Source organism: Mytilus californianus, unplaced genomic scaffold (genome assembly GCF_021869535.1).
Source record: "Mytilus californianus isolate M0D057914Y unplaced genomic scaffold, xbMytCali1.0.p SCAF_17, whole genome shotgun sequence".
In the NCBI taxonomy this organism is placed as follows: domain Eukaryota; kingdom Metazoa; phylum Mollusca; class Bivalvia; order Mytilida; family Mytilidae; genus Mytilus; species Mytilus californianus.
Window position 1 is genome coordinate 5,861,059 of NW_026262659.1, and position 132,337 is coordinate 5,993,395.

The 132,337-nt window shown below is 32.9% G+C and overlaps 1 protein-coding gene across 1 annotated transcript; it reads right to left on the reverse strand.

Annotated features, from left to right (window-relative positions):
• Positions 1 to 52,874: 52,874 nt before the first annotated feature.
• Positions 52,875 to 120,252, reverse strand: LOC127726293 (cholecystokinin receptor type A-like). Its single transcript, XM_052233613.1, has 3 exons — positions 119,737 to 120,252; positions 54,585 to 54,959; positions 52,875 to 53,485 (listed from the first exon to the last, which is right to left on the reverse strand). Exons 1-3 carry the CDS (start codon positions 120,050 to 120,052, stop codon positions 53,001 to 53,003), a joined length of 1,176 nt encoding a protein of 391 aa, XP_052089573.1. The 5' UTR covers positions 120,053 to 120,252; the 3' UTR covers positions 52,875 to 53,000.
• Positions 120,253 to 132,337: the final 12,085 nt, after the last annotated feature.

Sequence of the window (132,337 nt, forward strand, 5' to 3'; positions counted from 1 at the left end):
AATCCATAATACACATGTATAAATCATTAAACATTCGACTTATCAGTGGGAAATCTAGTGAAAAAGAACCAAAAACAAAATACCTCTTCTTATGATGGAGTCAAGAAAATCAATAATAAAACAATGCCGGTGACGACACTGATCAAAAGTTCTTTCTAAATAACAATTGTACATTTTAAAGAAATTATTTGTTAAACTAAGTTATTAGAAATATACATGCAAAAACACGATGTTTTATGTTCAGTATTTATCGAGATAATGGCATTAGGAGCTTGTTGAATCTAAAATTTAAAAAATGCCAATCTTTGCTGCATATTGATAAAAAAAATCATGTACATACAAAATCTAAAGATCTTTCGGGTCACCGATATTTGGAGTGTTCCACAAAGTCCTTAGCATGTTACAATTTCCAAAAATATACTTATTTTTCACATTCTTAGTTTTCGAGTACACCAGTCTGCTCTTGTGACATGAAAATTTAATATAGAAATATTGTCTTTTCATGAATATAACAATATAAAAGTCTGTCTGTGTAGGTTAAAAAATTAAAGATAAATATTTTTATAAAGTAGGCTCCTTTTTACTATTTTTTAATATAATTTTAAGAAAAGGTCGTCTCGATTTTTGTACGTGGATTTGCAATCTTCTCTATCTATTCACATTCAATGCTTACATCAGGATAAGGTCCGTTTGAATTTGCTTAGTAACTTAATGTCAAAAGTGCCAATCTTTGCTGCATATGAATGGATTCCTTTGGATTTTTCCCTGACTCTCTCTGATCTAGCTGCATATATATATATATACGTATAATTAGCATGTTCCAGAGAGGTATACAGCCAGTAAAAAAATAAATTGAAGTTGGTACTCCAGGAATTTATTGGCATAGCAACATTTTAAACCAATCTTACACCAAGCTTCTTTAGTCTGCTGAACTTGTCGTTTTCTATTTAAGGAGGGAAATGATAACGTTAAATGGAAGTTTTGTTTTTATTTCAACTTATTTCTATTTTTACTATTTACCAGAAATTTTTCCCGTAAATTTTAATTGATAGCGTCCTTGCTAAAATGGGACAAACATTGAAAAGATCTAGTTTTCAGTGTTTACAGGGGAGGCAATATTTTGTCACTAGATTTCTTACTGTCATAACCTACGTAAGGTGGTAAGAAACACACGTTTTACTCCGTTCGCCTTCTTATTCACGTGCAACCAGGCGTCGCTATTTTACTGGTGTAGATATTCATAGGTATTCTTGGGTCGTTGGGTTGCTATGTAATTGATGTCTATTCCACATCCCCTAGCTTTATTCAAATTTAAGTGACAGATGCACGTATTTGTTAATTTTTGTTTTAACTGACCGAATTGTATACTTTAACATTCAATAGTTATAAGTGTCAAACAGATTATAACTCTTTTCCGGGTTATGATTATTTCCTGGTTTTCCTAATTTATGAATACAATTTAAAACAGAAAACGGAAGAAAAGAAATGTGGTCAATACGTAATACTTTACTTTTTATCCTTGTAAAATGTGTTTTGTCATGGTTTTAGATTTATAAAGTACTAATGGAATTATGATGATGAAACGACTTGAAATTGATATGAAAAATACTTTTGGCGATTTAGATTTTTCAACGATATAGAAAATCCATAATTCTGCTTTAATGATTAATAGATTCATTTAACATTTCGTGTATTGCAAAAGAGATTAAGATAAAAGTTAGGTTATGTAAGACAAATTTCATTTTTTATTAATTGAAGCATGGCTTTTAATGTTTGATCAAAGTATTATCATTGACCGATATTATTTTATAAACAGATTAATGATATGATTTTTTCTGTAATACTTTAATTTGCTTAAAAATATTCTTAAGGCAAAGAGTACCGAATGGTGGTATTTCAGATTTTTATAAATTTTGTATGCATTTAGACCTCGTAGAACTGCATCCGAAACCGAAAAATCGATATATAAGATATGAAATAGATATAAAAATGTATACAATGTACGTAAGAAGCGGAGAAAAAGTAAGTTTTGTCACTTTAAATTGTGATTAAATTAAAATGCCACCGGATATCAATTTCATTAGAAATTAATAAATAAAGTCAGAACGAGATCCCACCGCAAAATTGAAAAAAACAAAATCATACATTATCAAACCTTAATGATTAAGAGAGTATAAACGAATCTATATTGTTAAACAGAAATGTTCACAGCAATTCATACATTTTTTATATCAAATTTGGAGATCGAATCTGAAAAGGCAATCTGAAATAAAAAAAGAAAGCAATTTTTCGCCACTTTTTAGTCAAATGCTATACATTTGTGTGTTTTTTTATAGTTCATTCATATATTTCGGAATTTAGTGTGGAGTCCATGTCACTTAACAAGTATACACTATTGTTTAGGGGCCAGCTGAAGCCCACCTCCGGGTGCGGGATTATCTTGCTGCGTTGAAGACCCATTGGTGGCCTTGGGCTGTGTGTTGCTCTTTGGTCGGGTTGTTGTCTCTTCGACACATTCCCGGTTTCCATTATCAATTCTATCTATAAATCTAATCATTTGTCAATTTATTCCTTATGGAAGTTATTGCCCTTTAATGCCGAATTTTACAAATATTAAAAAAAACCAGCAAAATTGATCAGAAAGATCATAAAATCTCAAAATAAGTCAACACTGATGATAAGTATCATCAGTCAACCCTGAAGCAAAATTCAATGATGACTTTTAACCACTTTTATGCTTTGGAAGGAAACTATAATTCAGTAGATAAGGAGAAACTATTGAAACAACTCAAGACAAATGAACAGAAAAATAAGATATCTACAATACCTAAGGAACGAATTTGTCGAAATCGCCTGGCTAAAATGGTTTAGATTGTGCAGGTTAGTCTAACATCAGCATATCTACTCGTTTAGATTGTACAGGTTAATCTAACATTAGCATATCTTCTCGTTTAGATTGTGCAGGTTAGTCGAGCATTAGCATATCTACTCGTTTAGATTGTGCAGGTTAGTCTAACATTAGCATATCTACTCGTTTAGATTGTACAGTTAGTCTAACATTATCATATCTACTCGTTTAGATTGTACGGGTTAGTCTAACATTAGCAATTCTATTCGTTTAGATTGTGCAGGTTAGTCTAACATTAGCATATCTACTCGTTTAGATTGTACAGGTTAGTCTTACATTAGCATATCTACTCGTTTAGATTGTGCAGGTTAATCAAACATTAGCATATCTACTCATTTAGATTGTACATGTTAGTCTAACATTAGCATATCTACTCGTTTAGATGTACATGTTAGTCTAACATTAGCATATCTACTCGTTTAGATTGTACAGGTTAGTCTAACATTAACATATCTACTCGTTTAGATTGTACAGATTAGTCTAACATCAGCATATCTACTCGTTTAGATTGTGCAGGTTAGTCTAACATTAGCATATCTACTCGTTTAGATTGTACAGGTTAGTCTAACATTAACATATCTACTCGTTTAGATTGTACAGGTAAGTCTAACATTAACATATCTACTCGTTTAGATTGTGCAGGTTAGTCTAACATTAGCATATATACTCGTTTAGATTGTACAGATTAGTCTAACATTAACATATCTACTCTTACGTATTCTTATTTGGACCCCCCATTCCCCCAACCACCTCCCCCCCCCCCCTTATGTTATAAAAACTCATCAAAAGATGCAAGGCTTATAATTTGGTACACCAGACGCGGTTTCGTCTACACAAGACTCATCAGTGACGCTCGAATCAAAACAGTTGCAAAGCCAAATAGAATATTACGAAGTTGAAGAGAGTTATCAATAACCGATTATTTGTGTGTTTTTACAGATATTATAGGCTGTCTTAAAAACTCAATTTCCATGGTAAAATCTTTCAATAGTCTTTGAAAAACACCAACAGTGGTTGTTTGAATCAAGAGAATATCAGATATAGTGGGAAATTCATTTAAACTTAAATTAAGAAAATATAATGAATTACTTGACCGTATTTACACGTATATATCTAAAGTGCCATTGATACCTGCGCTGGAGTGGTTACTTTCTATTAGAAATTATAAACCATTACCAAAAATGTCATTTGACTCCTTCTTTGAGTTACTTCACTTCAATGAGTTACTTCACTTCTATGAGTTACTTCACTTCAATAATTTCTAACAACAAAATTATCTTATATCTCTACCTGTGTGACGTTCACATTCTGACGTCAAACACGCGATTCTACGCCAGAGTTAATGTTAAAATTACGGTTCGGTTCAAGTGCTTAAAATCCCTCGATCCTATATGGGTTGATTTGGCATACATAAATAAAATACAAAAATAAGTAAGCAATGAACGAGGTTGTTAAATGTGATATAAATGCTTTTTTTTTTTGCTTCTTTGTTAAATATTTGTTTGTTTTTGTTGTGATTAAGATTGTGACACGGTGTTGACTGCTGTATCCCTATTTTGACATTTTTACCTATTATGTCTGTTTGTTTTATTCACGCATCGTTGTCCAATATAATGGAATTTGATGTGACTGTCATACAAGTGAGAGGTTTAGCGCTATAAAACCAGGTTCAATCCACCATTTTCTACATAAGAAAATGCCTGTACCAAGTCAGGAATATGACAGTTGTTGTCCATTCGTTTGATGTGTTTGTGCTTTTGATTTTGCCATTTGATTAGGGACTTTCCGTTTTGAATTTTCCTCGGAGTTCAGTATTTTTGTGATTTAACTTTTTTCTACATCATTTGGTGTGTTTGGCTTTAATTTTGGAAACTATAACAGATTAAAACAGCCAAACTGTTCAGCTAGGCAAAATCTTCCACCAAGTTAACATAACCAAAAACACCATTAAACCCGTTGAGGGAGTTTCTGTCGTTCAGTGTTGATTTTGACCCATTTTTATGTTTGGTATAAAAAATTAGGTAAATAGAGAGAAATTTTCAACTGAAAACACTGAATAGCAAGACAATCAAACCCGATGCCTTCAGGCGACTTATACAAATTATTGCCCTTAAATGATAATTTTGACCACATTTTAAAAGTGTTTTACCTAATATAAAAAAAAAAACAACATAATAGATAAACTAAAACTTTGAACAGCAAAATGGATAATTTTGGCACAATTTCATTCAACAGAAATATTTTTGTTGCATTGTATTAAATTTATGCAAACATGCAAGATGTTTGGAAAAAAGGGAAGTTCTATCATATCACTTATATATCACCCACTTTCGTTACGTAAATCAGTTCTATTCGTGTCGTTTCACTTTCCCGACCCTTGGGTGATTGATGGAAAGATCAGGGTCGTTGGGAAAAAGTATTAACAAAAATACCGAACTCCAAGGTAAATTATAAAAAAAAGAAACGTCCATCAAACTTGACAAAATCACACTTTCGACTATTTAAACCAACAGAACGAATGGAAAACAATTTAAAGGACAATCCAACACGTCCTCACACGTGTCTAGAAGAACTAGTCTTCAAATCGGATAACTTCACTCAAATAAAAGAGTGAAAAAATAGCAAAGAATCCGAAATGGAATACGCGACAAATGGTCACGACAGAATCGATAAACAATCTGCTAATCATGTTCCACGATAACTTATAAATTAGTCTTGTTTTTACACATTGAAGATCTTATGATTTACGATGCATTTTTTACAACATTTCAAGGTTTTCTTCAGTGAAAACTATAATAAAACAAGCGTACAAATTTTCTCATTTGAAATGATTATACAATATCGAACATACCTTAATCCTAATACAAAACTAGCTTACGTTTATGCTGTTGTTACTTTATAGAATTTTATAAGTCTTATTATATATTTCTTCTGAAGTTGAACCGGTTTTTTCCACTTTTTGTTTTCTGTTTAGTACAAACATGAACGTTTTGTAACTCATCCCAACATCAAGTTTTATGAAGAAAAGGAGATGTTGGATACTTCAACGAGACAACAACTTTTTTTTGTTTTTAAAGGCAGATTAGGCATATAAGAACCTGCTACATGTAACTTTAAAAAAAAATCAAAGTATTATTCTTACGTCGAAACATAATAAAAGGAGTTTGCATTGTCTAATTTGTTTTTGTCTGTTATTCTATTGTCTTCATGCTTATATAATTGGTGTTCGCCTTCGTAGGTTCTATGTTTTTTAAATTTATGACAATCTGTCTATTTAATTCATCTACTACTTGTTAAATGAATTGAACTCCTATGCAAAATAAGACAGATTCACAATTATCCAATAAGATAGTGACATCGACTACTTTCCACCTATATATAAAAACCCATTAAGTATGAGGATTAATGCTGCTTCAGATTACAGAACGAAATCCTTCAATAGGTAAGTTTCTGTTTTAATGTCATTTAATAGAAAACAAAACGGAAAAGCTACTTTTGAACACTTAAACTACAAATTAGTTGTTTATTTAAAATTTATTATTCAAGCTACGGCGTTTGACTTTATATTTCTACAAACGTTGTTTGTTGATACGCAAACAAATACTTTTGTAAACTAATAGTGTAAACATTCTTTGTCTTTGGCCGCTTGTTGGTTTTTGGGATGGGATGACTTGTTTATAGGGTAGGGAAGAGGTTGGAGGGCATTTCCTTTGACTATTTGTCATTTTAAGTTCCTTTAAAAGAGAGGGTAATTGTAGAAATATTTCTTGATTAGCACTGTTACAGTAACATTGGAACCGTTAATGTTATTCCTAACACTGGGTCGAAACCTCTGCTGATGGACTGTTTGTTAACCAGTGCTTCGGTACTGATTTGCAGACACGGATATTGTTTTATTTAAATTTGCTGTAATGAAATTTCGAAATCGTTTTAAATAGCGGTACGTATTTCCTCCATCATTGTTCTGATTTCTTGTCCGGGCTTTGCTATACTTTTTATCCTTTGTGGTTTTGTCAGTCCATTTCAACGTTTGTATTAGGTTTGGATCCACATGTTTTGGCCTTGAAGATAACTGGAGACATTAATTGTCGAAATGTACATCTGGTGTAGTAAAATCGGTACCACTAATGATATCAATCCAATGTTCAGGATTGAATGATTGATTAATTGTTCGAAGCAGCTTTGTCATTCTTGGCTATATTCTGACGCCCAGTTTCATTGGTTGAGGAATACCACTAATCTTCGACAGGTAAACCTTCGACAGGTAAACTGGCAATCTTAATCGATCAGAGTCGAGCTTCAGACAGATTAGTAATCACTGTAGATGAGCTTCTTAGACCACTCGGCCACCGAAGTCCCCCATCAAATAATCTGTATTCCTAAGTAATATTATCCTTTATACATGTAAGTAAAAATTAGAAAGGTATTTTCAACTTGTTATCTTGACTTATTATCGTACTTTTATATCAATGCGTATATGTTTCACGTAAGTCAGTCATGTTTATTAATTGTCCGTCAATTCATAACAGAAAACGGAAATTCCAACATTCTATCATGCTCTGTTGTTTAAAGACATCCAGGTAAGTAACTACACGTTTATATACAAGTACGTTGCAATATTAATTGTCTCTAGCTACTATATGGAACTCTACTACTATGGTATCCGATGTTCTACTTTATTTTACTTTACTACTGTTTGGCCTCATCATATGGTATCCAATGTTTAATTTTACTTTAATTCTGTCAGGCTTTCATATGGTATCAAATGTTATAGCTTTTCTACTACTGTTGAGCCTCCCTATGGTATCCAATGTTTCATCTTGCTCTACTTCTGTCGGGCTTTCATATGGTTTTAAATTGTTTTAGCTTACTCTACTACTGTTGAGCCTCCCTATGATAACCAGTGTTTTATCTTGCTTTACTACTATTGAGCCTCTCTATGGTATCCAATGTTTTATCTTGCTCTACTTCTGTCAGGCTTTCATATGGTTTCAAATTGCTTTAGCTTACTCTAGTACTACTGTTGAGCTTCCCTATGATGACCAGTGTTTTATCTTGCTTTACTACTATTGAGCCTCCCTATGGTATCCAATGTTTTATCTCAATAAACTACTATTGCGCTCCCCTTTGTTATCCAATGTTTTTTTTGCTCTTTCTCTGTCTAGCTTCTCTATGGTACCCAATGTTCCATCCTACTTTAGTACTGTTGAGCTTCCCTATGATATCCATTGTTTAACCTTTGAACCTCCTTATGATATTCAATGCTGTATCTTAATCTACTACTGTTAAGCTTCTTTATGATATCAATGTTTATCTTACCTTACTACTGTCGAACAACTATCCTATCCAATGCTTGACCTTACTCTTCTACTGATGAGAGCTTTACTATGTTGTCCAAAGTATTATCCTACTGTACTACTGTTGAGTCTCCCTATAGTGTCAAATGTTTTGTTATACTATACTACTGTTGCGCCTCCCTATAGTAGTCAATGTTTTATCAAACTGTATTACTTTTGAGATTTCCTATGGTATCCAATGTTTCATTTTACACTATTACTTTTGAGCTTCCATGTCGTATCCAATGTTTCAAAAGATTATTGGGAATCATGTGTTGGTAATGGCATGGTATTGGTTACAAAAATTTGATATTTTTCATTTAAATGCAATATTTTTTTATTTAATTGGTATATTTCTTCATTTAAATGCATTTTTTTTTTCATTTAAATGGTATATTTTTTCATTTAAATGCAATATTTTTTTATTCAAATGGTATAATTTGTCATTCAAATGCAATATTTTTTATTCAATTGGTATAACTTGTCATTTTAATGCAATATTATTTATTCAATTGGTATATATGTCGTTTTATCTTTAATTTGCAATGTTTAGTAGTTATTTATTTATATGCAATAATTGCATTATGGGAAATTGTTTGACATCACAAGGTCAAATTTGCATCAACGTTTGTGATTGGTCGATTCTGGATTTTATATTATAAGTAACTCGTGTACGTTTTTTTTAAGTTCATCGTGTTACTACAACATATAAAATTCATGACTCAATATTTGGAGAATGAAAATACAAAGTTTGTTATTCTAATCAAAACAAACTTATAATAGAAAAAAAAAAGACAAACAAAAAATGACATGGCAAACAAAAGAGACGAAAAGAAAAACAACGGACCACAAAAAAACATCAAGCTAGACCACTACATAACTGAGCAACACGAACCTAAACTGCTAAAACTGGCGATACAGGTGCTCTGGAAGTATAAGCAGTTCAAAACGGACGTTGTACGAACGGTTTTGGGGTTTCCCCAAGTCAATTAGTGACACCAGTGGTGTAACTTCAGTTTAAATCCGTTGTAGAGTCATAACCCGTTATAATGAAGCATAAACTTGCAGATGGGTAAATCTTCCTCGCTATATCTATACATAAGACATAACCAAAACAAAACATCGGAACATGTTAAGTCTCCTACTCTATATGTTAACAATTTGAAATAAAACCATTTTCTTATGTCAAAGACATTGAATACCACAAAAGATAATACAGAAAACTAAAGCAAAACTAAAACGTCTCCCCTCAAATAAAATCTAGACGTGAACTAAGGTTCTCTGGAAGGTTGGGAATATCCTGTTCCACTAGTGGAACCCGCGATGTTGCTCATGTTATGCAAAATTCAGTAACAAACAGGGAGAAATATTCATGGGAAGATGAGCCCTTTTCAGCCATCAGAAGCAATCGCCAATAATGAAAGATTTTCTTAAAAGTGACCAGTGATATATTTGGACATTCGTGTTACTCAGTCTTTAGTTTTTATTGGACTGTTGCCTGCCTTTCCATCATTTTGTTTTGTTATGGTAGTGTCTGGGTTTTTTTTTTCTTTTCTTCTTATGATTTTTCATTGATATTTGAATATTTTTAACCCAAGCAATAGTCCTAAGAATTTTTGGCTTGTAATGCTCTTGAGTTTTGTTTTTGGTTTAACCTCCTAATTTCTTATATTCGAATGCCGCTGATGAGTCTGACGGAGACAAAATGTCCGTACCAAATTATAAGCCTGGTATCTCTGATGCGTGTTTACCGCTACTAGGTCGATGATACTGCTGGTGCTACTGCTGGTGGACGTTTTGTTCCAGATGGTAACACCAGCAAAGTTGTTAGCATTTTTTGTTAACATGTTACTTCAATCATATAGTTATTTTTGTAAATTGTTCTTTTCTGACGAAAAGTGCTTTCGTAGCAAATTATAGTCATTTTATTTTGGGTCTCTAAAACAACGCAAACGAACCTCCTTTGTGCAAAAAGAACAATCTACCACAAAGGACTACAATGTAGTATCATAATGGCACAAGGGACCAAACTGTAGTATTGTAATGGCACAAAGGACCTAACATAGCCTTCTTTGTACAGTACTATTAATATTTCCGAAGAAACAAACATTTTCTTTCCATAAAAATTCCGATTTTTTTATTTTACAATCTACTGTCATCATTTCCTTTTCGGTCCCGACTTTATATCCGGATTGTGTGATAACCAGTATGTGAAATTTTGAATGCATTTAAGGAATGCCTGGAATATTTTTTCTGTCTGTGTGGTGCACACAATTTTGAGGTTATTTCGAATAGACAGAAAACATACTACAGTAATTCCTTATAATTCAATTCTAAATTCCATTTTTAAGGAGTAAATCAAGAAAAACGTTGATGACGTCACGGTCACATTACAAAATTATGTCTATGAGCTGATAGACAAAAACTTTCAACCAATCAGAAGATGCTGTACATCCAAAATTAAATTATATACAAATAATAATAATAATGTAAGACCTGGAGACGCTAAACTATCCAGCAAAACCCATAAAAATCGTTTATGAATAAAACAAATATTCATATTTTTTGTTATGGGGATCAAGAATTTCGCATAATTGAAATTGTCATCAGAAAAAAAAATGTTTGTCTTGCGAAGATGGTTTTGGATATAGTGTCGATTCCGTATTAGAAAAATGTCTAATACAGTTTGTTTTTATCAAATATCTTACTCTGAAAAAAAAATGTCTAAAAATTCCTTTTATTTTACACTGTCCTTTAAAAAGATTTCTGTTTATTTTTTTTTTTATTATCTGAAAAGACAATGGCTTTGATCACCACTTGTCACGGTGATTTCTATTTAGAAAACTTAAGGAATTTTATTTTCGTTATTTTTTTTCTCTTTGATATTGATTAAGCAATATGAATACAACAATTTTCTTACAAAAATAAGGAGATGTGGTATGATTGCCAATGAGACAACTCACCACCACAGATCAAATGACTTAGAAGTGCACAACTATAGGTCACCATACGGCCTTCAACAATTAGCAAAACCCATACCGCAAAGTAAGCTATAAAAGGCCCTGAAATGACAAATGTAAAACAATTCAAACGAGAAAACTAACGGCCTGATTTATGTACAAATCAATTAACGAAAAACAAATATGTTGTAAAGCAACATATGACAACCACTGAATTGCAGGTTCACGACTTGGGACAGGCACATGCAGAATGTGGCGGGGTTGAACATGATTGCTTCCGCCAAACCCTCCTCACAACCTGCGACCTTGATGTAACAAAACAACATATGAACTAACTATAGAAATCATGTGAAAATAACGTTTAACTTATCAGATCGATACAAAGCACAAACAAATAACATAATAAAAAGGCAAAAGACACAAAGTACAGATCTGAAAGTATTGACAGTTACTGACAGCTAAAGCCAATAACAACAAATAAACAATTATGTATCTAAGACTACAGTATCAATCAGTATACATATTCAACATCCAATAGATTTAGTGTAAAGACGTCATTAACAGTACGAGAAAAACATGACATTGTGCATTTTTTGTTAATAATTGCATTTCCGTTGATAGCTGACTGTAAAAAGTTTTTATTTTCTTCAAACCTACAATCAAATCTTGATGAGTCAGTATACGTGACAATCTTAACAATTTTGTTTGAATAACTTATTCAGTGATGTATTCACACGTTCGGTTTATTTTGTTTAGGGGGTTGGGGTATTTTGCTTTTTCTTTTCTTTTTTTTATAGATATTTAAAAAATCTTCGATTATCAATTGTCTTGAAAATACCGTAAAGGCATGCATATCCGTACTGATTTCGGAACACGGCTTCGTAAATCTTAAATCTTCTGTTAACGAGCCGAAAGAATCAAATATAAGTTAATATTTTTTTCGTATGAAAGGACATTCAATTTTCACTAAATATACCAAACTATGTCATTTGTGATGTTATTATACTCCTTCGAGGTAAATTGTGCTCCTTTGTACATCACTGAAATCCTTCCTGGTTAATCATGCTCCTTTGTACATCACTGAAATCCTTTGTGGTGTTATTATACTCCTTCGTGGTAAATCGTGCTCCTTTGTACATCACTGAAATCCTTTGTGGTGTTTTTATACTCCTTCGTGGTAAATCGTGCTCCTTTGTACATCACTGAAATCCTTTGTGGTGTTTTATACTCCTTCATGGTAAATCATGCTCCTTTGTACATCACTGAAATCCTTTGTGGTGTTTTTATACTCCTTCGTGGTAAATCGTGCTCCTTTGTACATCACCGAAATCCTTTGTGGTGTTTTTATACTCCTTCGTGGCAAATCGTGCTCCTTTGTACATCACCGAAATCCTTTGTGGTGTTATTATACTCCTTCGTGGTAAATCGTGCTCCTTTGAACATCACTGAAATCCTTTGCGGTGTTATTATACTCCTTCGTGGTAAATTGTGCTCCTTTGTTCATCACTGAAATCCTTTGTGGTGTTTTTATATTCCTTCGTGGTACATCGAGCTCCTTTGTACATCACTGAAATCCTTTGTGGTGTTTTTAGAGACAGGTTTTATTTTGATAAGTTGTTTTATTTTAAACTTTACCAAAGTATTTGGAAGTGATTGTTTGGGATAACCTTGTCTTCTGACAATTCTGAAAATTCTTGTACCTGAGTTATTGAACTTTTTGTCGAAATGTTTTTGTTTTTTTTTTACTTTTTGTGGGATGCCAATAAGACATTCGTCCATAAAAAGCAAACTACGTTCATTTCCAAGATTTTTTTAATATCTAAAGTGAAATATAATAAACCATATTGCTTTTTATGCATTAACGAAAATGACACAATTTCTATAGAAAAGGAGGCCAAGTTAATTGGTGAATTATTGGACGAAAAGTTGTACTCAATGTCAGAATGAGATCTCCATATGGATTCAAATTTATGTCAGTAGTCACGATACACAGCTCAACAATTATTTGTATGTATATATTATTATTAACAGAGATGATGAATCAGTACAAGAACGACGACACAATGCGGAACACCGTCAGCCAACTGAAATCAAATGTTTTTGTCACTAATTTTTGTCCTCGCTGTCAGCATTAGTCTGCTAATGATTAAAAAAGACAGTGTACCTGAAGTATGACTTTCTAATGAATTAACAGACTTACGATATTGTTTTAATGTCTTATTCTATTTTATGATTGATTGATTTATGCGCACCAAATGCCGCATTGGCATAATACTGCATGTACCAGTAAAACAAAAACACCCACAAAACGATGTTCTGAGCTCAATGGAAAAGTAATGGATTATATATTTCTATATGATAAACGTGTATCGAAAAATGTCTGCTTTTTTAAAAGTATATATAAACCCAATGACATTCTGAAATTTAAAAAAATGATTGTTTTAATATTTAAGCTAAAAATATATTTTTTAAAGAGGTGTTGTATTTTTAATCATTTCGTTCTACTAAGCTTAATTAGTTCAGGTGTGTTTAATACTTACCAATACTTATTCCAGGTGGGTTTAATTCAAAGGTTTCTGAGTGTACCAAGTCAGCAATATAACAGTTGTTATCCATTCGTTTGATGTGTTTGAGCATTTTGATTTTATCATTTGATAAGGGACTTTTCGTATAGAGTAATCCTTGGACTTCGGTAATTATGTTATTTTACTTTTTAAAACTTGTAATTCAGTGGTTGTCATAATTTTTGTATACCATATTTATTTTTCTCTAATTGTTTTGTCATCAAGCAGGCTTACTCGTTTGAATTGTTTCATATGTTGTCATGTCAGGGTCTTTTACAGCGGTCTATACGGTGTGTTGGGCTCTGGGGATAGTTGTCTCATTGGCAATCATACATGTATCACATCTTCGTATATTTTTTTTTATATTAGGTCGGGTTTAAAAGGTTTTTATGTATTTGATCTGATTATAATTGGAACATCATTTCCAGAACTGTACAGCATACTTCCCTTCTATATTTTTTTAAATGCAACGGTATCTGTGCGTTTTCTTTTTTTTTTTTAACTTCATAATTGATTATACAGTGTATATATAGATAAGAAGATGTGGTATGAGTGCCAATGAGACAACTATCCATCCAGTGTATATCTACATTAAATATGTTTTCAATCAATATTTCGTTTTCAAATAAAAATGTCTCGGGCGAAAAAGCGAGGAAACATCTGTCATATATCTGTAGACTGATTTCGTTATCACAGTATTAAATCATGATAGTTTAATTAGTTTGTAAAAGAGTTTGTGATTTGAAGTCGTTAGAAATTTTATGATAATTGTAAAATCAATGTTTTACCTGCGGGCTGACGTTTCTGTTCATAAAAAAATAATTTAACTCAAAAATTATGTTGTAATTGACTTTTATCTTAATTAGCTAAATATGATATCTATCTTGGAATTTACAATCGCAGTTATTCAAGTCGCTTAAGAATTGAAATCGATGATTTACGTCACCATTTATAAAAAATTAAAAACAACAAAAAAAACGATTCATCTTCTCTTTAATCATAACAATGTACTAAGATAAGTTAGATATCATGGCGTGTCATTTCACTTATAATCATTCAGCCCTGAGACTACCCCATTCCAACGTGGAAATTGAACAAATCATCACGTTTTTTTATGAACAAACTGTGTTCCTTGCGCGACGTACCGCGCGGGTTATATAACGTTTCAACCTTTTAAACACAAAAATGAATTGTCAATTAAGAACTAATTCTTTAATGTTATGACTTGGTACAGAAACTTCTTAGGAAGAAGGAAAAGAAGTTAGCAGTATCCTTTAACTTCACTTTCCGCTATATAGATGATGTTCTCTCACTAAATAATTCAAAATTTGGTGAATATGTTGAACGCATCTATCCCATCGAACTTGAGATAAAGGATACGACAGATACAGTTAAGTCTGCCTTATATATTGACTTACATCTAGAAATTGACAACGATGGTCGGTTGAAAACAAAACTTTACGACATAAGAGATGATTTCAGCATTTCAATTGTGAACTTTCCATTTCTATGTAACAACATTCCAGCAGCGCCTGTATACGGAGTATATATATCTCCCTGTTGATACAATATTCCAGTGCTTGTATTCCCATCATGATTTTCATTATAGAGGGTTGCTGCTTACAAGGAAGATATTTAACCAAGAGTTCCAAGTGGTGAAGTTGAAATCGTCCCTTCGTAAATTTAACGGACGCCATCACGAGTTGGTTGACCGTTATGGAGTATCCGTTTCACAGATGACAACGGATATGTTCCAATTGTCGTAACTTCAATCCCGTCCCCTTTTCCCTGAATGCGACCTACCAGATTAGACTTATCACAGGGTTTGTACTTACATAAGCAACACGACGGGTGCCACATGTGGAGCAGGATCTGCTTACCCTTCCGGAGCTCCTGAGATCACCCCCAGTTTTTGGTGGGGTTCGTGTTGCTTAGTCTTTGGTTTTCTATGTTGTGTTTTATGTACTGTTGTTCGTCTATTTGTCTTTTTCTTTCTAGCAATGGCATTGTCAGGTTATTTTCGATTTATGAGTTTGAATGTCCCTTTGGTATCATTCGCCTCTCTCTTATTTTATATAAGCTTATTCTGATATAGGTATGCATTATATTTAAGAACATTAATTGTGTGTATCAAAAGTAAGATAAAATATAAACAAAAATAGTGCGTGCTCGTGTTATATCAAGCAAAAAGTATAACATGGATTTGATGTAGCAAAAAAGTTTAACAGATAAAAAACACCTTTTTACATTTACTGAAAGAGAGGCTATAACCAAAGGTATAATCAAACTCATTAGTCGAAAACGAACTGACAATGCCATGATAAAAAATGAAGAACGAACTGACAATGCCATTGCAAAAAACGAACTGACAATGCCATGGCTAAAAACGAACTGACAATGCCATGGCAAAAAAGGAAAAACAACCAAACGACACACAACAGTATACAAAATACAACATAGAAAACACCGAGGAACACGTACATAATTTGAAGTGGGTGATCTCAGGTGCTCCTACAGGGTAAACTGATCCTGCTCCACATGTGGCACACGTCGTGTTGCTCATATAAGTACAAAAAAAAGTCTAATTCAGTATGTCACATTCAAGGAAAAGTGGACGGGATTGTGATTACGACAATTGGAACAAATCCGTCGTCATCTGTGAAACAGATATTCCGTAACTGTTTACCAACTCTTGTTGGAAGGGATGATTTACTAATACAAAGGCAATTATATATTTTTTAAAGATAAAAATATCTTACTCCATGCTTGGCAACTCCAGCAAAATGTTTATTTGAATCTCCATCGTCGTTCAAAAATATATCTAACGTCGGAAATTCAATTGTGACTTCGAAAATTACTTTATTTTCATTAACGATATCTTGTTGAACATAATGACTTCTTTCTATTTTTTAAATTAACATTTGACGAAATGATTGATATTTGAGAAACATATATTAAATATTAATTTATAACAGATAAAAGCATTGGGAAAGTATAATTAGGATAGAATCAAATTGCAAATTGCATAGCGCGAATTTCAAAGCAGGAAAATATATCAACAATGAATTTTCACATGCTTTTGTTCTAGCAGGTAATTATATTTGAAAAGCGTTATGACTTATGAAGGCACGTTGTGTAATGTTCTTATTGACCGGGCTAGACCCTCTAGGGTACATTATGGTCAAGGTCGTTAAAAACTCTCATTTTGTAATATTCTTATCGATCGCACCGTCACGAGATCCTCTAGGGTACATTTTAGGATTCTGTGCCCATTGAAAAAGACTCGAAACATTTCTTTAAAGTTCACTATCGTGATTTTTCTCAGACAAATCCTGGCCTTAATCAAATTAACCTATATTTTTTATTTGTTAACAAAGGGAGCAAGTCATATATCATAAAGTAATCTATAGTGATGCACGTTTTCCGTGATATTTTTATTAAGAGAACCAGTCTGAGAGATTGCCCGTGATATATTCATTAAGAGAACCAGTCTGAGAGATTGACCGTGATATATTCATTAAGAGAACTAGTCTGAGAGATTGCCCGTGATATATTTATTAAGAGAACCAGTCTGAGAGATTGCCCGTGAGTGATATATTTATTAAGAGAACCAGACTGAGAGATTGCCCGTGAGTGGTATATTCATTAAGAGAACCAGTCATTGTCCGTGAGTGATATATTTATTAAGAGAACCAGTCTGAGAGATTGATCGTGATATATTTATTAAGAGAAACAGTCCGAGAGATTGCTCGTGATATATTTATTAAGAGAACCAGTCTGAGAGATTGCCCGTGATATATTTATTAAGAGAACCAGTCTGAGAGATTGCCCGTGAGTTTTATATTCATTAAGAGAACCAGTCTGAGAGATTGCCCCCGATATTTTTATTAAGAGAACCAGTCTGAGAGATTGCCCGTGAGTGATATATTTATTGAGAGAACTAGTCTGAGATATTGCCCGTGATATATTTATTAAGAGAACCAGTCTGAGAGATTGCCCGTGAGTGATATATTTATTAAGAGAACTAGTCTGAGAGATTGCCCGTGATATATTTATTAAGAGAACCAGTCTGAGAGATTGCCCGTGAGTGATATATTTATTAAGAGAACCAGACTGAGAGATTGCCCGTGAGTGGTATATTCATTAAGAGAACCAGTCATTGTCCGTGAGTGATATATTTATTAAGAGAACCAGTCTGAGAGATTGATCGTGATATATTTATTAAGAGAAACAGTCCGAGAGATTGCTCGTGATATATTTATTAAGAGAACCAGTCTGAGAGATTGCCCGTGATATATTTATTAAGAGAACCAGTCTGAGAGATTGCCCGTGAGTTTTATATTCATTAAGAGAACCAGTCTTAGAGATTGCCCGTGAGTGATATATTCATTAAGAGAACTAGTCTGAGAGATTGCCCGTTTTATTTATTAAGTGAAACAGTCTGAGAGATTGCCCGTGATATATTTATTAAGAGAAGCAGTCTGAGAGATTGCCCGTGATATATTTATTAAGAGAACTAGTCTGAAAGATTGCCCGTGATATATTTATTAAGAGAAACAGTCTGAGAGATTGCCCGTGATTATTATTGTTTGCGGTGCGTCTGTTTATTTTTCGTCGGATGGTGTTTGATCCCCCCCCCCCCCCCCCATTTTTTTTTAGTTAATCATCATTTAATGACTTTTTAATGATAGTGTATTAAGTTAAATATTGATTAATGTTATATTTTTGATATCGCTGCTTTTATTTTATGTTATTTATAAATATTAGAAAACAAATATCCTATCCAAAAAAATTCTATATTATATCAAAAAAGGTATTCATTTAGAATTATCAAACCATTTATCATTTCCATGGTATTATTGATGCAGTTTTTAGAAAATGACGAAACTTCTTTAGAATAACACAGATAACAATAAAAGCAAAGTTTTATGGATGTTTTGTTACAATGTCATAAAGAAAGATCATTGTGTCTCTAGTTAAACCTATAAATGGACGTTTTGTTACAATGTTATAAAGATAGATCATTGTGTCTCTAATTAAAACTAAGTAAAGTGAACGTTAAACTTATGAATTGTTCTATATTTCAGTGTTAGTTACTTGCGATCTAAATGATAACGGCCTTATCTTAAATACATAAAAAACCAACGCAGGTAGATAATTGTTTCTATAGTATGTCAGCCTCGGAAAATCGTTAATTCATGTTGTGTCATAACGACCCCATACTTTAAAGTTATATTTTAAGGATATATGTATATTATACCTAATGTCCCTCATTCAATTTATTTTTACGTCTCAATTTTATCTTTATTAAACTTGCTATCCAATTGGTTACAGTGAATGAATTTTGAATGTCAATAAAGTTCTTGAAGGCACTGTTAAAAGATCTAATAAAAGGGGAGACACGACATATGGACTGATGACATATGATAAAAGCCTTATTATGGCCTACAAAGTTGTAAAAAATGTGAAATTCCTAAACCCTCAAATTCATGCTTTTTGATTCAACCTCTATAGCATTCATCGCAGAATTGACCAAGCTCCTTATTTATCACATGCATAATTCTATCGTTCTTAAATTGTGTGGTATACATCTTCAATACGTGTGCAATGATTGAGCGAAGAATTAATAATTTTGAAAATAACATTTGAGGTAAGGCATGAAGCAAACTAAGGACCATCTAGCATTCAATGTCAAAAATAAGTGAGTTCCACACATAAGGGAATAAGAGGGAGAAATCAGATCTTCTTTTTTACTGAACTTATGAGAAACAAATCACCTAAGAATCTTTTTTTCATATACATAGTATTTTGAAATTCATGGTCTTTCATGAATATATTTTGTAACAACTACTTTCAGTCTACAGAGTATATAAATCTGTCTGCATTGATTTGTTTATGCAATTTCTAGGACCAAACGAAACAATAATTGAAAATAAATTAAACGCGGAACCATACGGTTCCGCAGCTAACAATGAATATGCTATCTGTATTAAATAAAGATTATTTATGAGGCTTTGCATCCGATATCCAAACCTCATTTTTTGTGATTGTTTGGATTTCCGTTAAAATTCGTATTAAAGATGCATTATGTGTCTGTGAATAAATATATATTTTTATATAAGAATGACAAAAAAGAAGATGCATGTATATTGTTGCATTAAAAATCGTTTACATTATTGCTACCGGTTTCACCCCACACGGAAGATATTCATGGTAAACATCCATTGTACAACATAATACATAGCCATATATAATATATATGTTCCGGACCAAATGAGTATTTGGACCATACGCGTATGGTCGATTAAAAAGCGTCATAAATTAATAGTTTATAAAAATGAATTTTTTACTTATTTATTCATATGGTAATAATTGTTAAATTATTATTGAAATAAAGTTTTACTAACAAGTTAGAATTATGTTAAAATCATTTTTACATGAGTATTATGGATTTCCCTTACGAAACAAAATATACAGACTTGGAATATAACTACAAGAAATATCTAAATAAACTGTCAATTGTTTAACTTACCGTGAGAAACTTATGTCATTGAAAACTCTTCTTTTTCTTTTAATACTACTAAATATTTCAATATTTTTTAGTTATTAAATGTTTTCTTGCTACGATTCATACGATCTTACAATGACAGTAAGAAATCAAACGAAGATTGCAGAAATCAAACTAGTATATACTCATATGGTCATTACCATACGTGTATGGTCCAAATACTCATATGGTCCGGAACATAGGTGTCATATACAAATCAAACCTGAAAGCTGCACTAGATATTATTTTGCCAGAGTAACAAATAAAGTATTTGTTTCTGTTTCAAATGTTAACTAGAACGGAATATAGAAAAATAATTCGAAGTAAGCAGCCAGTTTGGTCCAATGTTGTCAAAAATATACAAACTTCACTGACATTGATTTGAAGTCAATATATGACCTCATTTAGATACATATGTATGCGTCCTATCATTTGACCTCAGTAGAAGATGAATGTGCATGTGCTGATCATGTCCAGTTATTGAAAATCATGTAATCTGAAATGAATAGGGAAACTAAGGATGTAACAGCCTACCCGATTTTTGTTGACTGATGGTCCCGCCAAAAAGTACGCGCTTTTTTTTATTAATCTGTTTGTATTTTTTATCTAATATATTTATATCGAATGATGCAAAATCCAATCTACAATCTTCGGAGATAATGATGATTAATTTTGATAGCGTCCAGTCCAAAAATGTAAATACCTTAACGTCACAGTACCCAAATTGCACCTATTCAGCAAAATAGCAGCGGGAATCTTACAAGTTTTCTTAAAGACCAAACAAGTTGTATTTTTATGATTTGACATTATACACGTCTAATATATCATTAGGTAAATATATTTAAATATACACAAAACGTTCACAATATATATCAACAGATGAAGTATTCACCGGAAAAAGTAAAATCTACGGAAACGTCGCCATGCGACGTCCACAAAAAGTCATCTTTTAAAAATGAGCAAATAAAATATGTTACAAGCATTCATTTCTTAAAAAATGAATAGTAAGCATGGACTAATGTCAAAATGTTCTAAATATTTGAAGAAATAAAACAAAACATCTGCTATTGGTTTGTAAGGATGTGAATTTAAGCATGGATGCAATTTGGGTACTCCTCATTACAGAATCATGGATCGTTTGGAGGTCGGTTCAAACTCACTTTTCTATGATTCAATATGGATTCAAAATTAAATTGGTGTAACTCTGTAGTAAATAAGGATACATCTACAAAATAAACACAGAATGGAAACTTTTATCTGGATCATAAATAAACATAGGTGAAAAAACTGTCAAAATAGGTGCAATTTGGGTACCCTCACGTGACGCTTTTGTGCATTGTCCATTGCTTCCGATATGGAACTTTTGTAATTATGATATACGTTTTAGTATGTTATAAATAAAGTTTGAGAGTTTGGGACAATTCAAAGGAATTCGATTGGGAAGCTTATGCCCCATTAAATCATTAGCTGCAAAATATTTTCATGACCATAAAAACATATATACATAAACCAAAGACACCATTGTATACACAAACCAAAGACACCATTGTATACACAAACCAAAGACACCATTGTATACACAAACCAAAGACACCATTGTATACACAAACCAAAGACACCATTGTATACACAAACCAAAGACACCATTGTTGGTGAGCTCTGTTTCCTGTAATGTATTTCTACTATTTCAATTTCTGTCTGAAGTCTTACGCTAGAAGATTTAGCTTTAAAATCAATAAGTAATCAATGCATTGATAATATACATATATGAGGGTCTGGATGGAGTTTAAAGAATAGAAAACAAGGGGACAGTATTACAAAAAATAAAGAATAGAGAAAAATAGACCAAACAAAAGAGAATAGAGAATAACGGGCAGAATTTAAAAAGAATTTGTTACAGAAAAATAGCTTAAAAAACCAAAGAATACAGAATTGAACGATCCCAATGATAAACCTTCATATATAACAATAACCTTTATATATAACATAAACCATCATATATAACATAAACCTTCATATATAACATAAACCTTCATATATAACACCCTCATCTGTTGTAAAACAGTTTCAACCTTGACATCCATAAAAAAAAAATAATTATCACCGGTGCCAATACATAATTCTTACCGGTCTAATGAGTAAAAACTCTCCACAACAATATTATGATAGTGATTTCCCGTTAACTACTATCTTGTGTAAATCCGTACCATCGTTACGATATTGGTTTGTTTCGTTTTAAGAATGACTTGTTGATGTTGGTAAAAGCAAAAAATGATATTTATGATTAGCTTGCATGCAATTTCATAATTAAGAATAACAACAAAGATCTTTAAAAGTATTCTTCACCACTTTGACATGGTCATTAACATACTACTTTTTTTCTGACGTATTCTGATAAAGAACTGTGGTCTTTAATAATTGTTTCTAAACATCTTTTAAAAACAAAGAAAGAAAGAAATATTTGACCTTTATATGTCCTTTGTATTATTGTTTCTACTTAACGTATACACAACATGTCCCAATCTTGAATAAAACAACGAGAATTTTTCTATTTATACGAAATACAAAATAACTACCACAACTTATTTATCTTTCTCTAGATTTTTGACTGTATATTAGAATTTAGATTTTTGACTGTATATTAGAATTTCGCGACGTAAATCTGAACATCGGCAAACTACCGTATGCTTCACATTTTAGTATTACATATGAATGAGGAACTGAATGTTCACTTTTACGGCACAAGCATTATAGTTTAGAATGGTACAGTACTGGTGTGTAGGATAAATATCATCATTGTTTTCCCCTTTTAGTCTTTGTTAAATTGGCACTTTTCAAAAAAATTGTGCAGAATTTATCTTTGTTTCAAATAAAGAAATACTTAATATGAGTAAAGTTCATTCCTGTCCAGTACTACAGACAAAATTTGACATAACATTGCATTGCATATAAGATAATAACCATAACTGGAAATTAACCAATTAAATTCACCACTATTCCCCTGTTTATAAGCTATACGTAACCATGTAACCTCAAATTTCCAAAATATTTTATAGAAACACCAAATAAAAGAATATTGTTGCTTTAAAGCACACAAGATATATGTTTATGACTCAAAAATGTTTTTCTGCAAAGAAATGCAAGGTTAATCTCCTACAACTGTCAAATCCAAGGGAATATATTTTTCGACCCTTTTTCGTATGAAACCGGATATGACGTACCATGTTTTGGTGGTATTACACCTGTAAGCATGTTAAACTGAGATAAACATCTTCGTCGAGCTACATGGTTCACGTGTTGTTCGTTGTTGTTGTTCTTTGATAGTGCCTCTTGTTATTCGGAGGAGTCGGGTGATGGTGATTGGTTTGGTCTGTTGAACTGTCTAATAGATTTTTTTTTGTAATTCCTTGTATTTAATTTATGCACTATCTTAAATTTTCATAAATTTTTCAGCTTTTCAGATCTCAAATTTTAATTTTCCGTATTAACTTTAAAACAGCGCCGGAGTATTGAGTACATATCTCCCAGTTTATCTGACATTCCAGCTGAGATTACTATCATAATTATGATGGATGATTGATTTTAACATAGTTGTATTAAACCAAGTGTTCCTACTGATAAAGTTAAAGTCATCCCTTGAAAAGTTATCGGACGCCATCATAATTAGGATGATAGTTATTTAAGTTTAAGTTTCATTCTGAGTGATCGATTTTGTGTTAAGGTTAGTTGTCTGGGCATAGAAAATTGTTTTTCTATATCAATTTTTATGGCACTGAAAACGTTCATGTTTTAGGGTTTTGTTAGGCTATGAGTTCTTGACAATATTTGTGTCTTGCAATATAAATATTCTAACGCAGTTAATGTTATGATGGAAATATAAACACATCCATGCTCGTGTTTTATAACACAAACTCCTACAATGTATATATATATATATACACTACAGCCGGTAAGGGACACTGTATTACATATACAATATCTTCTGAAACCTTATATTTGTATAATATAGAAACATATAATTGCTGGTTTTATTGTACGTTATTCTACAACCCTTTTTAAACAATGTTGGTGATTACCAAAGACAGGGTTGGTTGATCTTAATGTGCATGTCTCATTTCGAGAGGAGTCGTTGGTTTTCTCCCGCAGTGATTCTTGATATGATTTTCCTTTAGATCATTTTTTGTTCTCATGACCAATTGCCGATAGTAACTGTTAAAAGTATTCATACGTATAGAATCGGGAATAAATATAGTCCAATGGCTTATAGTTTTTGGTGGGGTTCGTGTTGCTCAGTCTTTGGTTTTCTATGTTGTTTTGTGTATTGTTGTTTGTGTGTTTGTCTTTTTCGTTTTTAGCCATGGCGTTGTCAGTTTATTTTCGACTTTTGAATGTCCCTTTGGTATCCTTCGCCTATCTTTTTATAAGCACTCGCTGTTATTAGAGATTTTAATGCTGACGCACTCACTGTTTTTAGAGGTTAAATGCTGACGCGTTCACTGTTGTTAGAAGTTAAATGCTGACCTGTATATGTGTGTAAATATTAAAAAGAGAAGATGTAATATAATTGCCAATGAGGCAATAATAACGATATTCTTATAATACTGGACCATATGCAACACTATTCCATACATGTGTTAAATTCAGTTACAATGAACTATTTGCAACTGAACTGTTTTTGAAATGAAAAACAAATCAATGTTAACTTTATGAACGTACGTTTTTATTGATACGGTCATTATACAATTGATCAAAGTCCTTTTTTATTTTCAGACATTTAAAAATTTTAGAGAGAAAAAAAACCAATGTAACATGTTACCAAGAAACTAAGGTGCCAACTCCAAAATTTGTCATGTAGCTCTTCATGTGTTTTGTTTGAGTTCTAGCATTCCTCATGATTGTTAATCCAGAAAAGCGCTTCGGACGCACACAGTGTTTTTTTTCATTTAGTATCTTCATTTATTTTTATTTCACTACAGATGAATGCAATGCTTAAAACAACGAATGCAGGGGAAAGCACAATGTGGTCAAATGGAAACACCAGTGTGTTCTCAAGCGAACAGTCAACAACAACGGAAACAGCAAATATATCTTCATTTTATGGAAAACTAATTGATGCCACAACGAAGGCTTTTTCGGACATGACCTTACACAAAATTATCGAAGCACCATCACAGACAAATGGTACCATTTATGCCGGACGACCAGGAGGGCCTTCTTCGCGATATGACGAGTCGTATTACGTATTTTCAGAAGAAACCGTTGACTTGATAAGGAAAGTGTGTTACCTTGGAATTTGTCCTGTCATGGTTATCGTCGGATTGATACTTAATATCATGTGCTTTGTATTATTCTGGAGAACGAATGTCAAATCATCAACCGTCTGCATGCTCATGACACTTGCTGTAGCAGACATCATATATGTCCTCAATGCTGGAGTTAATTCTCTCTTTGTTGCCTCCAGCTACTATGATATTCCATTTACAGCTGATCAGCGGACACAGGCAGTACCTTACTTCTACTCCTATATCCGGGTACTTCCGGGAAGATTTGGATCTATTCTCACCCTACTGATTTCTCTTGAACGAATGTTTTCCGTCCTTAAACCGATCGAAATACGCCAATACGCTACGCGAAAGAATGCAATCACAGCAATTACAGTTATTACCGTTCTAACTATTTTGTTAAATGCCCCATTGGCTTTGGTTAATCGAACTGAGAAAGTATATATAAATGCAACAAAAACATACATAAGAATCGTGGTGCGTACAGAGTTAGGACAGAATACATTTTTGGTTGACTCGCTTTATGTGGTAATCGAGTCTTTGTTTGGTTTTCTACCCGTGCTTTTAATTTCCTTATCGTGCTCTGTGACGGCTGCTGTAGTATACAGTTCGGCTAAACGTCGGTCCACAATGACAACATCATCAACTAAAAAGAACAAAGAGATGCAGGTTACACGAACATTATTGGTTCTGATTTTTGTCTTTATTGTTTGCAAAGCTCCAGCCGTGCTGCTTGGACTCATAATTTTCGTGGAGATGAAACCTAACGAATATGATAACAACGCATATGTAGTGGCTATGTCAATTACATATATTCCTCTGCTACTCAATTCTGTTGTTAACCTGATAATCTATTACAATACCAGTACCGTCTACAGAAAACAGATTAAAATCATGCTAGGTTGTTCCAGTAGAAACATCAAGACCGTTCAGAATTCTACCAAGCAAGAAAACTACAGTTCTACTCCGAATAGAGTTCAGTCAGAACAACGCTTTTAGTTGGATGTCAACGAACGAAGAACAAGAAACCTACAAATAGTGTACTTCTATTACGTATTGTTTATTGTACAATTTGTTGTTGTTCCTTGAAATAATTCCAGTCTGTCACTGAGGGAATTTAATCCAAGAAATATATTGATATCAACTTGGAGTGGTATAATTTTCAAGAGCATGAAAGAATGTAAAAACTTATCAGTTAAGCTAAATATCTACAAACCGAGTATGAGGACTCAAAAATATGACTGGAAAAATGTTGTACTGTTTGTTTTTGTATTAAGGGCAATCATCAACCAGATAACTACTATGACATATACTAGAGACGTCAATATAACACATATAGAAGAGACGCCAATATAACACATACAGAAGAGACGTCAATATAATTCACACAGAAAAGACGCCAATATGACACATACAGAAGAGACCCCATAGAACACATATACAAGAAACAAAACAGAACACATGCAGAATAGATCTCATTAGAACACATATACAAGAGACGTTAACAGAACACATACAAGAGAGGAATCATCAGAACACATACAGAAGAGACGTCAACATAACATATACACAAGAGACGCAGACAGAACACATACAGAAGAGACGTCAACATAACATATACACAAGAGACGCAGACAGAACACATATAGAATAATTGTCTGCGAAAACATAATTCTTTTTAAATTGACAACAGTAAGTATTACTTCGGAAGCCAAAGTAGAAAAAAACACTCGATGACTCGTGTAGGATATTACCCTGGATACAGACAGACGTTAAATTGATACTGTAAATTGACAAGAAACGTATCTATTATCACAACGCTATAAAGCAATGTGCAATGTTTTTCCTACTTGATATACAGATATGTAGATAGCATTCACTTCATCCTGTTATGTATCAGAGAGAATTAGATATAAATAAATGAAATTGTTAATGAAAAGTAAATCGAAAAAGTGAGAATAAAACCAAACATACAATCAAATCACAAAAGACATCTAGAGGTCCTCCATGTCACTCCTCCTCTTCTTAACATCTTGACAATTGGAAAAAGGAAAAAAAGTAAAGATGAGAACGCACAATTTAATTAAAAAAATACAATCAACTTTTTTATCAATGTTTGTATTACGTGGGAAAAATACAAGTAAAAACAGCTGAATATCCAAAAATTGTCGCATTTACTTTATATGTGATTTGGACACCATTGCCCCATTCTCTCTTACGTCAGTTTGTGTACTTCCAAATATTTCTTACAGAAACACCATGACCCGTCTGAGAATAAACAATCTTCTTTAATGGAAACATGACTTTTATTTAAGTCTGGATTTAGTAAGAGAACATGAATTTTATTTAAGTCTAGGAAAGATGAGTTATAATTCAGTCTGGCAAACATTAGTTAAGTGTTATTGTAATTTGCTTTAAACTAGCTTTTGGTTACTTTGAGTACTCCTAAATTGGTACGTTGTGTTCTTTGTCTTTTTATTGTTAGTTGTTTTGTGCTTCGTGTCAATTTGATGCATTTAGTCATTGCCAATTGTTTTTTTTTCTAGTTTGTGATCCTGTTTCACCACTGTCCCACGTGAAGGTAGGGTTAAGTGCTCACACACATATTTAATCCCACCACATCCGTTATGTGCCTGTCCTTGGTCAAAGTCTGTAATTTAGTAGTTGTCGTTTGTTTCTGTCTTTTATATTCGTTAATAAGCCGTTGATTTTCTAGCTTGAATTGTTTCGTTTTTTGTCATGTTGAGGCCTTGTAAAGCTGTATGGGGGTTATTCGTTGTAGTTTTATATAATATACATTTTGTTTATTAAGTAAATTAAACAATGTGTATGTTTTCATTCAGGTTACAAATTTAAAGCCAACATATTTTTAAGAACAGGTGTCTTTTTAAATAAATCAACAACAGAATTTATCATTTATACTTGTACAAAACTAATGCCAACATGAGCACAATAACCTTCTCCTAACTGAATCAGTTAACTAACAACGTATACGAACTAAAACACATTCCAATTGAGGTTTGGTTTACAATTAAACATACAATACTATTGATTCATTTACACATGTGATCCTACATCCTGTTGATATTTATAATTTGGATGGTACAGGATCATGTTTTCTCCATACTGTGTTTGACTTATATTACACTAAATCCTTTGAGGATGTACTGATTGATGTTTAAGTCTAGGAAAACATAGTATATTGATTGGTAGTAATTGGACTTTCAACTACTGTTGGATCAATTCGGATTTATATATTCTAGGATAGAATTGACAAAATATATTCTTGGGTAGAACTTACATAATATATTCTAGGATATAACTGACATAATATATTCTAGAATAGAACTGACATTTTTCATATAAATTAGACCGTTGGTTTTCCTGATTGAATTGTTTTACACTAGTCATTTATGACCCTTTGTAGCTTGCTGTTCGGTGTGAGCCAAGGCTCCGTGTTGAAGGCCGTACTTTGACCTATGATTTACTTTTTACACATTGTGACTTGGATATAGAGTTGTCTCATTTGCACTCATACCACATCTTCTGATCTATATAATATATTCTAGGGTAGAACTGACATTATATATTCTAGGTAGAACTGACATATTATATTCTAGGGTAGAACTGTCATTATATTTTCTAGGGTAGAACTGACATAATATATTCTAGAGTAGAATTGACATAATATATTCTAGGGTAGAACTGACATAAAATATTCTAGGATAGAACTGACATAATATATTCTAGGTTAGAACTGACACTATATATTATAGGATAAAACTGACATAATATATTCTTGTATAGATCTGACATAATAAATTCTAGGGTAGAACTGACATTATATATTCTAGGATAGAACTGACATAATATATTCTAGGATAGAACTGACATAATATATTCTGGGATAGAACTGTCATAATATATTCTAGGAACTGACATAATATATTCCAGGGTAGAACTGACATAATATATTCTAAGATAGAACTGACATAATATATTCTAAGATAGAACTGATATAATATATTCTAGGAACTGACATAATATATTCTAGAATAGAACTGACATAATATATTCTAGGATAGAACTGACATAATATATTCTAGGGTAGAACTGACATCATATATTCTAGAATAGAACTGACATAACATATTCTAGGAACTGACATAATATATTCTAGGGTAGAACTGACATTATATATTCCAGGATAGAACTGACATAATATATTCTAGGGTAGAACTGTCATTATATTTTCTAGGGTAGAACTGACATAATATATTCTAGAGTAGAATTGACATAATATATTCTAGGGTAGAACTGACATAAAATATTCTAGGATAGAACTGACATAATATATTCTAGGTTAGAACTGACATTATATATTATAGGATAAAACTGACATAATATATTCTTGTATAGATCTGACATAATAAATTCTAGGATAGAGCTGACATAATATATTCTAGGGTAGAACTGACATTATATATTCTAGGATAAAACTGACATAATATATTCTAGGATAGAACTGACATAATATATTCTGGGATAGAACTGTCATAATATATTCTAGGGTAGAACTGACATAATATATTCCAGGGTAGAACTGACATAATATATTCTAAGATAGAACTGACATAATATATTATAAGATAGAACTGATATAATATATTCTAGGAACTGACATAATATATTCTAGAATAGAACTGACATAATATATTCTAGGATAGAACTGACATAATATATTCTAGGGTAGAACTGACATCATACATTCTAGGATAGAACTGACATAACATATTCTAGGAACTGACATAATAAATTCTAGGGTAGAAATGACATAATATATTCTAGAGAAGAATTGACACAATATATTCTAGGATAGAACTGACATAATATAGTCCAAGGTAGAACTGACATACATGTAATATATTCTATGATAGAAATGACATCATATATTCTAGAGTGGAACTAGCATAATATATTCTAGGATAGAAATGTCATAGTCTGTGTCTGAGACAGAGGTATTAACAACTAATAGTAGATATAAACTGGGAACGGGAACACATTCTACTGCATCAACACAGAAGCACGAGCGACAAACTATGTAATATAAAAATAAGAAGCTGTGGTATAGTTGCAAAGAAACAACAATATATATGCTCTTCTGTGCTACGTTGTGCTCCTTTGTACACGCATGAGGTCCACAGCAGTGTTTTAGAGACTGCATATTTCAGTTCAGTATGAAGTACCAGGACCATTATTTCTGTAGGAGGACAATTCTACAGTTTAATTTTGATTACAGGTAAAATTTGGACTACTCATCATTTGCTGGGTGATGTGTTTTCACCTTAGTTTTTTTCTGATGGACAATTCTGACATTATACAATCGTGTTTAATAGTACACATAACATTACTTACGTGTCTAATCATCATGTATCTGACATATTTATATAGCATTTGTCATTAGCGATCACTTTTCTAGTAAAAGGCGATAATCCAATTTGGATCATGTTCCATAGTCCTTTCAAATACATTGTATGGAAAGTTACATGAGCGCAATAATTCATAATGCATTTTTTATAGGGTTCCAGTTATGTTTCAGATTTTATTTCATGTAGAATACACAAACAATAGAAACATTGGTAGCAGTTCCTATTAATAGATGTGTCAATTTTGTTCGCTTAAGGTAGATGGGGTGTCTAAATTATAATCCATAGAATATTTTAATAATTTGCCAAAATGTAGTTTATGTCATGCTTTTTTTTAAAAAATAATAAAAAGAATGGGTCACAGGGCTTATTTTCACGCTACAGGTTTTACAAAATTGACAGATTTTGTATAGATTATACATGGAAAACCTAATTTTCTGCCATAAAACGAAAACTACACCATAGAATTTTAAGATAAAATATGAGAAGATAGCTCTAATATATGCTTTCAGATAAGAAAAAGAAAAAATGGGGTCACGGGACCCGTTTTCTTGCTACATAATAAAATAGGTAAATCCCTAACACATTCTATTGTAAAAGTAACTTTATCTGAATTATCTGCCCTTGCATTTGAGTTGCCTCCCCTTATGTGGCAAAGTTGGAAAAAATTGAATCAAACACAAGTATTCTATTTTTTGTAAAATACAACCATAAATATGATAAAACATGTCATTTTCTATATAAAAATGAGAATTCTTACACATGAATTACCTACTACTCTTAAAATTTGTACATTTTTTTAAAGATCTAGACCGATTGTTTTCTGGTATTTCAAAATCCAAGATGGAGGAAGACACCCTATCTACCTTAACGGGAAAGGCAATTTATTAATGACTTCTTCGTACATAAATTTAATACATGTTTTACACTTTATAGAACATGTAGAATATGAATTTAATTATCTGGAATTTTTAAACCTGAATGAATAAGCTTTCGATTAAAAATAATTCCAACCCTGTATCATCCAATCAGGGGCCCACAAGATTCTATTCGGAGTATCATCTAATAAAGTTTCCAGTAAAAAATGTAAAAAGATAATTGCGCTTTTGTAACAGAAAAATATGACGTCAAAAGTGTTGAAAGTCCGATTGTCGATAATATGCGGTTTAGTATTACTATTACGTTGTAATACTAGCAGTACTAAAATGTAAATAATAATTAACTTTGAAACAACAGTTGGTAAGAATACATGCTATTACGAAAATAAAAGCAAAGAAAAATCAATTACGACAAATCATAATTGCAAAAAGTGCATAAAACACAACTTTATCTCTAGAAACCTGTATTCCGTTTAAAATAATGAAGATAAAACTTAATTCTAATATGACGTGCTTCTTTGGCTTTGTAAACAATACCGTGATAAAATTCTCGATATATCTATACTTAGCGCAGACTCAGAGATATACATAATAATGGATGTTACAATATACCTCCCTCGTAAATCCACATGTATTGGAACCTATTTGCAAACGCTATGCCGATTTTATTGTTTTAAAAATTGCAATTGAAAAAAGACTACAGAACTTTTATTCTTATTCGGATGCATAACAAAAAGAATTAATGCACAAGAGCTCGGAGAAATCTACAAAATCAAAATAAAATAAAATTCCGCTAAAGTCCGTTAATGCTTTTGGCGCATTTAAGTCATTTCAAAACATGACGTCATACAAATGAAAACGCTATTAAAGCTGAAGGTTTTTCCGTTACGTGAACCATCGAAATTCGTATAATATTACAAGTTAAAATGGATTTTGAGGTAGGTGTGGTTTTATTTTCTATTTCATTGCATTATTTGCATATTTACTGATTTCAGCAAGTCAACATGGCGGCTCCTTATTCACGAAATGTCAACTTTGGATTTGACGGTAGATTACGAGAAAAACATGTAAATTAAAAATGGCAAATGTTGGGTTTGAGAATTAAAAGAATTAAGCACATTTTTTCTAGCGGTTGTTTACGAAATAATTCATGCAAGCTACAGATTTATTAGAATGTTTTAGCTTTATCTAACAGAGAGTAAAAAAGAACAGCCACACACACGGCATCCCCACCCTCGCTTCAGTTTTTTAATGACCGTATTTTTTCTATTAGAATCGAAATAATTCATGAAAGCCATAGATTTGTTGGAAATTTACACATGGCCTGGGCCGTGATATTCGTTAACGCTAACGCTCAGGATAAAATTCGAATACCACGGTCCAGGCTATGTGTAAATTTCCAACAAATCTATGGCTTTCATGAATTATTTCTTAAATAAAGTTAATTAATAAAGAAAAGAGTTCAAACAGTTCTCGGGGATACGTGTACAACTGTCAGAATTTGTTCTATCGTAAAACAGTCAAATATCATTCAAGGGTAGAAGTGTCCAAACTAGTTCTATGGTAGAACTGTCAAAAAGAACAACTGTTTTAAAGGTGACAGGAGAACTATTCTAGAAGAGAGGTGGAAGATACCAAAGGGATATTCAAACTCATAAAACGATTGCCAATCTGACAACACCATGAAAATAAAAACGAAAACGATCACAAGACAAACAAAACACAACAAAGAAAACTTATGACTGAGCAACACGAATCTAACCAAAACACGGGAGTTTCCCTGGTGCTCCGGAAGGGTAATCAGATCCTGCTCCACACGGGGCATCCGTCGTGTTGCTCATACAAGTATGAATTCGGTGACAAGTCTCATTCAGCATTGTCACATAAGAAGAAAAAAGGACCTAATACTGTTAAAGACAATTGGAATATATCCGTCGTCATTTGTGGAACAGATATTCCAAAAACGTTAACTCATAATGGCTTCCGTAATGATTTCGAAGGAACAATGACATATGTGTCGCTAAGAGACTTCAAAAATTTCACAGCCTCTTTGTCTCTGAATACGGATTTAGGTTGAATATTTACACAGTTATTCAACTTGTGGATTCCAACAACCTCATTGATTTAACCCATTCTAACATAGTGTCTATTTCAACCTTTTATCCATTAGCCCATGCTCTGTTGTAATCCTCAACGAAAAATATGATTTCGCAATCTTTGCTTCTTTTTAATTCCTTCTTTTATAGTTCGTATGATATCCAATGAATTTGTTAGTTTTACATCCATGCTCATAATATTATTATATACATACTCATATTGTATTATTGAGAAGACTACATAAGTATGATTTACTTCTGTCTCATCCATTTTGCTTAGATTAAGCAAATAAAATGTGCTTAAACTAATTTTCAACGAAATCCATAATTATTTTAAAGTCATGGTTCCAATTAATGCATGTGCTGTGGTTCACTACATTTGGGACCATGAGACACCACCTTCTGCACAAGATTTTATTATGAGCACCATCATTATTTGAGGTTTGATTGGATAGATGCGTTCAATTTAGTCACTATGTTTGAACTATCTAAGAGAGAGAACATCCTCTTTGTAGCGGACGTAAAGGGAGAACGGGAGCTTATTAACAAGTCTGCCTCATACAGGAACAAACCAGCCAAAAGAGGAGCACAGTTGGTTTCAATGCCACTTGTTTGTTGACAAACACGTCCTCCATACGTAACACATTTGTTAGCAATCAAGAAATGAAGCATCTTGACAATGTCAAGTTTCAGAGAAAATTTTTGTTTGTTTGAATCAGAGTGTTTTGTTTTACAAGGTATGATTTATTACCCCCTCCCCCTATGTAATACTGTTCAATTGCTGTCTGTGGTTTGATGGAGAGACAAACATTTTTCATTTTACGTTTGTAGTGTCTGTTCCATGCATTGGGCATAGAGTAAAGAGGTTGTCGGTGGTTACAGTCTGTCTGTTCCATGCATTGGGCCTAGAGTAAAGAGGTTGTCGGTGGTTACAGTCTGTCTGTTCCATGCATTGGGCCTAGAGTAAAGAGGTTGTCGGTGGTTACAGTCTCTCTGTTCCATGCATTGGGCCTAGAGTAAAGAGGTTGTCGGTGGTTACAGTCTGTCTGTTCCATGCATTGGGCCTAGAGTAAAGAGGTTGTCGGTGGTTACAGTCTGTCTGTTCCATGCATTAGGCCTATAGTAAAGAGGTTGTCAGTGGTTACAGTCTACCATTATTGTTTTTTCGCTTAATGGTAGTCTTCTTCTCCTAAATAGAGAACCAAATTCAACAGTAAATATATGAGGGCATGCAAAAGCTTTGCGCAGTGTAGGCCAACACAGTTAGTCCACTGCATGCTACTTACAATTAAACAATATCCAATATACAATATATCTATATGCTGGATGTGATGACAACCTTTTTGCAAAGTATGGCTTTTTGATTCGAGCGTAACTGATGAGTCTTTTGTAGACAAAACGAGCGTCTGGCGTACAATGTTTTAATCGTGGTATCTATGATGAGTTTATTCAGAGCGTATGGATCCTTCTATTGTATTAGCCGAAGTGACTTTAGGGAGCTGCCATTTGACTTTTATGGGGGGCTAGGATGAAAAATTTTGTCCTGCCTTTTTATTTTTCACTCTATTCGGTCCTGCCTTTTTTTTTTTTAGTTTATCCTGACTTTTTTTTACATAAATTTTCATCCTGCCTTTTTTTTTACTCAAAACTCCTATCCTGCCTATTTTTTTTTTAAATTTCATCCTAGCCACCATATATGTGACAAACCAACATTGTCTGGCTGTGAAGTCGTCGTCGAGTGTTGTAATGTTAATGTCGTAAGTCCCTTTTTTCTAAGTGTTGGGGTATTGAACATGCAGTTTTAAAATGCGGTATCATAAATATTTGACAGAGATGTAAAAGGTTATGTAGGAATTGAATTTACGGACATGAAGAGTAACACTTTGTTCAATTGTCTAGTGAATAGATAAGCACCTCAAATAAATAAAGCACATCCTTTTCTGGGGATAGAATACTTCACGACAAACAATGTTGTATTAATAAGAATAATCCCTATATTTCTATTAGAGATAGATTATGGATTTTTAAATTGTGTAATATCCCCAATGCGGGAATAGTTGTCATAGTAAGAATAACTCATAGGTTGAGTTCAAACCATGCACACAATTTAAGCGTAGTACTACTAAGATAGTTTTTAATACAAATATTCTACAGCCAATATACTTTTAAAAAAGTGGAGATACAACACTATAAAACTTTTTTTCTCTGAACTTCCGGCGTCCAACTAGATAAATAAGCTTTTATGATTCAATGGGAGTGCGGATATAAAACAGAATAGTTCTGACAAAAACTCGTAGAATGTAGAAACCTCGTATTATAGATAGGGAAATGAACCGTTGCACCTGGATATTAAATATATATTTATCTTAATTTTTATCAAATGTGGACACATAACACTATTAGACTCACACGACGAAATTTGTATGATGTTTCTGTTATTGTTTCTTTTTTCTGTGCTATTCTAATTATTATACGTTTTTGGTGTTAAAGCTCATTTGCCATTTACTTTCCCAATCTTCCAATGAAGATAGGTCTTTTTGCAAAAGGTCGATGTCTGTCTGATTGTTGATCGTTCTAAAGAGATGGCTATCGTCTGCAAACAATTTGGTCTCCGATGATTTCTAGCGTGTCATGAATGTAGGTCCGAAATACTAGAGGTCCTTGAACTGGGCCTTTGGGTGCACTTGAGAGTATTGGGACTTACGAAGAGACAACTCCTTTTAGAACAATACTCTGCATTCTGTTATTAAAGAGATACCTAATCCATTTGTTAGTTTTTTGCAAACTCCGAAACAGTGGTGACGTTGATTCGCTAAAAAGTCAACGTAGCGTAGTAAAGAGGACGTAACCGCTGTTTCGGAGTTCGAGTTTTTGGGTGAACTCCATGACATGATATTCTAGGTTGTGTAAGAGGAGAATGGCTTTGCAAAGTCAAGAAGGATGGTGTCAACATGTTTACGTTAGTTAGTTGGTTATATTTTTTCAAAATTGTTCATTATGCTTATGTGGACTATGTGTTCCTAGAACTTACATGTGATGGATGTTAGCGATACAGGCATGTAACTGAAAGCTTAATGTAATTGCTGTGGTACTTTGTCGAATGGCTTTGCAAAGTCTAGAAGGATTGTGTCGACTTAGAAGTCTTTTTCCATTTAGTTTTTTTGCAATGTCATGGATGCTTATATACTACAGATACGCATTTATTAGATAAAACGATGCTGCAATCTTGGTCCTTCTAACGTAGTATTTGCTCACTTTTACTGCTGTTTGTTGAGTTCTGTTTATTTCGTTGATATGATGATTCAACTCTTGTATTTATTTTTAGCCAGTAGGAAGTCCTCCATTTTGTATGTCTCTGGTTTCTCGTAGCCATTATGTTTGTTTAAATTTGATTTTGATGTATTGATTTTGATAGTATTGGACGATCAATCAGTTTAATTCTAGCATTCTTGTATTTATTTACAATATCGATAGCTCTCATACATTGTTCTTCTATATTTGATTTCCCTGCTATTTATTTGGTGTATCGTCCTCTTTTGTGGTGTGATTGCATTTGCCGGACCAGAGGTAAATGATTATGTGGTGGTATCTTTTAATTGCCTTCTCAATTCTAGTTTTAATCAAAGGTTGTTGCCCCAAATTTACACCAGGTTTCGGGAGGAAATTTTCTTTTTAAGATAGGAATTTCGCAGAGTTAAACTTTTGCTGTTTTATGTGGGAATCCAGTTACTGTAATTAATTTTTTTCCACAATTGCAGTATTGAGTTGAGTTATCTTTCTTGCAATATTACTAAGTTGATGAAATGTAGAATATTACCTTTATACTAACCAAAAATGAATTGGCGCTTCAAACAATGATTTTTGTAAACTAAATGACGTTGACGTTGTAAAGTTTTATAATATATGCCACACGGAATTGTTCTTCGGTGTCTTATTTCACTTGTACATGTTTATTATAATATAAATTGAGTTAATATAAAAAAAAAACCAACAAAACAGACTAAAATTCATCTTTTATTTCGAATTTGAATGTTCCAAAATCAATCAAAGTCTTATACATGTACATGTATTTGTGCACTTGCATAAGGTCGATTTCTATCTGACGCAGCTCATACAGTAATACATTTGTATAATGCTATTTATGAACAGTGATTCTACTGTTTTGCATAGAGCCCTATAAAGGACCTATGCAATAAAAATATATAATTCAATTTAATGTCCCTAATGAGATGAGCCTGTTCTGGTGTACGTAACCTGATAACAATTTGTACCTATTTTGTATTCCCGTTTATACCACAGATGTATGAGGCTACTATGATGTCACAATTAGTGTCAAATAGCACTATAATACACGATCTTTCGATTTATAGACAGCCTCATAGGAACAGAGTTTTTCCTGCCTATAAACTGTTCGACATAAAATAATAAAATTGAAAATTAAAAAGAAAGAAAAATTTTTTGTAATGATCTTTTTGTATATTTGCGTTTGACAGCTTGAAGGAAACGATAAAGGGTTTTAAACTTCCGAATAAATTTTATTTGAAAATTATAGTAGGGGTTGGTATGAAGATAAGTCACGTGGTACGTGGTACTTCCTGAATTGAACATCGTATTAGCAATTTTGAGGCTCTGCCTCCTTTGCATAAATATTCAAAATTTTGTTTTACATTAAATAAAATTGAGAATGGAAATGGGGAATGTGTCAAAGAGACAACAACCCGACCATAGAGCAGACAACTGCCGAAGCCCACCAATGGGTCTTCAATGCAGCGAGAAACTCCCGCACCCGGAGGCGTCCTTCAGCTGGCATTTAAACAAATATGTATACTAGTTCAGTGATAATGGACGTCATACTAAACTCCAAATTATACACGCATGGATTATGAAAAGGAATATAAGAGAGGCGGAAGATATCAAAGGGAAATTCAAACTCATAAGTCGAAAATAAACTGATAACGCCTTGGCAAAAAAAAACCAAAATAGGAAAAAGAATAAAAGACAATCAACAGCATACAAAACAAAACATATAAAACTAAAGACTTAGGAACTGGATCTCCACCAAAAACTGGGGATGATCTCAGGTGTTCTGAAATGGTAAGCAGACCCTGCTCCACATGTAGCACCCGTCGTGTTGCTCGTGTAAGTACAAACACGGTGATAAGTCTAATTTAATATGTCAAATTCTGGGAAAAAGGAGGACGGGATTGTTGTTACGACGATTGGAACATATCCGTCGTCATCTGGGAAACAGATATTTCATAACGGCCAAAAAACTCGTGATGGCGTCATTAAATTTTTTTTTCCAAAATCTCCACTCGTGTAATCCGTCGTCTTTCCCATGACAAGTCCGGTGAAAAGTCGCCAGTAATACACGAGGAAGTGTGTTAAATCACTTGCACATTATGAATGTAGAAGTAGTGTTGAGAAGAAAGAGGCCTTAAATCAATAAAATAAATAAAAAATTGAGTAAAATTATGGAAATGGTCGTGAAAAAAGAGAATAATGGGACTTGAATCTAAAAAAACAATCATAGATAGTTATCTAAAAATACTACCATCGCTAACATTTTTAACAATAAAAATCGTGGTTACCCTTCTATCGATAAGTGTCATGCCAAAAAATTACTTACATGTCCCCGGCTTTCCACCAACAATACGGTAAGGTCCACGTTTAATGGTCGCACATTTTCTTTAAATTTTGAAACTGATATAACTTGAAAAACAAACAGTATTATTTATTTACTCACATGAAACAAACCGGTATGCGGTATTCAGTACGTAGGTGAAACTGGACGATATTTATCTAAACGCACGCAAGAACACCTGTATCGTTTTAAAAGACCCAATAAATTCAAAAGTATCATTTATCAACATCTTAAAAAGCACAATCATCCTATTAAATATTTAACAGTTCAACCTTTAGAAGTAGTAAATAAGCAGCCTGGTGAATCTCATTCAAAGTTTGTACGATCACGGAAAATAATTGAATTAAATTGGATTAAAAAATTACAGACAGTCTACCCTCTCGGTCTTAATGATAATATCATCGGAATTGGTAATATATCAAGAACCGATTCTGTTAACATTTTGGATATAGTTTCTAAAACTGTTCGTAAAAACCGTTCTCATGGGCGTAGAAAAAATCGCAATCAAAGAAAATTTCGGACCAACCATACAAATATTTCGGACCTAATTTCTATTTCAAAAAACAACGGCAGACATTATCTATTAACCAAGATCTGTTCTTTACCTATAAATAAATTAAATAAAATTTTAGAGGATTGCTTCCGAAGCTACACAAATCACCTTACAAATATAGATTTATTTCGTCTTTAAGTCATTGTTCCAATACTAAATTGTCTATTCTACTTACTAGTACACTTGGTACAATCAAAAACCTGATAATAAATTGTTCAAATAAGGCCTTTGAAAATAGTGGAATTAACTACTTTTGGCGTGTCAAAAACTTGTTGGAAGTACTTGATAAATTGCATGCATATATTGGTGATTTTGAATCTGTTCAAAGTTTTGATTTTTCTACCCTATATACCACTTTGCCTCATATTCTTATTAAGAAAAAATAATTCACACACCTAATTAAATGGGCATTTAAAAAGTCGGAATGCGAGTACATATGTTCAAACTCTTTTAGGTCATTTTTTAGTAGCAACAAACAAAAGAGCTATGTCAATTGGACATGCTTTGATACTATATCTGCCCTTGAAATTTTACTTGATAACATTTTTGTTCGCTTTGGAGATTCCGTATATCGTCAAGTTATCGGAATTCCAATGGGGACTAACTGTGCACCACTTATTGCGGACCTGTTTTTGTATTGTTATGAGTTACAATTTATGACTAAAATCAGCAAAGACCCATCGAAACAACATCTGATACAAAAATTTAACAATACTTTTAGATATTTGGATGATATATGGCTCTCAATAATGACGTCCTCAGTATGTATACTAAAGAAATTTATCCTGTTGAACTTACTTTAAATAAAGTTAATACTAACAATGACCACTGTCCTTTCCTCAATCTTGATATCTATACCATTAACGGGAAGCTTAATACACAAATTTATGATAAAAGAGATGATTTTTCATTTCCTATCGTTAATTATCCATTTTTAGATGGTGACGTTTCCTTGTCACCATCTTATGGTGTTTATATATCCCAACTTGTACGATTCGTTCGTGTATGTAACAACGTATTAGATTTATGTATTACTGAAAAATTATTACATCAGGGTTTTCGATATCATAAACTAGTCAAAACATTTACTAAATTTTATCATCGGTATAAGGACATCATTCGTAAATATAACCCAACATGCAGACATCTTATACGTTCGGGTATTTCACATCCAATCTTTTATGGTAATATTCTTTACAAAGCACAAAAATGTCAGTATTCACCTCAAAAGCTAACAAAACCTTTAAACAGACTTATTAAGAAGGGATATAGTTACGATACTGTTCTCATGTCATTAAAGATTGCATATTTTGGCTTTAATATTGATTCACTTATAGGGTCTTTGCATCGGAATTAAACATATTTATTCTAAAACCAGTTGTTTGCATGACACGGGTTATGTTCTTCTCATATATGTTATGATGGTATGATACTAAACCCCTAACAGGAGGGATTGTGCCTGATATTCATATGATGAAGACATAATCTTTCAATCAGTTTAGTTGAGGTCTGGAGCTGGCATGTCAGTAACTGCTAGTAGTCTGTTGTTATTTATGTATTATTGTCATTTTGTTTATTTTCTTTTGTTTCCTATTCTGACATCGGACTCGGACTTCTCTTAAACTGAGTTTTACTGTGCGTACTGTTGTACGTTTGTTTTTTTCTACTTTGGCTAGAGGTATAGGGGGGGGGGGGGGAGGGGTTGAGATCTCAAAAAACATGTTTAACCCCGCCGCATTTTTTGCGCCTGTCGCAAGTCAGGAGCCTCTAGCCTTTTTTAGTCTTGTATCATTTTTAATTTTAGTTTCTTGTGTATAATTTGGAGTTTAGTATGACGTCCATTGTCGCTGAGCTAGTATACATATTTGTTTAGGGGCCAGCTGAAGGACGCCTCCGGGTGCGGGAGTTTCTCGCTACATTGAAGACCCGTTGGTGGCCTTCGGCTGTTGTCTGCTCTATGGTCGGGTTGTTGTCTCTTCGACACATTCCCCATTTTCATTCTCAATTTTATAGATAGTTAAACTGCATGTCCGTGGCAAGTATTATAGATTCACATTTATATCCAAAAAGTAATGAACTTAATATTGTTGCGCAGCATCATGTCGATGTGACTAATTAGTAATCAAATACACAAAATTCCTTCAGTTCCTTGCTTTCAGCGTTATATGTTATATCGATATAAGTTAGAAAGAATGTCAAATGAAGTCAGGAAAAAAACACTAGTTACGAGTAATGGAACAAAGATTTATGTTTCAGCAAACTGCATCACAAAGATGTCTTGTCGGAGTTTCTAATTGAAAATTCTAGAAGCCATACCCATAAATATAAAATGTCTAGATGTTGATATTGAAAGGTATCCCAATTATTAATTCGAATGAACTTCGTCTTAAATCTATGGTAATCATTTTTATTGCGTTCTGTGTTGCACAAAAAAAAAAAAAAAATGGCTTCACCGTATGGCTAAAAAGGTCATTGTTTTAGTGTGTGTTATAATTATATGAAAAATCAAAATAAAAGTGCGCTACGCCCCTATACCAATGTATGATCATATAAAAGATGGGTCGCATGATTCCATTTTAGTCCCAACATTTAGCAAGACATTACTTTTTTTGCGATACTTAATATCATATTAAGTTTTTAAATGTCGTGCGCACGAGTTTGAAAGTCGTGCACAGGAGATTAAAAGTCGTAAGCACGATTTTTCAAATTAGTGCGCACCATATTAAATATCCGGCAAACGAAAATATTTATATTTACATGGAACTTAAGGGGCTCCGTATATAATGACAGATACACTTTCTCTATAAAATACAAATTGGTAAAATATAAGTACAAGGGTATACAAAATGAAAACAACATTATAAAAACATCATGTGTCCGAATCGCATCTCTGGACCCAACCGCATAAGTAACGACAAAAGCCAACAAAAAAAGCAGTAGACTCTGAATATTTATCTATTAGGTATTGGTATTTCCCAATGAACTTTTTGGGAAAAAGGACGAGACGTTCTTTCACAAAACCCTGGCTCATCAATTTGTTGCTCAGACACTGGTGACGTTTTACAAACTCTGATTAGCAGCTGCAAGCTCCTGAAAATCGTATGAGTTGAAAAATGTATACTCCATATGCGCTGAGGTGAGGAAAATTTGTTATTTCAAAATGTCTTGTTTGTCTTAGACTCTGGTATTGAGATGAACGCTGTATTCAAATTCGGGGTAAGGTCGTACTTTGACCTATAATTGTTTACTTTTACACATTGTGACTTGTACGGAGAGTTGTTTCATTGGCACTCATACTACATCTTCTTATTTCTATATGTCTAAAAATGAGGATGTGGAAGCTGTATTTGTGGTGTCTGTGATCTCTAGTTCATGACTATTAATGGGACCCAATCAGAAAAGTTTGTTTTGGTTATGAAAAGAACATCTTCAATACACCTGTATTTAAAATTGAATCATCTATAGATATAGGAAGATGTGGTATGAGTGCCAATGAGACAACTCTCCATCCAAGTTACAATTTATAAAAGTAAACCATTATAGGTCAAGATACGGCCTTCAACACGGAGCATAGGCTCACACCGAACAGCAAGCTATAAAGGGCCCCAAAAAATTACTAGTGTAAACCATTCAAACGGAAAAACCAACGGTCTAATCTATATAAAAACGAGAAACGAGAAACACGTATGAACTACATAATCAGACGACAACTACTGTAATCAGATTCCTGACTTAGGACAGGTGCAAACATAGCTTCTTTGGTCTAACCCTTACGAAAACAAAAACGTACACATTAAGATATTTCCAGGGGACGACAACAGACCCCCTCCCGCTTCGCTCATTCGTGGATGCATTTAGCATTATTTACACGAAGATATTTACTTTTCGACAATTTACTCTCTTGGAGGTGTTATTATCTTGGATACCTAGTTAATGCAGTATTGCCTTTTGAATTAAAACAGGTCTAAATTTTACTTGGATGGAGAGTTGTCTCATTGGCACTCATACCACATCTTCTTATATCTACTAAATATGGGTCTATATGTATATATATTTATATATAATAAGCAAGTCTAAAAGGGTACAACATTACCAACAAAAAAAATAAAATCATGAACAAATGTTAATTATTTCGGATAACTAATATCCTTCATCAGTAAGATGTCAAATGGTTCTTATCTTGACATGTGGTAGTCACACTGTAATAGTAATCTTGATCGTTATACAAATTATCACGAATCAATAAGCTGGTAAATTTGATCAAAATTGATGTTTTGGAGGAGGAATAAATTCCTTAAAACTGTAAGTGTCCTGTACTGAAGCCTGAGTTACTGGAAACAAGTGATTGTAGGGACTCATTCTATGTTTTTTTTATTAATGTCCTTAACTTCCTTATCCAAAAATATTCCCGAGCGAGTCTGTCGGCCCTTGACCAAACCCTCGTTGTGGTCTATGATAGTGATGGTAAGGTTTTTGAGATCAGCTTGGGCGTTCCCAGGTGATCTCAAATGACGACTTATGGGGAGGTCGGGCTTGCAGATGTAGTCACTTCGATGACCATTCATGCGTTTGTTGAATGGCTGTTCTGTTTCGCCAACATACTGCATGCCATATCTACACTGAAGAAGGTATACAACATTCTTGGTTTTGCAAGTTACATTGCAATATATAGTGTATACGGACCCAATGGAGTGGAAAGTAAATGTTTGAGTGTTCAGTATTTGTTGGCAAGTCAGACATCGTCTGTTACCACACGACTTGCACCATCTTGCAGTTGAAGAGATTTTATTAGAGGAGACATCAGCTCTAACAAATAAGTCTTTCAGATTTGCTGGTCTCCGAAAAGCTAAGACAGGAGGTTTGGGAAAGATCTTGAATACCATTGGATGTTTGGCAATAATCTGTCAATTGGCACGGATCAAACGGGAGAGGTTAGTAAAGGCGGGATTGTATGTTAAAACAATCGGAACTATTTCGCTTCGCCTTTTCTGTTTGTACTGTAATAGGTCATTGCGGCTGTTATTGTTAGCACGCGCAAACCCCTTATCCATGTCCCATTTCTTTTAACCTCGTTCGGTCAAAAATCCGCGAAGTTCCTGTAACCGTTTAGTGACAGCCTCCTCAGAGGAGCAAATCCGCTCTAATTTGCTCATGAAAATATTGGCGTAAGACGGTGCCATTTTCGTCCCTATCGCTGTCCCGTTTATCTGAAGGTATCCCAAACACTGTACAAAAAGTATTCCGTACAGTCAAGCTCTCAGAGTAAAGCGGATCGTAAGATGCAGTCACAGAAATAATTACGCAAATTTGCAGATTTAACATTGTTGTGCTGATATTTAGAGTAATTATGAATATAATATGTGTTTTCAGCCGTGTATCACCTTCACTGGTGATCCAACGGATAGATCTGTCGTAGAGTTGTCACTTGTTTAGACGTACTTACCAAATAATTATTTCTATGACTGCATCTTACGATCCTCTACGATAGATAATTTAGCTTATCTGCAATCAATTCCATCTTCATGCCTAATATATCATGTACTGTGTTACAACTCTAGATTCTACTGACGAGGAAAGGTAACACTAGGCCATGCCACCGAAAGCTGAATTTTTAGTTCAGTATAGGTGGCCGAGTGGTCTAGAGCGCTGGACACAGTGCAGGCGGTGTTGTCTCGATATCTCAATAGCATGAGTTCGAATCCCAGCATTTGACTAGCAGATCGAACAATGGATGTTCTTAAACCCTGCTGACTGACATGGCGATTGCCAAATAAACGGATCACCAGATGAAACAAAATGGATCTTAATTATTTATTTAATACCAAACAGAAAACAATAAACTTGCGGAAAAGATGGTATACCGCAAACATGAGGTGCAAAATTTTGTACACCATATCCGGATTTCGACAATTAATGTCTCTTTAGTGAAGTTGGGAATCGAAACGGTATTTGGAAGGCCATATAATTTATCTCAATTTAGGATAGACTCTTGAATTTTGAAGAGTCGAAATAGGATGAACGGATTATATAAACCCTAAATCTAAATACAGCACAAACACATTTTCCAAAAGACCAAATAAGTGAAAAAGTATATTTTAACAAAACGCATTTGACTAGCAGGTCGAACAACGGATGTTCTTAAGCCCTGCTGACTGCCATGGCGAATGCCAAATTAACGGATCACCAGATGTAACAAAATGGATCTTAATTATTAATTTAATACCTAACAGAAAACAATAAACTTGCAGAAAAGATGGTATACCGCAAACATGAGGTCTAAATTGAAAATATATATATATATATATATAAATAAATATCAGAACAACAATGTTAAATCTACAAATTTGCGGAAGCAAATGTTTGTTCTTCCCTCGCCGGGATTCGAACTCGATATTGGGATATCGAAACAACACCGCCTGCACTGTGTCCAGCGCTCTAGACCACTCGGCCACTTAGACTGAACTAAAAAAAATCAGCTTTTGGTGGCCTAGTGTTACCTTTCCTCGTCAGTAGAATCTAGAGTTGTAACACAGTACATGATATATTAGGCATGAAGATGGTATTGATTGCAGATTATCTAAATTATCTGTCGTAAAGGATCGTAAGATGCAATAACACACTGCATCTTACGATCCTTTGCGACAGATAATTTATCTATATTTCGGGTAATTCAAGCACCCGTTTCTTCGTAAAGACAAAAAAAAAACTATTCGTTAATCTGAGCATGGAACGAATATTTTTTAGGTCCTTTTTGGTTATATAGCTCATCAACTGTTTAGGTTCTTATACATACTTGGCTTTCAAATATTTGGCTTTGAACGTTCCTGATGAAGGTAAATCCAGAAAAGCGCTTCGGACGCATGAAAACGAGTTGTTTTCATTTTTAGCTCACCTGGCCCGAAGGGCCAAGTGAGCTTTTCTCATCACTTGGCGTCCGTCGTCCGTCGTCGTCGTCGTCTGTCGTCGTCCGTCGTCGTCCGTCGTCGTCGTTAACTTTTTACATTTTGAACTTCTTCTAGAGAACCACTGAATGGAATGAAACCAAACATGGCATGAATGTTCCTTATGAGGTGCTGACCAAGTGTTGTTACTTTGTAGCGGATCCATCATCCAAGATGGCCGCCAGCGGGGGACTTAGTTTAACATAGGACCCTATGGGAAATACATACAAATGTCTTCTTTTAGAGAACCACTGAATGGAATGAAACCAAACATGGTATGAATGTTCCTTATGAGGTGCTGACCAAGTGTTGTTACTTTGAAGCCGATCCATAATCCAGGATGGCCGCCAGCAGGGGACTTAGTTTAACATTGGACCCTACGGGAAATACATACAAATGTCTTCTTTTAGAGAACCACTGAATGGAATGAAACCAAACATGGCATGAATGTTTCTTATGAGGTGCTGACCGAGTGTTGTTACTTTGAAGCCGAACCATAATCCAAGATGGCCGCCAGCAGGGGACTTAGTTTAACATGGGACCCTATGGGAAATACATACAAACGTCTTCTTTTAGAGAACCACTGAATGGAATGAAACCAAACATGGTATGAATGTTCCTTATGAGGTGCTGACCAAGTGTTGTTACTTTGAAGCCGATCCATAATCCAGGATGGCCGCCAGCAGGGGACTTAGTTTAACATAGGACCCTATGGGAAATACATACAAATGTCTTCTTTAAGGAAACCACTGAATGGAATGAAACCAAACATGGCATGAATGTTCCTTATGAGGTGCTGACCATGTGTTGTTACTTTGAAGCCGATCCATAATCTAAGATGGCTGCCAGCGGAGGACTTGTTTAACATAGGACCCTATGAGAAATACATAGAAATGTTTTCTTTTAGAGAACCATTGAATGGAATGAAACCAAACATGACATGCATGTTCCTTTTGAGGTGCTGACCAAGTGTTGTTACTTTGAAGCTGATCCTTCATCCACGATGGCCGCCAGATGGGGACAATGTTTAACAAAGGACCCTATGGACAATACATACAAATGTCTTCTTTTAGAGAACCACATACTGAATGGATTGAAACCAAACATGGCATGAATGTTCCTTATGAGGTGCTAACTAAGTTTTGTTACTTTGAAGCTGATCCTTCATCCATGATGGCCGCCAATGGGGGGACTTCCTTTAACATAAGACCCTATGGGAAATACATACAAATGCTTCTTCTAGAGGTGCACTGAATGGAATGAAACCAAAACATGGCATAAATGTTTCTTATGAGGTGCTGATGAAGTGTTGATACTTTGTTGCCGACTTACTGTTCAAGATGGCCACCAGGATTTTTTATTAAATTACAGGACCAATATTAAACCAAATTTGGCCTCACTCATTATTAGGGTATCTGTTATGATTTTAATCTATTTTTACATGATTTCCAAAACCAAAGTAGAATCAGGTGAGCGAAACAGGCTCTTGAGAGCCTCTAGTTTTTTTACATCACGAACTATAAATGTAGATAAAAAAGTTGAAAAACTAAGCTGAAATGTTTATCCCGCAATGCATGAAAACATGTGTTGTATTACAGTAGATAACACGTGTTCTCGGTTGATCCTAAACAAGTAGTAGTCCAACAGTTATATTTGCGAGGACATCAGTGTACTAATTTATGCATATCCGTATAAGGTAGTGTTACCGACCTGTTGAAATAGAATTACACTTAATTGCATTCACGATCTGATACAAGATCTTTCACGAACCGATCGTATTGCTTGACCACCGTTAGTTATTCTTTCACGATCATATGTCTCGATAAACCGAATGACGCCCGTGGATAGACTTATTGAAAAAGGTTATATCTCATCTGTTGTTGTTCAATCACTATGTTTAGTATATTTAGGAACTAAACTATTATTTAACTACATTTTAATTCTGTACAGTTTGTTCTGTGCATTGCAAGAGACCGTGCTTTTCTATGCTTGCTGTATGAAATCTATTAACTACAGCAACCAGTATAAGAGTTAAGGAGGGCATAATTCATATCAGCTGGATAATAGATATAAGAAGATGTGGTATAAGTGCCAATGAGACACCTCTCCATGCAAGTCACAATTTGTGAAAGTAAACCATTATGGTCAAAGTACGGCCTTCAACACGGAGCCTTGGCTCACACCGAACAACAAGCTATAAAGGACCCCAAAATACGTATAGCTTCTTTTCAGTATCTGGGAATAAATTAAATACAGTACTTCAAGAATTAAAGATTTAAGTCGATCGACACGTCAACTTTATAAAAATATGACCTGTTCAGAGAAAACTGATTGGAAGAATGACCATACGAATATATTGATTTGAACGGAAAACTTTTCTGAGTAGAAATTACAAGCAGGGCCAATTGAAATGGACCAGTTAGGTAAAATGTAAAATTCCCTGGACCAATGAGAAAAAAATGTATCACTCTAATCGTGCATGCGGATTAACTGAACCAGCAATAAGGAAAATTAAATAATAATAGTTATAGAAAACAAATAAAGATAAATGTAGAATAAAACTTTTACTATGATTTGTATGTTTTATTTCTTTTTTAGTAGTTAAGTTTTGATATCTTTATGTCGTTAGCAATTATACGGTTATTTTTTAAGTGAAACGTTGTTCCTGTACTAATTCTAATAATATGTTCTTTATTATACCATTGTTAGTGTAGTGATCAAGTTTGAAAGGGTAAAAATTGAGATTTCAAATGACATAAAACGTTATAGTCCCGCTACATGTGTATTCACAATCATTGTCTTGTGTTATTATATTTTAATCATTTTTTATTCGCAGAATCAGCCACTCATTTCACAAAAAAAAATATTACGAAAAAAAAACTTGTAAGCCATCTCAGTATAACTAACGATCAATTTTTGTCGTAAGATTTTTTTTTTGTGAAAAGAGCCCCAGTTGTTTGTGGTTAATTTGCGGGTCTTTTTCTATCATTCGCAGTGTTTTAGAGTCTGGAAGTTAAAGAGCTGGAGTCGGTTTCACAAAAAAAAAACTTACGACTATATATATTAAAGATTGATCGTAAGTCATGAACAATTAAGTATACTTAGGATCAATCTTAGTCGTAAGTTTTTTTGTGAAACCAACTCCTGGCTTATGGTAAAGACACTGGTAATTTTTTCAAAACAATATGTTCTACTCTAGATGGCTTTTCATTTTATTTTATGTTGTTTTCTCTTTAGCATTTACCCAACATCGTCTTCTTTCATGTTACAAGTGTTTTAACTCTGTGCGGGGCTTGTTTTCCTGTTATTGCTATCATTAGTATGACACGTTAATAAAATGTATAGTTTGTTTTCGGAAAAAAATGAAGTAAACAGCTTTCTTTATTTGTATGTGATTACACCTTTAGACCGATCTTTACTGCACAGAATCTCTATAACTGTGGTTATTAACCTCAATGCTGGGTAATATAAAAATACAGTGTGTAGTTACTCTAAGTTGATTGGTATTTCATAGCAATCAAGTGACAGTGTAACGATATAGACTCACTCAAGGGATCAAATTCTAAGAAATAAATAGATGTTTAAATGACTTCAAACAACCAGTTAATAAGATACTGGAGACAAACTGAGACAATATTTCCAACTTGTATCAATATACTCATCCTTTTTTTATTACTAAGATTAAATGTTTTTAAAATCAATTACATTAAACGGTATCAATTGTACTGCATTGTAAGTGCACCAGATGCACCTTTCGACAAGTACAGTAATGTCATTTCAGTGATGCTTGGTGCTATATTATCTGAAAATCCATAACTTAATATAAACGATGTAAGGCTAATATAAGCGAAAATAACCTAAAGTATACTAGTAGTTAAACCCTTTCAAAGAATCAGGGGAAGATACATTCTTAAGTTCCTATGTTTTATCAATGCAAATTTTATGATAATTTTCACCCCGCTACATGTAGATATTTGTACGTCTGTATGGAATTTATATTCGCTCCTGGTCAAGAATCTGATTGATTTTAAACTAGACAATTTATACAATAATGCATTGCCTTGAAGCCGGAGTGAAAGCAACTCCTCGCGATATCTTAGATTACCTTGATTGTGTTATACAACAAAACAAATTATGGCTAAAATTTCGGAAAACAAAGGAAGCAACCAGGAATGTGAAAACAATAAAACATCCACAATATGAGAAATTTTATAAAAGCGAAAAACCAATTGAGTGTCAATGAATTTCAAACGAGTGCAGACCATTGTTGTGTGTTTATTTTTTCTACGTTGGCTAGAGGTATAAGGAAGGGTTGAGATCTCACAAAACATGTTTGATCCCGCCGCATTTTTGCGCCTGTCCCAAGTCGGGAATCGCTGGCCTTTGTTAGTCTTGTATATTTTTTTAATTTGGTTCATTTATATGTTTCGGAGTTTAGTGTGACGTCCATTTTCTCTGAACTAGTACACATTTTGTTTTAGGGGTAAGCTGAAGCCCGCTTTCGGGTGCAGGATTTTCTCGCTGTGTTGAAGACCTATTGGTGGCCTTGGGCTGTCTTCTGCTCTTTGGTCGGGTTGTTGTCTCTTTGACACATTCCCCGTTTCCATGCATTCTCAATTTTATGAATTTTCTGTAATGTTCTGGTGAAGTAAATTCGGGGTTGTCGTTGTGTTTAACAATACTACTAGTATTGTCATCCTCGGTAGGTGAATTTATGATTATGCCAAAGAAAACTTTACATTGTCAACCTCATGTGATCGTAATTTGAACCAATCAGAAACGTTTTATTTTAAAACGATGAACGAAGATACGATGGGAGAAAGAGACAGGGCATTTTACGGTATATTATAAATAAAGATGTCTGAAGCCGTAAATCAAGACACCTAAGTTGCTGCTACAGACCTCTCAATGGATCATTTTATGGCGCAGACAGGGGCATAACAATAAAAGCCACACACGCTCGATAAACTTTATCTTGGGAAGTTTTAACTGCAGTCTCAGTTAAAATAAATCAACACTTACAACTATGCATTCATCAAGATGTAGTCTATGCAATGAAACTTTGACAGTATTTTCAAATAGAAACGGAATAGTACATATAAATCTCGTTTATAGTTCACTGAATATCATGTACTTATATCCATTAATGGAACCCGTAAAAGGTTTGCTTCTCGTAAACTTTTGAAGTGTGTTTAAATTAATTAAAACTTGCTTACACATATATTGTTTACCTAATCCTGTTCTTCGTGAAAAGTTCTCGAGAAAAAGGTTATCGCACAGTGTAATCAATTTAATTTCAAGTGTTTCTCCTTTTTGGAAACAAAAGCCCTCCCCTCCCCCCGTTCCCCTTAACTCTCATTCATAAACAGAAGAACGAGCTCATTGTAACGAGGGATTTATATTTTAAAAGACACTTCGTCTGGTAAAAATGGTCGCCACTAAATCCAAAGAACATTATATTGGCGTGGTTCAAACAGAAACTAGGATCACCCAAAGAGCTTTATTTTGGAGTGGTACAAATATTAACTAGGACAATCCAATGACAATATGTTGGCGTTGTCCAAACATAAACCAGGATAATCCAATGACAATATGTTGGCGTTGTCTAAACATAAACCAGGACAATCCAATGACAATATGTTGGCGTTGTCCAAACATAAACCAGGACAATCCAACAGAAGGTCACAAAATACATCTAATTTGGAACATAAAAATAACATGCTGTTTATGTAATATTTATTTCAGATCATTCAGTTTCTATCTATATTTTTTTTCCAACAACATACTAATATACCCCCAGCATTTGTAAAACCAAATATTAGATCGAACATTGTTCTCAACGTTAAATGCACAATTATTAAATAACTACGCCAAATCCTGTGACATCTGTTTGTTCATCATGTTACTCCTCTTCGGAAGAGATGATGTGTTCATTGTGCTCAACTCTGTACAGCTCCTTCCGAGTGGTTTGGTTTTGCTGATGAAACATCGAAAAACGCATAAAAAAGCCTTTCGGAAGTTTTTATTCATGAAACAATAAGTAACTGGATGGATAAACGATGACGCATAGAAAAGAAGTAAAATAAGAGACCAGGTTGCGTCAGAAAGTCGCGGATGTATATCCTTATAGTCTACAATCTTCCACGTATTAAGTATGTACATTGGTGAACAACATACGAAATATTCAAACACCACGACAAATAACATTTTGATGACACGTTTCCGATTAATATTACTAGACCTAACATTTGTTTGTCTCAAGCTGACATTGGCTATTCCTTCGTAATGTCTTTTCTTCTTGCTCGCCATGTTGATTTCGTTGTTAGAAGATAAAAATGTTTCGTTTGAATCTGGAAAAAAGATAGGTACGCTCTTATATCTCAAACACGGTAAACATGAACCCAATAAGTTGACAAGTAATAGATTTATAAAAATAATTTTCTAGGTACCTTTTTATTATTAATATCTGTTTGAAGCAAGTCTGGTATATAGGTGGTACATTCGAGGAAAATACTTTAAAATATGAGGGGGATCGGTGGCCGAGTGGTCTAAGTAGTCAAACCACGGTATCACTAGCCAGTCAACAATGAGGTTGTGAGTTCGAATCCCGCACGGGGCAGGTGCACTCGACTCCAATCTTAATTGACTAGGATTGTCAGTTTTCCTACCGAAGGTCGGTGTTTCTCTCCGGGCACTCCGGCTTCCTCCACCAATAAAAACTGACCGCCACGAAATAGCACAATAGTGTTGAAAGTGGCGTTAAACACCAATCAATCAATCAATCAATTTAAAATATGGAAATTCCTGCTTGCAGCGTTGTCTTTTTTTTCCCTAATGGTACATTTGAACATGTCTATATATAGTTAAATATGCGCCTGTACTGTTCATGTATGTGATGAACACTTAGGGAGGCTGCCATTTTTTCGTTGAAGCTGTGTTTTATCTATATTAAATAACGTCACTCTGTTGTAACTAGGGTGTAGCAAAGTTAAGACTTACTTGATGCAGGAAATACAAGATATTAGAATGTAAGATAATAATAATGCTGCTTGTGCGCAGGTACACCCATGGCGTGTTAGGTAAGCAGTGTCAAAATGTATGTATTCTATATTTTATATAGTAGCCTGTCTGCGACTTTCAAAAACATGGAAAAGCCCCTTTTCGCTTTTTAAAGATCACACCTATTTTGGTGAGGTTCTTCTTGATTAAAAAGTTTTTTGTGTAGTGTTTTATAGAAAATGTTATATGTACCCTTTACAACCAACATACACAAAGTCATCCAGGTTAATTTCTGTCCTAATTCTTCTTTTTGTTGCTTTATATGTTGACAGTGTTTATATATTGGTTGAAATATAGGACAGTACGATGATATCATTGTTCTTAGGTAAATCCTAACCTATGAAATGGAATACTATATGTAAATTTAAAGATTCAAAACAAACAAGATACCTGATTGATCCTGCATTTGTTGTTTCATTGAAAACCAGAGCTTGTAAGACATTGCACCGTATGCCATGCTCATAACACATAGCGGAATTATCAACAAAAGTATTGCTAAGAAGATACTGTAGATGACTTGTAATGTTAGTAACTTATCTGCCCATATTTCCCGGCATGCGTTTTTACCAGTTTGAAGAGGGTGTATTTCTTGTGCAGCTGCTATCGGAATCATAAGGAGGAGTGCACACATCCAGATGCCGATGATTGTTTTGTAGGCATGTGATAATGTTTGCCATGTTCTTGATCGAAGTGGCTGGCATATTGCAAAATATCGCTCGGCAGATATTGCCACTAAAGTGAAACAGTTTACACACACTGAGACAGCTGAAAGAGAAAAAAATATTCTTATATATTTATGCATGATAAATGATGTCATTGTCATCTGTCAAACATTATTTGTTTTAAGTAAGAAAATCTTTGGCTGATTATGTTGATAGGTTGCAGATTAGTGGACGTATACCAACGTTTCTTTTTATTTATAATAACAAAATAAGATAACAGAATGGTGATCAAAAACCATTACTAGAATTCAAAGGCCAAAACAAAATAAGACAAAGGATCTTTCAACAGTTCATAAACTCTATACAGAAGAAACACAAACTCTTCCAAAATACATATCAGAACATATTCATATAAATATATTAGCAGCTGAAGGTTACACCTACTGTTTCGATTGCATTCGAAGTGCATTTTTGTATAGATTTCAAAAGGAAGGCACCGAATCATAACTTTATACAAAATGACTTGTAAAAAGTATGAATGTAAATGTGTATCCATATGAAATTATGTATTTACAGTTATATATTTAATCATAAATTCCAATGGCAGAAAAGAATACATCTGACGCACAAAATTATTTTGTGTTTCCTTCATGCAGTAATTAAACTCATTTTTAGAATTTTTACCTATGACAAAATGTGAAAAATATCAGCATGAACGGATTTTGTTGAGACGTTTTATTCCCAGTGGACTAAATGTCAGATCCGAAACCGGAGACATACAGGCAAAACGATGGTTATCAGTAATAAAGATGACAGACAAATGGCAAATATTACTTAATCAACTACCAAGGACATCCTATAAAATAACACCACGTTAAAATGGTTCCTGTCGTGATTGACACGTCCATAATAGATTATTGACCATATGATTCCCTGGAAATTTATACAAAATGGAATAGAATAATAAGGATAGGACAATGTATATTCCAGTATAAAGTCCACCATTCGTACAGTTTCATTTTGGAAATTAGAAAATAAAAATTAAAATCCAAGATATTTTAAAAAAATCAATCTACCATTTTTACCTTATCAACATATTTACAGTCATTTCTGTTGCGACAGGAAGGCAATCTGACGTATATCTATCTACCTACATGTATTTGTACAGGTAAAATAATCAATCATAATTTCGAAGTATCTTTTCCCTGCACGCACGCTAAATGCAGATACATTTTTAGGTACGACGGCCGTTTCAACGTCCACTGTAAGTCAGTTTACACGACTAAACGTCTCTTAAAGTGTGTCAATGGAGCCTAAGCTACAAATACAACCATTGATATATAACTTGTCTAGGGTTAGGCCATTAAAATCCTAATATATTGTTATGAATTTTTCTTAGTTTTTTGTTGTTTTTTATTTTGATGGGTTCATTGACGTGAACTCCATATATTGTTTGTTCTATTTATTCTTCTAATTGCCACGTTTGAAGTACAATTTTAAAACACTTTATAGCTGAACATTCTCTTCTATCTTTCACTGTTACAAATGATCTAAATTTGATGTTTTTAATGTTATCTGATTTTTGAAAAAGTTTTATGTTGATGGATATTTCTAATTGATGTATAATTTCTTATTTTTATGTCTCTCCCTTTTTGTTTTTTCTCGCGTATCTTCATAAATTCCATTTCCATTTGAATGCACCAGACCAATTATCCTAAAAATGAGAATTTACAGAAAGGAATCATACAATTATAATCAAGAATTTTACAGAAAAAGAAAAAAAATTGATTACCGATAAAATATTTAGTTTTTTTCTAAATTTTTAATTGACTAAGCTGTCATGTTTATTCCTTTTATTGTACACTTTAACTACCAGTTAGTGTCTTTTATAAGTTAGTTTCATTATTATTTTACTTTGGTTATCATCATAGACTACGTATTTTGTTTATACCATAGCAGCACAATCACAAGACAATTTCTCCATCGAAATACTTTTTTTTTTTTATTTTGTTAGAGCTGCCTTCATTAAAAATGTAATGTGTTATTTTATTTTCATGTATACCATCAACCCCATTGGGGTATAATAGTGCATCAATAAACAGTTAAAAAGGTACAACACATTTAAACTGAACATTAATTAATAGTCACTGTGTATATCGTCTTGGTACCTGTTTTGACGCGGACCAGAAATGACGCACCGATTTAGTTAACGGTTTTATATTTCTAAACAAAAGCCGTGACGTCATCAACAATTTGCTGTTCATAACATGATGTTGAAGGTCATCTGACTACAACAAAAATGCCTAAAACTCTGCCCAGAAATGTTATTATTGTTTAAAATATTAAAGACAATGCAATTTCCGCCATTTTATTAAGGTCAAAACAATTCTAGCCTTCCCCGAAAGATTATCAGTCTTATCTCCACTTTGGTCAAGAAAAGTATGTAACCGTATGCTTCCCCATTTTGTGTTTTTCAAATCGCCTGACTGTCATGTGACATGGTTTTACATTTAAGCGGGAATCACTGTAGAACAAATGATCGTCGCTTATATAATTTTCTATGGTTTTTCGATTTTTTTTCATTCAATGTGTGAAGTATACATTGATAAATGTATTATTGTCAATGTTGTTTTATGAATGCAATTACTTTTTGTTTTCAAATATATGGAATATGTATATCACTTTCATAAATTTTGAACAATTATATACCAAAATATAGGTTTCATTTAAATTGATTAAAAATTTGGTGTTACAATCATCATGATCATTAAAGTGAATGAAAATATCAAAAGTTGTTAATAAAATTGAATCTGTTGAACAGTTTTAATTTTAAAGAATCTGGATTGAAGCAATTTTTCGATTATCAGTTACGTGCAAGTGGTTTTTACTGGTTTGTTTACAGTGCGTCATTACTGGTACCCATCATTAGTTGGCAGTCCGTTTGTAATGTTAGGAAACATGAATTTTATTGCTATTACTGTTTCAAATATCAACTGTTTAATGATTGAAATATAATAACAAGTTACCAATCTTTTATTCCATTCCGTTTTTCTAATTCTTTTAAATGGTAGATTAAATGCAGAGACAAAACAACCTTAGGTGCGTCATTACTGGTTCCTCGGGGATATCTATAATAGTTTTATCTTTCTATTAGGAAAAAATAAACACACAATAGTAAATAAATGGACTAATACTATAAAGGAGTATGGCCACAAAGTGCCGATATTGGCCCTGTGGGGTGACAAAAAATGAAAGAGAAATAAGGTGGATCCTTTATAGCTAAAACATATCTACGTATATCGTTATTTGTTATCATAGTATAAAATCATATTTTTGTGACGTCATTAATGTGACGTAATACCCGAAATCAAACCGGAACGCTCAAAATGTCCAAATTCTTAAAGAATTTCACACTTCCTGGTTAAATTTCGCATTGGCCACAGGCCTCGACCAAAGTAATTTTACTCTTATTTTTATTGTTTGACACTTTGACTCAGTTTGCAACAATATTTAGCGTGGTCGAGGCCTGTGGCCACATCGAAAATTTAACTTTTGCTAAGAAGCAAATCCTGATTCAACGCCGCCATTTCCGAGGTACGATAGATTCTGTGACGAAATAACTGTACCAAGAACTTGTACAATTGCTATAAATAGAATAATTTCTATGATTTATTAATTTCTTTTTTATGAAAAACAAAAAAGAAGAAAAATTAAATTTGTTTTTCGCGAAGCATCGTTAACCGCCGACCCGGCGAGGTTTTTAAACACGGATAGATACGCCCTCATTACTGTTTTTTTATTAGAAAACAAGACAATTTTTTGGAAATAAAAATTAATAATTTGCAAATTATTTTAAAGTTCATTTCCACGTTATTTTGTAATAATTAGCACGGTCGCTCGGTCTGTGCTATGCAAACAAAATTATGACAGTTTCAAATTAGAGCCGTAGTTTTTTTCCGTAAAATTCTACATCCAGCAGATCGATATGGGTGTCAACATAAAAATTTAATACAAATTTCCTTTTAGATACACGTATTTTGTTTTTTAAAGACGAAATCGTCGTAATGTAACCTATACGGAATGTAATCTCATGTTGACGCTTTGATGAAGTGCTTTCTTTCACGTCCGCATTTTCTATCATGTATATGGCATGCCAAGTTAACATTTTAAATAATTGCTACGGATGGTGTAAATAGGTAACAGAACTATGAACAATAACATACATAGAAAATCGTAGGACATAAGAAGAAACCACGTGAGAATTTTGATATCATATTGCACAGTGGTTAAATAAGCTCTTTATTATTTCTTTAATTAAAATAAAAATTACGACGCCATGAGAGGGCATGGTGTATACTGTCCGTGACATTCAACCAGAAAAAATATTTGTTTTCAATGAAAACTGAAATAAAGATGAAACAAAACTTTCCGACACAATCATATAGCTTGGGTACATTCAAATAAATATCTGATATTCACGCGGGATAGCGTGCATAATTGATCAGAATGCATACAAGGAGCAATTGTTTATTTGGTCCCTTTTTGGTGGTCTCTTTTAAATTTAAGTGAGACTATGTAACAAGCGACCAACAAAAATGGCTGCTTACTATGAATAAATTATCTATGAGATATATTTATATTTCTGATTGTCGTTTCTTGTGGTAGCCCGAAGTTCGTGTTCAATCTGTAGTTACCTGTTTTTATATTTTTTTATTGCTGGTTTTTTTTTTGTCGCCTGTATATGTTCATGGTGTTGTATGATTTTATTGGTCTTATGATTCTTTATTCCCCCCCTCCCCTTTATGGAGAATTTTCTCTTATGTTCAATGAAAACACATGCAATTTCTTGATTCCTGTTTGAAATAGATTCTCTAAATTGCTCTCCGTCATAAAAATGCATGAAGTATATGCCACTGGACGTTCGTCAAACAACTATCAATCATATCTCTCCAAAGTTACAGTACAATAATGACTTTAAACATAATCAAATAAATGATCAAAGATATTAAAATCTTTTGAGAAGATATTTACGCGTCTATTATTTCACTTTTTGGGAAAAAAGAAAAAAAAAAGAATATTGAATATCAAAGAAACACAACATTTTACTACACGAGTTGTTTGTCTCATGATGATGGATGACTGTTTAATGTCCAGCGGCAAGTTAGATGCATATTCCGGACGAAAACATGTTAATTTGCGCACATTGCCTATAGACTCTGGTATCTAGGGTATACAAGACATTATCTGGACATCACACATGGAGTCCAGAATTGAGGAGCTTCTCTTGAAGATGCAGCATTTATCCCACATGCCATGGACGAAAGTGACAGTGAGCAGAGTGTAGTTGAAGAATATAATACTAATTTCATCATTGTTAGGTAGCTGTCACATTGACGTTTATTGCAGTATTCCTCTTGCTCATCTTTTTGAAACCTATATGTTTATATCGTACTTTTTGCAACTAAGCAAACTTTTTGAAAACTCTTACAACATTTTCACAGGTTAATATAACATATCCATGAGAAATAGTTCACATTTCACTTCACTTTAAAGAAAGCAAACATTGTGGAGAGTTGTCTCTTTGGCAATCATACCACATCTCTTATAATTATATATAGACGAAAATAATTGATCTTGTATGTTAATTATAGTTATAGATAATATATAACATGAATGGACGCAGCTTACATACACTTATAGCGTTACAATCAACGCCAAATAAAAAAACTGATATTCATGGATTTCTATTAGTTTTAAAATGAATCCATGCACGTCATTCAGTATCTGGTTGAAAGTTGTCTTCTTTGCAATAATATCACATCTTCTTTTTTTCATACGGATTGAGGCATGAATCTGTTTGATTTGACCAAAATGATAATAAAAATAATAACAAAGTACACTCGAGCTTTTTTCGAGCTAAGAATGATAGTTGTATGCAGAATACCGGAACACTTTAACCACGAGCAAGACTAGTTACGATTACTAGATAAAAGCTAATTAAGAATAAATTGACAATTGTGAAAACCTTAAATTAAAATTTCAGTTTAAAACTTAAAGGGACATTAGCTGTCAAATTTGACTCAAATTCTCATATTCGACTTACATACTACAACGTATATCCAAATTAAAAAAAAATATAAAATAAACAATTTATGATGCATAGACTCGATAGTATGTATCAGCATTTCGTGTGTATTTTAGTCTAGACGCCATCTAATCAACCATCGATGCGACGTTCTGAAGACTGCCGACGGTCATCTTACCCGATATAAACATAAACAAATATATAAATAGATAGCAAACTTGTGCAATTGGATTTTTCTAGGTCTGTTTGATTTGATATTATAGGTTAAATCAATATGTTAATAATCGTTTTTACCTGAAGTGTATAAGAATGGGTTTTTGTATATCGAATCAGTCAACCAAATGGTTTACACTTGTTTCACTTCCATTGTTGACATTCTTTTTCTTTTAATACCTGAATACGCCTAGTTCATGCGTAACCCATCTCTAGCTAAGGGGTTAAATTGAACTTCACGTGAATACAGATTTAATGAGGTCGAATTATCTACTTGCAAGTGAATAATTCATTATCGATGTTTCTTTGCTTATTTTGACAAAACTCAACCAAACTGGCTGTTAAAAGCGAATTATTATTTCACTATTTCACTTTCATTAATGATTGAACAAAAAAAAAAATCTTTTTTTTTCTATATCTCGTAGCTAATGCCCCTTTAACGAGAACACGAATCATAAAATAATAAAAGTATTTGTTTTTTTAAAACGTAATTGATAGAAACATGCAAAAGTCGGATAGATTTAATTGAATATACTAGTAGCTAAATCGCTAAATGAAATCGTCCACAATGGACAACTGAGAATGAGTATTCTGTCAAATTTTTGAGGTTTTTAAACTAGGCAGTGGCTATTTTGCCGCCGCCGGCAAAATAGAAAATATGCTATTTTGTCGTCTTTGATTAAAATATCTTAATTAAAACAAGCAAAATAGCATATTTCGATAGCAATGACTATTTTGCCGGCGCCGGCAGTATAGTGAATTTGTTATTTTGCCGGTTCTTTGTAGAGACTGAATTTTAATATTTACTTGTGAAAAAGACTACGAAAATGTGCATTGTCAACATAAAAGAATCAAATTATTATTCGTCATATAGTTGAATATTATAAATGACACAATATTTAAGATACATATAATCGTTTAAAATATTTATGAGTCCAAGTGAATATAAGAATTTGTAAAAAGGAATTTAAATAAAAAAACTATTGAGCATCCATTTGTAGCAATGAAATCATATCAAAACATGTAGTTGAAATTACTTCTAAAATCAGTCTAATGCTACATATATGCATAAGAATAAAATCTCAAATTTTTGAACTATGCTGTAAAAAAAATGAAAGACAAAATCTCATAGCATATCGATTTGATAAAAACGCTATACAGTCTAAAAAAATCAATCACATAGCTTCAAAATAAAAAATGTTTCAATTAAATTTAGTTTTGAAATAATAGTCAGTTTTGAATTGCATATCTGTAATCAAATATTTTTTTACTGACATGCTGGCTTCCGCTTACCGAGAGTTGGCAAAATAGAATATTTTCAATTTTGGCGGCGCCGGCAAAATAGCCACTGCCTTTAAACTATTACGTATAGTAAAAAAGTTCTGGGAAAATATAAATAGGATTCATTGAACCATTTAAAAGAATTATATTTCAATTTTTACAGATGACTACATATGTAATGCGCTTTAGGTACAATTAGAGATAGCAGTAATATGTAATGTGGTCAGTGACGTATGAATGGCAGTATTAATATGAAACTGTTGTTCATTCAAGTGTTTAATTCTGAATGTTGCTTTGAGAGTAAGCATGTAATCCTCCGGAATGAGAATGATGTTTATGAGTGCACGTGTGGTTATGGTTTCTGATGACTTTTGTACAGTTATAATGTGTTCTATGATTATTGAAGTACATGTAATGCTATGTACTGTCTATACACAATGTTTATCTGTAACTGTGTTTTCATCTTTTACTTCGTTACTAGAAAATAAACTTTTCTGTGTTTAAGTGAATCACGGTTTTCTTTCCATATACAAATAAGATGATGTGGTGTGATCAACTATCCTCATACTTTTTTACGACTGTACTTCGCTCGCCAAGATATTTTACAGCTTTCAATCTAAATTCCTTCTGCTCAATAGAAGACATTCATTGCATATGTTTTAAAATCCTTTATGACTTTCAATTTAATCTATGCTATGGAATTATATTTGTTTACATAGTCTCTGCAATTTCTATTTGGTGAATATCAATACAGAACACGAGTATTCGGGTCACCTATACAAAATTTAATTGAAGCGCTTATGTGTAGCTTAAACCTTAATATTAGTAAGTTTCTGTTAATAGAGTTAAAAAAAAACAAGATAAATGGACGAGATTGAAGAAATATTTTGTAAAAAAATTCTTGTGGTAAAATGATTATAAAGTTACTAGAACGTTAATGAAAACAATTTTAACGTTACGCGCAAAAGGCTAAAATACCATTGTACCTTGGTCTTTTCTGACGCCCTGGAAAACTAGACAAACACAGTTACAAGTCTAATGGTTATCGTTTTATGAACTACACTAGTTAGTAATCCTTCTGCAGTAATTTCGTCAATTTCTGAGACAGGGCCGGTTTTAACCCTTCGTGGCCCTACTCCTTTGTGTTGGTTTTGATTTTAGTAAATACGGTCGTCACCAAAAGTCATTATTGACTGTGATTGCGTTATATCAATGTTGACCAACCCCGCAACAATGTGTTCAACCTCTTCTTTCCTACTGGAAATCGTCTATCCATACCTAATCCAAATAATAGTTATTATGACTTCTTGAAAGGCTATTTTAATATTTTTTTTCTGTGAGGAAGGCGTCACAGAAAAAAAATTAAAATAGCCTTTCAAGACGTCATAATTATTTGGACTAATCCATACCCCTCCTAATTTCGAATTCTACAGAATATTTCAGCTCGTTTTTATACATGAATAACTACTGAATTCTAGCAAGCATGCATATTATGTTCGTTGACTCCTATTTCTTAAAAAAATTATAATATTGTTTTGTTGTTCGATTTGTCGTTATTAAAAACAGTAATTTCCAAATTTTGAAGAAAACAAAATTTTGTTAACCAATAAAAAGTTGAATATTCAATAGTTATCTGTAATAAGTATAGTTGTTAAATTCTATGTCATTTGGTCTCTGGCGGAGAGTCGTCTCATTGGCAATCACATCACATCTTTTTATATTTATATACTTATCTATTTTCATAAACACAGGGATTGACTCGGGTATAATAGGAATATGATCACGAGGCCCGATGACGTCCGGCAGTGATACCATTGCGTAGGGGTATCCGTGTTGATGTGGTGTGACTTTTAAGAGTAGGGGAGGTACATACGTTGGACCAAGATCTGCCCGTTAAAAAAAATCTTGCTGGTTGAAGGTTTTATTTTTGCGCAATCCATTGAAAAAACCGGTCAACGCACTTTAAAAATATACTTTTTTTATTTTGTTTTTGTTTATTTTGTCTAATTCTTATGTGCATTTCTAATATTTGCCACTAGACGTTGATGAAATAATCAATTTATTCAATGCATTCTGTCAATTCATGAACAAAAAGAATACGTAAGGCATACGTCAACAGGACCATACGTAAGGCATACGTCAACAGGACCATACGTAAGGCAAACGTCAACAGGACCATACGACGCAAATAACACACGACATCATGGGGTCAACATACATTCTGTCTGTTCATGGAAGTATTATAATATCCATGGTCTGTTTCAAAACATATTATACAATACTTTCATGGTCCTAGCATACATGCGCGTGATTAAGCTACTGTGAATCATTTGGCATGTGCACTAAAATCGTGTATACATGTATTTGAATATTGCATAATGAGTTATTGAAACATATTACAAAACAATAACAAACTCGTCAGTTGATCAGTTTCTTGTATGGTTACCCAATCTATAAACCTTTTTAATGTGTACTAAATTCCTTGGAGTAACACAATTACAATGACCAGGGCACTCTGTTCTAACCTTTCTGATGCAATTGAACTGAAATCTTGAAATCCTTGCAAAATTACCCTTAACGAAGATAGCAAAATATTTACAGACAACGAGCTAGCTAATTAACTTCCTTTGTGGCATCGATTTGAAAACATTTTATAACCTTGTAGAGATGTATTCGACATGATGTACTAAAAGCAGTATAATTAATAGTCACAATATCCGGGTCCTTGGCAGATCAAGATCAATGTACATAATGGGGATATTAAGCAATTCAATTAATCAGTCGATCTTCAATAAATAAAGTTATTTATACTGTATACTGATTTGTTCGGACATTGATTTCAGGGGCGGATCTAGCCATTTTTAAAAGGGGGTTCCAACCATATGTCCCAATTCAAAAACATTGATCGTCAAAAAAGGGGGGTTCCTACCCTCCGAACACCCCCCCCCCCCCCCCTTTTTGGATCCGCCACTGGCTTTTGAGAATATGTCTATTACTGTTTTACTTAAATTTTAGAATAAGTAAAAGGATTGAAAAACAATAAATCGGATAAAGATAGACAACAAAGCTAAAGCTAAAGTAGTTTGCAGTGAGATGTGAGCCTTGGTATGACTTTGAAATAAAGAACAGCAGTTATAGCACTGTTCTATGGCTTTGGGTTTTATCGTATGCGTGTAGGAATTTTTAATTTTGAATAAATGCAAAATATCCCTTCTTTCATCAACATCAGACACAAGTTTCTATACAATTTGTCTTTAAATCGTTTCTTGTCTCGAAAAGTTGAAAATGAATGTAACAGAGACTACAACTAATCTGCAATTGACCCATGATCAGTGGTGTCTTTTAAAAAGTTGGAGCTTTCTAACGTTTAAAGTCTTTTAATGTCTTGTAGATTAGTATTTCCCACATTGTAAAAAGTAAAATAACGAAAATACCTAACTACAAGGAAAATTAAAAACGAAAAGCCCCTTATCAAATAGCAAAATCAAAAGCTCAAACACATCAAACGAATGGAAAACAACTGTCATATTCCTGACATTTAATAATACATTTTTGACACTTGAAGTTTCGTGCTTTTTGTATTAGAATGTTATGCCTTTTATGTCGCTTAAAAGCTCAATAGAACTTATGTTATGTCCTTGTTTTGTATACCATGCCGACTCTAAACAAAGCTTATTTATTTATTTATTTAGTAATTATTTATTATTGACACTTAATCCCGAAGCACTTCTCTTGTGCCTTCATGCAAACATTGCAAAATAAAAACAATGCGACATTGGAAAAGATGACAAAGTTCAGAACTACTGTATAGGAATCAATAACCTCCAAGCCTAAGTAATCCATACAATTTGTTTTTATAATTGATCATGACCAAAGTCCGTAATTCGTATCAAGTTATGATTACCATGCATTAATGGAAGGAAACTATTGTAACACTAGCCCACGTGGGATTTATCTCTCCTATTTCATTCATTTGGTAGAAGTGTTTAATTTTTCTTCATTTCCTTTAGTAACACCATTTTGTGTGAACTTATGAATATCAGTCGCCGTTATATACCAAGCGATTAACTTGGCTGCTGATTTTTTCAGGTTTATTAATACACTGTTATCAGTTTTAGCAACTGCATAAAAAATAAATAAAAATTAAAATAAAACAATGATTCGTGTTTTTGTATTTGAAAGGTTTTTCACTAATACTTTAGGCATAATATAAAAGTGTAAAATTGATACACCTTTTCCGTTCGTTTCAATCACTTTTAGTCATTCTTGTAATAACAACTAAGATCTCATCAAATATTTGTACGAACTACAAGACATCGTTGTTATTGAACATCGACATTTCACTTCAAATCAAAATGATACGGAATTATATGCCTTCCGTATCCGCAAAGAGTTGACAAACTTAAATCTTGATTTGATTCAGCTTAATTCTTTAATCAAATGATTTCGTCTTGCTTGTTTACTTAAAGCGAACGTTAAGATGATCTAACAAGAACAAAGATAGAATGAAATAAAATAAGAAAAAAGGTATTTTTTTTTAATTGCTTTGTGTAACTTTTGTTCCAAAGTACATCAACCAATCGACCAACACGAATAATTAGAATTCTGGAGATATCCTCAGGGTTATTACCAATTCATTTTTTAATTCATGTTTTTTTTTAATAAGGACATTTGGCATGATTTCTAATGAGACAACTATCCACCGGAGTCCAAGTGTCGTGAATGTAAGCAACTATGTAAGAAGCATTAGATAAAACAACATGTACGCTTAAAGCTAAGATACATAACTATCCGAGTAACCCTTGTCTAGATAAAACAACATGCACGCTTAAAGCTAGGATACATAACTATCCGATTAATCCTGGTCTAGATAAAACAACATGTACGCTTAAAGCTAAGATACATAACTATCCGAGTAACCCTTGTCTAGATAAAACAACATGTACGCTTAAAGCTAGGATACATAACTATCCGAGTAACCCTTGTCTAGATAAAACAACATGTACGCTTAAAGCTAGGATACATAACTATCCGAGAAATCTTGGTCTAGATAAAGCAACATGTACGCTTAAAGCTAAGATACATAACTATCCGAGTAACCCTTGTCCAGATAAAACAACATGTACGCTTAAAGCTAGGATACATAACTATCTGAGTAATCCTGGTCTAGATAAAACAACATGTACGCTTAAAGCTAAGATACATAACTATCCGAGTAACCCTTGTCTAGATAAAACAACATGTACGCTTAAAGCTAAGATACATAACTATCCGAGTAACCCTTGTCTAGATAAAACAACATGCACGCTTAAAGCTAGGATACATAACTATCCGATTAATCCTGGTCGTCTAGATAAAACAACATGTACGCTTAAAGCTAAGATACATAACTATCCTAGTAACCCTTGTCTAGATAAAACAACATGTACGCTTAAAGCTAGGATACATAACTATCCGAGTAACCCTTGTCTAGATAAAACAACATGTACGCTTACAGCTAGGATACATAACTATCCGAGTAACCCTTGTCTAGATAAAACAATATGTACGCTTACAGCTAGGATACATAACTATCCGAGTAATCCTTGTCTAGATAAAACAACATGTACGCTTAAAGCTAGGATACATAACTATCCGAGTAATCCTTGTCTAGATAAAACAACATGTACGCTTAAAGCTAAGAGATATATCCGAGTTACCCTTGTCTAGATAAAACATCATGTACGCTTAAAGCTAAGATACATAACTATCCGAGTAAGCCTTGTCGTTAATATAAAACTAAGGAAATATGGTATGATTGTCAATGAGACAAGCATCCACAAGAGACCAAATAATCGTTTTGAATAGTCATAGCATTTATGAATCTATCAAACACTTTTTCATTTTATTTATTACAAAGATGTAGAAATTACATAACAACGGAAGCATCAGCAATAGAGTATCATGTCACGAATTACATAATGTTGTTCTCATGACAAACTATTTCATCACTAGTATCAGGATGTTTGTTGCTGAATATAATTGCATTGTCATAAATAAGAAAACTAAACCATAGAGTTTTAAGATAAAATTTGAGAAGATAGCTCTTATGATATGCTTTCAGTTAAGAAAAAGAGAAAAAAATGGGACACCGGACTCGTTTTCTTGCTACATAACAAAATAGGTAAATTCATAACACAATCTATTATAAAAGTTACTTTATCTGAGTTATCTCCCCTTATGTGGTAAAGTTAAAAAAATTGAATTAAACAAAAAAAATCTGTTTTTTTTTTGTAAAACGCAGCCGTAAACTATGATTAAACACATACTCTTCTATATTAACATGAAAAGTCTTACACATGAATTGCATACTACTCTCGAAATTTGCACATTTCATTAAAGATCTAGACCGATTATTATTTCAAAATCAAAGATGGAGGAAGACACCCCCGCTACCTAAATAATCAATAGCATCAACGAAGATAGGTCAGCATACTTGTTTGCGAGAAAAACTAGTAGAAGGCTCTGGTTTAATATGAAATTAGTTTGTTGAAAAGAATATCGAACTGTAAAAGCATAGGATGTAATAACAAAAGATTGAAATTGTTTTTCCATAAGTGTATTAGCGATGTATTGTATGTTTCTACAATATATTGATTGATATAGGGGTTGATTATTTAAATTAACAATGTATCGACTAAGTTTATACGCTCACTCTTAAAATATGCTGATGTTTCTGACTATTCAAAAACACCTTTAGAAAACTGGCAACCAGGAGCATCAATAATTGTCACAGGTCTAAGATAACATCGACAGGGCCACATCGAAACAGTTGCAGTATGATGAAATAGGCTCCAAAACTCATCGGTCCCGTCTTGATAAACATATACAAAAGAATAAATTGCAGCAAATTCGTGATTATCTATCTTAATTAGTACCAATACATATCTAGAAGCTTGATCTGCATGGCTGCAGGACTTAGAGTAAGGACCAAACAAACTGCATTATGTAGAATAAGTTATTATCAGAAGTCTTTCAGCCAGCTGTTATAAACATTTGCAATAATATTCTAGACCCAATTCGTTTAAATCAATCGAAATTTGGATTTAAGACATGTATGATCTTCAAAAATACTTATGTGTGTAAAATCCTTTTTTTATTTCATATATGCAATAGAAACAAATAAGTTTAATTTGAAATAATCAGTCCCTATAGTAGAGTTTATGTGATCATTTGTTAAAGCACTTTGTTCCTTTTGACATGTAGAACTACCCAACACTACTTCCTTAAATGTCCAAACTATAACGTAGTTCGAAAGTACACTTATTGGCACAGTTCCTTTTATAAACCCGTATCTGTGTCCTATTCCCCGTATCTATGTCCTATTCCCCGTATTGTTGTCCTATTCCCCGTATCTGTGTCCTTTCCCCGTATATGTGTCCTATTCCCCCTATCTCTGTCTTTTCCCCGTATATGTGTCCTATTCCCCGTATCTGTGTCCTATTCCCCGTATTTGTGTCCTATTCCCCGTATATGTGGCCTATTCCCCGTATCTGTGTCCTTTCCCCGTATATGTGTCCTATTCCCCGTATCTGTGTCCTTTCCCCGTATATGTGTCCTATTCCCCGTATCTGTGTCCTTTCCCCGTATATGTGTCCTATTCCCCGTATCTGTGTCCTATTCCCCGTATCTGTATCCTATTCCCCGTATATGTGTCCTATTCCCCGTATCTGTGTCCTATTCCCCGTATCTGTGTCCTATTCCCCGTATCTGTGCCCTTTCCCCGTATCTGTGTCCTATTATATACTGCATCATAGATGTCAAATCTGTGCCCTTTCCCCGTATCTGTGTCCTATTATATACTGCATCATAGAAGTCAAATCTGTGCCCTTTCCCCGTATCTGTGTCCTATTCTATACTGCATCATAGAATTCATAATGCAAATCGACTCCCATACGTTCTCAAATCTGTGTCCCTTTCAACAATGAGCTATGTGTTAACTGACGACAGAATTATCAAAACGTCATCGAGGTATGATGTGTGTTGTCAAACGTATCGATGCGACTTTTATATTATAATTAGATTGGTATCAAGGCCATTGAAAAGTTAAAGCGTGTTGAACTTTGTACATCGGAGCGTACAATTTCTCGCGATAGAATAAATGTTAAAAAAACCGTCTTTTTTTCAGTCTGCTATTAGCCTTATTTTTGAAAAAAATAGCAGTGAAAACAGTAAGAATATAAGATCTTGTGTATCTCTCAATATAACCATAGTCATAAACGCTTCTTTGGGCTTGTCATGTAGCCTTGAAGGCCAAACGATACAATAGATTTGAGAACTCTTTCATTGAATAGGTACTTTTTTCCGCTTTGATATTTTCCCAGCATTCAGCGATATTTAAATTGTTGGATCTTTATTCTCTCTAAACTCTCTGTTTGGAAGTTTGTCTGCGTTAGTTTATCATTGTTTGACAAAGACACGCGATACAAATAAATCAGAATATCAATTAAGTTATATTAAAACAACCTTTCAATGAAGTATTTTTAGTTTTAAAGCGTCAGAACATTTGATTCATTTGGCTTCCCGTACTTGTGGTACATGCTTTAATTGTGAAATCCCTATGAAGTATGTGTAAGTATAAATATGCGGTAGGATTGCCAATGAGACAACTTTCAACGAAAGACCAAATGACGTAGATGTTAGCAACCAAATGTCACTCTCTGTATGTATAGTAAGCTATAAATAGTAGTTTGTTTTATTTACAAAAGACAAACTCTACCACTATAAGATTGAGTTTGTGTTACTGTTCCATTTAAAAGGCTTCGATCAATACCGTACTTAAAGAAAACACTTCATTTTCTTCTTGAGGAGAGAATTAGAAAAGGAGACAATTTAAACGACATATTATTGTCGATTTCGCTCAATGGATTAGCAAAATGTTTAAACGAACATAAAATAAACACCGGATGAAGAAAAGCACTTAACTCTATACAGACTGTACAATATATAACAAAATCAGAGACACAAACAAAGCAGTAATACAGACTGTACAATATATAACAAAATCAGAAACACAAACAAAGCAGTAATAAGCCATACTGTATTGAAAGATGATTGCATTTACTGAGAGCTACCTTCTGTTATAAAATAATGCAATCCTACAACATTTTAGTGGTAGCTGTACTTTGAATTAGATTTCATACAAACAGTACAGAAAGACAGGACCTAATGCAATGCACTGAGCAACCCTGATATAATGCAACCGGAAGATTTCATTATCCGTTCAAACTATAAATCTGCAAACTGATGTTAAACCAACAAAATGTCAATAGCAACAGTGTAATTATAACTTTTCTGAATTAGTATAAAAGCCAAAAAGAAACATTAAAGGACTCATTAGCTTGATAAATAACATGACTGTAAAAAGATGGATGTAAAATAATACTTATTAAATTTCTAACAAGGTATAATCATACTCTCACAAAAACTAGTGCCTTTTGAAACACTTATGTTAGTACTCTCATAAGGATATATCTTTGCATCTGAATCAAAACAACGCCAATTTACTGGATACTAGAACTGCAAACGTCTGCTCACAAATTAAAGAACATCGCTTGGTCAAATAAGAATTTAACAGTATCGAGATATCTATGTAAATAACACGTACATCGAGATTTGCGAGGTACAGTTTCGGCAACATCTAATGTACTTGTTTTGCAAAATTAAATGAATGAAATCTAAGTCTTGAAATCTATTAAAAGTTAGACTTCCACAATTAACTGTTCTATCCCTAACAATTAAATTATATAGATACAATGGATAAGCGTTGATTCTTGAAAAAGAATGGCCGGAGGGCGAATGGTTTGTTTTTCATGAATCAACGCTTATCCATGATTGTATCTATAACTTGAACTATTGTGTTAATGTCTTTTCAAAATTTAAGCCTATTCTTAATTAGAAGGTATTGTAAGTGAGTTTAAATAACCATGTTATCGTGTCCAACGATGCATTAACAATTAAATGGTTAAAAAAAATACAAATATAACACGACACGTCTGCCTTTAAAGGTCTTCATATTTTCAGGCATCTGAATATTATCTGTTTTTACAAAATTAGACATATTCGGAACTTTTTCCTATTAAATTTGAGAATTGACATTGGGAATGTGTCAAAGAGACAACAATCCGACCAAAGAAAGTATGTTACCGAAATTTCTAGCAAGGAGCCTAATTCTAGGCACATCACGATTTTCTCGCATAGGAATTTGCGAATAAACATTTGTAAAATTATGTAGTAAAACAAATGAAATCATACTTTGTTAATTTTATAAAACAAAAATGGACCAATAGAATGTAATCATTTTCGTTTCAAATATGTGAAATAGCCAATAATAATCCAAAAATAAAAGGTAAAACTCGCTATTATTACAATAAAATCCACAAGAACATACAAAACAATAAAGAAAAAAAACAGGAAAACTAAAGAATAAGGACAACAAAGAAAATATAGGGATTCGAACCTAAACCGGCAAGTCCCTACCTTTAACTCAGTGATATTAACCATGATAACCTCGCGGCTACCAACTTATACTATACGTATGCCTAATTTTTATATGAAGAGGTACACGCCCTGTGTGTCCGTTGTGCTGATGTATATCATATGTTCATTTATATATATATATATAATAGACATTTAAATCGTAACCCATTGGTAGCCGAGAGGTTTCGTCGATATGTTGATGTCAGTAACACATAGCAGATTTCAAGGATGGGTTCGATTCTCAGTGATTATATGCTGCACTATTGTAGTTTGCGATTTATCAGTTATCTTCCTTATATTTGCTTGTCCTTTGATCTCAGGAAGGTTTTCAAAGTAGTTTAGAGTTGCCAGTCGAAGTAATTCAAATGTTACTGCATCTGCTGTTAATACAATTCCACCCTTTGTATGTTTATATTCTACATTAAGATTTCTTTTAGTCGCTTCAAGCTTTTTGTATAATGCTTTTGTGATATTCAGTGTATAGTTTTTCACATGGGTCTCTTCATTGACCTCGGTTCTAGATCTCGCACGGGATTTATTTGTTGGTACTAGGGAAGACATGGCTATAAATGTTACTGTTAGGTTCACTTCTGTCTGTTGACAATGTTCAGATAGATTTAGTGTTTCAACAGCGTGGCTTGGTCATCCCATGCCTTCTGATCCACACCAAATTGTCTCTGGTTGTTTAGTGCCAACAGTCTACCCGGATTTGAGTTGATAGTTCTGCTAACCAAGCTTTGGCCAAAATTGGTTTAGGGTGTATACCGTCTAAGTAGAGCTGGTAATTGATATACTGTTTACGTGGTTTGTTCTTTCCCCTTTTTACTTGTTTGCTTGCTTTGAGATGTAGGTTGAGCAAGGGAGATCGTTCATGAAGAGAAGAGTTTAATTCCTGTATTTGTGAATTTAAATTGATAATTTGTTGGTGTAGCTCTTGGTCCTGGTTGATTCGGTCTTCGGATGGTGACTTCTTGTTATGATTGTTCCATTTAGTTATAGAATAGTGAGGAATTTCGATAAAAGTTATTTTAGAATTAGGATATGGCTGTAGCAGTAGTTTGAATTTCTTTAAATTTTCAAATAAATTTTTTGAAGTATCTGGGTGTTGACTGGCTAAGGATATTGTGCGGTCTTTATTCTTGGTTGTAAGGTCACAGGTTCCGAGCCAAATATAGAGATGAATATTTCCTAATTCGTTTATTTTGCTTTTGATGTTTTTCTCCAGCCAGTGTAGGGAGTTTTGTATATTGGTTCCTCTTTTGTTCCACCAGATAATTTGACGGTCCTCTGGATGACGGACTTGGTCTTTTAGGTAGACCCCTTTGTTGTCGGATAGTATGACAGGTCTCAAGTACCTTTCCCCTACTGTTACAGATCTTGGGGTTTGCAAATAATCTCGTATTTTCTTTTCAGACATGTACACAATAGTTGTTAATTACGTTGGGGCTGGGGTTGGGGGATGACGATAAATGTTCTTTATAAGTTTTAAAGATATTGTAATATTCTATATGTTGTCGATTGAATTAATATTGTTCCAGTAGAAAAGAAATATTTACTTGGATTGGCCTTTTTTCCAAGATGGCGGCGGACCGCCTCGGTGATCAATCTGTTGACGATCGCTGAATACACTAATTAGAGTTTTGTGTGGAGGTAATTTTTGCAAATAAAACAAGGACAGTGTTCTAGTGCTTTTAACCACTACTTATTGGACGATAAAGTCCCCTTTCACCACAATAAACTTTGACTTTTTTTTTACAGAGCCCCAAAACCAACTTCCACCATTGAATACGAAACTAACTATAAAACCACGTTAACCTGGCGGCTACTGATTTATACTATACGATTGCCTATTATGTATATATAAAGGTACAAGCCCTGTGTGTCCGTTGTAGCGATGAGTATCCTATGTTCATTTATATATATAAAATAGACATCTAACTTGCAACCCATTGGTAGCCGAGAGGTTTCATGTATGTGTTGATGTCAGTAACATATAACAGATTTCAAGGAGGGGTACGATTCCCAGTGATGGCATATAAATTACAAAAATTGAAGGTAAGTTTTTAAATTAATTCCATTAGTGAACAGAAATCAGTAAATTAGCTAATTCAAACGTAATGAAATTAGGCACACAAAGGAAACAATTGAATATAATTTGGTGAGTCAATCTCAGCGACAGATTTAGGAAGGGTTGATTCTAGAAAAAGAATCCACGGCAAATGAATAGGCTGACGTCACGACAATGGTTTAAAGAAAAAGAATCCACGGTAAATGAATAGGCTGACGTCACGACAATGGTTTAAGTAAAGATTGTCAACAAACTTTTACACCCCGTTGTTTTTTTTTCTAAAAAGAATAAGAAAGAGATTACAGATTTCCTAAGAGAAAGACATTTTTGCTATCTCAGGAATAAACTCCACTGATTCAAACAAAAAGTAATTCGAGGAAGATCCTGGATCTTTTAACTACTTCTACGCCGAACGTTTACCACTAAATTCTTTTCAATTACTTTCTGTACTGTACTGTCCGAATAGAGCGGAATTTACCCAAAGGTTTCAGGGCGAAAAGATATTATTTTAGAGAAGTCGTTCGAAATTAGTTCCCATGATGTTTTTTTTCTTTTTTTTTTGGAATGCTACTAGTAGATGTTTGCTAATTGGTTATGTCATTAAGTTATTTGCTATTTATTTTGTTCTTGTTTTTTCTATTTACAGTGTTGTCTCAAAGGTCTAAATTTGCTATGTTTAAATTTGCACTTTTTGTCCATTCTTTGATTATGATGGATTTTATCTTTTGTTTTTCGTCTGTTTATACTCATGTTGCATATAGTCTTGCTTTTAGCTATATGTACCTAATTTTGTTGTTATATGTCGATTATAAAAATAATTATTTATTTAGTTGTTTTCTAGAGCTTACACATTTTGATAAGTGAAAACTGTTGCAGCAAAAAGTATACTACAATTTAATGAGTGACAAAACCCATCCGTTTTTGATGAATGGTTATAGTTGTGTTTGCTAATTGATTATTTTATTGAGTTATTTGAAGTTTATTTGGTACTTCTAATTCTATATACAGGACTACTGCAGATGTTTAAATTTATTTGCTGTGGTTTAATATGTGATTGTTGTCCATTCTTTAATAATTTAATTTTGGATGTAACACGTCTTCTGATTGGCTGAAAGTGTTTTGTCTATCAGCTCTTAGACATAATTTTGTCATGTGAACGTGACGTCATCAACGTTTTTATCATGATTTACTCCTTTTTAGAATTAAATTATAAGGAATGACTGTAATATTTTTTCTGTCTATTCGAAATAACCTAAAAAATGTGATGCACACTTTTAAATAACCCGCTTACGCGAGTTATTCAGTGTGCATCACATTTTTGATGTTATTTCTTCATAGACAGAAAATAAATAATATTTTTTTCTATATAGTCTGATATTTTATATACATACGGATGTTGTACAGAGTCTTGCTATAAGCTAACTATACCTAATGCTGCTGCTATGTGGCGATAAAAAAATATACTTATTTACTAATTTGAACTTAGTTGTTTTCTAGAGCTATCTATTTTTGATAACGGAATACTGTTGCAAATAAATGTATACTACAATATAATGGTAAAGCGACCTTAACCATCAGTTTTTTTCAACTAAATGAATATTGTTTCGTGTTGCTCAATCTGACCTTAACCATCAACTAAATTAATATGGTCTCGTGTCGCTCAATCTTTAGTTTTCTTATGTAGTGTTTGGTAGATTTGTTCGTCTTCGTGTCGTTTTTCTTTTTTTTTTTATTTTGCTACGGCGTTGTCAAGTTTTCTTCGACTTATGAGTTTTGACCTTGCTACATGTATGCGTAACTGAGGGTTTCCTTCATATGATTTATTATTGTTTGTCTTGTATCAGTGTGTTTGTTGTCTATTTAATATACCGTTGTGATAGAGTTTAACCAATTTCTTTCGATCCTTAGTACAATGAGTTCATTATTTTTTTGGTCATCTGCTTGATAAACTCCAATCAGGAACATATATATATATATATACTGATCCATGCTCCAATGTCCTCTTTTCTTGTTTTTAAATTTGAAGCTTGACATTTCGGTAATCTTTATTACTAGTTGACCCTCTTGTGGTATTTATATTTTGTTTTAAAAATAAGAAGATGTGGTGTAGTTGCCAATGAAACAACTCTCCACAGAGACCAAATGACATAGACGTTTACAACTATAGGTCACCGTACGTCCTTCACTAATGAGCAAAACCCATTCCGCATAGTCAGCTATAAAAGGCCAAGAAATGACAAATGTAAAACAATTCAAACGAGAAAACTAACGGCCTGATTTATGTACAAAACAATGAACGAAAATCAAATTTGATATACATGTACAGCAACTAACGACAACCACTGAATTGCAGGCCCCTGACTTGTGACAGGCATATACAGAATGTGGCGGGGTTAAACTAGTTTGTTGTCGCCAAACCCTCCCCTAACCTGAGACAGCGGTATTACAGTACAACATAAGAACAAACTATACAAATTAGTTGAAAAGGGCTTAAAACTCATCAGATCGATACAAAGCAGATAAACATCTAACAAAAACACAGACGTTCAGCTACTATAAAATTTACGAAAACCCCATGTGTCCTTGTATACGTCTTTAACTTAAAGATATATGGTGTAAAAATCATTTGAGACATTCAGAACTTTAATTTTCATATTTCTATATACTACTGACCTTGAAAATGTTTCTTAGGATTTAACGGTATGACTCCTAAGATCGGTAATGTTTTAGCAATTATCAGTTGTATCAATGCATTTTAAGCATTCTTGTGATACAGAATTGACAGTAAAATGTTTTGTGCAAAGGATTGACACAAACATCGATTTTAACAGTTATTTCTCTTATCATATATTTACGTCTACCTCATTAAGTTTAGAGTGTATACTTTACAGAGGTCTTTTGCAACTCGAAATGTACTTTTTCTCTTAGATTTACACTAGGCTACTTCAGTTACTTTTCTCAGTAACATCGATATGTTATGAAATAAAACCTTGTAATTATAGAATTGTAATCTTGAGTAATTGAATTATCACTTTCATGCACGCATGTAAGTTTTTCTGTTCTTTTAGGAAGTAGAAACTGCTGCAAACAATTGCCAAACATATTCAAATATAATCTTTCAAAAAAAGATTAAAAAATTGCGCTTGCCAATTGATTATGTTTATTTTGGAAAGATGAAAAGGTTTTTAAATTACATAAATGATTAAATCCTCTGGATGACTAATGACTTCAATTGTACAAGATAATGGAATATATTTGATTATTGGGCTTGTTTAAACAACAAACAATTGTGTTGTCTGTTGCCGATTTTTCAAAATTGAGATTATTGCGTTGCATGTTACGAAGACACCTACGGTAAACGGAAAACACCTCCGGTAAACGGAAAAAAGAATCCGTAATCAGACAAAACGAGTTTGTTTTATTTCAATAGAACATTGTTACTAAGATTACGATTACCGCTGATGCTATTTCAGATTGATTTTTAAATGGAAATTGGAAATCAAATATCTGACTGAGACTGTATAGAGGAGATGGTACACTGTTAAAAGGAGAGTTATCTGAATAAATAATATATACAACATGTATGGTACCACACTACTTCAATACCAGCAAGAACTGTAGTTTTCATTATAAAAGAGATGTGGTATGATAGCCAATGAGACAACTATATCACATGACAAGGATGTAACCGTCCTTCAACAATTATCAAAACCCACACAGTATAGGGAGTTATAAATGGCACCCACATGACAAAATGTTAAACAATTCAAACGATAACCCCAACGACCAGATTAATGCTAAGAATAATAAACGAACTTCAAACATGGCAAACAACAACCAACGAGAACCTCTGAATAACAGGTACATAACGAATATGTCGGGTCAGAAGTGTAATAGTAAAACATAAAAACAAACTGTACAAAACACTTGGAAAAAGCATGCCACTTCAGATCGGCATGAAGCACAAGAACAAAAACTTCACACACAAACAAATATACCCATATAAAAGTACTCGTAATCACTAAAAGCTTATTCAAAGCCAATTTCTACTTATAAATAAACCATTTTTTCCATACTAAACTATCAATCAGTTCACCTGGAACGGATTTAGTTTAAAGATGTCAAGAACAGTTTGCCTTAGATAAGCATTGCCTTGTGAATGTCAAAATAATATCACAAGTTTTCACAACTGTTTAGTTATACATATTAAAGACAACTGTTTAGTTATACATATTAAAGACAACTGTTTAGTTATACATATTAAAGACAACTGTTTAGTTATAGATATTAAAGTCATATAAAAAGACTGGTAATCATAACGTAAAGGAAGTTATTAAACCATGCATTTATAGTAAAGTAAGTCTTCTGTGGTAATCATAACGTAAAGGAAGTTATTAAACCATGCATTTATAGTAAAGTAAGTCTTCTGTGGTAATCATAACGTACAGGAAGTTATTAAACCATGCATTTATAGTAAAGTAAGTCTTCTGTGGTAATCATAACGTACAGGAAGTTATTAAACCATGCATTCATAGTAAAGTAAGTCTTCTGTGGTAATCATAACGTAAAGGAAGTTATTAAACCATGCATTTATAGTAAAGTAAGTCTTCTGTGGTAATCATAACGTACAGGAAGTTATTAAACCAAGCATTTATAGTAAAGTAAGTCTTCTGTGGTAATCATAACGTAAAGGAAGTTATTAAACCATGCATTTATAGTAAAGTAAGTCTTCTGTGGTAATCATAACGTACAGGAAGTTATTAAACCATGCATTTATAGTAAAGTAAGTCTTCTGTGGTAATCATAACGTAAAGGAAGTTATTAAACCATGCATATATAGTAAAGTAAGTCTTCTGTGGTAATCATAACGTAAAGGAAGTTATTAAACCATGTATATATAGTAAAGTAAGTCTTCTGTGGTAATCATAACGTAAAGGAAGTTATTAAACCATGCATTTATAGTGAAGTAAGTCTTCTGTGGTAATCATAACGTAAAGGAAGTTATTAAACCATGCATTTATAGTAAAGTAAGTCTTCTGTGGTAATCATAACGTAAAGGAAGTTATTAAACCATACATTTATAGTAAAGTAAGTCTTCTGTGGTAATCATAACGTAAAGGAAGTTATTAAACCATGCATTTATAGTAAAGTAAGTTTTCTGTGCAATTCGAACAAAAATATTAGGAATCCATAACACATAATCGACGAAAACAATATTTCATTCTGTGATTGTAGATCGAAAACTTTGGTTGCTCGTTAACTTTATGGTATTTCCTCGAAGTTTAAAAATATTTTTTTCAATTTACCATGCGTTCACATTTTTTAATTAAACTTTGTCCTAACATTTGTTAAATGATTTGGTGTATTAAAACGTTTCATTCAAAATCGGTTAATACTGTCTTCCGTCGAAGTTTATTAACATTTTCTTTCATCATGGGTTTTCGCTCGCACTTGCACTGTGCTGTGCTGTTGCCGATTTTTAACAAAAAGTGTCACGGGTAAGGTTATTGCATATTTTGTAATAATTTATATGATTGAGTCCCTATCGATAGCAATTGCGTCGTTTTTCATTAAACCTGATTCACGATTTATCCGACAAGACGACAGACAAGTTTACAGATCAATTCTAAACAATGGTACAATGTAATCTAAATTCTAAAATGCTCAAATTCAATTCATCATTTGTTTTGTGTTTTCATTATTGTCTTTAGGTTATGAAGCTGCTACTGATATATATATATATATCAATATTCACAATCAACCTCAACAATCGTATGCAGGTCATATAAAAGAATGATGAATAAATATTCATTTGCAAGAGCACACATGAAAATAAACATTTTATATTAATTTGCCGCGTCCGAAGCATCTTTCTGCATTTACCATCATCAGCTGCAGGAAAGCCAAAACCCAAAAATTTGCTGAAGATGTAAACACTTTGATTTTGTCTTTAATTTGTAGAAAATACTCCCAACCAAGATTTTAATCAAGTACTTTTTTCACATTATAATTATCAAATCAACGTTCTATCCCCTGTATATGTATATGACAGGAAATGTATCAGACAACCTTTAAAAAAAAATTTGTTTGGTGAACACAAAAAATTGTTCACGTCTTTTAGTATTTATAATTTTTTTTTTAACTGAATGTTAATAAAAGTAATAATACAACGAAAATCATATTGTACCAAATGTTGAATAAACCTGATCAGATGCCCTTTATCCAGATGCGAATTGACGTATTATGTATGGAAAGACAACAGGGTCAAAATTCTTACTTCGTAACTTGTCAATTTGTAACTTGTAACTGTGTGATTTGCCATATTGTATATGATTGATGTTTTGTAACTTGTCGATTCGTAAATTGTCGATTTGTAAATTGTCAATTTGTATATTGATGTTTTGTAACTTGTCGATTTGTAAATTGTCAATTTGTATATTGATGTTTTGTATTACTTGTCGATTCGTTAAATGTCGATTTGTAAATTGTCATTGTTGTATTATGCTAACGATCATTATGACGACAGATGGCGCTCGGTTTCTTCTTCGGTGAATCAGCCTTCTGTAAGTAGGAGCACCTCCATATGGAGTAAATATATATACATAAGTAATTTAAATCAATCATATATGCATCTAAAAGAACACATTAGAATAATAACATTTTTATTTGTATATGGCATGTATACAGAACATTTTGTTTTCTGAAGACGACAGGTGGCCGTATCGTTCGAGAACGGAAACTATATAAAAAAACAACCCAAAAGTTCATTCCTTCCACGATAATCGATCTCTCCTACTTTTCGAGGTTAATGGTGTAATCGTATATTAGCGGAACATAGCGACTGAATTATTCGGGTAAATAGATATAAGGAGATGTGGTAATAAACAGAATGATTGTCAATGAGACAACTATCCACCAAAGTTTAAATATAAAAGTCGATGAAAGCAATTATAGGCAACGTACCGCCTTCAACAATGAAAAAAACCCAATCCATATAGTCGGCTATAAAAAGCTACATCAGTACGTAAAAATCCAGGTAAAAACGGTTTCTATTAATCCTAAAATGCTATTATCGGACCATTTTATTCTGACTGAGTCCTCAGGGGGAAGGGCTGACATACATGTATATATATAATATATTAATATTCATTTGTACATGCCTACTAAATTTTTTCTGGTCATGAAGCAAAGGATTGCCACAACATGATTTTTCGTTCTATAAAAATCTACAAAACAAAAAGAACAAAATGTTCCCGATTCCCTCATTATCAACTGCTGTCGATCGGATCGTTAATTAACAGTTGATTCACGATGTTAATCAATAACGTTTGTATTATATAAGCTAAATATTTTGAAATTTGCAATTCATATGAAATTAAAAATAATTTTATGAATCATTCTAATATCCAATTGACGAAACCATGTTGTTGTATTCCGCCTGGCTCTTCTGTCGAACAGTGAGCCAGGATCCCAGGCTACCCCGTCTCACAGTTTGCCACCTTTTTACTCTTTAAAATATGAAATTAGGGTAAGCAGATTGGAGATAATTGCTTCGGTCATGCAAATGGCGAGATCTCCTATCTGACAAGTCAAAGCGACAGGGTGTCACTTTGGTAAAAAGTGGGTATAGGTGTGTAATAAAAAAGAAACTGTTTCATAGTTTTACGATCATGGTCATTGACAAAATATTCAGAGGAAACAACTCCTAGTATATGTCGATCCAGTACCATGATCATTCTAGATCTGTATCTGTATCTGTAGGAATACGTTGTGGATACCAATACTGGCTTTAATACAATGGTAATAAAAAAGAAACTGTTTCATAGTTGTACGATCATGGTCATTGACAAAATTTCTAGAGGAGACAGCTCCTAGTATATGTCGATCCAGTACCATGATCATTCTAGATCTGTATCTGTATCTGTAGGAATACGTTGTGGATACCAATACTGGCTTTAATACAATGGTAATAAAAAAGAAACTGTTTCATAGTTTTACGATCATGGTCATTGACAAAATTTCTAGAGGAGACAGCTCCTAGTATATGTCGATCCAGTACCATGATCATTCTAGATCTGTATCTGTATCTGTAGGAATACGTTGTGGATACCAATACTGGCTTTAATACAATGGTAATAAAAAAGAAACTGTTTCATAGTTTTACGATCATGGTCATTGACAAAATTTCCAGAGGAGACAGCTCCTAGTATATGTCGATCCAGTACCATGATCATTCTAGATCTGTATCTGTAGGAATACGTTGTGGATACCAATACTGGCTTTAATACAATGGTAATAAAAAAGAAACTGTTTCATAGTTTTACGATCATGGTCATTAACAAAATTTCCAGAGGAGACAGCTCCTAGTATATGTCGATCCAGTACCATGATCAATCTAGATCTGTATCTGTATCTGTAGGAATACGTTCGGCATACCAATTCTGGCTTTAATATAATGGTAGAGAGAGCGCAGATGATTTATTGACGATGCACGCAAGCAGTATCTAAAGCTGTCAACGCTCAGTGTGCACACTACAGTGTCTTCAAGGAGGTTCCACTCGATTACTGTTTTTACGAAAAATGAGTTGGAATGTGGGATTTTGATCGCTGAAATCTCAAAACACTTTGTGTAGTTCTTGATCTCTTTTTCCACAATATTTATTGACTGATAATTGTCAAATCCCTTGGCAGCAATTGTTCTTTTAGGACGAGCTTTTTTTTTTTAAATTTGTCAGGTCCTATAGCAAGAACCAGCCCCTCAACCACTTCGTACAGAAATACTAACTTCTGGCTTAATCGTTTTGTCTGTTTGCCTTTGGTGAGCGTGTTTGAGACGCAACCATCTTCTCTGGATTTGTAGCCTCCTCGTTATAAAACTCACAGCTTGTCGCTGTATTCTTTCAAGCTTTTTAATGTTCGTAGGGGTCCCATATACTATTGTTTCATGCTCCATTATTGACCAGTGAAATATATGCGGTTTTCTTGCATTCTGGTCGGCAATATCTCAAATTCCTTATCAGGAATCCTAGTCACGGTTGAGTTTGCATTCTTGGCTACGATTGAAATATGGGTAGTTCTCGATAACTTTTCTGGTTCCTTTAGATTTTATTACAAAATATTGCATATACCAATACAGTTTTAATATATAGTATACATTAACTAAGTGACTCATTTAAAATAATACTTCATTCAATTTGTTTTGCAAAGTACATGATATAAAACATTTTATCTTCATTACTCGAGAGCCAAATAAATAAAGATTTTCATCCATTTCAGTGCTTCTTGTATCAAAAAATCATTAGATATAAATTACATTCTTTTCCAATATCTTAAGATTATAATATTAAGGAATAATAGGTGTTCACCCATTTCTCCCAACATACATTTAGTCCAAAATTTGCGGCCCAGAACAATATAAGTTTGAATTTCCAGCTCAGTCTTATATTTCATGTATTTAGTCTAATTTTGACCCGGTCAAATATTAAGATGAAATTTCTTGCCAAGTGAAAGTATTATATTTGCGAAGTTGATAAGGGAGCCAAAAAATATAGTATATATGCCAATACACATAATTAACAGCGCCTTGATAAGGCAGCCCATTCCAGCGACACATCAGTATACTAGTATACCTAAATACAGGAAGTGACACACCCCGTCCAGGTGTGGTGACCAGTACGGTAGACATACATGTTTATTCGAGGTCAACTCTATATAAAGCTGAGTCCCTGGTATATGCCATATAAACCGAACAACGTATTTATCTATTTATTTTCTTTTATTTGTATATGCTGTACATAATTGATTTATAAAATTACTTAGGTATATACTCCACATGGAAGTGCTCCTACTTACAGGAGGCTTATACACCAAAGAGGAAACCGAGCGCCATCTGTCGTCATAATGATCGTTTGCATAATACAACAATGACAATTTACAAATCGACATTTAACGAATCGACAAGTTACAAAACATCAATATACAAAATGACAATTTACAAATCGACATTTAACGAATCGACAAGTTACAAAACATCAATATACAAATTGACAATTTACGAATCGACATTTAACGAATCGACAAGTTACAAAACATCAATATACAAATTGCAATTTACCAATAAAGAATTTTGAAATCACACAGTTACAAGTTACAAATTGACAAATGTACGTATTACGAATTTTCAAATTATAAAGGTACAAGTTACAAATTGACAATTTACGAAGTAAGAAGTTTGAAATTACAAAGATACAAGTTACAAATTGACAAGTTACGAAGTAAGAATTTTGACCCCGTTGGCTTTCCATAATTATGTGGATGGTTTATTGATAAATACATGTTTTTGATGCTTATGTTTTGTTGTCTTTTAATTAGTTGATTCATGAACACACGTTTTTCTCTTAAACCAAAACGCGTTCTTGGACATGAACATCCTTTCTTCCGAACCAATTTTATGCAAATAATGTGTAACTCTGTGGTCAACAATAAAACACTTTGTTTTAATACGCACTAAATCGTCCTGTGATTTCCCGTATGGAAATGAATGTTATAAAGAAAATTATTACGGTCTGTGCTGCTGTTTTTTGGCATTTATCTTTCACATTCTTTTAATGAAATCCAACAGGTTTTCTGAGATTTATCTCTAAGGAATTGTTTATGTTGTTTACTGTCGATCATAGATAATACTCAGAAATGATTGAACACTTTCTTATTTGAGATAGAGAATTAAGTTAAAATAAGCTGTACGATACAACATGTATAATAGAGATTGTCCTACATTTCCATTTAATAAGTAGAAATAAGTTAGAAATAACAAAACTATAATGCTGACATTGCAGAAAAGTAAACCCCAATTTACAACATATACAGAAAGCAATGTTTCAACAATAACTTTTTATGTTGCTTGTGTTGGTGACGTGAGATTTGTTGGCTGAACACAGTAAAATGTAATCTGTCTCTTCGTTCTAGTTCTAAAGTTTCAATGCTTGTCTTGAATTAAGCGAGTGTTTTATAAGTTGATTTGATATTCTTTGAACAATCTTTATGGGGTATACATTCTATGAAAATAAGGATTAAAGTTTTTTTTCAAATATAAAATACAATATTACTGTATTTCAATTTATATAAATTGTTTTGAACTATGCATATTTACTTCTTCACAACGAAACTGATAGCATTGGTGGCCTTGGGCTGTTTTCTGCTCCTTGGTCGGGTTGTTGTCTCTTTGACACATTCCCCATTTCCATTCTCAATTTTATTATATTAAAATAAAATATTCATTAACAACGGTGGCAGTCACAAGTAATATAACGAAAATGAATAAATATATCAACCATTGAAAACCAAAATGGAAATAATGAATAGTAGAGAGAGCTACCCAACATGAGTGTTCCATTAAAACCAGACACATTTTCTTCATGGGTACATAATATTACTTCCCGAAATGGTATTTCAAATTCGATAGTAAGTTGCCTTAAGAAAATAAAATACCTTTTAAATTCTCTAAATATTAACGGTCATGTCTATTACAATCTGTGTTACTGCACTCTCGAAGGACATATTGGGACAAAAACCAAAACAAACAAGTTCTATCTTTAAAAAAAAGATATCTGACGCATAGAGTTTAAAACAAACCGTGAATCTTTATCAGTTTATTTTTATCATAGTTAAAAAAATATATACAATTTGACGACTAAAGTCTGACGATTCTGAAAGTTGAGTATATGCGCTTTTCACAAAAGAATTAAAATATATACTGGAACTAAACTAAATGTATATTTAGGTATTTTTCAGAGATTAAGAAGAACCTACACTGTAGCTGTGAAATAGACATAAACATAAGATATACTAATTATTAGGTTACAAATAACAAACTTGAAACAGTTTAAAACCATGAACAAATGTCAATTATAACTATATGTCAAGCACAACTTAAACAATTAGAGGTAAAACCTATTTCGGTGTGTATATCGGAGACGGAATGACACCAAAGGGACTGAGATTAAATTTGCGATATACTTATTTTGACATTCTTTATTTCAAGTATAATATTTTGTAATCTGAGAGATTATTATTACGCCTTGGAAGTTTTAGACTGAATTTGCAAGTACATAAAGTCGATAAGATATATGTATTGCCTAATTGACCCGCACTGGCTTCAAAAGTAGATCTAATGAACCGGTAGTGAAAACCTGCTCGTGTATTAAAGGCTAAGCCTACAAAATTCAAACAATTTGACAGTGGTGATAATGACACCTTCGTTACCTGAATTTATTTTATTTTTCTGGATAATTTCATTTTTGATTTTTATGTTCGTAATGTTGTCCTTTTATTGTGATCTATATTTCCTTTTGTTGGTTTTTGTTTAATTCCATAATTTTGTCCAATCAGAGTAAATATTGATGACATCATGCATGCCGTTACCATGGTTAAGCGTCCTTAGGTCACAAACCAAAACCATTACTGACTGCGTCAGTAAAAACAAGAAATCACTTCAAGCGCACAAGATCTTCAATACAAAAATCTTGAAAGTCATGCCTTCGTATGAGGATGTAATCCAACAAAATTTAAGGCAAAAAGAAGCATTATCACACAAAAATGAAAGTAAAAAATCCATACGTGTAAAAAGACCTCTAGCAATAATATGACAAATTAAACGATAAATCACTATGACGGAAATGATCAATAGATTTGTTAAAGGTTATTCATGATGACTGATTGTTGTTTGTTCAAAGTCCAGTGGCAAATATGTCATGAGTATTCAGGACGAGGATAAATTTACAATCATTCAATAAGTAGGTTCTGCAAAGTGTGTCGACCCGGAAGGAAGGAAGGGAATTTCGATAGCCACTGTAAAATAAGGACACTATAATATAGATAGTCTCAGAAATTTGCCTTGCAACAGACTACCTACGGACATCCTTAATGAAGGTTTGTTTGGCTGGAGAGAGCATGGTACTCTCCATCACGATACATCAGATTTCAATATCTTTATTATGACTTGACGTCAACGTGGCTGCGTATATGTACATGCATCCCGTACAGCCAAACCGACGTCTCTCCTTAGAATTGATTTTACTACCGGATTTGGAAAATCCCGGTGAATACCATATTTCTATACCCCAGTCAAACCATTAAATCGGTTTATTCATTATCATAAACAACAATTCATATGCAAAGTTAAGCTACAATGATTATATTTTGAACTAAGCTTTTGCATTGGTACAGAGTATCGATAAAAAACAAATTTAAGCGTATTAGAATAAAACTGAACAGTTTTTTTTTTATGAAATTTTGATTTGCTAAAACCTTTTTACAATATTGTGTTGCTATATGCGCTTTGAATAAAAATATAAATGATTTCAATTCTTGACGTCATAAGAAAAGGCAAACTGGTATTCAAACTGTGTCATTTAATTGTTCTTGACATGTCGAGGTTTTATTTTCTAATGACTATTTATCTTTATATAGTATTTTGTAAATATCTTGGTGCCTTAGTTCTTGTTGTTAATTGACCGACAGTTTATTACATATACGTTATATCATTTCCTTTCCATTACTTAAGATGTGATTTCTAAGAAACAATCTAATATTTCCACGAAAACAAACATAACCGCGTTAATCATTTTTTTGGTGATGCGAGTATAACTTAAATGTAATTGAGTGTAGAAACGACACATATTTTTAGTCCTTCTTTTGTACGGAGACCCTATATACTACGAAGCCGAGAATTCTTGAAGGTGAAATAAATTGACCAGTAAGGGTATGTAGTTCAAGTTTGCCTTATGACACTCAACAGTGCATATATACAACCATACCAACCCCTGTAATGGCCCATTTATTTACTTGTTTACCCCTCGAAAAGACATTGTCAACCTTGTCTTCGCCTCAGTTGACAATGTTTTCTCGGGTTAACAATTTGCCCTATCACCCTCTCAGACATGTGTTATTTATATAATGACCTGCACGTACCAAGAGTTTAATGGTTTGGCAGTAATGTGTTGACATTACTTATACGCCAGACAGTTATATAAAGATGATGCAGTAGATTGTTAATTAATTGTGAATTCATTTTTCATCGTAATTGAATCATCAGTTTTCCAGTTGGAAACTGGTCATATCTTTACTTGGCAGCGTGAAACTATAGAAAGTGTTGACCATTTTTTCATTCTAGATTTTTTAAAGACACGTCTTATGTGAAATTATGTAATTAAATATATTACGGATGATATATTAATATTGTGCATAGGTCGTGACTTCAGTTCGCAATATCCATGCATGTATATGAAGAATTTGATGTAATCAGATGCTATACAATATTATAGATAGAGATGTGGGCATACATGCATGATTCGGAGAGCAACCAGAACATAAATAAACACATTTTGATGACGTCTAGAGGTCTACAAATTGTCATCAACAAAAGACCAGTAATATTTACAACATATCAAGCTTTGAATATTCCCGAGTCTATAGTTCAACAGAAACTATCAAAGATATGCCTCTAACAACAACATTTAACACAAACTTTTAAAGATGTTTAACATTGATATATGAGACTCTCGTCGAAAAGGTTCAGAGGCTAACAATAATATGACTTTGATAAACAAAGAGGAAATTCAATGTCCTTAAACAGTGTCATCTTTTTTGTTTTTGAAGTTGGGGGAATAGAAATTATTGTAAAGATGATTATGGGAGCATTTGGGAATTGACCTTCATAGTCTTTACTCTCTACATATACTTTGTAGATGAAAGTAGGGATTGCCTCTCTTTTTTTTGAATCATTAACTTTATTCAGTCAGTGAAAAGTATAAGTACACTCCTACAAAAGGAAATATATACCAGAAAGTACACCGAGCTTAGGAACAAAGTGTAAGGAAACACACGTTTTACAGTTAACATCCCTGATAAATGACGCCGTGAAAGCACAACATATAATGCTATGCTTTAAACAAGGTTTAACAGTTTGTAAAACCTTCCACTGCTACGACAGTCTCTTCAATTCCAATCAGTATTATTTGTTTTTACAGAAAGCAACAGACAGGCCTTGCATTAACAATCATATGAACAAGTAGCAGTACTAGAATAAGTAACAAAGCATTGAGTCTGGCAGATTCTGTTTGTACCTATCCAAAATCAGGAGTCTGTACTTCAGTGGTTGTTGTTGGTTGCTGTCCGTTATATCTGTTTTTCGTATATTGTTTTAGCATACATCATGACGTTAGTGTTTTTGTTTAAATTGTTTCACATTTTGTCCTGATATCCTTTAATAGATATAAGAAGATGTGGTATGAGTGCCAATGAGACAACTCTCCATTCAAGTCAAAATTTGTAAAAGTAAACCATTATAGGTCAATGCACGGCCTTTAACACGGAGCCTTGGCTCACACCGAACAGCAAGCTATAAAGGGCCCCAAAAATGACTAGTGTAAAACCATTCAAACAGGAAAACCAACGGTCTAATCTATATGAAAAAACGAGAAACGAGAAACACTTATGAACCACATCAAATAAATAGTTGACTTTACGGCATGGGTTTTTTCATTGTTGATTTTAAGGTGTAATTATGACTGCACTTAAAATCCATGTCATTGGGAATATGTTGGATAGTTGTCGCATTATCACATCTCCTTATCTTATATACTCCCAAAATATATTTATGGAAAGTCCTCCATAGATATATGTAATCAAAGTCAATATGCATTTGGATAGTGAATATAAAATGAAAAGGACTATAACAGTATTCCATTCTTGTTTTTGTGACGTAGGATGTTATATAACGTCTCTATTAAGTATTAACATGATTAGTCAATATATTACACGAGAGTTTAATGAGAATTCGAGTTAGCTACACAAACCATGCTGTACAGAAATCGTGATAACAAATGTTTTGTTCTATATTTGCCCACTTAGGACATGTTATGATGTAGGCTAATTAACTTGAACGGAAATGACTTGAATCTATGATTACCGACAAAAAGATATCAAAAGAAGCTTTAAAATGTTTTAAGGATCTCTAATTGTTTTTCTCGTTATTCTATTGTATTCAGAGCATCAGACACTTAGTAGAAGCCCTATGACGACTTATAATTATACAAACGCATTTTAGATTCGATTATCATCCATGTTTAATTCCATGTGGATTTATCATTGGACATTAAACAAATCTGCCAATGATAAAACATGGATACTTTAATACTAACGACTGATTGACAAACTGTAATCATTCTGTAGATGCTGGACAGTTAATGTATTATGGGACCATAAAAAGCATCTCAAAAAAATAAAAACAAAATAAATAAAAAACAGAAACAAGTAACCCAATACTTTAACTTAGTAGTTGCTGGTTTTCCCAATATCACACAGCATTTAGGAACAACTAAGATTAGTTGACTTTGTGTCATAAATATGTGTAGTAATAGGCTAATATGCATATACATATATTCTCATCCCATCCCTAGCGCAGTAACTAAAAGAAGCTTAAAGTGAGTGTATATAACCCTCTGATATTTGAGACTGCACTTTGTGGTAGATTTCATTTACAACGTCTTAAACGTTACATGCAGCAATTGTATTCAACTCAATTGCTGCAAATAGATTGCATTAAACTTTTCAAAGAAAAAAACTTAACTTCATCGATGATCTGTGGTCCACACTTAGAATTCAAAAACAACTTTTAACTGGAATAATCGGTCTAATTGTCGATTTTCATAGACATCACTTGCGCCAATTGACCTCGGGTCAAGTACTGTAGCTTATTCATAAAAAGAAACTAGAAATTTCTCTATAATGAGGAAAAGAATGTTTCTGTATGGCTAGGGAATAATAGAAAATTAAAATGACTTAAATGACTGTATGTTCAGATTAAATACTGACAAAACACCGGAAAAGGAGGAACAATTTATATATTTAATTTCTTTGTAAAACATCTGCATCAGTTCGCGCGTGTTAATATACATATTAAGATGTTTATTAGTGGTTCAACAGATATATATTATCCTTCCTACTGTTTTTGTATTCGGTTAGACAAATGATATCACGATTGCCCTGTAGAACCACAGCGTTGTACCAGCTGCCGTGAATATCTGATTTGATTTTTAATGATATTTTACAAAAACAACATGAATCCCTATTAAAAGTACATACACCGTAATTAATTCAGTCAATTTATCATTGTTTCTGATTCGCCGCTTCAAGTCCTGATCACTTTGTAGTTTTCTCAATAGTATCATATATAGCATTATGTTGTTCCGTTACGTATATTTGTGTTAACACAATTAAAGATATTTTTTTAGAGTCTTCAATTATCCTTGTCTCGAAATCTGTTATACTACGGACGCCAATTGAGGACCTTTTACTTTTTAATTCGTTGTTAAGAATTTAAGAGTTCGTAATTAAGTGCCAGTCTTTGTAAGAATCAGGCAATTTTGAAAAAAATCAAAACATGGCTGAAAAATACCCACCGACCTAAACATCTTATTTTGAAGTTACCCTCATCTTGAGTTAGAAATGCTATATCTTTTGTTTCTGCATGTCTGGTAATTCGAGAAATCTCTAGATAAATTTTGGTTAGAATGATAGCAAATAATAGAGTTAGCTCCCCTTAATTGTTAATTTCTAATGCATTTCAACTGGATTATATATTGAAATACCAGAACAGGAAACGGAAACGAAAGTTATATTTGTGCACCATTATACATTTTGAACATAAATCAATGTTAATTTGAGCTGGTTTTTGTTTGTCATGTTTTCACCACTGCCTGATTCTTAGGCAGATTGGCACTTAAGATGTAAGAGTAAGAAATAAGACATCCTATACATGTAACACATTAAAATTAAAATAACCAGTTACAACTTCGTTATCAATTCTTTTAGAATTTATCATCACAAAAGGATTCTTTGAATCTATAATAAACGACTTTCATCTAATTTGTTTTAAACGAATAGTGACAATTGTGATGACAAATTTGTAAAGTACAATTTGTAGTTGTCACAGATTTCTGATTTCGTTATTTCGTATCTGAATTCGTATAATGGATTTTTCAAAATAATCTTATTTTGAAAGAAATGGGTGAACTATTTTCGTCAAATTCAGTTTGTTGATTCTGTTTTCCCTGGACTCATAATTGTCTAAGAGCAAAAGTATTGTCCTGTAAGAACTTCGTGGTATGCTGTTTGAATTATTTGAATTAATTTCAAATACAAGTTTAGGAAGTACATATTGTTTCAAACAAATGACATATCAACAATTTTATGCTATTTTGTAATTTGTAGCTTATAAAAACCAGTATTTCAATCTAGTAAATTAAAATATTGTCATATATAGATTTAAAAATTTGTAAACTGTAATAAACTCGAAGTTTAAATTCGCTATGGCGTCTACAATTACATGAACTACTATAATTATACAGGAAACGCAAGCAGAAGAGAGACGAAAGATACCAAAGACATTTAAACTCGTATGTCGAAAACAAACTGACAACCCCATGGGAAAAAACGAAAAACGACCAATGACATATAGTAGTCTACAATACACAACATAGAAAACTAAATATAAACATAAGAAGATGTGGTATGATTGCCAAATGAGATAAATCTCCACCAGAGACCAAATGATGTAGAAGTTAACAACTATAGGACACCGTACGGCATTCGGCAATGAGCAAAACCCATATCGCATAGTAAGCTATAAAAGCCCCCCAAATAACAAATGTAAAAGAATTCAAATGAGAAAATTAACGGCCTGATTTATGTACAAAACAAAAAACGAAAAACAAATATGATATACAGCAACAAACGGCAACCACTGAATTACAAGTTCTTGACTTGGGACAGGCACAGACAAAATGTGGCGGCGCCAAACCCTCCCCTAACCTGGGATAGGGGTGCAACAGTACAGCATAAGAAAAAACTACAGAAATCAGTTGAAAAGGGCTCAACTTGTCAGATCGATAAAAAACAGAAAAACACACACCGGTCATGGAAGGGAATTTATACATCCCCCACAACAAAAAAAGACACACAGTACAGATCTGAGAGTACTCGCAACTATTGACAGCTAATCCAAAGCCAATAACAACTAATAAAACATTATATGTATCTAAGCATAAAGACTGAGAAACACGAGCTCCACCAAAAACGGGGGCCAAAACAATGTTGTAAAAAATGTGAATCTACAAACAAAATCAATGTTTCAATGCAAGTTAACTTTATAAACATAACAATAAGGAGATGTGGTATGATTGGCATAAAGACATCTATCCACCAGAGTTCAAATGACGTGGATGTAAGCAATTTATAAAGACTTGTTATCTAATTAGTCACTACATTCTTTTCTTGAATTCGATGTCCCAAGTATATATTTTTTTATTAAGTTAATGCTCCACAAAATGTATGCCTTTGCTGTTTTATTTATCAAATCATTCACTACATCAATTCTGAGAAGATTAATAGCATAGTGATTGAATGATCTTCTTGGAAAGAACCTGTTCAAGTATAAATCATCTATTGAACTAGGTATATATTTAAAAATCAACTCAATTTGGAAAAAAATTTCATAGAAAATGACAAAAGTGAAATCATTCAACATAGAAATGACTCTTTAAAATTTCGTGCGTCTGATGCGCTTTTCTTGATAACCTTCATCCGGAATGCTAAAGTTTTAAAGGTCAGGATGTAGAAACGTTAGTAGCTGTATGGAAGGTCCTCAAAATAAACTCATCATAGATACCAGGATTAATTTTGTATTTACGCCAGACGCGCGTTTCGTCTACAAAAGACTCATCAGTGACGCTCGAATCCAAAAAAGTTACTAGTAAAAAGGCCAAATAAAGTACGAAGTTGAAGAGCATAGAGGACCAAAATTCCTAAAAGTTTTGCCAAATACAGCTAAGGTAATCTATTCCTGAGGTAGAAAAGCAAAAGAATAGAGTTTATCAAACGAAAAAACCAACGGCCTGATTTATGACTATACAATTGAAGAAAAACAGATATTTTTTTTAAAATTTTAGTTCTACTATATGTTTCGGAGTTTAGTGTGACGTCCATTTTCACTGAACTAGTACACATGTTTGTTTAGGGGCCAACTGAAACCCGCCTCCGGGTGCGGGATTTTCTCGCTGTGTTGAAGACCTATTGGTGGCCTTGGGCTGTTTTCTGCTCTTTGGTCGGGTTGTTGTCTCTTTGACACATTCCCCATCTCCATTCCCAATTTTATGATAGACTTATAATATTGATAAAAAATATGTTTATAACTTTCTATTGTCGGTTTTCAATTATTTACGTCTGGTAATTTGGGGGATGAATATCAATTTCTACGATATAATAGTTTAAAGCAAGATTAAAATGTTTCTTTTATTTTATCCACATAAAAAAACAAACATTAATTCTGTACATATTTATCCTGGCATTGTTTAATGGTTTATGTACGTTGCGATTGCTTTTAAAATAGTGTGATAGCGATAATTTGTGTAAATTGTGCATTTTTATTTGAAACTATTTAAAAGGATTAGTTTTCTTAAATCTGATATCTTTGGACTTTCACAGACAAACTGATCCGTCATAAAATGTCGTTATATTGTTATACTTATTATCGTTTTATCTAAACCATTTTATTTGCAATATTTGTCCGTCAAAGTAATTTTATTAACATGTAACGATTTTTCTTTATAAAACTTTTTGTGTTATAAGTAACAATTAAGTGTCAGTATATTTTTACAAAGTCGGAAATTTGTTTCAAGATAATTCTATTTGTAAATAATATATAAAGTCACAGCTTTGTATAGTTCTTAAGTTTTCTTATGTAAAGAATAAATAATCCTTTAGTCATTTCAATTAGCGCTATTAAGCCTTAAACTCAAACGACATATTTTTGTAATATTCTTTTGTTAATCTTTCAAGTGCTAATTGTATTATTTCATTGTCATTCGGTAATCTCGTTTCTATTATTGTAACCATGTAAATTCTTGATTTAAATATGTTTTCTGAAGTTCTTACTTCAGTGAGAGTCGGGCATTCGTACTGACAACATCCGCTCATTTGTAAAAGTACGTGTATTCCATCCTGAATCAATAAAGTGTTAACTACTGCATAGGACTTGTGTCTAATTCTACAAGTGAAGTTCAAGCGAGTATTCTCAGGCAAGTGACTAAGTCTTAGTCATTGTCTAATGTTGGCATCGCAAACATCTGCAATCGGTCGTTGGTTGCAGCTCGTAATCATCATCAATCTAGTAGCCAGTCTCCCGGTTACAATAGCTTAAATATTTTTTTATTTTTTTATTGTTAGTCATGATAGACTGAGATAAACAGGGGAAGGGTTGACGTATGTACATTTACCTTCAACAGTGCACGCACCCAGCCAAGGGTTGCATTGTGTTATATCTTCATTTGTTTATGTCATTTGTGAAATTTGGTGTTGATTGGAAGTCTCTGTTAAATTTATTCATAACCTTTTTAGACTCGGGTCGACTGTCTTTTGTTAATGTATCATCCTTTTCGTGTCTCATATCTTTAACTGATGGCATTTGTAAACTCAAGAGCAGAAATTACACAATACATGTTGATTTAAAGTCTGCTGTTGGAGTTTTTGTCTTTCTGTTTCAGTGAAAGTATTAACGCAAAACATAAATGTTGAAACAGAATAGTTTCATTTCACAACTAGCAGTAATGACGGCAGATTAAACACATCTAGTCCTCATGTGTATCTCCAGTTTGATAATAACAATGCCGTCTCATTTCAAATTCATGTTTTTATCATGTTCCATTTTCATGCTAATATTATATCTTCTTATTATATAGTAATTATTCTTGTAATGGTCCCCTCTGAATTAATTCCCTTTCTGTCGATAAACATTTTTTGCAACCACTGGTATAAACAACGGGAGAAGAATTTAGTAACTTAGAACAATCCAAATTTCATTTTTGCATTTATGACCGAGAATCTGATCAGTTAATGTTTCAATTGTTTATGTAAGTTTGCGGATATAATGCATTTGTTTTCACTTTATGGGTATCATAGTTACGGGTGATAACAATGTCTTTGGATAATTCTATTGTTGATTGCTTAACTTTCAATGGCAAATTCTTCGTGCATATTCAGGAAAACAACAAAAAAAAACCAAATAAACAATAAATCCATAGGTAGGCTTTATAAGTGTAGTACGATCGAGAAGAAGGAGGGAAATGTAGACTACTACTAAGAAAAGAAAGCATAATGATAATTGACTTGTAACAGGCCACCTCCGTATACGGACAAGTTGTTGCAAGGGACATTGAACGTACCGAGTGAGTGGTACTCTTCCTACTTGAGGTGTCTGATATACAGTCCAAATTCCAACCAGACGTGGCTGCGTACACTTCGCACAACCTAACTGAAAACCCACTTCAGTTAAACAAAATGTACTTCCGATGGGAGAATTCCAGGTGACCATATTTTTATATCCTACTGAACTCTTGTTGTTTTTTTTTAGAGGTGACCATATACTGTAAGATGGTGTCAATCTACATAAAATTATTCGTTTTTCGTAAACTTAGATTGGTATGCTTCAGTCTCGTTGACATGTATACACCTCTTTTACATTGTATTAATGTCAGCAGCATGACTTATTTGTTTTATAAGATAGATCCTATACATAAAGTTAGATATATGCAGTAAAGCTATGATTTGGAGACGAATAAATCACGTGCCATAACTAGTCGTTGAAGTAATGAAAATCATATCTTTAGGATAAGACAAATGCTGATAATAGTTATTCAGATTTTGATTGGCATTAGGACTCTTTATTATACTATTTGGTAGAATAAATATACAACTGAGGAAAATTTTATGGCATTAGACACAGACTTTCGACAAGTTTATCAAGATTAATTCTTCAAATGATCGTTAAGATACAGTAACAGAACTTTGGAGGACTATTTGGATAGTTATGTTGTTATACAGGGTTGTTTGTGATTCGAAGTAGTGAACATCAATCAACTTTAAATGATATATGAAAATCAAAACTGTGAAATGTTTTAATTAAGATAAATGTCTGGTATTGGTTATACGTAAGTGATTTAAAATGATTGTTTGGTTTTTGAATATCGTCAACGTATGGTATGGGTTATACATGTACGTTAATGAATTAAGAAATATGTTTGATATGGGTTTTACATCAATGAATAAAGATAGATGTTTTATTCCGGTTTATTCGTTAATGAATAAAGATACATCAGGTTTTTTTTTTATTCCGGGTTATATGCCAATAAATAAGAATATATGCTTGTTGTGGGTTATACATTAATGAATAAAGATAGATGTCAATGAAAAAATACAAGATCATCACATGAAAATTTTCATATCGAATGTATTATCAGTCCTATGTCATCATATCAGTTCAAGAACCGAAGGCTCGAGTTCTGATATTGACCGAGAACTGATAAACATACCAAAGTTTTAAAATTTAAAAAAAAAATACATACATTTGTTTATTTGATTTCCATTATCTATAATATATTTCCGGTTTCCTGTATTCATCTTACTGTGTGTTTTTTTTGTTTTTTTTTTAACGTCACGTTGACTATTTTCCAGAATTTAGCGAGTGAAGACGATTTGCCCTATGATAACGTTACGAATAGACCTGCAATAATAAGCGAAAGCAGTAACTAATTTTTCCTAATAGCCCGCTGAGCACCATTTCGGAAAAAATGGACTTAACGTCGATCACACAGATATTATAAAACCAAACAAAGCCAGGAAAGAAGACTGGAGTGTTATTTTTTTTTTTTTTTTTTTTTTTGTGAAAAAAGTCAGTGACATAGAAAATCTTATTCAGATTTGTTCTAAGGATAGAATTTTTCTCTCTTATAAGGAGACAAACAGAATCTTTTAAGCGATGGATGTCAATTGGTTCGGTGGTCAATTTAACAAATCGGCTGGTTGACGTTTGTGGAGTTCATTATTAGGTATGTTTCTATTAAGGAATGTTTTACTTAGCTTTTCCTTGACAATTTATTTAATCATATCAGAATGCAAAGGGAATTATATTGAATTTCATAATTTTCGTAACAATATAAATCATAAAATACAACTGGAAAATGAAAAGAAATTGTTGCAGTTCTTTTTAATTTTGAAAGCAACCATTAAACTTGTTTTTCTGTTTAATAATGGAACATCGTTCTACATTGGTTTTTCTTCTGTTCTGTTCTGTTCTGTTGTTTCGTTTCGTTTCGTATTTATTTTGTTTTGTTTGCTTTTTGTGTTTCTTTTATTTTTGTGTCTTTTGTTATTCTTATCAACATAATTATTAAATTAAAAAAATACTTTGGTGGGTGATAGAAGGACGCTCACAGTGGTTAAAGATCGTACATGTTGTTGGCGGAAACCTATATACAACATATTCTGTCTTATCATCTTAGACTAAAATCAAAAGCAACCCGCACTCTCTATCTACTTCTCTGTCTCTGACTCTCTCAAAAGCAACCCGCTCTCTGTATCTACTTCTCTGACTCTCTCATAATGAGCGTCGTGCAATTTTAGTTTTATGGTGATTTTATGTGATTGCATCTTAATATTTTCGTCATGTTATCTATCATGTTCATTCAGCATGTTCACATGGTTCATATGAAACACAAGTTATCAGATATAACAAGTATAACAGGTATATGTTTACATTTTACAGCTATAATTGAAATGTTTTTCAATATGATTTAATCAGCATATACGTACTATATCAACTGGTACAACCATTATTACATCGTTTGAACAAAATGGATTTTTAACGACTTATAATTTAACATTTTGCTAATGGTAACCTATAACTGTCAATAGACAGATAATATAAAGAATATGCGTATATCACAATCAATTTGAAACCTTTTTTTTGTAAAATCAGATTTGTAGATACTACAATACATACGTGTTTTAAATCTTGACTAATTTCATAAAAAAATGTATAGATACTAAACTATGTTTCAAATAATATTATAAAATTGTTCTTTTGCTACTTGTTTAACTAATGCGGTCGAAAAAGTCGAAAATACCAATGCATACTTTAAAATATATTGTGTCCTTAGACAAGGAAACATTGCCTGATCCTTGAGCACACTGACTAACATCTTCCGGTAAAGATTTAATTATGCAAATTAAAAAAGCAGGTGTCGAAATGTCTGTACCAACCAGTCATTGTTATTCTACGAAATAACGAATTGTTTTTTTTTTACATTAAAACATAATTAGCTGAAATTGCGTTAGTTCCAGGGTAAAAAATTCAAGCTGTCGTCATGGATTTCAATCAGTTGGTATAGATTATTACAAACAGAAAACTTTAGTAACGATATGCAATTAATTTGCATGAAAATACAAAATATTTATTATCGTATATGTTTTAGTGATATTCGTCGAACCGTTCGATTTATAATAACAGTCAAACCTGCTTAAGAGACTACCTGTATTAGACAAAATCCTGTGTTTTTAGACCATTAAATTTAGATCCCTCTGCAATGCATTTCATATACATTGATCCTGTATTAAAAGACCACCTGTCTTAATGAGATAACTTTTTTTGCTCTCTTTTGAGTGGTCTCTTAAGATAGGTTTCACTGAATATTAAAAGGGGAAATTAATCTGATGATTTCCTTCTGTCATGGGTCAAAAATGTACTGTACCGTTAATTTACTCAAGGAAACAGGATAATTTTATCCCATTTTCCTTTTTTCAACATCACAATATGAGAGAAAACCTGAATACGACAATGGCTACATGTAGCTCACAATAGAAAAATGCTTACTTATATAACTAAAACTCAATACGGAACGCTAAACCTTGTACAGCAAGAATGGAACTCTGACTTGAAAATCATTAACGAAACTGTAAGATTATATAAATAACACATAGCTGAGAGGGTGATAAGGCAGATTGCTAACCCGAGAAAACATTGTCAACCGAGGCGAAGCCAAGGTTGACAATGTCTTTTCTGATCTGCTCTATTACCTTCTCAGCTATGCGTTATTTAATTTATTATATTGAATGTTCTGTTATTGCTGTCTAAAGTGATAAACTATGACGTCTTGTTCACAACAACCATTCATATTTAATAAAGCGCACAATTGATCAAGCGTCTCCGTGAAGGGTAATAGAGTATTTGCCATGGGATAGAGCAAATTATCTCCCTCGTTTTAACTAATCAAAATCTGGCATTTTGACATAAGGTATAATAAATGTAATTATTCAATGTCTGTTTAAATTTAAAGCATAATATGTTTGCAATCTTAACCTGAATAATGTTGAAATTGAATACATTTCTTGGATCGCAAACACTTACAGGCCAACATGACGTAAAATACTTCAATGGAAGAAGATATATATGATATATGATATATAATAGTAGATAATTGACAACGTTCGTGATGAAAAGGATTAAGTTCACAATCCCCCTCCTTTGGCGCAGGCTAATTGAATTATCACCTAGATCGAGATTCATTATGATTTTAAACATATTTCTCGTTATCAGCTATAAAACAAGTATTTAAAACACTTAATAAAAGATGTTTTTGTTGTTGTTATTTTTTGGCTATTCTAAGGTTGCGCTGAACATTTATCAATGTATGATGATTTATATGACTGTGATTAGCATTATATTTGACTTGATACTCCCACACCTTCTAATCCTAATGTGATCTCGTTCTGAGATCTCGTTTGTATCATACGCATGTCACCATTGTATAAAGAAGCAGAGTATACCATTGGGACATTCAAACTCATAAGTCGGAGAGAAACTGACAACACCGTAGCTAAATGTAAGCTGTTGAAAGTCGTTTGTTGTAGGTTCTCTATTTCACTGAGGATTGCGAGCTTTATTTTACAGTATCTTTATTAAGTTTTGAAAAAAAATGTAAAACAACAGTTATTTTATTTACATATATAGGGCATAGTCAAAGAAATTCCCTAATAAATAAGTTTTTCATGGGGAAATTTCTTCTCTAAATCATCTCTTGGTATTGGCAAAGGATTTGTATAGTAAGACTGACTATACAAATCCTTGGTATTGGTGAATTGTTTCTAGTTAAAGATGATAAATCTAAAGTAAATTTAGTGGGGTCCACCCATCTTTTAGAATATTTTTGATGCATTCATTCAAAAACAATGAAAAGCTATTAGATTTTCCAAATAGCTCATCGAAATAATATTTTCTTGTAATCATTCCGAAACACTCAGTTTTACGATGTTGAGAAAATTCAAGAACAAACTGAGGAACAGTAAATGTAAAACGGAGAAGAGAAAAAATCAAAGTTGGTCTGTATTTCATAGAAGGTTTTATTCGTGTTTTTTTTTTTCAGTTTAAGACAGTTCAAGCTAGGGTCATAACCCAAGATCGGGGTTGTGGCATCAATTAGTTGTATTTACCATGTGTTTTTTCCCAAGGTATGTTATGTAGTAAGTTGCAACAAAACATAAGCGATTGCTGAATAGCAATCTTCAGTTATGATCTAAGAACTTGAAAATTGATAAACTATTGTTGCCTCGAATATATTTTCATTTACCCATTTTGAGAAAATTCAAGGATATTATCTCTAGAAAGCAAATTGCTAACAGTAAAACATCGAAACATGTATTTAATAGTAAGTATCCTTGTCAAGATGCAAAGTTATAATTATTTGTTACTACAAATCGAACATAAGTTATGCAAAAACTGTTATTTGTTTAGTGGCATTTCAATGGTATATTATCTCTTTGTCGATAACAGATAAAAGAGAAAAAGTCTCACGTGACCTTCACTGACTGTATGTATTAATTCTGCAAAATAATGTTTTACTCCAAAACAAAATAATGTTCTATTCCAAAGCAAAATAATTTTCTATTCCAAAGCAAACTAACGTTACCATCCGGAATCGTTTGCTTATGGCGAACAGATCGACAAAGTAGTGATTGGCGAAATATTTTTTGGGAACATAATGCCAAATCATCTTTCGTTGAGTGGAATAACCGATATTTTCCCGACCTAAAACCGTGTAAGTATTTTGCATTAGAGTATCGTAATAAAACAATTTGTCTATATGCCATTTTGTTTTTCTTTGTTGAAATAGTTATTTGTTTTTAAAATCATTAAGATTATAACACAATGATGACTGTTGTACCCCAATTTTTGACACTTTTACCTATTGTGTCTGTTTGTTTTGCTAACACATTGTTGTAAATATAATGGAATTCTATATGACTGTCACACAGTGAGAGGTTTAGCTAGCTATAAAACCAGGTTTAATCCACCACTTTCTACATAAGGAAATGCCTGCACCAAGTCAGGAATATGACAGTTGTTTTCCATTGGTTTAATGTGTTTGAGCTTTTGATTTTGCCATTTGATAAAGGACTTTCCGTTTTGAATTTTCCTTGGAGTTTTAGTATATTTTACATTTTTGTCATGTGGAGTAAAAATATAGATAATTTACAATTTATGTTTGGTCACTATACTTGAAAAACATATGCACACTCATTGAATAAAATGCACCTGACTAAGAAATTAAGTCTTTTGTTAAAATACAAAAAAAAATAGAAAATTAAATAATAACTTCTTCCAACATCACATAGTCTAGACAAACTAAACACCGATATAAATGATTTTCTTTCTACTTACATTAAGACTGTCTGTAATTTGACAGTTTTTAATTCACAATGCTGACATCTTGTATCCAAGTTTGCCGCATCAACTCAAAAAAGTTTATTATCTTTGCATTAAAAGGACCCATATCAGGAAATAGGACATGTGTAAATTAAAAGAGTTTGGAACGATTAATGTATATTAAACATGAATCATTTATACAGTTACATACTATTTTCTGATATGATAAGGTTCGCATATCTGTTCGTTCTTGTCAAGCTGTTCTCATATCAAAGGAGGAGGTACATATATGATAAGAGCTATTATGTAGACCCTCAAATTTCTAAAATAATTATATTCGTCCAGCCTTTCAAACTACTGTTAGTTTTCTTGAACAGGCTATTATAACATTTGCATTTTGGTACATAAATGTCCTTTTTGATGTCACTAACGTGTTTAAATTGTAAAATAACCCCAAATTAACAATTTTACACATTGCCTTTGGCCAAAAATACATAAGAGCCAAATCCTTATCTTTCAGCAAAACATGTTTTGGGTGAGGACTTCGGTCATATCTAAATTATATTGACAAGCTCTGAAAATGAGGCTAGTGTTTGCAGTTTTGCAAACGGAAGAAGTTTGAAGCCCTTAATCCATTAAAAATGAACACACATTTCAAAAATAGAACCAATAAAATACTGATATCTGACGGTCTTGTGAACATCGGAAATATGTTTTTTGATAAATATATTACACTGTTTTACTTTTGAGTTCAAGTGGGCAAAAACAAGAGATCTTTGTATACCTCCTCTCAACTGACACGTTTATAAATATTAAATATAAGCAAACTTTTGATCATTGAATAAATAAGTGCTGATTTGCTTTTCTTTTTCTTATCACTCTCGGTTGATAATGGATCTGCGTATATATATCGGGCTTCCGTTAATCTTGATTTTAAATGGAAGTCCATATAGTAAGAGTTTCTGATTTTCACAGCTTTGAATCGTATTATAGTCGAACGTTCTCTTCCAATTGTGCCTTTGAATTTTACATTTTAACTCATTTTGTTAGAGTCGCTATAACTATTTACAAATAGTTTAAATACTGATTCTGGGCAAACCTGGCATTTACCCTTGATTCTGGGCAAACCTGGCATGTACCCTTGATTCTGGGCAAACCTGGCATGTACCCTTGATTCTGGGCAAACCTGGCATGTACCCATGATTCTGTGCAAATCTGGCATGTACCCTTGATTCTGGGAAAACCTGGCATGTACCCTTGATTCTGGGCAAACCTGGCATGTACCCTTGATTCTGGGCAAACCTGGCATGTACCCTTGATTCTGGGAAAACCTGGAATGTACCCTTGATTCTGAGCAAACCTGGCATGTACCCTTTGTTCGCACTTTTTTTTTTATAAAACCTGTTGATTGCAAGGTTTTTACCAACACCGCAGACTTTTAGTATTACTAAATATCATGATCTAGATAAAGGCAACAGTAGTATACCGCTGTTCAATAGTCATAAATCGATTGAGGGGAAACAAATCCGGGTCACAAACCAAAACCGAGGGAAACACAGTAGAACTATCGGTCTTGAATTATACCAATTAAAATTACAAATGATATACTAGATAGGTTGACAACATGCACAACATCTAAAACGTAGTCGAAGTTAACGTTTTATTGATGGTAAAAATCTGCTATTTGACCTACATAAACCTATGTGCTATTTAATTTATTTTACTGAATGTTCTTCCTTTTTTTATCTTTTAATTTTTTTTTCGGTCTTGTTTTAGTTTTATTTGAATGTAACACAATAGAGTACTAACATTATATAAATAACACATAGCTGAGAGGGTGATAGAGCAGATTGTTACCCCGAGAAAACATTGTCAACTGAGGCGAAGCCAAGGTTGACAATGTCTTTTCGAGGGGTAACAATCTGCTCTATCACCCCCTCAGATATGTGTTATTTAATTTATTATACTGAATGTTCTGCTATTACTGTCGATTAAATTTCAAATTCAAAGTTATTAACTATGACGTCTTGTACATAACAACCATCCGTATTTAATAAAGCGCACACTTGATCAAGCGCCTCCATGAAGGGTAATAGAGTATTTGCCATAGGATAGAGTCGTATTAAATAAAGCGCACACTTGATCAAGCGTCTCCGTGAAGGGTAATAGAGTGTTTAACATAGGATAGAGTCGTATTTGATAAAGCGCACACTTGATCAAGCGTCTCCATGAAGGGTAATAGAGTAAAGTAGTGCCCTCGTATTACCCAATCAAAATATGGCATTTTGACATGAAGTATAATAAAAGACCCGCTGAGTCATGGATGTGATAGCGCTGAAAGTTACCGTCGAATAAAAGCTGTCATTTATTATGAAGTATAATCAAATAAAGTATCACGGGTCCTGTGTGGGTTTGGAGGCATTGTTACTGAAAAAGTTAGTTTTCACCTTAGAAGCGATAACAATCAAAACATATCCGCGCTGGTTTTAATAACACACCGTAGTTATTTTTGTATCAATCAACTAATCATATCACCAATTGCAATTAGGACATTGTAACATTTCCAAGCAAGAGGACCAAGTAATCAAACAATTTTTGCACTAAATACAGAATATGAATGACCGATTTATTTCATATCGCCTGAACGTTAACGTTACTGAATTGGATCTCATTGCGAGGATGATGAATAAAACACGAAACAAGATGATTCGATCGATTCTGCTTTGATATATTTTGGTTTACAACATATGCACAATGATAAACGTTGCTTGAGGAGTATATCAGACCCTGTGTAGCTGAAAATAGATTTCACCTATTTGAAATAGAGACGATCACAAAAATTAATCACCCTCATTACTTGTAAGTCAGACCTTTGGTATTGACATGATTTATAACAAACATTTTTAAAATTCCTCGTTCATAAATTAAGAAATTATTAAGAAACTAGGATTCCAACTCCCTCAGGCAAAGTTGACCCTATATGAATATGGTTATTATCCTTCTTGTTCATATAAATCATAACGTTTTGGTGTATTTACGAATCTAGGGCTTTCAAAGGGTTAGGTTTGAGCGTTTCAGATGAAAACTAATTTAGAAAAGCGCTTTGGACGCACGGAATTTATCTAGTTAGTATTTACTAGTATTTCAAACTCTATTGACTATAATTGTTGAATTGATATGTATGGCATGGTATTGGTTGCAAAAATTTGATATTTTTCATTTAAATGCAATATTTCCTATTTAATTGGTATATTTCTTCATTTAAATGCAATATTTTTTTTATTTGAATGGTATATTTTTTCATTTAAATGGTATAATTTTTCATTCTAATGGTATAATTTTTCATTCAAATGGTATAATTTTCGTTCAAATGCAATCTTTTTTATTCAATTGGTATAAAATGTCATGTGAATGCAATATTTTTTATTCAATTGGTATAGTAGTTTTTTTATTTATATGCAATAATTGCATTATGGGAAATTCTTTGACGTGATAAGGTCAAATTTGCAACAACGTTTGAGATTGGTCGGAAATTGTTTGGATTTCTCCCCTTTCTTTCTAAACATGGGTGACCAAGAATTAAAAAACGCGTCAGAATATCGCCCCTCTAACTAAATCTAACGTTCGTGCGAGTCCTGCACTGGCTGTTAAAATCTTGTGGTCATAACTAGTATTTATATTGCAAAATTTCGATGGTCAAAACGTTCGGTCCACTTTTCAAAAACCGTTTCATTGCATATGGATTTATATGCAAGTATATCGGTTTTTTTTAAATAGATTAGACACCGTTGGTTTTCCCGTTTGAATGGTTTTACACTACTAAGTTTTTGGGGGCCCTTTATAGCTTGCTGTTCGGTTTGAGCCAAGGCTCCGTGTTGAAGACCGTATGTTGACCTTTAATGGTTTACATTTACAAATTATGACTTGGATGGAGAGTTGTTTCATCGGCACTCATACCACATCTTCTTATATCTATATACAACGTAAACCAGACGTTTCTCAGACTGTTTTCTTTTTTTAATAAATCCTTTGCCGCGCGTTGTGTACTGATTGATAACTCAGTCTTTGAGAACAAGATTTATTTCAGTACCATTTGTAATTAGGTTTGAGCAAACTTCCAGTAATTGCAAATACTCTTATGTCGGTGCTTTGTGTCTATTGTCTTAATGTTAGTTTTTTTGTGTGTCTCGTACCGATATTTTGAGTTAATTTGCTGATTTGTGCAGGTTGTTATTTTATTGTACTGTTACACCACTGTCCCAGCTTCTGGATGGGTTGCTCACAAACATGTTGTTGTACTGTTACACCGCTGTCCAAGATTAGGGGGAGGATTGGGATCCCGCTAACATGTTTAACCCCGCCACATTCTGTATGTATGTGCTTGTCCCAAGTCAGGAGCCTGTAATTCAGTGGTTGCCGTTTGTTGCTTTGTTATACATATTTGTGTTTCGTTCATTTTTTTGTACATTAATTCGGCCGTTAGTTTTCTCAATTGAATTGTTTACATTTTTGATTTCGGGGCCTTTTATAGCTGACTATGCGGTGTAGGCTTTGCTTATTCTCGAAGGCCGTACGGTGACTTATAGCTGTTGATTTCTGTGTCATTTGATCTCTTGTGGAGAGTTGTCTCATTTGCAATCATACCACATCTTCGTTTTAATATCCACCCTGCCATATTCTTTATTTGCCTGTCCCAGGGATGGAGCATGTAGTTTAGTGGTTGTCGTTGGTTCCTGTCTCGACTCATATTTGATATTTTGTAAATTGTTTTGTTATGTATAATTAGGCTGTTAGTTTTTTCGTTTGAATTGTTCACACTTTTCATGCCGGGCCTTTTATAGACGACTTTACAGTATCAGGTTTTTGTCATTGTTGAAGGCCTTACGATTGTCTACAAAAAGCATTTGTCTACATGACGGCAAAAAGCTCTACAGAGCTTATGTTTGTAGTATTTCATGTAACCCGACTTAAAATAAATTGTTCTTAACTTATCTTATCTTATCTATAATTGCTTACATCCACTTCATATTTGAACTCCGGTGGATAGTTGCCTTATTAGCAATCATATTCCATCTCTTCATTTTTATATTAAACTTGTGTTAGATAAGAGGAAAACCATTTGATATTTATTTATTTGTTGGAGTGGGGGACAGAAGGATTTCATATATGAATATGGTTGCCTGGTAAGAGCTGAAAAATAGGCATGATTAGCGACAGATTGAAATGAATAATAATGCTCTCTCTTCCCTTCCCCATCCTTCATCTATAAATTTAAACTGACCACCACGGAATAGCCCAATAGTGTTGTAAGTAGCGTTAAACACCAATCAATCAAAATCCCTTCCCTAGAATATCAAATAATCGTCCCTTAACTGTTATTGTCCGTGTAGTTCTTATATTTATCCAGCTTATCGTCCTACAGGCATGTCCTACTAAGGCTGTAATACCATAAAAACGTTTATAAAACAGCTCACATTCTAATATATCTGCATTCATAAATTTATTAATTTCATTTAGACTAAACGACGCCATGTTTGTTATGTGCCTCTGCCGTCAACCTATCAAAAAAGAAGAGGTGGAAGAGAGCCAGAAGATCTTCCCAATGCAAAAAAAAAAAAACAGAAATGGACTTCTTCTGGCTCACTTCGAAGAACCCCCCCAAAAAAAAACGCGCCCCATTGATATGTTTTAAAAACGCCTTGCCCCTATCCTTTTTTCCAAAAGAATGGCATTATTAAATATATAAACATATATATAATCATCAAAATTAAAATGCTATTGTATTTTTATAAGACCTACTTTATTACATGTCCTGGGACTAATGACATCTATCTATAAGTCCTAGCATACATTAATTATTATAATATGAACATGGTACTTGTTTTAATAACCACATGCATATGTCACCATTTATCAGGACATGAATTTGGTTAACATAGAGAGGATAAGGGAAGACATCAGAAAATCAATGAAGGATAAAAAACTTAATTCAAATAGTGGGGTGGGGGGGGGGGGGGGGGGGGGGTAAAAATTGCTGCAAGTTTTGTGTAATTAACATCGATTTTATATATATCCTTATTGGTCAATCAATTTTTCCCACATTAAGTTAAGATGGGTGGTAGGGGGTCAGTGAAAAAAACTATGAATTAAGTTTTTTTTATCCGACATTGAACTTTTGATGTCGTCCCTAATGTACAAAAAAAAAAAGATAAGGGGCGGGACCAAACCTAGAGATAACATAATAAAGAAATGATGAAATATACAGAATACGTTGATTGACTTTTGGTTGCCTTATGTCCAGTGGCAAATATGTCACGCATGTTTAGGACAAATATAATAGAGATCAAAGGATAAAGAATAGAGTGAAATGGTAAAAACTAAAAGATATAGAATTATAGAAACGATCTTTGATCTGAAACCCCTACCCTCACACACACACCATAACCATTACTGCCAATACTCGCATATATACATCTCTATACAAATATCTAAATTTGAACCTACTCCCCAGTATGCAGTATTGAAAAGTAAATCATTTAAAAGTCCTGAAGATAAAATATGTTTTGAAATATGCCCTGCATACTTATTTATGCAAAGACATATAGTAATTATTGAACTACTGTGGGGCTTGAAAAAAAATCTATTTAAGAGATTCGGAGACGAGAACAGTAAAAAAAAAAAGCTCAGCAACGAATCCTAAATGTAAAATGATTTTCAGCATAAGACATGAGAGCACATATTATAGATAGTATTAAATATGAAGTTCACGCCTCATATAGTGAAGTCCTATGTCATATGACTATTGTTGTAACATGGGTTAGTAACTGGTTCCAATTTATCCTGAATCTTTATTAAAGAATTAGTTCCGGAGTATAACAGCTTATGTCTCTACTTGTGTGTTTCTGGTTCTGCTGTCGTAATTAGGTGATTTTTTTTCTACATGTAGTAAAAAGAGGGGGCTTAGTCCAAATAATTGTATTGTCCTGGATGCTTTTTATTCTTTTTTCATGTGTGCCTTCCTGCAACGTCTCTGAGGATCAAGAAAAGTAAAAAATGATATAGCACTAAAGAACGTCATGATTACATGTATCTGGACTAAGAAGGAGGAGGGGGGCTAGCTATGTATTTTTTTTTTTTATTTCAATGTTTAGACTTTAGGAGAGTTTCTTCAGAAAAGGTTTTCATTGGAGGTGTTTTTGCCATGCACGCAGGCATCTGTTTCTATCCATGAACAAGTTGTGTGTCAAATTAATTATTATTACTTGTCACTCGCATTTTTTGCTCCATTATTGGCATTAACAGCCAGTGCACGAACGCCAAATTTAGTTAGAGGGGCGATACTCTGACGCGTGTTTTAATTCTTGGTCACTCAAGTTTAGAAAGAAAGGGGAGAAATCCAAACAATTACCGACCAATCACAAACGTTGTTGCAAATTTGACCTTCTGACGTCAAAGAATTTCCATAATGCAATTATTGCATATAAATAAAAAAACTACTATACCAATTGAATAAAAAATATTGCATTCAAATGACATTTTATACCAATTGAATAAAAAATATTGCATTTGAACGAAAATTATACCATTTGAATGAAAAATTATACCATTTGAATGAAAAATTATACTATCTGAATAAAAAATATTGCATTTAAATGAAAAAAATATACCATTCAAATAAAAAAATATTGCATTTAAATGAAGAAATATACCAATTAAATTAGAAATATTGCATTTAAATGAAGAAATATATCAATTAAATTAGAAATATTGCATTTAAATGAAAAATATCAAATTTTTGCAACCAATACCATGCCATAGATATGTCAGTTATTTTGTACCAATACGACTTGCTTACATGGAAATATTAAAATAATTGTTCCATTAATAACAGGTTTCGAACAAATGTATTCCACATAAATATACATTTTAATCATAAAACTATATTAATAATACCTGATGAAGAGACAAGAACACAAGTCATTCATAAAACACTTCGGGCTAAATGGAATAGTTCATGGACCGTTCCTTAATTTCCATAAAACTATATGGGCGTCAGTTCCATTGAATCTAAACAAGACATCGCGTTTGTTTTCATATATCCCCGAGGAACCAGTAATGACGCAGCTAAGGTTGTTTTTGTCTCTGCATTTAATCCACCATTTAAAAGAATTAGAAACACGGAATGGAATAAAAGATTGATAACTTGTTAATATATTTCAGTCATTAAACAGTTCATATTTGAAACGGTAACAGCAATAAAACTCATGTTTGCTAACATTACGAACGGACTGCCAACTAATGATGGGTACCAGTAATGACGCACTGTAAACAAACCAGTAAAAACCACTTGTACGTAACTGATAATCGAAAAATTGTTTCAATCCGGATTCTTTAAAGTTAAAACTGTTCAACAGATTCAATTTTATTAACAACTTTTGAAATTTCATTCACTTTAATGATCATGATGATTGTAACACCAAATTTTTTAACAATTTAATTGTAACCTATATTTTGATATATAATTGTCCAAAATTTATGAAAGTGATATACATATTCCATATATTTGAAAATAAAAAGTAATTGCATTCATAAAACAACATTGACAATAATACATTTATCAATGTACATATGTATACGTCATACATTGAATGAAAAAAATCGATAAACCATAGAAAATTATATAAGCGACGATCGTTTGTTCTACAGTGATTCCCGCTTGAATGTAAAGCCATGTAACATGACAGTCACGTGATTTGAAAAACACAAAATGGGGAAGCATACGGTCACATGGAATAGGATCCCAGTTACGGCAACCAGTCCGGTACCCACGAATGTAGTTCTTAAAAAAAATATATAACTTTTATTTAAAATGGTGTAGTTTTATTATTACACAAGTTCTGTAACTGAATGTAGATTTATTTGAATGGGTAGGCTTTCTAGCTTGAATTTCTGTAAAAATTTTGATTGATTTAAATGTAATCTGGCGTCGGTACATAGAGTAAATTGCCTAAATTCTAGCCTTTATTCTTCCCCGGAAGTAGACCGACCTACCCTGTTGTCAATCAAAACAAAATTGTGCAACGGAATGCCGGTCATGAGGCACTGAGATTGCACTTAGAAACTTCGAAACAAATGCCTAACGTGAAACAGAAGTCCCAAGGTGGCTATCAAAATTATTTATTGGACAGCACCCCATTTATTTACTATGATTTTCAATGCGTTTCAATGGGGGAAATAACTGGGTCCCCGTTCCTGTCATACTTTTCTTGACCAAAGTGGAGATAGGACTGATAATCTTTCGGGGAAGGGTAGAATTTTTTTGACCTTAATAAAATTGCGGAAATTGCATTGTCTTTAAATATTTTGAGCAATAATAACATTTCTGGGCAGAGTTTTAGGCATCTTTGTTGTAGTCAGATAACCTTCAACAACATGTTATGAACAGCAAATGTTGATGACGTCACGGCTTTTGTTTAGAAATATAAAACCGTTAACTAAATCGGTGCGTCATTTCTGGTCCGCGTCAAAACAGGTACCAAGACGATATATGCATGTATATATATATAGTTTGGTTTACAAAATATAAACTAAAGATATATCTTTGAATGAGAAGTAGCCTTATACTACATAAAATGGATATCGAATAATAAATATTCTAGTTTATTAAAATATGGATGTATAAAAATTATATATATATCAACGAATGGTATAGCGATGGGTAAAACCATGGGTTAAGCAACAGTCTCTCCCCACCTCACACCCTTATAAGAATGCACCCTCTAAATAAATAACTTAAACGGTACCAATTAATTGGTAGTATGCTTTAAACTATGAAGGCAAAAATAATCAAAACACAAGTATTTTGGAACAGAGGAAAAAAGAGTTTGTATTTAAACACACAAAAAAATCCAAACATTACAGACATAAACCTTAGAATAAAATAGTCAATCATTCTCACCATATAGAGAAGGGTAAATAGATTGACAACCATACACAATATCAGTGAATGTTTACTAATACGATTTATGTTTATAAAAATGTCTTAACAACTGCTTTAGATAAACTTATTCTAAAAGTTTACCAATTCAACACTATAATTAGATCTTTGAATATTGTTTTTATTGGTATTTATATTGATTTTGTTATCATTAAATTAAAATCAAACTAAATATTATTTTTATATACATATGCACATTCATGGCTCTACAATCTGTCGATACCTGTATCTTGGCATTGTTAATGACGTCTTTACACTAAATCCATTGGATGTTGAATGTGTACTGATTGATATTTTAGTCTTAGATGCATGATTTTATTATTGGTTGTTATTGGCTTTGAACTAGCTGTCAGTAACTGCGAGTGCTCTCAGATCTGTACTTAGTGTCTTTATTTTGTAGGGATGTATAAGTACCCTGCCACGTCCACTCTGAATTTTTGTTACTTGTTTTTGTGCTTTTTTGTATCTATCTGATGAGTTAAGCCCTTTTCAACTGATTTTTATAGTGTTTTCATATGTGGTACTGTAACACCACTGTCCCAGGTTATGGGAGGTTTGGGCATCCACTTTCATGTTTAACCCCGCCACATTCTGTATGTGCCTGTCCCAAGTCAGGAGACTGTAATTCAGTGGTAGTCGTTTGTTGCTGTATATCATATTTGTTTTTCGTTCATTATTTTGTACATAAATCAGGCCGTTAGTATTCTCGTTTGAATTGTTTTACACTTGTCATTTCGGGGCCGTTTATAGCTGACTATAGCGGTATAGGTTTTACTTATTGTTGGAAGCCGTACGGTGACCCTTATATATATATATATATGTTAACTTCTACATCATTTGGTCTCTTGTGGAGAGTTGTTTCATTGGCAATCATACAACATCTTCTTATTCTTATATTTATACTTATATTATTACTTTCGAACAATTTTGTTCCAAATAAATAAAGAATTTAGTCATCATGTGTAGTATTAACTGAAATATCGCAGCGTGACAAAAACAACGCTTTCACAATGTGTCAATTGAATTTTTCACGGTTTCTTTCGCATAAAGACTGAATTCCTGTTCTTACTAATTTATATAAAAGAGGCCGAAGATACCAAAAGGGAGAAGAAAACACGACGGAAAGAAAAACAACAGTCTACAAAACACTTCATAAAAAACTAACAATTAGGGGTAATCTCAGGTACTTCGGAAAGGTTAGCAGATCCTGCTCAACATTTAAAAATCATGCTTCGTGATACTCCGTTTAAAATATGTTGATAAGTTATATCAAGTAATAAGGCATCACTACAAAGCGATAATTGACTCTTATCTTATCTAACCCTGAGACATCACTTATTCGTAAAACTTCGGTCATGCTAATTATTAAACCATTAGACTAGTCCGAAATAGAAATTTGGAAATTAAAACATTTCGTGTGGCCAAGGGATAGATAAGACTTGTTGTCGGTTATCGGTAAAAAAAACCGCAGGAATTAAACAAGTTAAAAGCCCAAAGAACAACAACCAAACCAAAGCAAGAGCAGCACGAAAAACTCTTTTAAACAAAACTAGGAAATATGTCAGGAGCTCCGACAGGGCAAATCCTTTTCCAAAAGTAGCAGGCTTGGGTGGCTCTTAGTAAGTACACATTCAGTGTGCAGTCTTATTCGGCTATGTCACAATCAAGGAAAAGAGGACGGGAGAGTCGCTCAACAATTGGAACATATCCGTAATCATCTCTGACTCAGATATTCCATAACGGTCAACCAACTCACTATAGCTTCCGTAAAATTTGCAAAGGAAATACCTTTACAGGAAGGAACCCTTGTAAACTGCAAGATTCTATCAAGAAATCATGATAGGAATAGAAAGCTCTTGAATGGCATATCAAGTTGAAGATATATACTGCATATGCAGACGCTGCTGGTTTATTGCTACATAGAAATGGAAAGTACACAGTTGGAAAGCCGAAATCATCTATTTTATCGTAAGGGTGTTCTAATCAACCGATCCTGATTATCAATTATATAGTTCGTGTTTGTCCATTTACAAAATTAAGCCACATTTTTTGGGACATTTTTATCTTATTATTTCTATATTTTTTTGTATATATCTCATGAAAACTTTTTTTGTTTCGGAGCACGCTTGATTGAAGCAGTACATTATAAATGTTTGTGTCCCCGAGGATATCATCAGCTCAGTAGTCAGTATTTCGGTACTGACAAGATTTATAACAAACCTTTCTAAAATTGTCCGTTTATAAATTTTGAAATTATAAAGAAACTAAGGTTTCAACTCCCTCGGGCAAAGTTGACCTTAGATGAATTTGGTTATTTTAAAAGGCACTTTTTGGTCATATAGTTCTTCAACTGTTTCGGTTCTTATACATCCTCGGCTTTCAAATATTCGGATTTGAGCGTTCCTGATGAAGGTAAATCCAGAAAAGCGATTCGAACGCATGAAATTGATAACGTGTTGTTTTCGTTTTTTTTAAGTAAATTGTGTCATTGTTCTACACATTTATAACCCTTTCAGGCAAAGATAATCAAGACATAACCAAGCTTGTCAGTCCTAACATAGCCAAACATAACTACGGAATGTGTCAGCTAAGATATAACCAGGCTTGTCCGTCCTAACATAGCCAATAATAACTACAAAATGTGTCAGCTAAGATATAACCAGGCTTGTCAGTCCTAATATAGCCAGTAATAACTACGAAATGTATCAGCTAAGATATAACCAGGCTTGTCAGTCCTAACATAACCAATAATAACTACGGAATGTGTCAGCTAAGATATAACCAGGCTTGTCAGTACTTACATAGCCAATAATAACTACGAAAAATGTCAGCTAAGATATAACCATGCTTGTCAGTCCTAACATAGCCAATAATAACTACGAAATGTGTCAGCTAAGATATAACCAGGCTTGTCAGTCCTAACATAGCCAATAATAACTACGAAATGTGTCGGCTAAGATATAACCAGGCTTGTCAGTCCTAACATAGCCAAATATAACTACGAAATGTGTCAGCTAAGATATAACCAGGCTTGTAAGTCCTAACATGGCCAAATATAACTACGAAATGTGTCAGCTAAGATATAACCAGGCGTATCAGTCCTAACATAGCCAATAATAACTACGAAATGTGTCGGCTAAGATATAACCAGACTTATCAGTCCTAACATAGCCAATAATAACTACGAAATGTGTCAGCTAAGATATAACCAGGCTCATCAGTCCTAACATAGCCAATAATAACTACGAAATGTGTCAGCTAAGATATAACCAGGCTTATCAGTCGTAGCATAGCCAATAATATCTACAAAATGTGTCAGCTAAGACATAACTAGGCTTGTCAGTCCTAACATAGCCAATAACAACTACGAAATGTGTCAGCTAAGATATAACCAGGCTTGTCAGTCCTAACATAACCAATAATAACTACGAAATGTGTAAGCTAAGATATAACTAGGCTTATCAGTCCTAACAAAGCCACCATTACCACGAAATGTGTCAGCTAATATATAACCAGGCTTATTAGTCCTAACATAGCCAATAATAACTACGAAATGTGTCAGCTAAGATATAACTAGGCTTATTAGTCCTAACATAGCCAATAATAACTACGAAATGTGTCAGCTGATATAACCAGGCTTATCAGTCCTAACATAGCCAAAAATAAATGCGAAATGTGTCAGCTAAGATATAACCAGGCTTGTCAGTCCTAACATAGCCAATAATAACTACGAAATGTGTCAGCTAAGATATAACCAGGCTTATCAGTCCTAACATAGCCAATAATAACTACAAAATGTGTCAGCTAAGATATAACCAGGCTTGTCAGCCCTAACATAGCCAATAATAACTACGAAATGTGTAAGCCAAGATATAACCAGGCTTATCAGTCGTAACATAGCCAATAAATAACTACCATGTTTAACCACGCCGCATGTTTGCGTCTGTCCCAAGTCAGGAGCCTCTGGCCTTTGTTAGTCTTGTATTTTTTTTTATTTTAGTTCATTTATATGTTTCGGAGTTTAGTGTTACGTCCATTTTCACTGAACTAGTACACATTTTTGTTTAGGGGACAGCTGAAACCCGCCTCCGGGTGCGGGATTTTTTCGCTGTGTTGAAGACCCATTGGTGGCCTTGGGCTGTTTTCTGCTCTTTGGTCGGGTTTTTGTCTCTATGACACGTTCCCCATTTCCATTCTTAATGTTATTATCAGTCTTAACACAGCCAATGATAACTACGAAATGTGTCAGCTAAAAGGACGTATTCATTTAGCCTTTATTCCTAAAATTGAATGAAAATTTAAAAAAAAAAAAAACACAACAAGAAAGGTGTCACATGTGGAGCAGGATTCAGAGTTCTTTCTATATATTGCTAAAAAGTAGAAAAGACGACATTGTCTCTTGTGGAGAGTTGTCTCATTGGCAATCATACCACATCTTCTTTTTTGTATTGGTACTCATTTATTTCTGTAACAACTGGTATAGGTACCAGATATGCGTCCCTCTCGTCGAGTTGTCCCTTTATTCACTATGAGAAAGATATCATAAAGTAGACTCGAAATAAGGACGCTATAATTCAGCTCCTAATTGTGAACTTTCCATTTCTATGTAGCAAAATTCCGGCAGCGTTGGCATATAGAGTATATATGTCCCAGTTGATACAATATCCCAGAGGTTGCATTTCTTATTATGATTTCCTTAATAGAGGATTGCTGTTCACAGGGAAGCTATCAAACCAAGAGCTCAAAGTTGTGTTGTTGAAATCATCCCTTCGAAAATTTTAAGGACGCCTTCACCCGTTGGTTGACCATTATGGAATATCTGTTTCACAGATGACGACGGATATTTTCAATTTGTCGTAACCACAATCCCGTCCTCTTTTTCTCGAATATGAACTACCGATTAAGATTTTATCAACGAGTTTGTACTTACATGAGCAACAAGAAAGGTGTCACATGTGGAGCAGGATCTGATTACTCTTCCGGAGCACCTGAAATCACCCCTCCCCCCCCCCCCCCCCCCCACGGTGCCTTGCCGCTAAGAGTTTATTTTCGAGTTTGAATGCTCCTTTGGTATCATTCGCCTCTCTGTTAAACTAAGACTCATGTGAAATTGTGTTCTTTTATGTATTTTCAGTTGAACCTGCTACATATATGTTTCACATATTCAGCCAAAACCGATATAATTCCTACAGATATTTTTATTCTCAGACATCATTAGATTAGTATTGATGATGAGCGTACACATATCTCTTTGTTGACCTTACATTTAAAATTTCCTTTGAAGGGATGCAAAACTTACCATATTTTTGCATTAATGATTTAACTCTGAAAACACTTTAAAATGTAAGTGATCTCGAGATGGCACTAACGGAGGAAAAGATTAATGATAAATGTCGAGACCGGTACGGAAATCATAGAGACATCTTATATTTGTGAAATGTTTTTACATCCTTATAATTCCTCTTTTAATCTATGTTTTCTTAAATATATTTCTAAAATTATTTGCATTTAAATGTTGTTGATTTTATCGCACTTTAACACTAGTCAATACTATTTGAAAGACTTTTATCAGCATGCAAATGCTATTTACATATTTGTATCATTTTATTTAGTTTCTGTCTCAATTACCATATTGATGTAAACGTTCTATTTAATATAAACAAAAAATAAACAAAAAAACAAACAAATGTTAATCAAAGATCTGAAATTGTCTAGTGCTTTGTAGGAAGTTGGAGCATTTGTTCGGAACAATATATAGTTTTTAACTCAGATAAAGATTTCATGAAGTAATTTTGTAGATTTTCAATAACTATATGTACATCAACGTAGACAGGTTTACTAAGCATACTAAAAATAGTAGTCGAAAGGAAACAAATAATACAGTTACTCTAAATTTATTAGGATTATTAACTAAGTTACTACCGCCACAGGGGACCCCCAACCCCCCCAACCCCTCAAAAAAAAGAACGAAAGAAAAAAGACGAAAAAACGCTTACACATATTGCTATTGCATCTGCACTGTTCGTTAATAATAATACAACGAAATTTGTTTTCAAAAGCCAGAAAAAAAGAAATGTCTGAATACAATTAACAAATTGTTATTTCATAACTTTTAATTTTGACTTACCTTGAAGATATCGGATAGCGACGCACATAAACTCTCCAAATATGAAGTTCCTCAAAAGTAACGGAATGAGAGTAAAAGGCATACAGAATACTGCTAACAGTAAATCACTGATGGCGAGGTTTAACAGGAAAACGTTAGTTATTGTCCGCATCCTCCGGTTTTGAAATAGTGTTAGTATAACTAAAGAATTTCCCATCACCGAAAGAAGGAAAATTATCGCATACAATGGTATTCTAATATTCCCATCGGCATCAAAAAAATCCCTTTCAAAAGTCCCGTTCGAGGAATTCGACACGTTCTGTGCTGTGAAACTCATTTTTGTAAAATAAAACGCATAAATACAATTCAAAAATTATTTGTACAAATATGTTTGTATATTTAAATTATATCCGGTTTGTCAGTACTCCAATGTAATTTGTCGTATGTCCTATGGCTTACTGATCATTGGTTTAGATTGCCTAGAGTTAAAACATTCACTCGTCAATGGAAACCATGTGATTTTCATGTAAATATCAGTTAACCTTCTAACAATGTACACATGAAATATAAATTGAATGCTTATCGGCTTAAGATAGTTCTATAAACTGTTATTTGATTTTCCAATCACCAATTTGGATGTACAAATTAGAAATAGCAAAAACTATTCGGTGTTATGGAAATCAATGTATTGCATATTTCTGAGAAAAAGAAATGATAACGTCATCGAAATATTAACACGTTATCTCTAACAGTAACAGTAACAGTAATTCATTTTGTTTAATGATGCTTCGATTAATTCATTTCGGTTTGCACAAAAAAAAAAAAAGACAAAAAACAAAAAAATGCAAAAACATATGTTGTATAAATAGTGTGTGAAGTCTTGATAGAATGCAACAGATGATAATACAAGATTGATTCTGACAGATCACGCACTATTAAAGTAGAGATTAATATTTATCACTTGATATCGAGAAACGTAACTGTGCGAGGATATGTATTTACACATTACATTCCAATAATACAATTCTACCGGGATGCAAAACCATATGCATTTATTTCTTTTCGTTTTCACGCTTTTGATAAAACCTTTTTTTACTTACTGTAATGTAAGTTATATTCTTCTTCTTTTTAACATTAATTCAATTTCCTTATATTAGTTTAAAGTCATATGAAACGAGTTTCTTGAAATTATAACGTTAAGGGTATTTTTTAAGCAATTCATGTATATATACTATACTAAGTCCTCTATGCACGATTCTTCACAATAATTACGAATCCATAACAAATAATCGACTAAATTATTTCATTCAGTGAAAACTAAACCTGCTTATTAACTTTTGTATTTTATTGTCGAGGTTTATCTTACTTATTGTCACCATGAAAGATAATCAACACAAAAACATGGAGCACGTGAAAAATAAGTGAGATAATAGACATTCAATAGAGCGATGATAATTATATTTTCCATGCGTATCTATATGGGAACATTTCCATATAACAAAAATGAACTGCCGTATTCTTGTTCAAGTATCTATTCTAGCACTGTTCGGCTGGCATCAGAATTTCTCAATCTTAAATCGTTTTTCAAGTATTAAACTATATCTAGATTCCCATCGAAATAGAGTGGCAAGCTCATGTTTCTCAGTATATGCATTCAATATGTATGATTATGTTTAACAGAAATAACGCAATTTTTACAGATCATTTAAAAGAAAATTTGCCTTAAGTATATGTCGAAATAAAATCATTAAAGAAACATATTCCTACACTGTATCTCATCTGATACCTTGATATTTCCCAATTCTCGGCAAGCCACGCGTTTTAAAACTTGAAAATGAGTGAAGAAATATCGTATCCCACTCGATGAAGTGATATCTCTTCTATGAAAATTGAATGATTTTGACGTCTTTTTGCATATTATCTGTACAAGTTAAGGTTTTCTGTGTGACCCTACCATTTGAAATTGCAACATACACAGGGAAATTTCACTCACATCAAGTTCACGTGAATTTAGATTCATGTGAATCTCACGTGAAATTCACGTGAATTTCACCTCAAACGAGCTTAAACTTGAAACTCACGTGAAATCAATCTTTAGAATAAAGTAAGTCAAATAACATATAAATTTTCAAATTTTATTAAAATCATGAAAAATACCATCTTTTTTTGTAAAGTTCATGTGAGATTCAGGTAAATTTTCACGTGAATTTCATGAATAACCTCATCTGAGGTGAATCTCACGTGGAATTTTTCACGTGAATTTCAAGTGAGTTGCATGTGAAATTCACTTGAGCAAATGTTGCCTGTGTAATAAAGCAAAACTTTTATGTCGTATTTCGGACCATAACTAAATTATAACTGCTAAAATAAATCCAGGGTGAGTAGTTATAGTTATAACAAACAAAAGTAAACATATAGAATGAGAAATTTATTTAAATCGATTGAGGGACTTTTATGACAATTGCCTTAGTTTGAAATAATTACAAGAAAACTTGACTTTACCCCTACAAACATTTTCTCGTCACAATTTTAAGACTGCATGATCTTTACAAATACATGAACAAATTAACAGTGACGAATCCACTATAACATGACAATAATTCTTAAATCTAACGGCGATATTTTAATGATTTCAATATTGGTTATTTTTATTTTGTAAAAGCTGTCAAATTTTGCTACTTTGAAACATTAATTGTGAAGGAAATAGTTCATTAATTTTCACTGATAAACACAACATCTAACTACGATAACTATATATAACTACCGACGTGGGAGGACAGAAAGCAGATTGACAAAGGAATTTAATTAATTTGACTTTGTTGTACAAATGGATTGAAATATCAACGAAGAACATTATCTTTGAATCAGATGTATGTATATGTCACAGTTTAAATCAAATCACTTAGCATTTCAGGAACACATTAAGTGTGACACAGGAAAGTGAGAAATTATCATGAGGATTTCCTACAACAAAACAAAGCGTAAAATCAGTTAGTTTATTTCTACCTAGTATCTGTCCATAATACTTTAAATCTAATGGTTACAGTCAGTTAATGTCTACCAAGTACCTGTCAATAATACATTAAGCCTTATGCTTACCGTTAATCTCTACCTAGTATCTGTCCATAATACTTAAAATCTAATGGTTACAGTCAGTTAATGTCTACCATGTACCTGTCCATAATACATAAAGTCTTGTGCTTACAGTTAATCTCTACCTTGTATCAGTCCATAATACCTTAAATCTTATGGTTACAGTTAATCTCTACCTTGTATCAGTCCATAATACCTTAAGTCTTGTGCTTACAGTTAATCTCTACCTAGTATCTGTCCATATAATACCTTAAATCTTATGGTTACAGTCAGTTAATGTCTACCTAGTACCTGTCCATAATACCTTAAATGTTATCGTTACAGTTAATCTGAACCCAGTTTAAGTCCATAATACTTGAAATCTTATGGAAACAGTAAATCTCTACCTTGAATCAGTCCATAATACCTTTAATCTTATGGTAACAGTTAATCTCTACCTTGTATCAGTCCATAATACTTTAAATCTTAAGGTTACAGTTAATCTCTACCCAGTATCTGTCCAAAATACCTTAAATCCTATGGTGACCGTTAATCCCTACCCAGTATCTTTCCATAATACCTTAAATTTTATGGTAACATTTAATCTCTTCCTAGTATCTGTCCATAATACTAGTACCTTAAATCTTATGGTAACAGTTAACCTCTTCCTTGTATCAGTCTATAATACTTTAAATCTTAAGGTTACAGTTAATCTCTACCCAGTATCTGTCCATAATACCTTAAATCCTATGGTAACCGTTAATCTCTACCCAGTATCTGTCCATAATACCTTACATTTTATGGTAACATTTAATCTCTACCTAGTATCTGTCCATAAACCTTAAATTTTATGGTAACATTTAATCTCTTCCTAGTATCAGTCCATAATACTAGTACCTTAAATCTTATGGTAACAGTTAACCTCTTCCTTGTATCAGTCCATAATACATTAAATCTTATGGTAACAGTTAATCTCTACCTTGTATCAGTCCATTATATCTGAAATCATATGGTAACAGTTAATCTCTTCCTTGTATCAGTCCATAATAACTTAAATCTTAAGGTAACAGTTAATCTCTACCTTGTATCAGTCCATAATACCTTAAATCTTAAGGTTACAGTTAATCTGGACCCAGTATCAGTCCATAATACCTTAAATCTTATGGTAACAGTTAATCTCTACCTTGTATCAGTCCATAATACCTTAAATCTTATGGTAACAGTTAATCTCTACCTTGTATCAGTCCGTAATACCTTAAATCTTATGATAACAGTTAATCTCTACCTTGTATCAGTCCATAATACTTTAAATCTTATGGTAACAGTTAATCTCTACCTTGTATCAATCCATAATACCTTAAATCTTATGGTAACAGTTAATCTCTACCTTGTATCAATCCATAATACCTTAAATCTTATGGTAACAGTTAATCTCTACCTTGTATCAGTCCATAATACCATAAATCTTATGGTAACAGTTAATCTCTACCTTGTATCAGTCCATAATACCATAAATCTTATGGTGACAGTTAATCTCTACCCTGTATCAGTCCATAATACTTTAAATCTTATGGTAACAGTTAATCTCACCTTCTATCAGTCCATAATACCTTAAATCTTATGTTAAAAGTTAATCTCTACCTTGTATTAGTCCATAATACCTTAAATCTTATGGTAACAGTTAATCTCTACCTTGTATCAGTCCATAATACCTTAAATCCTATGGTAACAGTTAATCTCTACCTTGTATCAGTCCATAATACCTTAAATGTTATCGTTACAGTTATTCTGAACCCAGTTTAAGTCCATAATACTTGAAATCTTATGGAAACAGAATATCTCTACCTTGAATCAGTCCATAATACCTTTAATCGTATGGTAACAGTTAATCTCTACCTTGTATCAGTCCATAATACTTTAAATCTTAAGGTTACAGTTAATCTCTACCCAGTATCTGTCCATAATACCTTAAATCCTATGGTAACCGTTAATCTCTACCCAGTATCTGTCCATAATACCTTAAATTTTATGGTAACATTTAATCTCTACCTAGTATCTGTCCATAATACTAGTACCTTAAATCTTATGGTAACAGTTAACCTCTTCCTTGTATCAGTCCATAATACTTTAAATCTTAAGGTTACAGTTAATCTCTACCCAGTATCTGTCCATAATACCTTAAATCCTATGGTAACCGTTAATCTCTACCAAGTATCTGTCCATAATACCTTAAATTTTATGGTAACATTTAATCTCTACCTAGTATCTGTCCATAATACTAGTACCTTAAATCTTATGGTAACAGTTAACCTCTTCCTTGTATCAGTCCATAATACATTAAATCTTATGGTAACAGTTAATCTCTACCTTGTATCAGTCCATTATATCTGAAATCTTATGATAACAGTTAATCTGGACCTTGTATCAGTCCATAATATTTTAAAACTTATGGTAACAGTTAATCTATACCTTGTATCAGTCCATAATACCTTAAATCTTATGGTAACAGTTAATCTGGACCCAGTATCTGTCCATAATACTTTAAATCTTATGGTAACAGTTAATCTGGACCCAGTATCAGTCCATAATACCTTAAATCTTATGGTAACAGTTAATCTCTACCTTGTATCAGTCCATAATACCTTAAATCTTATGGTAACAGTTAATCTCTACCTTGTATCTGTCCATAATACCTTAAATCTTATGGTAACAGTTAATCTCTACCCTGTATCAGTCCATAATACCTTAAATCTTATGGTAACAGTTAATCTCTACCTTGTATCTGTCCATAATACCTTAAATCTTATGGTAACAGTTAATCTCTACCTTGTATCAGTCCATAATACCTTAAATCTTATGGTTACAGTTAATCTCTACCTTGTATCTGTCCATAATACCTTAAATCTTACGGTAACAGTTAATCTCTACCTTGTATCAGTCCATAATACCTTAAATCTTATGGTAACAGTTAATCTCTACCCAGTATCAGTCCATAATACCTTAAATCTTATGGTAACAGTTAATCTCTACCTTGTATCAGTCCATAATACCTTAAATCTTATGGTAACAGTTAATCTCTACCTTGTATCAGTCCATAATACATCAAATCTTAAGGTTACAGTTAATCTGGACCCAGTATCTGTCCATAATACTAATACCTTAAACATTATGGGTACAGTCAGTTAATATCTACCTAGTATCTGTCCATAATACCTTAAATCTTACGGTAACAGTTAATCTCTACCTTGTATCTGTCCATAATACCTTAAATCTTATGGTAACAGTTAATCTCTACCCTGTATCAGTCCATAATACCTTAAATCTTATGGTAACAGTTAATCTCTACCTTGTATCTGTCCATAATACCTTAAATCTTATGGTAACAGTTAATCTCTACCTTGTATCAGTCCATTATACCTTAAATCTTATGGTTACAGTTAATCTCTACCTTGTATCTGTCCATAATACCTTAAATCTTACGGTAACAGTTAATCTCTACCTTGTATCAGTCCATAATACCTTAAATCTTATGGTAACAGTTAATCTCTACCCAGTATCAGTCCATAATACCTTAAATCTTATGGTAACAGTTAATCTCTACCTTGTATCAGTCCATAATACCTTAAATCTTATGGTAACAGTTAATCTCTACCTTGTATCAGTCCATAATACATCAAATCTTAAGGTTACAGTTAATCTGGACCCAGTATCTGTCCATAATACTAATACCTTAAACATTATGGGTACAGTCAGTTAATATCTACCTAGTATCTGTCCATAATACCTTAAATCTTATGATTACAATCAGTTAATCTGTATCCAGTATCTGTCCATAATACCTTAAATCTTATGGTAACAGTTAATCTGGACCCAGTATCTGTCCATAATACTTTAAATCTTATGGTAACAGTTAATCTGGACCCAGTATCAGTCCATAATACCTTAAATCTTATGGTAACAGTTAATCTCTACCTTGTATCAGTCCATAATACCTTAAATCTTATGGTAACAGTTAATCTCTACCTTGTATCTGTCCATAATACCTTAAATCTTATGGTAACAGTTAATCTCTACCTTGTATCAGTCCATAATACCTTAAATCTTATGGTAACAGTTAATCTCTACCATGTATCTGTCCATAATACCTTAAATCTTATGGTAACAGTTAATCTCTACCTTGTATCAGTCCATAATACCTTAAATCTTATGGTTATAGTTAATCTCTACCTTGTATCAGTCCATAATACCTTAAATCTTATGGTTACAGTTAATCTCTACCTTGTATCTGTCCATAATACCTTAAATCTTATGGTAACAGTTAATTTCTACCTTGTATCAGTCCATAATACCTTAAATCTTATGGTAACAGTTAATCTCTACCCAGTATCAGTCCATAATACCTTAAATCTTATGGTAACAGTTAATCTCTACCTTGTATCAGTCCATAATACCTTAAATCTTATGGTAACAGTTAATCTCTACCTTGTATCAGTCCATAATACATCAAATCTTAAGGTTACAGTTAATCTGGACCCAGTATCTGTCCATAATACTAATACCTTAAACATTATGGGTACAGTCAGTTAATATCTACCTAGTATCTGTCCATAATACCTTAAATCTTATGATTACAATCAGTTAATCTGTATCCAGTATCTGTCCATAATACCTTAAATCTTATGATTACAATCAGTTAATCTGTATCCAGTATCTGTCCATAATACCTTAAATCTTATGATTACAATCAGTTAATCTGTATCCAGTATCTATCCATAATACCTTAAATCTTATGGTTACAGCCATTACTGTAGATGGACCAACCAAGAAACAAGTCAAAAATGAACTTGAGGGATGGATGCCTGCTAGCATGTTTAACCCCGTCACATTCTCTATAGGCCTGTCCCAAGTCAGGAGCCTGTAATTCGGTGATTGTCGTTTATTGCTGTATATCATATTTGTTTTTCGTTTATTGTTTTGTACATTAATCAGGCTGTTATTTTTCTCGTTTATATTTTGCATTTCGGGGACTTTATAGAGCTATGCGGTATGGGTTTTGCTCATTGTTAAAGACCGTACAGTGACCGATAGTTGCTAACTTCTAAGTCAATTGGTCTTGTGTGGAGAGTTGTTCCATTTGCAACCCTACCACATCTTCTTATTATATATTTCTCTCCAATATTCGAAGTTTCTTGAAATTTTATCAGAACATTCATTATTTTCGTACGAGGTGTGGATATACGGACAGACGGACGGACGATGGTATACAATTATATACCATGATTATTACCTTTAAAAAAAAGACTTTTCAGTGCAATTAAAAAGGTTAATTTAAAAGAATTATGCATAAAAACGATAACAAAAATTAACATAAATGCTGGACATCATAACAAACAACACCAACTGGTGCAATATTTGCGACATTGCAATGTAAGATGAAAAATTGATACAATTATATTTATCGATTTGATGAGATGCAAATAAAGACTGTAAATGTTTTAGAAAGTATTCAATAGTCTGTTGTATATGAACATTGTACACAACAATCTGTTGTATATGAACATTGTACACAACAGTCTGTTGTATATGAACATTGTACACAATAATCTGTTGTATATGAACATTGTACACAATAGTCTGTTGTATATGAACATTGTACACAACAATCTGTTGTATATGAACATTGTACACAACAATCTGTTGTATATGAACATTGTACACAATAATCTGTTGTATATGAACATTGTACACAACAATCTGTTGTATATGAACATTGTACACAATAATCTGTTGTATATGAACATTGTACACAATAATCTGTTGTATATGAACATTGTACACAACAATCTGTTGTATATGAACATTGTACACAATAATCTGTTGTATATGAACATTGTACACAACAATCTGTTGTATATGAACATTGTACACAACAATCTGTTGTATATGAACATTGTACACAATAGTCTGTTGTATATGAACATTGTACATAATAATCTGTTGTATATGAACATTGTACACAATAGTCTGTTGTATATGAACACTGTACACAACAGTCTGTTGTATATGAACATTGTACACAACAATCTGTTGTATATGAACATTGTACACAATAATCTGTTGTATATGAACATTGTACACAACAGTCTGTTGTATATGAACATTGTACACAACAATCTGTTGTATATGAACATTGTACACAACAATCTGTTGTATATGAACATTGTATACAATAATCTGTTGTATATGAACATTGTACACAACAATCTGTTGTATATGAACATTGTACACAACAATCTGTTGTATATGAACATTGTACATAACAGTCTGTTGTATATGAACATTGTACACAATAATCTGTTGTATATGAACACTGTACACAACAGTCTGTTGTATATGAACATTGTACACAATAATCTGTTGTATATGAACATTGTACACAATAATCTGTTGTATATGAACATTGTACACAATAATCTGTTGTATATGAACACTGTACACAATAATCTGTTGTATATGAACATTGTACACAACAATCTGTTGTATATGAACATTGTACACAATAATCTGTTGTATATGAACATTGTACACAATAATCTGTTGTATATGAACATTGTACACAACAATCTGTTGTATATGAACATTGTACACAATAATCTGTTGTATATGAACATTGTACACAATAATCTGTTGTATATGAACATTGTACACAACAATCTGTTGTATATGAACATTGTACACAACAATCTGTTGTATATGAACATTGTACACAACAATCTGTTGTATATGAACATTGTACACAATAGTCTGTTGTATATGAACATTGTACACAACAATCTGTTGTATATGAACATTGTACACAATAGTCTGTTGTATACGAACATTGTACACAACAGTCTGTTGTATAAGAACATTGTACACACTAGTCTGTTGTATATGAACACTGTACACAACAGTCTGTTGTATATGAACATTGTACACAATAATCTGTTGTATATGAACATTGTACACAATAATCTGTTGTATATGAACATTGTACACAATAATCTGTTGTATATGAACACTGTACACAATAATCTGTTGTATATGAACATTGTACACAACAATCTGTTGTATATGAACATTGTACACAATAATCTGTTGTATATGAACATTGTACACAATAATCTGTTGTATATGAACATTGTACACAACAATCTGTTGTATATGAACATTGTACACAATAATCTGTTGTATATGAACATTGTACACAATAATCTGTTGTATATGAACATTGTACACAACAATCTGTTGTATATGAACATTGTACACAACAGTCTGTTGTATATGAACATTGTACACAATAATCTGTTGTATATGAACATTGTACACAATAGTCTGTTGTATATGAACATTGTACACAACAATCTGTTGTATATGAACATTGTACACAATAATCTGTTGTATATGAACATTGTACACAATAATCTGTTGTATACGAACACTGTACACAACAGTCTGTTGTATACGAACATTGTACACAATAGTCTGTTGTATACGAACATTGTACACAACAGTCTGTTGTATAAGAACATTGTACACACTAGTCTGTTGTATATGAACATTGTACACAATAGTCTGTTGTATATGAACATTGTACACAATAGTCTGTTGTATATGAACATTGTACACAATAGTCTGTTGTATATGAACATTGTACACAAGTCCAAGTAGCGTTTGTGTTAATGCAAGGTAACGCCTATTCAAGTCAGATTTTAGCATACCGTACACGTTGTTAAACGTATACATCAAGATGCAACAAGAGGAATATCGCCTTCTAACAATTAGAAGTTTGTTACGGTAAATTAAATCGCCAAAGACTTTGAATGTGAACCAGTTTAACGTTTGCAAAATGATTTTTAAAGAGACAATGAATGCCTTTATGTTAATTTTGTTTGCCTCCGTGTACGTTCATCTGCTATTCGGAAAAGGTATTATACTTGAATGTTTGCGGACATCAATTGGTGATTTGATGGTCGCAAATTGCTTTTACTGGTGACGCGTTTTCTTCAAATTATTTTCATATATTTTATGAAATGGATGACATGATTAGAAAAGATTAAACAGTTTAAAAAATATGTGCTTCACATTTAACAAATGTACACCATTGACTAAGGCTGAAATTATAGTAAAACATGAAAATGATAATAGGAATTACCCAATTATATTTACAGGACAACAAACCACACAACCCACCAGCACTCAACCCTAACGAAAAGTAAACGTACAAAACAGAAAAACAACATGGTGCAGGTAGCCTAACTTGGTATAGGCACAACATGTCGTTGGGTCAAACCATTTTTACGTACACATAATCCTTCACTTTTTGTCTATATAAACCATATGTCGTAAAAGTAAAACACACAATAAAATACTTAAACAGTGCAGTTACCAAAACGATGTCCACTAACCTGGACAAGGTAATAAAAGATGGTACATACTTTCTCGTATTCTACCGCACATGCGCATGTACATTCTACCGTACATGTACATGTGCATTCTACCTAGAATAAAACTGACCTACACAGTCATGTACATGGGAATTATTTCATCATGCTATACCCGATGCATAAATTAAGATTTAAACTAAATAGAAAAGGTATCTATTTGTTACAGAAAAAAATTGAACCACTTATTGAATAAATTCTATAGGTATATTTTGTTTTCGGAAAATTCAAAATAGATCGATCCACGTCTAATGAATAATACAAAATGAATATTTTGTATACATTTCACATTTTGAAAAATAATCAGCTAACCTTTAGTTTGTCCCTTCCATTACGAACTAGATTTAAGATATAATAGATGAAACATGGCAATATAGAAAGTTGTGTTATCTAGATTAACAGTCAATGAGTGCTATCTAGATTAACAGGCAATGACTGGTCACTGGAAGACATTGACTCTTGTTGTAATAACAAATACAAAGACGATATGTAAATACTATAATGCGCATCAATTCTATTCTTCATTTATGTATAATGTAATACTGTTTTTCAATCTAATCAAAACATAGAACGTGTCTCAGATGGTGTAGATATACCATCTATTGTATAGATAATAGGTTAAATTCCCAATAAATATAAGCAATCAATCTTATATACACTCGACGGTTAAATTGATTGATATATACACCGAAATATAGACAAATCTATACAAAATAAAACGGTTCTTACTCGACAAAGGTTTGTTAATTCGTTCACCGATAAAAAAAAAAGTGAAACTATCACAACGGGACAATAAAAAACCAGAATTCGATTCCACAACGGGACAATAAAAAAACAGAATTCGAAGTAAACCAGACAACACCACGGCCAAAAGACAAATAGACAAACAACAATTTATAAAATACCACACATAAAACAAATGATTGAGCAACGAGAATCATATCAAAAATTGGTTGAACCCAGGTGCTCCGGAAAGATATTCAGTTCGTGTTCTACTATAGGGACACACTTTGTGTGTTGCTGGTATCAAGTAAATATCCAGTGATAAGTCACATTCGGTGATGTCA

Excerpts from the sequence above, each read along its gene's own strand:
- LOC127726293 (XM_052233613.1), bottom strand. The coding sequence starts at position 120,052 with ATGAGTTTCACAGCACAGAACGTGTCGAATTCCTCGAACGGGACTTTT. Across the intron at positions 54,960-119,736 it reads CGCTATCCGATATCTTCAAG|CTGTCTCAGTGTGTGTAAAC; the intron begins GTAAGTCAAAAT and ends TTTCTCTTTCAG. Across the intron at positions 53,486-54,584 it reads ACAAATGCAGGATCAATCAG|ATTCAAACGAAACATTTTTA; the intron begins GTATCTTGTTTG and ends TCTTTTTTCCAG.